This window comes from Chenopodium quinoa, unplaced genomic scaffold (genome assembly GCF_001683475.1).
Source record: "Chenopodium quinoa cultivar QQ74 unplaced genomic scaffold, ASM168347v1, whole genome shotgun sequence".
In the NCBI taxonomy this organism is placed as follows: domain Eukaryota; kingdom Viridiplantae; phylum Streptophyta; class Magnoliopsida; order Caryophyllales; family Amaranthaceae; genus Chenopodium; species Chenopodium quinoa.
Window position 1 is genome coordinate 5,395,749 of NW_018743574.1, and position 102,782 is coordinate 5,498,530.

The window sequence follows — 102,782 nt, forward strand, 5'->3', positions numbered from 1 at the left end:
AATTTTTATTTCCGGGCGAAAAAATGGTCAAAAAATTTCAAAATTGAAGGCTATTATCCACGTTTTTTGAGGAATTTTTAATGTTATGGGGTCCGGTGGCGAAAAGTCTTGAGACTCTAGGGAATACATGTAAGGGTCATATAATGACGTTTAGAATCATATATGGTCATTATATGTTGTCAAAAAAGTACGTGGTAGGCTTGAATTCACGAAATTAGTGCAAATTTTTAAAAGCTAAATTGACCGTTTTAAGGCAAATATGATGGTTCAACCTACCCAATTGGACTCCTAAAGGGTATTAGGGACCATGGTTACGTCTTAGCAATTTTTACTTACAGGCGAAAAAATGGTCAAAAAAATCCAAAATTGAAGGCTATTAATCAACGGTTTTTTAGGAAATTTTGATGTTACGGGGTCCGGTGACAAAAAGTCTTGAGACCTTAGGGCATATATGTAAGGATCATATAATTACGTTTGGAATCATATATGGCCATTATATGTTGTCAAAAATGTCCGAGGTAGGTTTGAGCTCACGAAATCAGTGCAACTTTTAAACAGGTAAATTAACCGTTTAAACAAAAATTTGATGGTTCAACCCATCTAATTGGACTCCTGGAGGGTATTAGGGACCATATAAAACTTCTTGGCAATTTTTATTTCCGGGCTAAAAAATTGCAGAGAAGTTACCATTATCCACGTTTATTGAGGAATTTTTAATGTTATGGGGTCCGATAGCGAAAAGTATTGAGACTCTAGGGAATATATGTAAGGGTCATATAATGACGTTTGGAATCATATATGACCATTATATTTGTCAAAAATGGCGGTGGTAGGCTTGAGTTCGCGAAATTAGTGCATGTTTTGAACAGGTAAATTGACCGATTTAAGCAAATTGGATGGTTCCACCCATCCAATTGGAATCCCGGAGGGTATTTGGGACCATGGTAACATCTCAGCAATTTTTAATTCCGTGAGAAAAAATGGTCAAAAAATTCCAAAATTGAAAACTTTTTATCAACGTTTTTTGAGGAATTTTTCATGTTACGCGGTCCGGAGGCGAAAAGTCTTGAGATTCTAGGGAATACATGTAAGGGTCATATAATGACGTTTGGAATCATTTATGGCCATTATATGTTGTCTAAAATGGCAGTGGTAGGCTTGAGTTCGTGAAATTAGTGCAAGTTTTAAACAGGTAAATTAACCGTTTAAAGGAAAATTTGATGGTACATTCCTCCTAATTAGACTCCCGGAGGATATTAGGGACCATGGTAAACATCTCGGCAATTTTATTTCCAGGAGAAAAATGGTTAAAAAAAATCCAAAATAGAAGGCTATTATCCACGTTTTTTGAGGAGTTTTTAATGTTACCGGGTCCGGTGTCGAAAAGTCTTGAGACCCTAGGGCATACATATAAGGGTCATTTAATGACGTTTGGAATCATATGTGGTCATAATATGTTGTCAAAAATGTACGTGGTATGTTTGAATTCACGAAATTAGTGTAAGTTTTGAACAGATAAATTGGCCGCTTTAAGGCAAATTGGATGGTTCCACCCACCCTATTAGACTCCCGTATGGTATTAGGGACCATGTTAAACATTTCGGTAATTTTTATTTCCGTGCTAATTTTGGTCAAAAAAATTCAAAAATTAAAGGATATTTATCCACGTTTTTTGAGGAATTTTTTATATTACGGGGTCCGATAACGAAAAATCTTAAGACATTAGGGCATACATGTAAGGATCATATAATGACGATTAGAATCATATATGGCCATTATATGTTGTCAAAAATGTCCTTGGTAGGTTTGAGTTCACGAAATCAGTGCAAGTTTTAAACAGGTAAATTGACCGATTTAAAGTAAATTGGATGATTTCACCCACTCAATTGGACTACATAGGTTATTTGGGATCATGGTAACTTCTCTGCAATTTTTAATTCCGGGCGAAAAAATGGTCATAAAATTCCAAAATTGAAGGCTATTATCCACGTATTTTGAAGAATTTTTGATGTTATCGGGTCCGTTGTCGAAAAGTCTTGAGACCCTAGGGCATACATATAAGGGTCATTTAATGACGTTTGGAATCATATGTGGTCATTATATGTTGTCAAAAATGTACGTGGTATGCTTGAATTCACGAAATTAGTGCAAGTTTTGAACAGATAAATTGACCGCTTTAAAGCAAATTGGATAGTTCCACCCACCCTATTGGACTCTCAGAGGGTATTAGGGACCATGGTAAACATTTCGGCAATTTTTATTACCGGGTGAAAAAATGGTCAAAAAATTCAAAAATTGAAGGATATTTATCCACGTTTATTGAGGAATTTTTGAAATTACGGGGTCCGGTGAAGAAAAGTCTTGAGACCTTAGGGCATACATGTAAGGATCATATAATGACGTTTGCAATCATATATGGCCATTGTTGTCAAAAATGTCTGGTGTAGGCTTGAGTTTACGAAATCAGTGCAAGTTTTAAACAGGTAAATTAACCGTTTAATCGAAAATTTGATGGTTTTACCCACCCAATTGGACTCTTTGAGGGTATTAGGGACCATGGTAACATCTCGGCAAGTTTTATTTACGAGTGAAAAAATGGTCAAAAAATTCCAAAATTGAAGGCTAATTATCCACGCTTTTTATGGAATTTTTTATGTTACGGGGTATGGTGGCGAAAAGTTATGAGACCCTAGAGCATACATGTAAAGGGCATCTAATGACGTTTGGAATCATATATGGCCATTATATGTTGTCAAAATTGTCCGTGGTAGGCTTGAGTTCACGAAATTAATGCAAGTTTTAAACAGGTAAATTAACCATTTTAAGGCAAATTTAATGGTTCAACCTACCCAATTGGACTCCCTAAGGGTATTAAGGACCATGGTAACATTTCGGCAAGTTTTACTTCCAGGTGAAAAAATAGTCATAAAATTTTGAAATAGAAGGCTATTATCCATGCTTTTGGAGGAATTGTTGATGTTACGGGGTCCGGTGGCGAAAATACTAGAGACCCTAGGGCATACATATAAGGGTCATATAATGAAGTTCGGAATCATGAATGGGCATTATATGTTGTCAAAAATGTCCATGGTAGACTTGAATTCACGAAATTAGTTCAAGTTTTGAACAGGTAAATAAACTGTTTTAAGGAAAATTGGATGGTTCCACCCACCCAATTGGACTCCCGAAGGGTATTAGGGACCATGGAAATATTTCGCAAATTTTTATTTACGGACGAAAAAATGGTAAACAAATTCCAAAATTGAAGGTTATTATCCACGTTTTTTGAGGAATTTTTTATATTATGGAATTCGACGGCGCAAATTCTTGATACCCTAGGGAATACATGTAAGGGTCATATAATGAAGTTTGGAATCATATATGGTCAATATAAGTTGTCAAAAATGTCTGTGGTAAGCTTGAGTTCTTGAAATTTGTGCAAGTTTTGAAAAGGTAAATTGACCGTTTTAAGGCAAATTGGATAATTCCACCCATCCAATTGGACTCCCGAAGGGTATTAGGGACCATGGTAACATCTTGGTAATTTTTATTTCCGAGCAAAAAAATGGTCAAAAATTCCAAAATTGAAGGCTATTATCGTTGCTTTTTAAGGAACATTAGATGTTACAAAGTTCGGTAGAGAAAAGACTTGAGACCCTATGGCATACATATAAGGGTCATATAATGACGTTTGGAATCATAGATGGATATTATGTGGTATCGAAAATGTCCGTGGTAGGCTTGAGTTCACGAAATTAGCTCAAGTTTTGAACAAATTAATTGATCATTTTAGGCAAATTGGATGGTTCCACACTTCCACCCACCCAATAGGACTGTCGGAGGGTATTAGGGACCGTGGTAAAATCTTGACAATTTTTATTTACGGGCGAAAAAATATTCAAAAAATTCCTAAATTGAAGACTATTATTCTTGCTTTTTGAGGAATTTTTGATGTTACGAGGTCCGGTGGCGAAAAGTCTTGAAACCCTAAGGCATACATGTTAAGGTCATATAATGATGTTTGGAATCATATATGGCCATTATATGTTGTCAAAACTATACGTGCTAGGCTTGAGTTCACGAAATTAGTGCAAGTTTTGAACAGGTAATGTGACTGTTTTAAGACAAATTGAATGGTTCCTCCCACCCGATTGGACTACCGGAGGATATTAGGGACCATGGTAACATCTCGACAATTTTGATTTACCGGCGAAAAAATAGTCAAAAAATTCAAAAATTGAAGACTATTTGAGTAATTTTTTATGTTACGAGATCCGGTGGCGAAAGTCTTGAGACCCTATGGCATACATGTAAAGGCTGTATAATGCTGTTTGGAATCATATGTTGTCCTTATATGTTGTCAAAAATGTCTGTGGTAAGCTTGAATTCATTAAATTAGTGTAAGTTTTGAATAGGTAAATTGTCCGTTTTAAGCTAAATTGGATGGTTCCAACTACCCTATTGGACTCTTTGAAAATGTTAAGGACCATGGTAACATCTCGGCAATTTTTATTTATGGGCGAAAAGATTGTCAAAAATTCAAAAATTTAAGGCTATTATCCACGCTTTTTGAGGAATTTTTGATGTTACGAGGTCTGGTGGCGAAAAGTCTTGCGACCCTAGGGACTACATGTAAGGGTCATATAATGACGTTTGGAATCATATATGGCTATTATAAGTTGTCGAAAATGTCTTTGTTAGGTTTGAGTACACGAAATTAGTGCAAGTTTGAACAGGTAAATTGACCGTTTAAAGGCAAATTGAATGGTTTCACCCACCCAATTGGACTCCCGGATATTATTAGGGACCATGGTAACATCTCAGCAATTTTTATTTCCAGGCGAAAAATGGGCAAAAAATTCCAAAATTGAAGGCTATTATTAACGCTTTTTAAAAAAAATTTGATGTTACGGGATCCGGTGGTGAAAAGTCTTGAGATCTTAGGACATACATGTAAGGGTCATATAATGACGTTTGGAATCATATATTTCCATTATATAGTATCAAAAATGTCCGTGGTAGGCTTGAATTCACGAAATTAGTTCAAGTTTTGAAAAGCTAAGGGTTCCTTTGGCATCGCTGTGATTTTTCTGTTTTTTGTTATTTAAAAGTATATTATATACGTCACATAAAGAATCAAAAAATATTTAGACTTATTGAAAGCATGATAATTTTGAAAACTAACAACTTAAAAGTGGAAATAACTTTTTTCTTGTTTCCTATTTTTGATTTTTAATTTTCAAAAAAACAGGAAACTGAAAACCAAAAATGATGCCAAACAAGCCATAAATTGATGGTTTAAAGGAAAATTGGATGGTTCCACTCACCCAATTAGACTCCCAAAGGGTATTAGGGACCATGGTTACATCTCAGCAATTTTTACTTACGGGCGAAAAAATGGTCAAAAAAATCCAAAATTGAAGGCTATTATCCACGTTTCTTGATTAAATTTTGATGTTACGGGGTCCGGTGACAAAAAGCTTGAGAACTTAGGGAATACATGTAAGGATCATTTAATGACGTTTGGAATTATATATGGTCATTATATGTTGTCAAAAATGTCCGTGGTAGGATTGATTTCACGAAATCAGTGCAAGTTTTAAACAGCTAAATTAACCGTTTAATGGAAAAATTGATGGTACATTCCACCTAATTGGACTCTCGGAGAGTATTAGGGACCATGGTAAACATCTCGACAATTTTTATTTTCGGGCGAAAAAATGGTCAAAAAATTCCAAAATTGAAGGCTATTATCCACGTTTTTTGAGGAGTTTTTAATGTTACGGGTTCCGATGGCGAAAAGTCTTGAGACTCTAGGGCATACATGTAAGGGTCATATAATGATGTTTGAAATCATATACGGCCATTATGTGTTGTCAAAAATGTCTGTCGTAGGCTTAGGTTCGCGAAATTATTGTAATTTTTGAACGGGTAAATTGACCGATTTAAGGCAAATTGGATGGTTTCACCCACCCAATTGGACTACCAGATGTTATTTGGGACCATGGTAACATCTCAGCAAATTTTAATTTCGGGCGAAAAAATTGTTAAAAAATTCCAAAATTGAAGGCTGTCATCCACATTTTTTGAGGAATTTTTTATGTTACCGGGTCCGGTGATGAAAAATCGTGAGACCCTAGGGAATACATATAAGGGTCATATAATGACGTTTGGAATCATATGTGATCATTATATGTTGTCAAAAATGTACGTGGTATGCTTGAATTCACGAAATTAGTGCAAGTTTTGAATAGATAAATTTACCGCTTTAAGGCAAATTGGATGGTTCCACGAACTCTATTGGACTCCTGAAGGGTATTAGGGACCATGGTAAACATTTCGGAAATTTTTATTTCCGGGCGAAAAAATGGTCAAAATATTCAAAAATTGATGGATATTTATTTATCCACGTTTTTTGAGAAATTTTTTATATTACGGGGTCCAGTGACGAAAGGTCTTGATACCTTAAGGCATACATGTAAGGATCATATAATGACGTTTGGAATCATATATGGCCATTATCTGTTGTCTAAAATATCCGTGGTAGGCTTGAGTTCACAAAATCAGTGCAAGTTTTAAACAGGTAAATTAACCGTTTAAACGACAATTTGATGGTTCAACCCACCTAACTGGACTCCCGGAGGGTATTAGGGATCATGCTAAACATCTCGGCAATTTTTATTTTTGGGCGAAAAAATGGTCAAAAAATTTCAAAATTGAAGACTATTATCCACATTATTTGAGTAATTTTTAATGTTACTGGGTCCAGTGGCGAAAAGTCTTGAGACTCTAGGGCATACATGTAAGTGTCATATAATGACGTTTGGAATCATATAAGGTTTATATGTTGTAAAAAATGTACATGGTAGGCTTGAGTTCACGAAATTAGTGCAAGTTTTGAAAAGCTAAATTGACCGTTTTAAGCCATATTGGATGGTTCCAACCACCCAATTGGACTCCCACAGTATTATGGGACCATGGTTACATCTCAAAAAAATTTACTTACAAGTGAAAAAATGGTCAAAAAATCCAAAATTGAAGGCTATTATCCACGTTTTTTGAGAAAATTTTGATGTTACGGGGTCTGGTGATGAAAAGTCTTGAGACCTTAGGGAATACATGTAAGGATCATATAATGACGTTTGAAATCATATATGGCCATTATATGTTGTCAAAAATGTACGTGGTAGGTTTGAATTCACGAAATCAGTGCAAGTTTTAAACAGGTAAATTAACCGTTTAAACGAAAATTTGATGGTACATTCCACCTAATTGGACTTCCGGAGGGTATTAAGGTCCATGGTAATCATCTCGGAAATTTTTATTTCAGGGCAAAAAAATGGTCAAAAAATTCCAAAACTAAACGTTATTATCCATATTTTTTGAGGAATTTTTAAGTTACGAGTTCTGATGGCGAGAAGTCTTGATATTCTAGGACATACATGTAAGGGTCATATAATGACGTTTGGAATCATATATGGCCATTATATTTTGTCAAAAATGTACGTGGTAGGCTTGAGTTCACGAAGTTAGTGCAAGTTTTAAACAGGTAAATTAACCGTTTTAAAGCAAATTGGATGGTTTCACCCACCCATTTGGACACCCAGAGGATATTTGGGACCATGGTAACATCTCAGCAATTTTTAATTCCGGGCGAAAAAATGGTCAAAAAAAATCCAAAATTGAGAAATTTTTTGAGAAATTTTTTTTTGAGAAATTTTTTATGATACCGGGCCTGGTGTCGAAAAATCTTGAGACTCTAGGGCATACATATAAGGGTCATAAAATGACGTTTGGAATCATATATGGCCATTATATGTTGTCAAAAATATCCGTGGTAGGCTTGAGTTCACAAAATAAGTGCAAGTTTTAAACAGGTAAATTAACCGTTTAAACAAAAATTTGATGGTTCAACCCATCTAATTGGACTCCTGGAGGGTATTAGGGACCATATTAAACATCTCGGCAATTTTTATTTTCGGGCTGAAAAATGGTAAAAAAATTTCAAAATTGAAGGCTATTATCCACGTTTTTTAAGGACTAAGGTAGCATCTCGTAAATTTTTATTTTTAGGCTATAAAATGGTCAAAAAAAAATTTAAAATTGAAGGCTATTATTGACATTTTTAAGGAATTTTTTATGTTACGGGGTCCTTTGGCGAAAAGTCTTGAGACTTTAGGGCATACATGTAAGTGTCATATAATGACGTTTGGAATCATATATGGTCATTATATGTTGTAAAAAATGAACGTGGTAGGCTTGAGTTCACGAAATTAGTGCAAGTTTTGAAAAGCTAAATTGAACATTTTATGGCAAATTGGATGGTTCCACCCACCCAATTGGACTCTCACAGGATATTAGGGACCATGATTACATCTCAGCAATTTTTACTTACAATTTTTACTTACAGGCAAAAAAATGGTCAAAAAAATCCAAAATTGAAGGCGAATCAACGTTTTTTTAGAAAATTTTGATGTTACGGGGTCTAGTGACGAAAAGTCTTGAGGGCTTAGGGTTTACATGTAAGGATCATATAATTACGTTTGGAATTATATATGGACATTATATGTTGTCAAAAATGTCCGTGGTAGGTTTGAGCTCACGAAATCAGTGCAAATTTTAAATAGGTAAATTAACCGTTTAAAGAAAAAATTTGATGGTACATTCCACCTAATGGGACTCCTGTAGGATATTATGGACCATGGTAAATATCTTGGCAATTTTTATTTTCCGGCGAAAAACTGGTCAAAAAATTCCAAAATTAAAAGCTATTATCCACGTTTTTTCAGGAATTTTTAATTTTACGAGTTTTGGTGGCGAAAAGTCTAGAGACTCTAGGGCATACATGTAAGGTTCATATAATGACGTTTGGAATCATATATGGCCATTATATGTTGTCAAAAATGTCCGTGGTAGGGTTGAGTTCGCGAAATTACTGCAATTTTTGAACAGGTAAATTGACCGATTTAAGGAAAATTGGATGGTTCCACCCACTTTATTGGACTCCCAGAGGGTATATGAGATCATGGTAACATCTCAGCAATTTTTAATTTCAGGCAAAAAAATGGTTTAAAAATTCAAAATTTGAAGGCTATTATCCACGTTTTTTGAGAAATTTTTTATGTTACGGGGTATAATGGCGAAAAGTAATGAGACCCTAGGGCATACATGTAAGGGTCATATAATAACGTTTGGAATCATATGTGGTCATTATATGTTGTCAAAATTAAAAATGTACGTGGTATGCTTTGTGTTCACGAAATTAGTGCAAGTTTTGAACAGATAAATTGACCGCTTTAAGGCAATTTGGATGGTTCCACCAACCCTATTGGACTCCCGGAGGGTATTAGGGACCATGGTAAACATTTCGGCAATTTTTATTTCTGGGCGAAACAATGGTTAAAAAATTCAAAAATTGAAGGATATTTATCCACGTTTTTTGAAGATTTTTTTATATTACGGGGTCCGGTGACGAAAAATCTTAAGACCGTAGGGAATACATGTAAGGATCATATAATTACGTTTGGAATCATATATGGCCATTATATGTTGTCAAAAATATCCGTGGTAGGTTTGAGTTCACGAAATTAGTGCAAGTTTTAAACAGGTAAATTAACCGTTTAAAGGAAAATTTGATGGTACATTCCACCTAATTGGACTCCCAAAGGGTATTAGGGACCATGTTAATCATCTCGGAAATTTTTATTTCAGGGAGAAAAAAAGCTCAAAAAATTCCAAAATTGAAAGTTAATTATCCACGTTTTTTGAGGAATTTTTAATGTTACGGGTTCCGGTGGCGAAAAGTCTTAAGACTCTAGGGCATACATGTAAGGGTCATATAATGACGTTTGGAATCATATATGACCATTATATGTTGTCAAAAATGGCGGTGGTAGGCTTGAGTTCGCGAAATTAGTGCAAGTTTTGAACAGGTAAATTGACCGATTTAAGGCAAATTGGATGGTTTCACCCACCCAAATAGACCCCCAGAGGGTATTTGTGACCATGGAAACATCTCAGCAATTTTTAATTCCGGGCGAAAAAATGGTCAAAAAATTTAAAAATTAAAGGCTATTATCCACGTTTTTTGAGGAATTTTTAATGTTACCGGATCCGGTGTTGAAAAGTCATGAGACCCTACGGCATACATATAAGGGTCATATAATGACGTTTGGAATCATATATCTTCATTATATGTTGTCAAAAATGTACGTGGTATGCTTGAGTTCAAGAAATTAGTGCAAGTTTTGAACAGCTTCAACAATTTTTAATTTCGGGCAAAAAAATGGTCTAAAAATTCCAAAATTAAAGGCTATTATCCACGTTTTTTGAGAAATTTTTTATGTTACGGAGTCTGGTGGCGAAAAATATTGATACCCTAGGGCATACATATAAGGGTCATATAATGACGTTTGGAATCATATATGGTCATTATATGTTGTCAAAAATGAATGTGGTAGGCTTGATTTCACGAAATTAGTGCAAGTTTTGAACATGTAAATTGACCGTTTTAAGGAAAATTGGATGGATCCACCCACTCAATTGGACTCTCGAAGGGTATTAGGGACCATGGTAACATCTCCACAATTTTTATTTACGGGTGAAAAAATGGTAAAAAAAAATCCAAAATTGAAGGCTATTATCCATTTTTTTTGAGAAATTTTTTATGTTACGGGTTCGATGGAGAAAAGTTTTGAGACCCTAGGGTATACATGTAAAGGTCTTATAGTGACGTTTGGAATCATATGTGGTCATTATATGTTGTCAAAAATGTACGGGGTATGTTTGAGTTAATGAAATTAGTGCAAGTTTTGAATAAATAAATTGACCGATTTAAGGCAAATTGGATGGTTCCACCCACCCTATTGGACCCCCGAAGGGTATTAGGGACCATGGTAAACATTTCAGCAATTCTTATTTTCGGGCGAAAAAAATGGTCAAAAATCTCAAAAATGGTCAAAAATCCACGTTTTTTGAGGAAATTTTGATATTACGGGGTCCGGTGACGAAAAAATCTTGAGACCTTAGGGTATACATGTAAGGATCATATAATGACGTTTGGAATCATATATGGCCATTATATGTTGTCAAAAATGTCCGTGGTAGGTGTGAACTCACGAAATCAGTGCAACTTTTAAACAGGTAAATTAACCGTTTAAACAAAAATTTGATGGTTCAACCCATCTAATTGGACTCCTGGAGGGTATTAGGGACCATATTAAACGTCTCGACAATTTTTATTTTCGGGCTAAAAAATGGTCAAAAATTTTCAAAATTGAAGGCTATTATCCACGTTTTTTAAGGAATTTTTTATGTTACGGGGTCCGGTGGCGAAAAGTCTTGAGACTCTAGAGAATACATGTAAGGGTCATATAATGACGTTTGGAATCATATATGACTATTATATGTTGTCAAAAATGGCGGTGGTAGGCTTGAGTTCGCGAAATTAGTGCAAGTTTTGAACATGTAAATTGACCGATTTAAGGAAAATTGGATGGTTCCACCCACCCAATTGGAATCCCAGAGGGTATTTGGGACCATGGTAACATCTCAGCAATTTTTAATTCTGGGCGAAAAAATGGTCAAAAAATTCCAAAATTGAAAGCTTTTTATCAACGTTTTTTGAGGAATTTTTCATGTTACGCAGTCCGGAGGCGAAAAGTCTTGAGACTCAAGGGAATACATGTAAGAGTCATATAATGACGTTTGGAATCATTTATGGCCATTATATGTTGTCTAAAATGGCATGGATAGGCTTGAGTTCGTGAAATTAGTGCAAGTTTTAAACAGGTAAATTAACCGTTTAAAGGAAAATTTGATGGTACATTCCACCTAATTACACTCCCGGAGGATATTAGGGACCATGGTAAACATCTCGGAAATTTTTATTTCCGGGAGAAAAATGGTCAAAAAATTCCAAAATTGAAGGCATCCACGTTTTTTTGAGGAATTTTTAATGTTACCGGGTCCGGTGTCGAAAAGTCTTGAGACCCTAGGGCATACATATAAGGGTCATTTAATGAAGTTTGGAATCATATGTGGTCATAATATGTTGACAAAAATGTACGTGGTATGTTTGAATTCACGAAATTGGTGCAAGTTTTGAACAGATAAATTGACCGCTTTAAGGCAAATTGGATGGTTCCACCCACCCTATTTGACTCCCGGAGGGTATTAGGGACCATGTTAAACATTTCGGCAATTTTTATTTCCGTGTTAATTTTGGTCAAAAAAAATTCAAAAATTGAAGGATATTTATCCACGTTTTTTGAGGAATTTTTTATATTATGGGGTCCGATGACGAAAAATATTAAGACCTTAGGGCATATATGTAAGGATCATATAATGACGATTAGGATCATATATGGCCATTATATGTTGTCAAAAATGTTCGTGGTAGGTTTGAGTTCACGAAATCAGTGCAAGTTTTAAATAGGTAAATTAACCGTTTAAAGGAAAATTTGATGGTACATTCCACCTAATTGGACTCCCGGGGGATATTAGGGACCATGGTAAACATCTCGGCAATTTTTATTTTCGGGCGAAAAAAATGGTCAAAAAATTCCAAAATTGAAGGCTATTATCCACGTTTTTTGAGGAGTTTTTAATGTTACGGGTTCCGGTGGCAAAAAGTCTTGAGACTCTAGGGTATACATGTAAGGGTTATATAATGACGTTTGGAATCATATATGGTCTTATATGTTGTCAAAAATGTCCGTCGTAGGCTTGAGTTCGCGAAATTAGTGTAATTTTTGAACAGGTAAATTGACCGATTTAAGGCAAATTGGATGGTTCCACCCATCCAATTGGACTCCTGGAGGTTATTAGGGACTATGGTAACATCTCAGAAATTTTTATTTTCGGGTGATAAAATGGTCAAAATATAACATAATTGAAGACTATTCACATATTTTAAGGAATTTTTTATGTTACGGGGTCCGGTGACGAAAAGTTTTGAGACCTTAGGATACATGTAAGGATCATATAATGACGTTTGGAATCATATATGGCCATTATATGTTGTCAAAAATGTCCGTGGTAGGCTTGAGTTCACGAAATTAGTGCAAGTTTTGAATAGGTAAATTAACCGTTTTAAGGCAAATTGGATGGTTCCACTCACCCAATTGGACTCCTGGAGGGTATTAGGGACCATGGTAAACATTTAGGCAATTTTTATTTTCGGGGTGGTCAAAAAATTCCAATATTGAAGGTTATTTTCCATGTTTTTTGAGGAATTTTTTATGTTACGGGATTCGGTGGCGAAAAGTCTTGTGACCCTAGGGCATACATGTAAGGGTCATATAATGACGTTTGGAATCATATGTCTCCATTTTATGTTATCATAAAAATGTACGTGGTAGGCTTGAGTTCACGAAATTAGTGCAAGTTTTTAATAGGTAAATTGACCAAATTAAGGCAAATTGGATGGTTCCACCCATTCAATTGGACCCTCAGAGGGTATTTGGGCCATGATAACATCTCAACAATTTTTAATTTCGGGCGAAAAAAATGGTCAAAAATTCCAAAATTGAAGGCTATTATCCACGGTTTTAGAGAAATTTTTGATGTTACGGGGTCTGATGGCGAAAAGTTTTTAGACCCTAGATCATACATGTAAGGGTCTTATAATGACGTTTGAAATCATATATGGTCATTATATGTTGTCAAAAATTTCCGTGGTAGGTTTTAGTTCACGAAATTAGTGCAAGTTTTGAATAGGTAAATTGACCGTTTTAAGGCAAATTTGATGGTACATTCCACCTAATTGGACTCCCGGAGGATATTAGGGTTCCTGGTAAACATCTCGATAATTTTTAATTCCGGGCGAAAAAATGGTCAAAAAAATTCCAAAATTGAAGGCATCCACGTTTTTTGAGGAATTTTTTATGTTACGGGGTCTGGTGGAGAAAAGTCTTGAGACCCTAGGGAATTTTTTATGTTACGGGGTCATATAATGACGTTTGGAATCATATATGGTCATTATATGTTGTCAAAAATGTACGGGTAGGCTTGAGTTCACGAAATTAGTGTAAGTTTTGAATAGGTAAATTGACCGTTTTAAGGCAAATTGGATGGTTCCACCCACCCAATTGGACTCCTGTAGGTTATTAGGGACTAAGGTAACATCTCATAAATTTTTATTTTTAGGCGATAAAATGGTCAAAAAAAATTTAAAATTGAAGGCTATTATTGACATTTTTAAGGAATTTTTTATGTTACAGGGCCCTTTGGCGAAAAGTCTTGAGACCGTGGGGCATACTTGTAAGGGTCATATAATGTCGTTTGGAATCATATATGGCTATTTTATGTTGTCAAAAATGTTCGTGGTAGGTTTGAGTTCACGAAATTAGTGCAAGTTTTGAATAGGTAAATTAACCGTTTTAAGGCAAATTGGATGGTTCCACCCACCCAATTGGACTCCCAGAGGGTATTAGGGACCATGGTAAACATTTCGGCAATTTTTATTTCCGGGCAAAAAAATGGTCAAAAAATTCCAATATTGAAGGCTATTATCCACATTTTTTGAGGAATTTTTGATGTTACGGGGTCCGGTGACGAAAACTTTTGAGACCCTAGGGCATATATGTAATGGTCATATAATGGCGTTTGGAATCATATATGGCCATTATATGTTGTCAAAAATGTCCGTGGTAGGTTTTAGTTCATGAAATTAGTGCAAGTTTTGAATAGGTAAATTGACCGTTTAAAGGCAAATTGGATGGTTTCACCCACCCAATTGGACTTCCTGAGGGTATTAGGGACCATGGTAACATCTTTGCAATTTTTATTTCCGAGCGAAAAAATGGTCAAAAAAATCCAAAATTAAAGGCTATTATCCACGCTTTTTGAGGAATTTTTAAGGTTTCGAGGTCCTGTGGCGAAAAGTCTTGAGACACTATGGAATACTTCTTAAGGTCATATATTTCCATTTGGAACCATATATGACCATTATTTGTCGTCATAAATGACCAAGGTAGGCTTAAGTTCACGAAATCGGTGCAAGTTTCAAACGGGTAAATTGACCATTTATAGGCATATTGGATGGTTGCACCCACCTAAATAGACTCTCGGGGTGTATTAGTGTAAGGAATATTTCAAGAATTAACCCAAAATTGAACCCCACTGTGATCATACACTAAAGTACGGTGGCGTCCAAAGGGAAGGAAGCTAGAGCAAAAGAGTCGCCAACAAGTTTTAGGAACTTGTAAACTGTTCACAGAGTGAAGGTTACACACCTTAACGATCCATGATATCGTTAACTCCAATAGGTCTGGAACCAAGATTGGTAGTTCGGGGATGAAGGTACAAATCTAACCTAAAAGAGATTGAACTTGCCCTAATAATAGGCCTCTACTTTATTCTTTTCGTATTCATGTGCACTTTCTAACTAACATGCAATCAATAGGATTAATCCTAAACCTGTTTATCTATGTTGGTTGAATATTAATGCACAAATAAAACTATTATTGGCAATCAATTGAATTATAACCAAATTAACCCTAAACAAGATTATTAATTATCTTATTAAGCGTGATTACAAGTACAAATTCCCTTTAAACATGCATAAAAGATGTGATCAAGCAATAACAATATATATAATCATCAAGCAACATAATAATCATAATCATTATAACAATTATAAGTATAATTATAATTGATTAGGGGATTTTTATCCACCAATCAGCATCCGACACGTGGGCCAGCCAGGCTTCGCCACGTGTCCTTCATGTAGGTCAATAGGAGCCTGCCACGTGTCATCAAGAGATTCGTCCTCCTTGGACCAATTGCAATGTGACACGTGTCCACCCATGCCAAATGGGAAAACCGGCCAACAAGGCCCAATCATTGTGGGAGGCCCAGTCAGCCTTAGGTTTAACCTAAACCTAGTACTGGCACGCATCCCAAGGCATATAAATATGCCCATTTATCCTCATTAAGGGGGATTACGCACATTTAACACTCTCACCTAGAGAGACTCAATTACTTTTATTTCCGCATTAATTACTCCTTAATCAAGTACTAACTTGACCGTCGGAGGCGGATCTCCAATCGTCCGGAGCATCCGTTTGTTTTGCAGGTACAGGCGTCCGGTTCCAGTCTCAGAATTGTAACTCTCCCGCAGGACATCAGAAAACCCCGAAACAATAATCAATAATCATGTTAAAGCATAATAATAATAGCAAGATCCTAGGCACGATACTAACAAGATTAATAATAAACCCTAGCATAAAAATCAAAGCTTTAACCCTAACATGATACTAACATGCTATTAGGAAAGAAAATAAAAGGCATCATAGAAATCATAATTAATATAAGCAAATCACCCTAAATATCATACTAAGGAAAACATCCTAACATGATACTATGAAGCAAAATAACAAGCTAAACATGATTTCTATATCGTAATATCAATAAAACAATTAAAGCACTTACTTGGATGTCTCGTATCTCTTTCTAATAACAAAATACACACGTTAGTAACTTTAAGGAAAAAAAAAAACAAACAATTAAATTAAATAATTAAAAGAAAGAGTTAAAAAAGTTTAGACTGGATTTGAGACCAAACCCTCAGAAATTAAAACCTTTCACGTCTAGGGCGAAGGCAAATTCGAATTTGGCTAGGTATGTCTAGATCTTGTGTATGCGGAATTTTGTGAAAGGGAAGGTTTAGAAAAAGAAACAGTAATCAAGAATTTCTTGATGAGAGTTGGTGAGAAGAGAAAAATTGATGATTGTTGATGGAAGTTGATAATGATTGAAAACAGATTCTTAGGAGGCTATTTATAATGAAAATCAGCCGGATTTGATAAAAAAACGAATCAGAGTTTCGAAAAGAAGAAAACACGACTGCGGCGTCAAACACGCGCCTGTCGTCAGACGACAGAGCTGTCGTATGGCGCTGCAAACGATTTCCCACGCGTTTTCTTATTTTGATAAAATTTAAGCGTACGAGAGGGCAAAACTGTATTTTCCTTAAAAACACTTCTTTTATTCTAATTAAAACTTTTAAAAGTCAATTAAAGTCAATTTATCAATGCTAATTAAATTAGGATTGAAAATAACCTTTTAGAAGATTCTAGAAGACTATAATCAATCCTAATTGCATTAGGAATGATAAATCATAATAGGCCCTCCTTTATATCATTGGGCCGCATATAAAAATCAAACCGGGTCCAGTTTAGTAATTTGGTCATAACTTCCTCATTATTCATCGGAATTGGGCTTATAATATATCGTTGGAAAGCTCTTTTCGAACCCAACCCAACTACACCATTATTGGACCATTGTCATGGACCAAACCAAACTGGATTGGCTGTTTTCTTGGTTTTCAAAAATAGAGAGAAAGAAAAGAAATAAAAACTAACCGCAACACTAGACTTTCCACACTTTCACATCATTCGATTATGATTCGACGTGAAAGGTACTCATCACTGCATCTCGGCGATTTTTAGTTGTGGGTCAAAATAAGTGGAAAATTGTCCAAAATTGAAGGCTATAATATACGATTTTGGATCAATTTTTAACCTTTTTTTAAAAATGAATTGAATGTATTGAATGACTCCTGGGGTCATATAAGGAGGTTTGAAACCATAAGTACCCGATGGTAGTTTATACAATTCGTCCAAGCTTTGTGATCCTTTCACTCTAAATTACATTCTGATTTTCACAGTAAAAACCTATGAATTATGTGATCAAAATTTCAGAATACTTGCATGACACTATAATCCTAACTACATAGTTAAAATACAAGGGGCCTATACACTGTTGTACATATTCTACACTCTAATGGACTGCTGCAAAATAACAGAAACAGGAGGCGATCAAAAGTCTACTTAACTGGTTACAGTAAGTTGGACAGTTCAATCAACAAGGAAGCTTCAAGCCTTCGGTCTCAGCTTCCGGGCTCACTTTATAAATCAACATTATGTACACCATATCACTTGTTAGCTGATAACAACCGTTCAATAGTCAAGTTGAAGGAATTTTGCATAAGCTGTCCCATTGAGGGTCTTATTGACATCATCCCAATTCTTGATATGCTCTCTTAGATGACCTTTGTGTATCTTCACTTGCCGGCTTGTTAGGTTCATATGCGGTATCCCAAGAAAGTCCTGAACGTCCACTAGTTTCTGCAAAAGATGAAGTAAAAAGAACACTTCAGAAGCGGCAAAACATAAAAGTGAGAAATTATACACAGTAGACCTCAAGTTTTATCAATTACATATCGTACCCAAAAAGACCAATTGTAAACTCTTTTCCCATGGTACCCTCAAGATTTGCAGTAAGAATGATCATATGACATTAGGTTGGAATAATCAACTTAATATCACCATCCACCCTATACCCAAGAGCACCTTGCCATCACCTGTTTACCATTTGATCGTCCGTGTATCAGTTAATTTAGCTTATGGCAGTTTTGACCATTATACTGAAAAGGTGAAGACATTAAGATCCAGCCATATGATCCTCTTAGAAGATATTGTGTAATTCATGACAGCAATTCCTTAAATCACTCCCATTGCAAACAACAAGGAAGGTACCTGTGATGCCTTATTACAGGCAAGGTAACAGTGATGAATGATAACATCCATGGCAATTAAGTTGTTTTACCTTCTTCACAAGGAAGTTCATTGATTAATGATGGTCACAATAAGGGGGGACCACAAAAACCAATAAAATTTGACTTTGATGATACAAGCATTTTATGTCTAGGTTTTTCCTGATTCTCAATTGCCACCCGAAAACAAAAACAAAAAAAGGGCCCGGGGGGGGGGGGGCAACAAAATGCTAACACCGTGAACTTCATAATTATTGCATTAATTTAAAATCTTGTTACACAGAAAACACACAGTTTAGTTTCTTACAGTGTGGTTCTTGATAAGATCTTCATAATATAGAGTAATATGCCTAGTGCTGTTGAAGTTGGCTAAAGCCTGGGCCATTGTGAACTCTGCTTCCTTCAGAGCAGATAATAGTGATGTTGAATTGATGAGAGGTTTGTATTTTGAAAGAGTCTCAGCCTACAAATTTATCAGCTGCAGCAGATAAGCTTACATAACTTGGACAAACGAAAAGAAAAGAAGGATCAAGGTTCATACCTCTTCTGGAGAATGCACATGAGACTTGTGGGTTCCATTTAATATCTTAGCATAGCGGTCAAAGGAATTTGCAAGTACTGAAATATACCGGCGCAGTAGATTTCTTCGGAAGAGAAATACAGCAGACACACCTCTTCTGTTAAAATATTCAACTATCTCTTCTGGATAATCCATCAGCCCCTGTAAATTTAGAGCTGAAAATCTGAGTCAAGTATAAACAAACCAATATCTCTTTGATGAAAATCAAATCACCAAAAAGCATCATAGCTACAGATGGGCCAATATTTTTCTATTAAACAATGCAAAAGAAAGATAGGCAACAATTAACAAAATGCTTCAGCTACCATTACAAACACCAGTACACCACCACCATTTAGGCATCTCAAGATGGGAGTAAATTATGCTCAATTATTCTAGTCAGCAAGTACACATTGGGTTCATTCGCTTGGTAGGTACATCTTAAACTAACTACTGCAAAAGTGAGAGTAAAAACATCCGCAAATGCTTAAAACAATATCTTGGCATCAAGCCCATGGAGACGAAAACAATATCTTGACAAGGACACAATTTTTCTTACAAAAATGAGTTGAGATTCATATGAATTGATGTTTCTTTCTCAAAGTTTGAGTAGTTACATGAAAGAAAGGATGCATTATCTTCATATAAAAACAATTCAATCAGCCATATTGATGATTTCATGCATTATCTGGTGGCATATTGATATTGATGACTTCATAAATTATCATCATATAAAAACGATTCAATCAGCCATTTTCATGACTTCATGAGTATTGAATGATCTTCATTACTCCAAGTTAATCAGTAACATATGCCACCAGATCTGCAGCCCACCATCTTTCATTCTTTCCAATGAATATTTCTTTTTCTCATCAAGCTTAGAGCTCTAAAGATCTTTTACATAATCTAATCCTTTTTTAAACGCAACAATATGCAAGAATACACAAAGAGCATCTCGACCTGCAATTTGTCAATATGCAGATTTCCGAATTCCAAGTGGATTAACAGCTCATTTGACAGACATTGATAATTGACTGTAATGAATTTATATACAAATCTGTCAAGATAGTCTCAAGTCAATGTTCATGATAATGCTTGTCCATCCAAATATGTATGTTTCATAATAAATTTTATTGCACTCAATACCACCACACTAAAGTGGTAATGGATTGTATTGAGAATATATGAAGAATAACATAACATTGAAGCTGGACAAGCATTGCCATGGACATTGGCATGAAACTTCCTTTACAAAATTCAATATAATTTATTAATATTACCAACATTCATCACAAGTTCACAACCTACCAAACAAGCCATAAGCTTACTTGTTCTACATCCATTAGTACAATAAATTCTCAAATTCCGTACTTCAATATTCTTCTCTTAAACTTGTGCCAGCTGTATCTGATACCCATCAGAATTCAGAAACCCACTGTCATTTGAAATAGCCTAGCAGGGGAGTGCTATGTTTCATTAGACATGACATATCATGAACTCAGCTCCTGTCAAAGAACTAAGCCTGTGCCACTTAGTCATTGCAGACTGGCAGTGAAACTGTATCCAATAAACTGTTGACCAGCTTAATAGTCGTGGTTTATTGAGAAGCCCTACACCTTGTTCTTCTGTTCTCAACCTGAAATGCAGACGACAACTGCCAAATTTCACTTCCCGAGTGATGGAAGCTTCACCCACAAGGGTGCTCACAGAGTACACAATACATCATGTCCGTCATTCTCTCCCTCCTTCCTCCCACTGTTTTACTGTCTTTCCGTCTTTCGATTCATATTTTTAGCTGAGCACTTTACTTGTTTCTTATAATAAACACATTTGTAAAATGGTAATTGACAACTCAATCCCTGACTTGGTTGATTAGGTGATCAAACCAGCTTCTAGATGATGTATGCGAATTTTTTTTTTTTTTTTTTTTTTTTTTGGGGGGGGGGGGGGGGGGGGGGGGGTTCATTCTTTCTGAAGGTGTTTTTAGAAGTAGTGTACTTATACCAAAATCATTAATTAACATTTAGCCTACACTACAATTCAGGAAAACAGGAAGTGTTTCTGATGCTGCTTAAGAACTACTGATTCTAGAACCTTAACCCCATGGAGTCATTGCATAGGATCACTAGATCTTCACATGTTACAGTCTGACTTAGCTGCAAGATCAATGGCCAAATTGGCATTTTTGTAGCCCAAAATTTCAAATATAATAATTTAAAATGTGGAACTTACAAAATTAACTTGAAGTTCTAAAGATACAAGTCATACTATTGTAACCTTTTAATGGCAAGCACTTAGCTTCATGACCGCAACATAGTATGAAAGAATATATGTAACTGACATTAGGCCATCATCAAAACACAATTAGAAATCAGAATCATATTTACCTGATTCAACATCCACTTGAAGCCAACAGCAGCTGAGCATTCATTCTTGGAAGCACTATTGAACCAATCCAAATTGTAAACCTTATCAAGAGTCCGAATAATAGAGGAGATATTGTCTCTCCTTTCCTTATTAGAGAATATCTCACCATTGGAAGTGACATTCATATGACTATTTAACAACGTCTCAAACCATCCACTCCCTGATCTCTGCATTGTAATTATCACAAAGAACCGGACTGGATTCCCGGCACATTCAGCCCTAAAACACAAGAAAATCAACAATCACAATCCAATTCAAGCACACACAAAAACGATCATCGACTTAAGGCAACACTGCATTACCTGCTAAAGGTTTCAGGCTGTGGGAAATGCAGATATGGATAATCTAAATGGTTGGCCTCACAACTAATGCCCAGTCTCTCAATAACTTCAATACTAGACTTGGTTTGGGGGTTTATCTGCTTCAGACAGACTGAACATATATATACTCCACATACTGTAGCAATCACTAGCATTATCATCCTTACTATCAGAGAAGACATCTTTGAAGGCCGAAGAACAAAAGTATCCTGTATGACAAAAAAAGGCAGATTAAATATCACTAAAGAAGATATCAACTGTGAATTACAATCTACACTGATTAGCAACACAAAATTAAAGATACATTTAACCGGATAGCGCGTAAATTACATAAGAACATGTAATAACAAATGCAAACTAGTCAATTAGGATGACAATGTGGTTCTAATTTACAAACCAAACAACAATTTCACCTAACACAATCCACCAAAATTAAGCTCAAATGCATGCAATTGCATGATTAAAAAGGAACTAATTACATTATACTCAATAGCAGTAACAGTACAAATGATTTTTAAAAAAAATAAGAAATTTTTTTTACAAAACTTCATTATTAACTCATTACATCAAAACCACATTCGTTAAAAGAGAAAAGCATATCCCATCAATCACTCTTGTTTTCTTACCCAATTTCTCTACATCTCTAGACAAAATTAACTACTCACTAACTTTTTAGCAGCTAATTACAAGCCTTAAAACTCATATTATACTAAAAATAGAATCTTGTTTGCTGATGATAAATACTACCAAAAAAAACCAACTTTTTTCCCAGCAAACCCCAAAAACCCACAATTTCTACTGCAGCATCTTATAGTCAAATTAAGGAAAATAATACCAAAACTTAAGAAAATGTCAAAATCTTACAACTACCCACAAGATTGTTTCAACATAAACTAATTCAATAAGTAAAAAAAAAATTAAAAAATTCAGGAAATTAGATGGAGCATACCTTGTAGAAAGAACGCAAATCTCCCACCATTTTTCTCCAACAAAAAATCAAAAAAAAGGGAATGGTATAAAACAAACCCAGATTTCAAATTGTGTTAAACTTATTAATAAAAATGAAAGATTAAAAGAGTTAATGATGATTAAGTTAAAGCTGAAACGAAGTAGAGAAGAGATTAACGGGAAGAAAGTTCTGGCATTTTTTTTCTTTAAGAGTGCAGCAGAGTCCTGAGTCTGCTGACCCCTCCACCACCACCCCGCTTTTTTCAAGGAAAATTGGGTTTTTTTAAAAAATGTTTTTGTTTGCTACTCATTTATTTATCATTATTATTATTATTTTTTTTTTTGGGGGGGAGAAAACATTTGTGCACTCATCAACTCATGTTTCAAAAATTAGACGTGGCAATTGCAATCGTTGTCGTCGAGGTGAATGGGTCTGTGTTTTTGACCGTTTACTTTTAATTTCTTTGTTCAAGAAATTAAAAGTACTCTAATTTTTTTTTAAGGTAAAAACAATTGCCAATTGATTTGGAGCTCCTAAAGTTAACTCGCCTGAATTAATGGATTAGATGCTTTAATATAATGTATATTACTATATTATCAATTGGTTGTTGGTGCAGTAATGATTGAGACTGCACTTGGTAGGGGAGACCTGTGTTCGTCTCCCGCAACAATAATTGGAAGGGGATTGAAACTTAATCACCTAAAATTGATTCCAGAATCCGGATTAGCCCAAAGAGTGAACCATATAGAATTTTTTTTAAAAAAAAAGAAAAAAAAATTGTACATTAGGTTGGTGCAGTAATCATGAGACTGCACTTGGTAGGGGAGACCTGTGTTCGTCTCCCGCAACAATAATTGGAAGGAGACTGAAACCTAATCACCTAAAATTGATCCCAGAATCCGGATTCGCCCAAAGGGTGAACCATATAGAATTTAAAAAAAAAATAAAAAATTGTGCATTAGATAAGTACCACTAATAGGTAATAATGATGTCATAATATGAGTAACCTTATCTTATACGTTTAAAACAATATTTTAAATCTATTTTACTTATGTTAGACACCTCACATACATAGATTCTGAGGGATGCATATAACATACCATCAAAACGTTCATAAGAACTTTAATCAAGACTGAGGAAGCATTTAACATAGATTGAGCATTAGATTGTGTTATTGAAAGCATGGAATATTATATTACCAATATTATAATATAGTTGCCTTGTTTATATTTGGTATGACAATGGTGTGACACGCAATTGTGAAATAAATGGAGTTTCAATGTTTCATTACTGTAAATTATGATCAGAAGAACAATCATATTTGTAAAACGAAAGAATACGCACGACTTTTGAAATCATTGTGCTGAATCATGATTGTGACTTTTTTTAACCCTTCTCTTTTTTGTTAATTAGACAATTGATTGTCGGTAATTTCACTTAATTAGTCAAGCCAATCAAGTAGCTGCTTGTGAGTTGTACATTATATAATTTGTTGTTTAGCTATTATTAGTTGTTCTAACTAGCAAATTTGGAACGGAGAAAGTAAAAAACCGCGAAAACACATGTACGTAGAATTATTCAGTTTAGTTTCTAATTTCCTTCTCTCATAAATAATTCGGTTCAGCTCAACTCAGTTCAGTGCAGTTCGGTTCAATTCAGCTCAGTTCAGTAAATCAAAACATGTCCTATATAGGCAATCCAGCCACCACATTCTAAAGATGATAACCTCATAAATTATGCTCTTGTTTAGATTAATAAGACATATACATTTCCTTAAATAATATGGAATTTAGCTTGAGTTTTCCTAATTTTATTAATCACAACATTATTGATAAAGTATAAAACATATTACGGGGCCCAACCATCAGCTTGAGCTTTTAGTTGAGTTGGTTCTCTAACAATTACAGTAATTATAATAATAATAATAATAATTATTATTATTATTATTATTATTATTATTATTATTATTATGAGGGCGATTAGGGTGCGATTAGGTTTCTCGTCCTCGTCAATAATCCGGCAGCAGGTTCCACGTTAGTTTTCCGGCAGGTTCATCGGCGGCTTGTGCATCGGTGGTCCGGCAAATATAGGGGCAGCAACGGCTCTTTTTCCAGGCGGTTTACACGTTCAATTTGGTGCTGCTTTAGGGCGTAAATTAGGCAGTTTTCTGGCGGTTTTCAGGCGAGTGTCAGGTGAAAATTGGGGTGTGTTTCCGGCGTAATTTCTGGTGTGTTTCAGGCGTGTTTTTCGGTACAATTTCAGGCGAGTTTCAGGCGAAAATTGGTGTGTTTCCGGCGTAATTTCTGGTGTGTTTACTTGCTGTTTTCTGGTCCGTTTTTGGGCAGTTTGGCAGCCGTTTTATTGATCAGTTTTGGGAAGGTTTTTGGGTTGTTTTTAGGTGCGTTTTTGGAGATTTTTCTGGTGCATTTCAGGAGGTTTCTGCAGTCGGTTCAATGGTATTTGGGGCGTGTTTCTGCAGTGGTTCAGAGGAGATTCTTCGTTGGTTTCTATTTTGGGTTTCGGTGATCAATATTTCCAGCGATTTTTCGATATTGGGGGCTGTTTTGGGTGCTGTTTTTGCAGCAGTTTCTGGTCCAGTTTCGGCAGCTCTTGGGTGCAGTTTTGGGTGCTGTTTTGCGGCAGTTTCTGGTGCTCTTTCAGGCGTATTTCAGTTTTGGGTGGTGCAAGTCAGCTATGTCGGCTGCCGTTGTGAAGTTTCATTGTCCCTTTGTGGGTCTTAGTGGTTGTCAAGATGGGAGTGAAAATGGCCTTACTTGACGTTCTCTAATCAGACATCTTAGTGATCGTCATTGTTGTATCGGTGCGCGAGATATCACCCGACATTCTCTTACTTCTAATTTGGCTGTTTATAATGAGGCAGAAGTTACTTTTAGGCGTATGGGGATTTGGTTATGTGGAGTTTGCTATAAAACGCACACGGTACGTATTAAGTGTCGTCATGGTGGGGATGAGGATGTGTCACCCCCTGATGAAGGAGATGGTGTTGTTCGTTTTGTGCTTCATAATTTCACCAAGCCGCAATCTCCTTCTTCTCCTGCTCGAGTTGATCGTATGGATGGATTGGTGCGAGATCATAACGGTGGTTTTGATGTGGCCTTCCTTGATTGTTTATTCTCTAAGGGGTTTCGCTCTGTTAAGTCTATCCCTCCCAAGTGTCGTTTGGGGTTTTCTCGGGTTCTGAAAGGTGCTCTTGATAAGGTGATCTCTAAGCCTGATGACATTTCTAATTGGGTCTCTTTGTTGGTGTTACCTCTTTGCATCCTTAAAATCTTTCGCCCGCGGAGTAGTCGTGAGTCTCGGTCTTCGGTAAGACGTCGGCATCAAGAAGAGAGTATTTCCCGTGCTATTTGTTCTTGGAGTGTAGCGGGTGGTAATTTGCAGCTTGTGAGGGAAATTTTGGCATAGGATTCTCCTACTTTGTCGACGGTTGATGATGAGGACATTGATTTGGAAGAGCGTAACATTAAGCAGTGTCGTAGGAAGATTTGCGATGGCCATTACACTGCTGCAATTCGGGTTCTTTCTTCTTCAGGCGTTGCACCTTATACTAACGCCACTCTTGCAGATTTACAGTCAAAGCACCCTTCATCTCCAGCTCCATCCTTGCCTGATATACCTATTGATCACCTTCATCTAGTTACGACTTCTGCTGTTGTTTTGGATCGGATTAGGAGTTTCCCTCGTGGCACATCCTGTGGTAGGGATGGTTTGCATGCTCAACATCTTATGGATTGCTTGAGTGGTGCAGCTGTGGCAGTCTCAGATGAGTTGGTTGACTCTATTACTGGGGTGGTTAATCTCTTTCTAGCTGGGAGATTCCTATGGAATTAGGAGAGTACATTGCTAGTGCTCCTCTTACGCCACTTGTCAACCCGGTGGTGGTATCCGTCCTATTGTTGTGGGTACGGTTTGGCGGCGTCTCGTTTCGAAGGTGGGTGTTGTTATGGTTGGTCAGTCTTTAGGGAGTTACTTTGATGGCATTCAATTTGGTGTTGGGGTTTCTTCAGGTGGTGAGGCAATTCTTCATGCGTTGAATCGGTTGATTGAGGACCGTAGTTCTGATGTTGGTCTATCTATGTTGTTGGTGGATTTTCAAAATGCCTTCAATCTGGTTGATCGTTCGGTCATGTTACGTGAGGTACGTCGTCGTTGTCCGGGCATTTCGCGATGGGTAGAATTCTGCTATTCCAATCCAGCCAGGTTGTACTATGGGGACCAAACCTTATGGTCATCTCAAGGGGTGCAGCAGGGTAATCCCCTTGGTCCTTGACATTGGGTTGGCCGGAGGGAACGATGAAGCCCTCAAACCCGCGGATGTGTTACTTTATTCATGGGATCGTGGTCGCGATGTCTGTGTTGATTTGACAGGGTCTTCTCCTTTGACACAGTCAGGGCTATCTGACTTCATTCCTGGGCGGGTTGTGGCTGATGCAGCTCATCGGAAGCGAGATAAGTACGAAGCTCGATGTCAGGCGATTGGATATGGTTTCATTCTCTTCTCCTTTTCTTCGCTTGGGGAATTAGAGAAAGAGGCTGTTGCGTTACTGAAGTAGATTCAGAGGTTCTCGACGACGCAAGACATTGGGGTTCGTGCTGCAGCTCATATCTTCACTAGGGTAGGATTTGCAATAGCTAGAGGAGTGGGGGCCCAGATTGTATCTCGGCTTCCCACTAATTTATTGTAGGTTGTATGACTTTTGTTTTTGAGATAATAATAATAATAATAATAATAATAATAATAATAATAATAATAATAATAATAATAATAATAAGATTAGCGTGTATGAGATAGATTACGGATATTGAATTGAAATTAAAAGGATGATTACCATTATAAAAAAAAATGGTAACGTTAATGAACCTGATTACAGAAATTGTATTAGCATTAATTGGTCAAATAATCGAAAACGTGTCCACCTCTTATTCTAATTATTAAAAAAGCTTCTAGTAATAGCCTAATAAGCAGAAAAATAAAGTGCATGACATTATCCTAAATCCTATACGAAGTATTATACTCCACTATACATGTACGAGTATTTATATTTTTATTAAATACGGAGTAATATAGTACTGTAATCCTCTGTTCTTTTTTACTTGACTTGTTTCTTTTATCACGCTTGCCAATGCAAAACTTTAACGATCAATTACTTAAATTCTTCATAAGTAAAAATTATAAAAGTTATATATATTATGATAGTACTTATTGAGACGAATCCAAAAAGATCATACAAGAATGTATTTTTTTTACGTATTATTCATAAAAGACGGTCAAAGAAGGGGTGGTGAATAATGTAAAAGTCAAAGCGGGTCAAGTAATAAAGAACGAAGGAAGTAGTAAATTAAAACAAGGAGATGAGTGTTAACTTGTTTTTTCCTCGGTTATACTCCGTACATTATAAATCCTCCAAACGACTACACCGTACCAAACTACCACATGTCCACATCAATACAACGTGGAAACTTTTTTTTTTTTCCCCATAAAATGACTGAAAAAATACAGTATAATTTGGATTCTTAAAGCAACACTTTAATTGTTTATCACTCGTAAACGCCGATAATATGGTTAATATGTAACCAAACGACCCTATATATGAACGGACGGTTTTAAAAGAATTAATTCAATGGCATTCATATTCACATGATTTTAAATGGTTAAGTGAAAAAGTATAGAAAAATGCTCAAATGAGACAAGTTATGGAACGAATACCTCAAATTAGGTCATGTTATGTTCATAAAAAATAAACTTAGATGAGTGTAAATAAAACTATTAAGTACAATATATGCATAATTCGACGGTCATTTTTAAGACTAATAACGACTAGAATATTTTGTTATATTTATTTTATCTATTTTGTCCTAGCTATTAATTAATCAAAACTTCTTCAAAGACCTTGCTGGCTAAGTTAGCTCACATCTTTTACAAATAATCGAGAAAGTTGATCAAACAGAATTCTTAAGGATGTTTCTACTATGGTCCACTTTATTTGGACCATCACTATACTTAATTATCATTGGTCGAATTTTTAATTTTTTTTAACCTTGGTCAAACACTATTTTTAGTATTTTCCTTTTTTAATTCAATTTTTATTTTCCAAAATATAATTATTGAATTTCTGAAAATTATTTTTTGATTTTCAAAATTTATTTATTAAAATCAGTTTTTAATTAAAAAAAATAACATTAAATTAAAATAATCAAAATAAAAAATTGTTCATCAATGTTCTTCATTATTCATCATTGTTCTTAAAGTTTGTTTATCCATGGATGAGATTAACCACCATTATGGTAATCTTTGTCCCGTAAATACACTCGCACATCAATGAAAATTGAACATATGCATCGATTTACATATTATATGTGATATGAAGAGTTCATTCAAAATTTGGATTCATGTATGAATCTGGGATTGTATTTAATCCTAAAACAATAAGTGTTAATTGGATAATCGCAAACAAGGGATGAAAAATCGGTCATTATAGGTATGCGAAAAAAAATAACAATTTTTCGAAATCTGGATTTGTGAGCTAATTGGAGAAGACAACGATTTTTGTTTTGGAATACTTGTTTGATCCGAAAAAAAAAGTTATAGTTTTCGATTCTGTTTGCATATAAGGTATTAACCCAAATGCTAATAGGACATTACCTATAAAACACAATATCATTGCTTATTTGGTCTACGACCATACGTTATTTTGGACATTGCTAATAATTAGTTCATATTGTGCATGCATTAATATCCTAATATTTTTCTTAATTGATAGCAAATAGGATCGTGGTCCTCAATCCTCATTCACCACCCAAGTCACAATTTACATATACCAAGTTTGGTATCAATGATCACTTATATATAAGCTATTGTGTTTTAATTTATGTATGCATATCCATAACCATTATAAAATTGCAAAAGTAGCTACTGTAGCTTATGAATAGTAATTGTTGGTGCTATTACTTATGCGCCCCTGAATTCAATGAATTGCCAATTTACCCTTTTATTGTTTCTGTTTCTTTGGTGGCCTGGCTTTTGGCAGCTGTCTGAGCCAGTTGTCTTCTTTCTCTCTCTTAACTCTTAAGTATGCTTCCTTATTCTCCTCTCACTATATTTCTCTCTCCTCCCGTTTCTCCTCTCCCCGCTCTCACTCTCTATCTCCTCCATTGGAGCAGTTTCTGAGGTACAATACCAAAAAAATTATCATTTAATTTTTTTTTTTTTAATTTTTTTTTTCCTGGTGTTCATCTCTTCAATTAGATTTTTCCTTTTATTAGACTGATTTATTTTTTGTTTATTTCTGGGTTTTTTCCGTAGTTGGATTTTTTGGGTGGTTACAGAAATTCCTCCCCTTTTCTATGATCTAGATTTTTGTTTTTAATTTTCTGCCTTTTTGTTGTTTTAATTAGTAAGGATTTGGGAGATTGATGATTTTCATCAGTTTTTTTTTTTATTCGTAATGCAGGTTCAGGTGAAACCAATAATTAGTTCCGCCCCCATTTGCGGCTCCCTTCCTACAACAAAGGCCTTCTCTGAGAAGGTACTTTCTCTCTCCCCCTCCTCCCCCCACAATCAAATTTTAAAGCCCAAAGTTTTCAATTATGAGATTTTTAATTTTTGAATGAATTCAGCAATGACGATAAGTTCAGAATCAATACAAACAATGAAAAATCAATTACATCGATATTTCCCCATTGGCGATAATCAACACTAATCTTGAGGTTGACAGTACTTACCCTCCCGTCGTTGAAGCTTTTAGCCGAAAAATTCTCGAAGCTGATTGTGTTCTCTTCGCTTCTCCTCGTATGCTTTCTTTTCTCTTTTTTTCAATTTTCCTGATTCTTGCAATTTTATCATTTGTTTATTTCATTTGTGTTATATTAGTGATTGGTACTTGATTTATCTGTTTCTTTGTTTGAAGAATTCTTTGGTTGATTATGGGTTATTGATTAAGGAATTATGGGTTATGTATTAAGGAATTATGGGTTAATTATGCTGAAATATTGTTAATGGCATTTGGCATAGTTGAATTTAATTTGAGTATGGAAGCAATTGATTAACACTTACCCAGCATATATTTTTTGCTTAGGAATTATTTTCTGGGTATTACTTTTTTTTTTGTGTATTTCTCAGTGTTGGTTTCTAGCTATGCTTAGGAATTATTTTTATTCCAACTGTAGTTTTAATTACATGCTATTATAATGATTTTACGAACATATACATGTTTAATTTTTCGAGGCTTATTATATATGATTCCTAATTAAAGTTGATGCAATTGAGTTAGTCGTAGTATTGAACCTTTTTTATGATCTTGGAGAATTTCTACTCTGTTTAGCTTCTGTGCAAGTATCATGATGACTGCTGTCACGTGTTGATTCTTACACTTTCAAAGTACTAGATCATAAGACTTATATGCTCTATGCCTTGAAGGCTTGAAATCTTCCGAAATTCTTATGGCAGGGGATAAAAGGAAGGATGTGGCTCCAAACCGTGTTGCTTCTTCAGGGAAAACTCCTCCTATCCTTGCTGTGATAGTCCTTCTTGACTCGCAACTATACTTGTTATGATGTGTGCTATTTGGTTCTGCAGGAACAAATTCATCTTTGAAAACATATCATTGAACATAGTTCACACAAAGTTTTCGTTAGAACTGCAGCTCATGACTACCCTTCTGCATCAGGTTGGATCCCCCTAAAGGTATAATCATGTTAAATGTGGACGCTAATAATTTGGTCTCTGGATCACATGTTGGGTTGGGGGTGGTTAAAAAAAAAAACGAGCTTGCAATTGGGTAGTGTTGCTTGCTTCAGTTAAGAGGTGTGGTAGTTTTTTTTGGTTGAATTTGAGTGATGTATCGTTTTTTGGGGTTGATTTTTTATATTATTAGTAGCATTATTGTCTGATATGTAACAGAATTGTTGATCTACAGGTACAATTCTATCGCCCCTTTCTCTTTCTTAATTCTAATTGGTTCAATTTTCATCTAACCTTTAATATGAATAGCTTACTTGTGATTTTTTGCCTATATTTCCATTTTCTCCCAATACTTTCTCTTTTTAATTTGCTTATATGCATATGGTGTTTGCTGCCAAAATTTATGTTGTCAAGTTAGATATTGTTGTTGTGAGTGACTATAGAGGGTAGTTGTTGTTTCACGCTATTGCCGCTGTTGTTCTGGTGCTTCCTGTTACTGCTGTTCTGTTCATCCAAAAATCATCGACCTGAAGTTGTTTTTAGCTCATAGTCTCTTCATTAATGTTTTAGATCTTGAAAAGTTATTCAATCTAGGCTCAAGAATTTCTCGATTTGGAGTTGTGTGCTAGGAGTTATGCCTTCTGGAATTTACTGCGGTCTGCTACCCTGGTTCTATCGCAGCGGGTTGTTATTGCTCATTTGATGCCTATGTGGTGTTGTTGTGTTGAGTTGGTTGGGGTGATAAAATGAATGCTTGGGCTTCTCTTATTTATTTTGTCTTCCCTTCTTCCATTTTTTTACACATTAGTTATAAAGTTAAAATGTGGTCAATTTTGATTAATGACTATTTGGATAATGGCTAATTGATAAATTGCCAAAATGATGAGGATTAATGTATATGTAAAAATTAGAGATTTGATTTCTCAGCATTCTAAAGTAAGGGCCTTATTTAATTTTTTTGATTAAGATCGTTAAATGTCTAAGTGATTATTTTCTTAATGAAGGTTGCTAGATAATTTGCTCTGACAAGCAGAGGAGTCCAGACTCAAAACCCTCGCATAACCATCATGGAACTGTTGCTCTTCTGTAAATTTTCATTTAAAAAAAAAGACGATTCTAATATTTCTTAATTAAAATATTGGATGATTTCAAAATTGAACTAATTGTTTTCAATTATCTTCAATGATTAAACCTTTATAACACACTCTTGATCCAAAATGGACAGCCATGTATTACTTTATTATAAATTATTAACAGAGTGCTCAACGATCCATATAATTTCTTCTGTAGTTTATGTAATTGTTAACTTGAAATCCTGTATTATACTATTATTACACTTTATGCTTTGATTAGGGATCAATAAGTGTGTTAACAGATAAAACAATGAGGTATGCTTGCAAAAACAAGTAAACTATCTCAGTATTGATCTAAGCTTGTAACATACTATCCCGTATTAACTTTGTGGCAGAATTTATATGATGACACTACAAGTGTGATATCAAGAATTCCTTTTCAACTAAAATATTTGGTTTTGGTTAATTGGAGTTCTGGTCTGACTCTTTCAGGTTAATACTCTAAGGTAGCAACTGCAGCTCATTGCATCAAGCATATAGCAATGACAATTATGACTTCAAATGCAACAGGTTCCTTTTCTTTATCTTGTCGTTCAGGCAAAACAAAATGTGTGCTTCAAAAGAGTTCACTGATATGTAGTACGGAGTAATAATATTGAGCTTCGTAGCTTTTTGGCTTGTTCTTTTACACATTTTGAGATTCATTTTTTATGTCAAGAATCTTCTAGGCCCAGAACTCTATATTCTTTGTAAAATATCTTCTGATCATGTGCTCTATATAGCTTGGTTTGATTCTTGTCCAACTGGTTGTGTTAATATGTTCTTTTGGATACATTTATAATCTATGAATATAATCAATTTGTTTTGTTCTGGATAATTTGGAGTGGAAGTTGCATGTTAAATTGTTAATTGGTTGTACATTATGCTCTGGTTTTTTTTTCAATAGCTGTACATTAACCTTTTAAAGGTGAAAGAAAGAGAGATGAGCCAGGAGGAGGGAGAGAGAGAGAGACTGAGGGGCAGGGAGAGAGAGAGATAGAGTGATAAAGAGAGGAATGAGTTGGGAAAAAGAGAAGGATCGGGAGAGAATAAGAGAGAGAGGGAGGCTTAGTAAACCGTCTGAGCTATACTAGAAGAGTGGATAGGTTGGAGAAAAAAGGAACAAGAAAGTGAAAGAATACAAGGATGAATACAAGGATGAGATAGACTGATAAAGAGAGAGATGAGTCGAGAAAGTGAGAAGGGTCGGGTGAGAATAAGAGAGAGAGAGAGAGAGGCTTACTAAACAATTCCAACTATACAAGAGAGTGGATAGGTTGGAGAAAAAAGGAACAAGAAGGTTAAAAGAAAGCAAGGATGAATAGAAAAGGAAAATGAGATAAGACGAGGAAGAAATATAAGAGACGGTATATATGAGGGAAGAAAAGATAGGAAGAACTTAAAATTAAGTTAGTGACTACCACACAAATAAGATCCCGTAAACATCAATTTATCATGTTAATAACACCCCAAATTATGAAACGTGATCTTAACCACGAATCTTACATATCATACCATTGGGGAGGCACACACGTAGTGTCTACGTGTGTGCTCCAACGACTATAATCTTAAATATAAAGTGTAAAGCTATTCCCTCCCAACATATAACAATTTATAAATGACCGGCAAATAAACTTTAAAACATACCCAAATCATATTTCTCATTAATTTTATACTTTCCGTATTGATTACAAATTCTAACTACTATATTTTCAGTAGAAGAACCACTTGAAAATTTTCTACTTCAAAAAGTGTAATAAACTAATATACAATTCTATCATATATTTTACATTTAATCCATTTTACATAACTTTACATTTCCTTATTATTACTTCTTATTATCAAAATCATTTAAAGCGAAGCTATTTTAAAATTAATTAGGTACTCAATAAGAGAACGAGTGTGTTCTAAAATAATATCTAAAACAATAGTATATATATATATATATATTTTTAAAATCTGTAACTTATAACAAATTCTAGATAACTTCACTTATAACAATTGTTTTCCCATAGCTATTTCCCAATAAAAACTTTATCACTACTCCTTGTTAGTACTATGTATCCTTGCTATTACAAAACCCGAACAACAACAACCACGAATATCACAAAAATGAAGACAACCACAAATTCTACTAGTTCCTCAAAATTTTAACTCTCAATCAAACTACCTTTAGAGCTATTCTAATGGCAACCTAATTGTCAAATTAGATGTTTATCTTCTTATCTATCGTGTGACCCAATGGTTGGATTACTTGGATACTAGTTTGTTATTAATTTAAATAGTGAACCGTCTTCGATGATTATTATAATTTTACAATAATTATGGAGATTGAGACCAATTCTAAATATATAAGTAATGTCATATCCTAATATTGGACGAATCCCATATAATAACCAAATGAAAAAAACGTGGAGGTGAGCAATTACATGGCAAACCTTTTTTTTTTTTTTTTGGAAAGAATACAATGACAAATTGTTAAATACAGTAAATATATTTTTGTATTTATAAATTAGGAAAGCCAATATTCAACCCCTTATATTTAGGCTAAATACACACTACTATTGTTAGTTGTATTCCTTATAATTAGGATATATCATGCTTCTGTTTTGTATATACATGCATTCTAGTTTTATTAATGATAATCGAAAATATTCTTTTTCCTATTTGTCAAAATAGTGTTACATGTTAAATGTGATTTTTTGTGTTTTGTTTTTTACCCAATGTTTAGTACTACGACTCTACGAGTATTTTTTTTTTATTAGTTTAGTTTCATTTTTAATTTATAGTCTATATTTTATGTGTCTTAAAAATTAATTGATAACAACACTATTGCATATCATTGATTTATTTCCTAAATAGTACGTTAAATATTATAATAGCATATTTGAAAAAGATTTGGACGACAATTTATATGGGATAACTTATGTTTCATTTAGTAACAATATTTTCTAAAAATAAGCAATCAACAGCCATCATATAGGCATTAGGAAATAATCTTCAAATAGATCTTAAATCTAACACATTCCATTGTTAATCTAAATTTCAATTTTGATTTGTTGCTTTAAATATATAATTTTTTTTTTTTACCTTATAGAAAGATGGTTTAAATTTCAAATTATTACACAAACCAAAAAACAAAAATTAATGTCCAAACCTATATAATGAGCAAATTGGTCAAAGAAAGAAGACACAATTTTAGGATACAAAGATATATAATGAGCAAATCGATTAGAGGAAGAAGACGCATTTTTTTTAAAAAAATATTCTTCTCATAAACCTTGTTTGATACGTAGAACACAAGTGTGAGTTTTTTGATCTGTTTATAGTTCAGGTTTTAACTTATGTGTACTTTGGTTATTACCTAAAAAAGAAAGTTTATTGAGTTTGACGAATGACCATATGTATTTTTGATATTGTGAAAATTCCAACTTTATGATTTTTTTGACGTGGAGCTGAGGGAACCAACATTTTGATTTTATTTTACGATAAGCAAGTCAAAAAAATCTGAAAATATGATCTTATTTTAGAAAAGAAAGATTTAAAGTGTTTCCTTAAAAAAAAAATAGATTTAAAATCATAACCTTAATTAAATTATGGTATTGTCCTAATTTTATCTTTTTTTAGGGAAAGTACGTAAATTTTTATCCAGGGAAAGTGAGTCATCTATTATCCTAAGATTTATTAATATTCATTTACTAAATTTTATCCTCATAAAAATCAATAATTTTACAAAATCATAAGATATGTTGACAAAATCGTAAGATATATATTCTAATATTTAGATTATATTAGAATATAATCTTTTGAAATTTGAAAATTATACTGATTTTAAAATCTTCTATACAATAATAATAAGATAAGAAATTAGGAAAATATCCTTATTATAATTGGTGATTGAAATTTTTTTAAATAATATTTCTAATGTTAAAAGATATCCTAAAAGATATTGATTCCATTATATTTTTTTTTATATATATAATCATTAAAATATATTCATTTTAATTTTTGTACATGTTTAGCTACAAATATTTTGCAAAGGTCGTAAAGTACTTTAAAATAATTGGTTATTTCTAACATAACTTATGATCATAGTCGTTTAATATTTAAAATGTATATAATAGGTAATGTCCAATCCGTATGTGGGTAAATTCCTTAAACACAAATACGATTAGTAATTCGGTCTCCTTTTTTTTTTTTTTTTTTTTTTTGGATCAAACAGTGTTTCGAAGAAAAATCTTACGTTTTCTAATTAGATTATCTTGAAGAACGTAGATTACCGAATTAAGATAAAATAACAAGATATTAATGAATTATAAATCAGTAATGGTAATGTCCAAAAGAATTGATGTCATATGTTTTTAATAATTACAATTTTCATAACAGGTAATGTCATATCCTTTATTTGGGTAAAACATTTTACACAAACAAGTTTACAATTTCGATTTCCCTTTTTTAGGATCAAACAAGGTTTCGAAAAAATAATGATGCGATTTCTTTTTCAGATGTTCATGACAAACCCCGATTATCGTAAAACTCAAAAATTGTTATTTCGATTACATAAAATCACCGTTTTTGCAAACGTTGACTGATTTAGTACAATCTAAACCTATTATTTAGAGATTTAAATTGCTGCCCAAATTCGCAACGACTACAACTTTTTGATATCTTAAAATTTCGCATTTGCTTTTTAAATCGGTCCATATTGTTATTCGCTTTCGATGCGCGAGTGAATTTAATGGACATAGATCATGTGTTTGTGTTTAATCTCATTCACGAATGAAAAAACTTGAAGAACATTGATGAACTAGGAAGAACATTGATGAACAATTTTTTTATTTGATTTTTTTAATTTAATCGTTTTTTTTATTTTATTAAAATCTGATTTTAATAATTAAATTTTGAAAATGTAATTAAAATGATTTTCGTAAATTCAGTAATTAAATTTTGGAAAATAAAAAAAGAATTAAAAAAGAAAATAACTAAAAATAAGGTTTGACCAAGGTAAAAAAATAAATAAAAAATCGGCCAATGATAATTCAGTATAGTGATGGTCCAAATAAAGTGGACCATAGTAGAATTTTCGGAATTCTTAAACTTAAATAGAACAAGATTAAGTCGAAGTTAGTACGAGTATAAAATTAGCATACGTGCCTGAATGTATTATTATCGATAAGCTAAGGCAAGAACTTGGAAGGAGCTAATTCATACAAGTATAATATAATGTTGGATAAACCTGAATTTAGTCAAGTCAATTTCCCTGAAATGAAGAGTTAGAATCTTTTACTATTGTATTATTTTTTATACAATTTTTATTTTTCAAGTGTGCATTACACTCCTGCCACTATAAATAATCATTACATGAGTTACATCACTTCTGCAATTATGCAAGCAAACCAGAATTACACCAAGTATATATAAATTAAATTTATAGCTTCAACTTATCATTTCCTAATTATTCATAAACCTAGAAAACATATAAATCCGATAAAATGGAGAAAACTACGAGCCATCTCCTTTTCCCTAGACCTCCAAATCGCGGTAAGCTCATAACAATCCTAAGTATCGATGGAGGAGGGATTAGGGGTATAATCCCCGCGGTCATGCTTGATTTCCTTGAATCTGAACTCCAGGTACGCATATGTTATTAATTATGTTATGTTGTTCATAATCATATAACTTGAACGTGAAGTTTTGAACGTATATAGTAAATTAGTAATGAGGAAATTAAATCAGGTTAAATATTAATGTCTTTCTTGCCATAATTTTGCATGCTAACGATTATTAATAATATTAATAATGCTCAAAACAGAAATTAGATGGTAAGGAAGCAAGATTGGCAGATTATTTTGATGTTATTTCTGGAACAAGCACCGGTGGCCTCATAACGGCCATGTTAACTGCACCTAATGAGAAAAATCGGCCTCTCTACGATGCTAAGGATATAGTTCCTTTTTACCTTGAACATTCTCCAAAGATCTTCCATCAACCAAGGTAATTTTTTTTTTATCTTGAACATTTAATATAAAGATAATATGTCTGTCGTCAAGATAATAAAAGGTGCATAATGTAATCTTGTACGTAACAATCGTATAATTCACTATTGTGAGCCAAGACTTTAAGGATACATTTATCACAGAAAACTTCGTTTTTTTTTTTTTTTTTATTATTATGATCACCCGATATGTATGATCCCGAAATAAAATCTCTCAACGCATTCCATGCATCCTTAAGCCTTTGGAAACACCCAGACCACCACCACCTTTCCCCTAGTAATCACAAGGCTCCTACTATTCACATCACCTAAGAAGAGTAATAAGAAGTATAAAAGGCATGCACGATGTTCTGGTAAAAGGTGGATATCCAATAAGGCCAAAAACACGTTGATAAATTTAATTTATAACTGTATTGTACAATTTGACAAATAATACTCCGTAAATGGCCTGTTACATCAAAAATAAATCATTACTCGTACTATAATATAGAACTTCTAGCTTTTGGCAGTATTTAGTTAATGCTTTCAACTAAGCAAGCCGAATATATGCTTTCAACAAATTGTTCATTAAAATTTAGATTTAAAAATAATGCTAACAAGCCTAGTAGTATGCTTTGAATAATTCGAACCATTGACATAGATGCACAAGATGATATATATATATATATTATATACTCAATTTCTGGTAGAATCTGATGGAATATTGCAACATAGTTTTATACTTTTAGATAAAAACAATTTATAAAGAACTCACGGCAAAAAGTAAAAAAAAAGTTGAGAACATCAAAATGTATACTTTCGTCACTATTTAATTAGCACACTTTGATTCTAATTTTAACACAACTTTAACCTTCAATATCTTTGAACTTTATTAATACATCTGTACAAAAATATGTATGAAAAACTATATAAAGACAGAGTGAGCGAGTGAGCAAATCACAATAAAATGAGATCATTGGAAATCTATCGTGTATGATCTACGCCAAAGCACCTTAAACAAACTCCCCAAGTAAGACCAATAATGTGAGGAACTTGATGAAGAATAATCATTAAAAAAGTTAATGGCACTTTCAGAGATATATGACTCGCAAAATAAATTTTTGTTTATAAATCTTGAGTAATAAGACACCCCAGCATGCAAATACTACTTCCTGCTTGCACAAGTTATATAAATCTTGAGTAATAAGACACCCCAGCATGCAAATACTATTGTTCACCTCATTTTATCTTTCTTTCTTTTTTTTTTTTTTTTTTTTTTTTTTTTTTTTTGTGTGTGTGTGTGAAAATAATATTTTGCATTCGTGCAAATATTTTCATTATCGTCAACATTAGAAATAAAAAATTTACCAATATTTGATAAAATTGCACTAGCTAAAACTTGAGGTCATATATTTTTTTTGAAAACCAACGAAAGCTCGTACTTATATAGATAAGGTGTCCATCAAAACATACGGAGCAATTTCATGTGGACAAGAGCGTTCCCACACTTGCTCAGCCCCAAAGGGGATAATCTTGGCGAGGTGATGAGCAGCATAGTTGCCATCCCTCTTTACATGAGACCACTTAATAGTATTAAAAGAGATACATAAAGACATAATTTCCCCTAGAACAGAGTCTAAATCAGAGAGGAAGATAGCTCCGTTATCAAGCCTGTTCGTGAGCACTTCACAATCAGTTTCAATGATGGCGTTGCTTACCCCGAATCTGTGCCCCAACCTTACTGCCATAGCCAGTGCTTTAGCTTCCGATACTGCTGGGTCCCAGTAGGCTCGTACCCTTCTGACTGCAGCAAACAAAACCTCACCACGGTGGTCACGAGCGACCACACCTAGCCCCACCCAACCGTCGTCCACAAGCGACGCATCAGTATTAATTTTGATAGAGTTCAGGGGTGGTGCTGTCCAACTCTTCGGGCTTTCCTTTTTCCTCTTCCCAGCACCTCTATAGATTCGCCCTGCATACTTCCCATGTTCCTCAACCAATCTTTTAACCCTCTCCACTATTACCTCATTTGGAGTGATTTTATTTTTGAAAACCATCCGATTTCTTTCACTCCATATGCACCATGCTAGGTAAGCACCGAGCTGCTTTGTTTTACCATCAAATTTATTCCAATTTTCTACAAGCTCACACATGTTTTCCACACCTCTCCTATCAGTCAAACACACGCAATTGCAGTCAGCCCAAAGGTCTACCACTCTTGGGCAGTCAAACAGAATATGCCCGACACTCTCATTCGGTTCAGGACACCAAGGGCACTTAGCAATTTCAACCATGTGACGCTTAAGTAGCAGCTCACGCACAGGTAGGGTGTCAGTACAAAGCCTCCAAAGAAAATGTCTTACCTTTGGGGAAACGTCAAAAGCCCAGATATCCACAAAAGCTTGTTGAAATTCGTCAAGGTTGCACCCCTTTCCTATCATATAAGCTGTCTTGACTGAATAATCCCCTGTCTTAGAGAAAGCCTAAGTAATCTCGTCTGATTGCGTGCTGCTGCCCAGAGGAATAGCAAGAATGCACCTTTTATCCCTGTCATTGAAATGCTCATCAAGTAAATCAACATCCCACTCCATTCTGTCAAAATCAATGAGCTCATGTACATACGAAATGCCCTCCACCCTTGAACTTGTCACAAAACGACCCTGCTCATCCGCAAGCCATGGTGCACTCCAAATATCAATCTGTGAACCATTGCCAACCCTCCAGATATTCCCTTCGTTAAGTAGATGCTTCGATTGCCACACGCTGTTCCAGGAGAAACTGCAATTTGGGTTAAGAGGAGCATCAAGGAAGGAACAATTGGGATAGTATTTTTCTTTCATAACTTTCCCAAGGAGAGAATCCGGTGCTCGAACAAGTCTCCATCCTTGACGACCCAAGAGCGCATCATTGAAAACGGATAAATCCTTAAAGCCCATTCCCCCAAGGCATTCAGGGGTACACATGCTATCCCATTTCTTCCAGTGAACCTTCCTTCGCCCATCTTTTTGGCCCCACCAAAAGTTTGACATGGCCGATCGAATTTTTTGAATTATAGTGGCTGGGATTTTATAAATACCCATAAGATAGGTAGGGATGGCCTGAATGACTGATTTTAACAAAATTTCCTTTCCCGCCCGGGAGAGCAATTTCTCTTTCCAACCTTGGAGTTTCTTCCATATTCGATCAAGTAATGCTCCAAAGACTGCTTTCTTCGATCTTCTGGCAATAGTAGGGATGCCTAAATACTTCTCATGTCTGTCCACTAGCCTCATATTAAGGAGCCCCAAAATCTCGTCTTTTCTTGCCTCGGTCACACCCTTGCTAAAAGAGACTTCCGACTTATCATAGTTAATTTTCTGCCCGGATGCTGCTTCATATTGGTTGAGAATATCAACGATAACTGAGCATTCCTGTCGGTTCGCCCTTGCAAATAATAGGCTATCATCAGCAAAAAGAAGGTGAGAGATTTCTGGACCATTCCTACTAGCCTTTCCACCATGTAGCTTCTTTTCCCGTACTTTACTCTGAATCATTTTTGAGAAGGCATCAGCGATCAGAATAAAAAGATAGGGTGATAAAGGGTCTCCTTGTCGAAGTCCCCGGGAAGGAACTACATTACCACGAACACCGCCATTAATGACAAAAGCATAGGTCATATATATTGCTTGTATTATTCAAAGTAAAATTCAGATATGATATGAGTTAAATTTCAAATATCATCCATTATTATTTGAATTATTTTTCACTAATATTCATACTAAATATGTATATTATTTGACATGTCCTAATAATACAAGCAATATATATGTTCTAATCAAGGAGTTTTATATTATCTGACATGTCCTAATAAATTGATACTCTGTAGATTGGATTTAAGAAGTGGAACTGATGCAACTATTATAAAGTCTAATAAGGGTGCTAATGTACGTGCATATTTTGTACTGTTATTGTTCTTGAATTAACCGTTGGAGGTGTAGTGGGATATTCGGATCGATGGGGACTCTAATGAAGATGCTAAATGGACCAAAATACGATGGAAAATACCTGCACAAGCTTGTGAAAGGAATACTAGGTGATACAAGGTTGCATCAAGCACTAACTAATGTGGTTATTCCCACTTTTGATATCAAAAATCTTCAGCCTGTTCTCTTTTCTTCTTATATGGTAAGTTAGCCAATTCTCAATGTTTTTTTTTTTTTTTTTTTTTTTTTTTTTTTTTTTTTTTTTTCTGACAAAGAGAACAATTCTCAATGTATTAATTCATCCGTGATGTATCATTTATACATAATTTATTAATTGAATATGTAAAGGTTATGCTCTTTGTGTCAAAAAAAAAAAAAAAAAAAGGCTATGCTCTCATCAAAAAAATTGGAGTAACTAACATTATGGTAAGATATAATAAGCTTATAAGGAGAATTAAGAGTTTAACTTCAATTATTCAAAATACATGGACACCAACTAGATTCATTAGTTAATAAAGATATATTTGAGGGGCCGGGCATGGTATGCATCATTTAAGGCCGAATTCTGTCCATATCATGTGTTCTTAACATTAGGGAAAAAAACACATTGTAGGTTCCAAATTATAAAGATGTAGACGCTTTGATGTCAGACATATGCTTAGGCACGTCGGCTGCTCCAACTCTCCTACCAGCGTATTACTTCGAAAACAAAGATGATAAAGGCAATCTCAGAGAATTCAACCTCATTGATGGAGGTGTTGCTGCCAATAACCCTGTAAGATTATTCTTTATTACCTTACTCTTGTTATCTGAACTTGATTTCGATAAAATTGTTCTAAGCATGCACGCAATTGTACATGGTAACATTCAACTATATTTACTTAGCAGCTTAGAAGTAGGGGGATTCTCTTATCCCTTTTCTACTCTTAAACATTGACCTGTGTAGCTAGACTGATTTAATTAAACTTTGAGAGGTATTAATTCAGTAAGATCCTTCATCTTACGAATAAAAAAAAGTGTACATTGCATGGTAATACATATATTATACTACATAGATTTTATTTAATTTATACAATATATGCATGATTAGTTTTAGAACAAAATCTATTGTGCACTCAATGCAAAATGGACTGTAATTGACTAATTGTACTGTGCCTAAGAGTTTTAACTAAATAAATTTGGTCATCTACTGTTAAACCTTGTATCATGTATAGCTAATAGGCCGATATTAAGCCCTAATCTCTACTCTTAGGTTGTATATATATAGTGAATATCGTAATACAACACACAGAAAATCATTTACTATATCTTCGTCTCTAATTTGACATCTACAGACACTAGTTGCATTAACGGAAGTGGCAAAACAAGTAGTGAGGGAAAACCCGAATTTCTTCCCGATTAAGCCCACGGATCGTGAACGTTTGCTGGTAATATCGTTAGGGACCGGATCCGACAAGTTAGACCGGAAATACAATGCTCAAATCGCAGCAAAGTGGGGTATAATTTCATGGTTATTTGACAATGGTTCAACCCCAATACTTGATGCTTACAATCAATCTAAGGCTGATATGATCGATTTCCATAACACTGTCGCTTTTGAAGCTTATGGCTCCGTTGATAATTACCTTTCGGTTGAAAACAATGGGACCTTGCCGAAGGTCCACTGAAATGGAGAAGACTGGATTCGATCCAAGTTGTGTTGGGCCGAAGGTTTCCTGCACAGTGAACACACGTAAACTAGCCTCGGGGGTGTTTCCGAGGAAGGCCCCTCCGATGCTAAAGTCAGTACAATGTGTAGAAGGAAGACACTATGCAAGAGAGTTTGTAGCTTGAGGCTTTTGTGGAATATTTCTGAATGCAAGAATGAGCATATGAATTGGAATGTCAATGATCATATGTGATGTCCTTTTGAATGTGTTAATATGATGGCTTTTATACCTCATCATACTTGGAGAGGTTGGGCTTTAGCCCAATTGGCTTACTTTGTGGGCTGACTTTTGACTTTTGAGCAATTGGAGAGTTGAACCTTGACCTTGGGCTTTTAATTGGATCATTTAGTGCTCAGGCCCAACTTTGACTAAATTGGACCCAAACAACTTGCCCCCCAGACCCGATTTGGAAGAATGACGGGTCGGGTTTGATTTAACTCAGAAAAGGAGGGAAGTAAATGATTTAATTGATCCAAAAATTTGAATTTAAACCGTAATTAATGAGATAACAACGGTTAATGATTTGCGGAAGTTGGACGGATAATGGGCAGTTTAATCACAAGACATGTGTTTAATGGTTACTTAGTGGGTACTTAAGAGAAATTAAAGCACAGACTCTTCGTATCCCGTACCTGGAGATATAAACAGAGGCGCGTCATTCTCCTCACTTATTCACCAACACAAACCCAGAATTCTTCGAGAGAGAAACCAAGAACCCGCATCAAAACTTCGCAAATTCCCCCGAGCATTGAGCTTAGAAACTGAGACTTGCCACTACGAACTCGTAAATCGGCAACTTTCGCTTCAGATTAAGGTAAATTCCTTTGATTTCAGTTTATTTTTCTTCGAATTCGAACTCCTTCCCCTTTTCTTTCGACTTTTCTCTTCGAAATAATCCATGGCAAGAGGAGTTAGAGGTAGAGCCCGTGCTCCAAGAAGAGCAAGGCCGATTCCCGATCCTAGGAATAGGATTGGGACCTGGAATGGTCAAAGGCCGGAGTCTGACCCTGCTGAAGGGATTAGGGCGACTCCCCTTTCCTCGGCTCCTCCTCAAAGAACGGATGAGCCGAGTGCTTCTGGACGGGACGATGAAATTCCCGCTGTCCTTTGGGATATCCTCCCTGGGTTTTCAGAGTGGGAGAATGCCGAAGTCGCTTCGGCCATGATAAAGAACCGCCCCTACTCATGGTGGGTAGAGAACGCCGATCAATATCGATTTGCTGAGCAAATTGAGTTGCACTACGGCATTTTTGAAGCTGATGGATATTGGTGCCGAATGCCCTCAGCATCCGATAGAATCCATCGTCCACCCCCGGGGTATGTGGGGGTGTACACGAGACAGCTTCAGTATGGGCTGAGGTTCCCTTTGGACGTTTTCGTCCGAGACTTGCTGATCCATTACAACATTTCCCTATGTCAGCTAACCCCCACCAGCATCCGAAGGGTGATGACATACTTATGGGTCTGCAAGTTCTTCAAATACGTGCCGAACCTGCACTGCTTCAGAAAGCTCCATCGGCTAGTGCCAAATATTCAGAGTGGGCACGGAAGCCATGGTTCTGGGTGGTATCGGATTGAGTCCCGGCCCCAATACTTGACCATGTGGCCAAATGACTCTTCAGACAAGGACTGGAGAGGTCAATGGATTTGGGTTAGGGCACCCATAGATCCGGGCCACCCTTGCGTCTTCAGCGCTCCCCGGTACTTAGCTGAGCCTGATCCCGAAATGGGAAGTCTAGGTCCCCCGCAGATAACGGGGCGGATCCGAACCTGGATCAGCAACATATCTTCGGCAAGCTGCCGAACCCGGGGGGGAGTGGTCGAATGCAGCATATCCCGGAGACTTGGCTCCCCGATACGCATTACGTTTTCCAAGAGAATATGCTAGCAGCTGTTGGCCTCAGCCGAAAGTTTAAGGATGGTAAGCTTCTTCGGCTGGGGCCGAGGCTTTTAACTACCTCTTTTTCTTCTCTCGCTTTGCTTTTTTATGCTGTGCCAACATATCTGAGCTAAACTTTTTCCCTTTCCCTTTTTTCAGAGCGGGACGAGACCAACGTTGGTATTAACTACGCTCGTCTTGGTGTTAACCGAGAGCGAGTTGTAACTGAACGGGCCCCGTCTATCACTGAGCCGAGGCATAGGGAAGTTCATCTGGATTCTTCCCACTTCCAAATTGAGGCTGTTGCTCTGTATCAGAGGCAGAAGCCTTGGTGGAAGAAGAGAGACCCTTGGTTTCAGCTGCTGAACGAAGAAGCTGAAGCTGCCCGCACAGCCGAAGAGGTTGCACGGGTACTTGAGGCTTGCGAAGGAGGAGAAGGGTCCTCCAGAGCTGCTGAGGCCGAAGCTGCAGCTAGAGCAGCTGAAGAAGACGAGGCTTTGCTGAAAACCTCGGTGAGCTTCAGACAACTTTTTTCTTTTCATTTTCATTTTCATTTTTTTTTTTTTTTTTTTTATTCACTCTTCTTCCCCCCTGTCTGTTACAGTCTGAAGAGAGTAACAGACACAGAGAAGGCAAAGCTCCTGTTCGTCCCGAAGATCAAATACAAGAGTCTTCAGACTCAGATATGGACGAGCAGCCTCTTCTGAAAAGGCGCCGAAGGATGGCCATCATCGGCCCTCATGACTTTCAGCAGAGGCCGATGACCATCGGCGTCGCAATAAGGGAACCTGAGGAAGGCAATGGATCGCCGAGGGTTCCCCAGCCAACACCCCAATCTCCTCAAAAGACCCCTCCGCCACCTCCTGAGATGGAGGTGGATCAGAGAACTCCCGAACCTAAGGGAGGGGTCCAAGAAGAAATCAAGGAGAGTGCTGCTGAGCACGAAAATAAAGATGCCGTGATGTCAAGTGCTGAAGGCTTCACGGCAGATATCGCAAGAGAGGTTGAGGCTTTCGTCCTCACCCCTGAAGAAGAGGAGGTCATAGTACTTGACTCCTCTGAGAAGGACGATGCTGAGACAACCAAGGCTAATCAAGCTCCATCGTCGTCCTTCCCTTCTTTCCAGACTCTGCATTCTGGAGAAATGGGTTTCTCGGCCCCCCGAATTCCAATCCCAGATCACATCTGGGACCTCATATGGGGTCAAAACCGAGAAGGAGCTGCAGCCTACTTCGGCAATTTTGCTGGCATGTCCGAAGTAGACAGGGCAAGGATCTGGTCGCTGAAGGCCACTGCTGGGATGGGCGAATCCAGTAGATCAGTTCCTGACCCAGCCAGGTCTAACCAACTGCTGATGATGCAGGTAATTTTCCTTCATTTCCTCCGAAATTCAGCTCTTTACATATATATATTTTTTTTATTTATTATTTTTTTTTTGTCTTCCTGTTTTCAGTTCGTGCACAATCAGACTCTCACTGTAGAGCTGATTGATACCCTACAAGATAGGGTAGACGCTGCTGTGCACGAAAAGAAGGTGGCTGAAGAGGAAGTTAAGCTTGCTAAGCTGAAGCAAGCAGCAGCTGAAGAGAAGCAGCAGGAGGTTGAGGAGTACGGTAAAAAAGCTGCCGAAGCTCTGAAAACCTTCTGCGATGCTATGGAGATGGAGGTTTTTCCCCCACTGATGGAAGGGGAAAAATTCCTCCAGGAGCATATGGGAGTGGACGTCTCCAAATTCAAGGCTGCTATTGAGAGCCGAATTCAAGAAGGAACTGCTGCACAAGCTGAAGTGCAGCAGCGTCTAGAGGCTCTTGAAGCCAGCCGAATGGCTGCTGAAGAATTGCTCCTGGCCAAAGACGTCCAACTCTCAGAGGCTGCTGCTGCTGCTGAAGCTCAAAGAGCTAAATTCCAAAAGGCTGAGGATCAATTGCTGATCCAGAAAGTTGAAGTGGCCCAGGCCCAGACAAAGGCTTTCCAAATTCAGCAAGAGCTGAATGAGCTGAGAGGTTCCTCCTCCCAAGTCACTGATGAGCTGAAGAAATCCAAGGAAGACTTGGAGGAGACCCAGAAGAAGCTGGCTGATGCTGAGGCTTTACTCAAGGTCCGTGTTTATACCCAAGAGGAATATGAGATGGGTTTCAGAAACGGATTCCGAGTATGCCGAAGAGTCTGCCTTCATGCTGAGCCGAAACTGGACTGGTCTAAATGTGCTGAGTGGGTCCAGAATCCCGAAGACCCTCACATGAAGTATGCAACTCCAGCTGAAGCTGAAATTCTCAAGGCTGAGGAAGCCGAAGAGGAAGCTGAAAGACTGGAGTTGGAAGCTGAGCAGAGGGAAAGGGAGGCTCGGCAAAGTGCAAAGCCCGCTTCTTCTGCTGCTGGGGCTGAGGCCACCATGGGGCTCAACGCTGATCAGTCTGATCCTCCGGCTGAAGCATAGGAACTCGGGCAGTCGTCTTCAGAATCTTGCGGTTCATCATGCGCTTAACTTTAGACTTGCCGCTTTCTGAGTTTTTTGCCTTGTTTTTTGCTTCAGCTTGCCTTGTCGTACAGCAGTTTTATTTTTTTGCTTATGTACGTATTTCGGCAGCTGTTATTTTCCGCTTGTGGGCGGCTGCCGATACTGAATTATTGAACTTGTAGCTCAATTTTTGAGAAATATTAATCTAATGCTCTTTTCTTCAGTTGCTTTACTTTTGAATGCTTTACTGTTTCTTTTCTTCAACTCTGCCGAACATAGTTGCACTGAGTGCTTCTTGCCCCCACAGAAATTGAAGTATGACTTCAGTTAAATAAGCAATTTCTGAACTTCTTCAAAATGGGTATCCGAAACACAGGGCCAACTGAAGGCAATGCTTCTGGGATACAAGTCTTACTGAAGATTGACTGTCTGAAAGTTGGATATCCGAAACACAGGGCCAACTGAAGGCAATGCTTGGGATATTAGCTTTCTGGGACTAACCTCCTTAGAACAAGTCTTACTGAAGTTTGACTTCAGCTGAAAGACCAGCGTTCTTAAAGAAGACGCATATCCGAAACACAGGGCCAACTTAAGGCAATGTTTCAGATAATGGCTCTCTGGGATACAAGGCTCAGTTAAGGCAATATCCCAGAATTGTCCATGGACTCATGTCTTTGGAGAACAGGTCTTACTGATGTTTGATTTCAGCTGAAAGACCAGTGTTCTTTAAAAAGACTGAGTTTTATAAGCCATCTGAAACCCAGTTACCCGAAGGCGAAGGTTTCAGACGAGGCTGATTTAAAAAGGCTGTTATCCTTGATTTTCTGTCTATCTTTGAAAAATGGATACCCGAAACACAGGGCCAACTTAAGGCAATGTTTCGGATAATGGCTCTCTGGGATACAAGGCTCAGTTAAGGCAATATCCCAGAATTGTCCATGGACTCATGTCTTTGGAGAACAAGTCTTACTGAAGTTTGACTTCAGCTGAAAGACCAGTGTTCTTTAAAAAGACGAGTTTTGTCAGCAATCTGAAACCCAGTTACCCGAAGGCGAAGGCTTCAGACGAGGCTGAATAAAAAACCCTTAAAGAGTAGATAGAACAAAGAAAATTTTGAAAGGATAAAAAGTTGTAAATATTTATATAAATGGCGGCTCCAAGGCCTTTTATTAGTTCAAAATGTACTTACAAAGATTGTTCTGCCCCGAAGGGTTTACACATGGTATTTTTTCAGTACATCAGCGTTCCAGTGATTCTTCAACTCAGTTCCATCCAACTGCCGAAGTCGGTATGTCCCTGGCTGAAGCTCATCGTAAATTTCATAAGGTCCCTCCCATGTAGCTGAGAGCTTCCCATGGATTCGGCCTTTCTGAACTGCAGCAGCATTCCGAAGGACAAGATCTCCAATTTTGAGAGGCCTTGCATTGACCCTTCGGTTATAAAATTTGCTGACTCTCTGCTTATAGGCCGCCATTTTATCTCGAGCTGAGTCTCTTACTTCGTCGAGGAAATCGAGAGATTCCCTCATCAGTCGCTCATTCTCAGTCGAGAAATGGTGCACTCGAAGGCTCTCAGAGCCAATTTCCACTGGAAGGACGGCTTCGGCACCATACACCAATTCAAAAGGTGAGTGGCCCGTTGCCTCTTTTTCAGTTGTCCGAAGGGACCAAAGGGTTCCAGGGAGCTCCTCTAGCCATTTGGACTTTTGATCTTCCACCCTCTTCTTGAGGGCATTTAAGATCTGTTTATTTGCTGCTTCGGCTTGTCCGTTACTTTGCGGGTGGCATACTGCTGAGTATGCCAGTTTGATGCCGAACTGATCTGTGTATCGCTTCAGCGGTAAGTTATCAAATTGCCTCCCATGATCGAAGACAAATACTCTCGGGATGCCAAAGCGAGTGATGATATTCTGCCAGATAAATTTTCTGACAGTTTGCTCTGTAATGTTCGAGGCTGCTTCGGCCTCGATCCATTTACTGAAGTAGTCGACACCAACTATCAGCCATTTTTTCTGGTACACAGCCTCTGGAAATGGTCCCAGTATATCCAGTCCCCATTGGGCAAACGGGAGTGGATTAAGGATCGGCTGAAGATCCCTTGCTGGCTGATGGATAACTGGAGCATATTTTTGACATTTTTCGCATTTCCGAACCAGCTCCTTAGCATCTGCGATCATGGTGGGCCAGTAATATCCAGCCCTCAGTGCCTTGTGGGCTAAGGTTCTTCCCCCAATGTGGTTCCCACAGATGCCGAGGTGAATCTCCCGCAGGATATAATCTGCATCTGTTGGTCCCACGCATTTCAGCAATGGGGCTGAGAAGGATTTTTTCAGAAGTTCCCCCCTGAAGACAATGAACCTAGAGCTGGTTCTCTTCATTTTGGAGGCCAAAGCTTTGTCCTCAGGAGTTTCTCCCCGAAGCTTAAAAGCTAAAATGGGTTCCATCCAACTAGGCTCTGGGTCGGCGCAGCACACTTCAGGTGCTTCGTCGACACTTCTTACTCGACGCACTTCTACATATACAGACCTGTTCAGCTCGGTAAAAGATGAACTAGCAAGTTTGGAGAGTGCATCGGCCTGAGTATTCTGACCCCTTGGGATCAGCTGAACCTCAAAAGTTTTCAGCTCTGCAATGACTGATTTGATCTTGGCAAGATAAGCTATCATGGAGGGCTCTTTGGCCTCATAGCTGCCACTGATCTGATATGCAACTAGCTGAGAGTCTGTTTTTAAGCAGACATGATCGGCTTCCAAGGAGATGCATAATTGTAGGCCGGCGATTGCTGCCTCATATTCGGCTTCATTGTTCGAGGCCTTAAAAGAAAATTTTAGTGCATACTCAAAGGATTTGCCCTCGGGAGAAGTTATCACTACTCCTGCCCCCGAACCGTTTTCGGTGGAAGACCCATCCGTAAACACGGTCCAGACTTTCTTGTTACTGTCCAGCACTTCTTGGTATGAGCATTCGGCCAAGAAATCCGCCAGGGCTTGAGCCTTAATGGCAGCCCTCGGACGGTATCTGATGCTGAATTCGGTGAGCTCAAAAGCCCACTTGGCTAGCCTACCGGATTTTTCAACCTTGCCAAGAACTTTTTCCAACGGCTGATCAGTTAAGACCACTATCTGATGGCAATCAAAATAGGGCCTCAGCTTCCGAGCAGCTACCACTACCGCGAAAGCAACTTTCTCGAGTAGAGGATAGCGGGTCTCGGCATCCGTCAGTGTATGACTGACGAAATAAATCGGTTGCTGACTCTTACTCTCTTCCCTCAGCAATACTGCGCTGATGGTGGCTGGGCTAACGGCCACATATAGGTATAGAGTTTCTCCTTCAACTGGGCTAGCCAGCGTTGGGAGTTGAGCCAGATGCTCCCGAAGCTGTTGAAAGGCGTCTTTTTGCTCTTCCTCCCAAACAAGCTCTTTTGTTTTCGGGAGTTTCAGGGCTTTGAAGAAGGGTAACCCCTTATCCGAAGCTCTGGAAATGAACCTCGAAAGGGCTGCCATTCTTCCGGTGAGCCGCTGAACATCCCTCTTCGTTTTCGGCTCAGGAAGGTCGAGCGCCGCTTTGACTTTAGAGGGATTGGCATCAATCCCCCTTTTGCTGACCATGAAACCCAGGAATTTCCCTGACTTCACGCCGAAGACACACTTCTTCGGATTCAGCTTCATTTGATGCTTTCTCAAGGTGGCGAAAGTTTCAGCCAGGTCCTTTACATGGTCCTCTAGTTTTTTGCTTTTGACGATTGAATCGTCAACATAGACTTCCATGTTTCGGCCCTTTTGATCGGCAAAAACTTGATCCACCAGCCTTTGATAGGTTGCCCCCGCATTTTTCAATCCGAAGGGCATCATTTTGTAATTATATACCCCAGCGTTCGTGACGAATGCTGTCTTGGCTCGATCGTCGGGGTGCATAAAGATCTGATGATACCCCGAGAATGCGTCCATGAAACTAAGCAAGGCATGGCCACTTGTCGAATCGACTAGCTGATCGATTCTTGGCAAGGGATAGAAATCCTTTGGACAAGCCTTATTTAGGTCCGTGAAATCAACGCACATCCTCCAGGTACCATTGGGCTTCTGAACCATCACCACATTTGCCAGCCATTCCGGATATTGGCAAGGTTCAATGAACCCTGCCTCCAATAATTTTTTGACTTCGGCTGCGATGTCTCGGTTCTTATTGGCGGAGTAATTCCGCTTCTTTTGCTTAACTGGTCGACACGCTGGGTCAACATTAAGCTTATGGGAGATGAGGTCTGAACTTATCCCGGGCATATCAGCTGCCGAGAAAGCAAACACATCCCTGTTATCCCGAAGGAGCTGAATAAGTTCACAACGGGTGTTAGGATCAAGGTCCATCCCGATTGTTACACATTTCTCAGCATCTCCTTCGGCCAACTCAACTGTTTCAGTCTGTTGGTCCATGTCCATTGCCGAGGGACTGGACTCTTCAGAATCTGGTCTGCTGCCAATGTCAGCAGGTGTCCCAGTCTTTGCGTTCTTCGGCTGGCTCTCTGAGTCTTTCGGCCCAGCTGAAGAGTCAACCTTTTCCCTTTCGGGACCTTTTTCTCTGGGCACTGATCCTTGGGCCGAAGCACTTAGGCCTTTCGGCTTTTTTGTGCTTGGATCTCTTTCTTTTTCTTTCTCCTCCTCATCCTTGTCGTTATCTGGGCGACTACTGGATGGCTTGAGGTAGTTGCACCTTCGGACGTCCTTTTGGTTGCCCTGTATCCTTTCGGGGAAGCCGGCGTCTGAGACATAAATCATCAGCTGATGATAAGTTGAGACGACCCCTTGGATCTCGTGAATTATGGGTCTCCCCAAAATCACGTTGTACACTGAAGGAGCGTCGATGACCAAAAACTCAATCATGACGTTCCGGGCTGCCTCATCGCAACCGATGGTGACAGGAAGTGTCACCTTCCCATCTGGATAAGTTGAAGCCCCATTGAACCCGGATACCGGATAGGGTACCGGCGTAAGGTGCTTGGGCTTCAGCTTAATTTGGTTGTAGGCCTTTCGGAACAGAATGTTTGCTCCGCTGCCACCGTCAACAAGGACCTTACTGACGTCGTGGTTGGCCACCGTGGCGATGATCACCAACGGATCCTCGTGAGGGAACGTAATCCCCCGGCAGTCGGCGGCTGTGAACGTCATGTTCGGCACCGGCGACTGGGGAGATTGAATGTCAGCGTTGTTCACCTGGTGAGTCAAAGCTCTAAGGTGACGCTTGTGCTCCCTCCGAGAGTATATTCCTCCCGAGATAACATTGATCGGAGGGAATTTCCCCTCTGGTTTTTTACTGTTTTTCCGGGGGAAATCAAGGTCCTGCCGAGGGTCCTTTGCTAGCCTCTCGGATTCTTTTTTCTCGCGGTGATCCGCGATGTATTTTTTCAAGTATCCCTTCCGGACCATGTCCTCTATCTGGTCCTTCAGCTGGATACACTCTTCAGTGTTGTGGCCCGAAGACTCGTGGAACTCACACCACTGATTTTTATTTTTTCGCTGATACCACTCTGGGAGTGGTCTCGGCTTTCGGTAACTCTGCTCCTCCTTCGTCACACTGTAAATTTTGGCGCGTGGAAGAGAGAGCGGAGTGTAGGACTCGTATCTGCCTGTGTATGAGGCAAACCTGTCCTTCTTTAGGTCGCTGGCCGAAGATGGCTCCGAGGCCTTTGATTTTCCCTTTGCCTTATGGCCTTGGCCTTCAGACAAGGGTATTTGCCTCTGTTTCCCTCCCCCGGATTGAGGTTGGGTTTTTGCTTTATTCCATTCTTCGGCTCGGATGAACTTATCCGAAGCACTAAGAGCTTCCTCCAAGGTCTGCGGGGTATGCATGACCATGAAGTCTAGGAATTTTCCTGGCTGAAGGCCATTCTGCATTGCAAAAACAGCTAGCCCCTGGTCCAGCTGAGAGACGCTTGATGACTCGTTACTGAAACGGGTCAGGTAGTCTCGGAGGCTTTCGGTTTCCCCCTGTTGCAGACCCATGAGCTCTGCGGTAGTCTTTTCTCGGCGGTTTGCCGTGGAAAACTTGCTCCTGAACTTGGAGGACAGATCATCCCAACCTGTTATGGAGCCTTGCCTTACTCCCTTGGAGATCCACGCTTGCGCGACCCCCTTGAGAGTGGTTGGGAAATATTTGCACCAAGTCGCCTCGGATCTGGGGCAAAGATGCATATGAGTCTCATACGAGGCCACGTGGTCCTTCGGATCCGTGGTCCCGTCATATGTGATATGCGACGGTATTTTAACCGTGGGTACGCGCTCTTCCAGTATCCATTGCTCGAATGGTGAACTAGCGGGAAGCATAATGGCCTTGCCCTTGTTCCTGGCCGAAGGGACCGCGCTCCGCCCTCTTAGAGAGGTAGGAGTGGTTTTCGTCCCTGGCTGGGAAGTCTGGGCCTCGGCTGCAGGGAACGAGAGGCGACTACGCACGCTCGGTTCCTGGCCGCCGAGTCGGTCAAGGACGCTTCTGCGAGCAGTCTCGGGTTCCCGGCGAGTAGATTCTGGCCGAGAAGCTGAGCTGCTGCTCTTATGCGCTGCTGGTCTTGAGGATGAGGATCCTTTAAATAATTGAGAGTTCTTCTTCCTCTGTTTTTCATTTTTCCAAGAATCCTCCTCCCACTCTTCCAGTTCCCGGAAGGAAGGAAGCTTCCCACCGTCATGGTCTAACTTCCTCCGCTGATGCCGGGTATGCGGAGGAGTTTGATCACGAGGCGGTGGCATATTCTGTGCCCTCATTGCCTCCATGAGTACTGCCAGCGCTCTTGCCACCTCTTCCGAACTGGGCCCCGTCAAAGGGGTCCCCGGCCGAGGGTGGTAATGAGGCCGTGCAGCCGATGGTTGGCTTTGGGACACTGAATATGTCCTATGATCAGACTGACCCCTGCTAGACCGAGAGTGGTCCGGCCTATATTGAGAGTCATGCATTATAGGAGATAGGGAATCCTCCTTGTGTGATCCTCCCCCCGAGCCGGCACCCTTGGGAGAGTTCCGGTCCGGCGAGGGCGATGGTGTAGGGGTTTTAGGCTTTTCGCCCGCTCCTTGACGGAGGCTTTTGCTCTTGCGGTTCTTAGCCATGGCTGCTAAGATAATTGCAAGATGATCTTGGTTAGGAATTTGGCTTAAAGATTTTTGAAAGTCTTCCCCACAGACGGCGCCAAATTGTTTCGGTTGAAAACAATGGGACCTTGCCGAAGGTCCACTGAAATGGAGAAGACTGGATTCGATCCAAGTTGTGTTGGGCCGAAGGTTTCCTGCACAGTGAACACACGTAAACTAGCCTCGGGGGTGTTTCCGAGGAAGGCCCCTCCGATGCTAAAGTCAGTACAATGTGTAGAAGGAAGACACTATGCAAGAGAGTTTGTAGCTTGAGGCTTTTGTGGAATATTTCTGAATGCAAGAATGAGCATATGAATTGGAATGTCAATGATCATATGTGATGTCCTTTTGAATGTGTTAATATGATGGCTTTTATACCTCATCATACTTGGAGAGGTTGGGCTTTAGCCCAATTGGCTTACTTTGTGGGCTGACTTTTGACTTTTGAGCAATTGGAGAGTTGAACCTTGACCTTGGGCTTTTAATTGGATCATTTAGTGCTCAGGCCCAACTTTGACTAAATTGGACCCAAACAACCTTCGTATCCAAGTAAGTTCCTACACACTTTTTCTAATCCGGACCATTTTAACATTAATTAGGGAGCTGCATAAAGTGAAAATGATACAACTATTTTTTAATAACGGAGAAAGTATTACAATATATAAAGTCTGTCTATGAGTCCATTCTTTCATAGATGAAATCAAGATCAATAAAACAGTTCAATCTTATTTTGTTTGTACTTGTACATCTATTATGGATAGTTAACGTACACGACGTATTGCAATTATTCGTATATGCAAGGTACCCTAACAACATTCTAAATTGGGAAATTGTAGGATAATACGCTTACAGGATTAGCAACAAAAGCGGATGCAGCAACCAAGAAAATTTTGGAAAATCTTGTGAAAATAGGAAAGGCACTCTTAAAGAAACCTGTTTCAAGGATTAATTTTGATACGGGTATTTATCAACCTATTCCTAATGGTGGAACCAATGAAGAGGCCTTGATAAGGTATACATCATTTTAAATTGTTAGTTAACATAAACTTTTTTTAAACGGAGTATTATTAACTATTAATGATACTTGTTAATATCATAATATGTATGTATCACGAATAATAAACGAATTGAACACTCCATGCAAGTTTAGTTAGGCCTCATAAAATTACTAATCATTTAGTTAATTACATTTATTAACAGGTTTGCAAAACAACTTTCCGACGAAAAGAGAAGGCGGGAACAACCTGAGATTTGCCGAAATGAGTGATACATTTCACATTTGTATTCGCTTATATTATACACCATTTGTGATTTAGATATAGTATGAAAAACTAAGGTTATTATATTATCAATAGGTTTGTTAGTATACACTGTCAACAGTCAATTTCTGTAATACTTTGTAAAAGACTAAAAGAGTGTACCGGTGTGGATTATTATAGGGGGTGTTAAATACCGCCAACAATATTTATCAAAACCGCCAACATTTAAGGTGAATGGACACCAATACCCTTACTATATTCCCACCTCCATCTTCCTCTTTCTCTTTTATTGTTTCTCTCTCATTAGGGGTGCAAGTCAACCACCACTTCCCAACCACAACAGCGGCTGTACGTCGGAGGTGAAGGGAAGCAGCGGTTGTTTGCCGGAGGTAGAAGGACCGCGGAAGCAAGGATTGGAGGTGATTAAATGGCATCATGGTGGTCGGAAATACCAGTTTGTCATCTCACTCGATTTTTTTTAACAATCTCCGGCAACCAACACAACCGGTCACCCGAGAGAGTAACCGAATTACAGAGTCGGTTGACCATGGTAACCGGCGTTCGAAACCGGTTACCGTCATGGGTGACCGGTTTTGCACGCCGGTTACCATGGTCAACCGACTTTGGAAACCGGTTACTGTCCCGGGTGACCAGTTTTGCGTGTCGGTTGTGCTGGTTGCTGATTTTAAAAGGAAACCACCACCTTCCTACCGACGAGGGTAGGTGGTGGGTTGTTTCTTCAATGGTTGTTGCTGCTGGTTCTTTGGGAATTTCGGCAACAAAAAAAAATTAAACAAAAAAACTGGTACCTCTTGGAGGTTGCGGGCAGTGATGGTGGTGGTTGTGGTCATGGTGGCATGGTGGTGGTTGTGGAGGCATGAGTGGTGGTGGCAATGATGGTTGCTTTTGTGGTGGTTGACGGTTGAGTTTGAGGATTGATGCACTTAAGAGAGAGAAAGCAAAGTGGGGATGAGTAAGGGTAGTTTTGTCCCTTCATCACTTTTGTTGGCGGTTTGATAAAAAATATTGGTGGTATTTAGCAATTCACTTATTATATCTCTTATTCCCAAAACCAAAAAAAATGTATGAACACAGTTTTTATTTTATTTTATTTTAATTTGTTAGCCAAAGTACGATTTCATGTTTTGTTGTATGTATGTTCCGATCTTGTCATCCTATGAATGTTTGTAGCCAAGAGTTGCATGGGTTCAAATTAAACATAAAGGTGTGTAGAAATATATTGTGACAATATAGTCCAAGTGGAATCGTTATAATGTAACGTCTATTTTGAAATATCAATATTTTAAAAATTTTGTGAATATAGAATTGAAAATATTTAAGCTATGATATCACATATAAGGGCCTGTTCATATTTACTTATTTTCACTTCAGTTCAGTTCAGTTCAGCTCCAATCAATTCAGTTCAGTTCAGCTCCAATTAGTTCAGTTCAGGGCATGTTCTCCTCCGTTGAAATTTAGTTCAGTTCAGTTCAGCTCAGTTCAGTTCAGTTCAGTTCAGTTCAGCGCTTAATTTACGTCTAATGATATTACTAATGATATAAAGCCAAATTTCATTCTTTTAAACTCTTATTACAACGACGACGACGACAACAACAACAACAAGAATAATAATAATAATAATAATAATAATAATAATAATAATAATAGTAATAATAATAATAATAATAATAATAATAATAATAACAATAATAATAATAATAATAACAATAATAATAATAATAATAATAATAATAATAATAATAATCAATAATTAATAATAATAATAATAATAATAATAATATGTACATTTGTATATACACATATGTATAGTAATAAATAATCAAAGATCATTAATCCGTAGTTAAAAATCACTAATTAATAAGTTCAGTTTAGTTCAGTTCAGCTGAGTTCAGTTCAGTTCAGCTCTTAATTTCCCTCTCTTATAAAATATTCATTTCAGCTTAGTTCAGTTCATTTCAGCTCAGCTCAGTTCAGTAAATATGAACAGGCCCTAAGATGCATCTTGAAAATTAAATCAAATTGAACGGGCGAGGTAGAAAATTAGGGATACATGTATGGAGTATACATAGTACGGAATATTATCATAATTTTGTGTGCAACCGTAATTAATCTCATAATTGGAGTTGATATTAATAAAGCCCTAATTCAAGTCCGGCATGCAAAAGCAAGCAATAATATAGTGAAGAATGTGCAACTTTTCAGAATGAACATGAAATAGGATAGCACCAAAATTTAAATTGATACATAAATTGAAGGATACCTTTCTAACAAAATTTTTTAATTTTACACTATTAGTTATGTATTATTTATGCACAAATTCTTATATGTGGCTGACAAGTCAATTATCATGGGATTACTTTGTTAGTGTTACAGGGATTACTATGTCAATGTTATAGAGATTACTCAGTCAAAATTAAAGGGGTTACTCACTCGAACAGTGTTATCAGGGCTACTTTAATTTGTTTTTTTACAACATGCCACATGATGTGACCAGCCGCATACAAAACACGCGGTTAATTATGGACCTTAATTATTTATACATTGTTTTAACAAGTTTTCGCCAAATTATAATTAAATTCAACTTTTTTTTCTCTCCTTGTCGTTCCCCTTTACTCTAAAATGAATATTCTATATATGATAAAGAATTTCCATATTTGAAAAGGCCTATGATACCAGCTGTGTGGGATAAGCATATACTTGTATAATCCATAATTTAGTCATAAACCCTCTGTATATATCATAGTTGCATCCAATAACCCCTCTTATTAAACTTAATTACTTGTATAATTTAATTAGCATACCATTCTAATACATTAAATAAATAGGAATAAAAGAATGTAAGACGCAATAATGTCAATTATAAAACTCTTACGATCCAATTAAGGCTTTTCTAAAAAGAAAAATACATTTCAGAGGTGTTACTACGTTGTGTCTGCCTTCTCTCAAGCTCTCTTCTTCGAATTCGAATGGCGGATCTAGAAGGGTCTCCTCCATCCTTTAGCTACTATAACAGGAAGAAGTTGGTGACTATTCTTAGCATCGATGGTGGTGGCATTCGAGGGATTATTCCTGCTGTCATTCTTTCTTTCCTCGAACAACTTCTTCAGGTATGTACATACATTACATACATAGCTACTTATCGACTAGTCATCCATCGATCTATTTTTCCATTTACTACTGTAACACATATCCGTTAATTAATTCAAGTTCACACACATTGTCTACCAAATATACACACGTTAATTAACTTGAACTAGCTAGCTAAAATGTTGTACAATAATAAAATCTTGTAAACTTGGAGAATAATATTTATAGAAGCATAGGTACTACGTACAATATACATTGATACGGGGTAAATTGAATTGAAATAAAATGTGAATATGTGATACTGAATTTAATTAAAATGTAGGAGTCCGATGGAAAGGATGCAAGGCTAGCAGATTATTTTGATGTGATAGCAGGAACGAGCACGGGTGGGTTAATAACGGCCATGTTAACTGCACCAGATGACTATAATCGTCCTCTTTATGCTGCCGAAGATATTACAACTTTTTATCTCGAGCATGGTCCTAAAATTTTTCCACAGGAAAGGTATTTCAAACAACTTTTGTGCAGATATATGTGATGAATGAATTTGATAGAGCATCATATTTGTTACAGATTTTACTTCGAAATAAATGTGTATATATATATGCTCAACAACTTGCATTACTGCATTACCACGAAAGTTTAGTTGGTAAGGAGTAAAATTTTAGGAGATACGATTAATAGCTATGACATGAGATCGAATTCCATCAACATCACTGACTTGGTATTGTGACTCCTTAGTAGAATGTATAGTTGTATACACTCACTAAAACAAAGGAATGTTTGAGATGAAGTAATCAAATTTTAATGACTGAGTTTAGATTCATTATACAGCTAAGAGGCCAACATAGTGAAGGTGTATGTATTTCTTGTTTCTTTTTTCCACTTTGAATTGGCTCCTTCTTCACATTGATTTTCTCAGTATTTCTTGCTGGAACATCTTTGTCGTACAGTTTGTTGCGTGGACTGTGTATATGAATCTTATTTATATTTTATACAAGTAAAATGCAATTACATCTTGTTTGCACGACCACATCCAGACATCCTTAAAAGGTTTGTTTATTATTTGTATATAATAGTTCGTACTATATGTAGTAATACTCCTACATTTTTAATAAAATGATATTGACAATATAAAAATAAGGAAAATGCTATACATAGCCCTAAGGGCTACATATAAGCATTTAATTTACTCTTGAAAATTGTTTAAATTTAGAAAATCATGACAAAAACACACTAATTACACCGATTTGTTCGTGTTTTTGTCATGAATTCCTAACTTTATACATTTTCCAAGAGTAAATTCAATGCTTATATATAGCCCTAAGGGCTATGTATAGCATTACCCTAAAAATAAATCAAAATAACAACTTAAGGTATGTCCTTGATTAGCTAGGCAAAAAGTTTACACAGTATGGGCCTGTTTATATTTACTCGAAGTGAACTGAACTAATTAGAGTTAAACTGAATTGAATATTTTATGATAGAAGAAAATTAGAAACTAAACTAAACTACGCTTTAATACAAAATCACGTGTCTTTAACCTCTTTATAGTTTTTAGAAATTACGCTTGCTGTCAACAAGATTAATAGTTTCATAATTGTAATTCTATCATACCCTAATTTTCTCCATATAATGGATGTAGGGGGCCACTTGCTAAGGTTACAAGCTTAGTCAAAGCTATGACAGGGCCTAAATACAATGGCAAGCATCTACACCAAACAATGAGGGAGAAATTGAGAGCGACGAGGTTGCATCACACATTAACAAACGTTGTCATTCCTACTTTTGACATCAAAATGCTCCAACCTGTTATATTTTCTTCCTACAAGGTTAATACTAGTAAACTATCAACTTTTCTTCAATAATATGTCTTTGGCTCTTTGCTAATGAACATTTTCGATCCATTCATTGCCCTTTGTTCCACAAAAATCTTTTAGATTATGGAAGAATAAAGTAAAAGTAAAAAGAACTTATAAAAAAAAAAAAAAAAACAATTAGAAATGAAAGTAAAGAATATTAGCAGTAAAATGTTAGGTTAAAGTTAAGAACTTGGTCACTTATTCAAAGACAAATCAAGTTTTCCAGTTATGCATTTAACAAGAAATGGATGATGAAAAGACTCAAAATTAAAGCATTCAAACCCTTTCATTCATCATTGAATTATGCAGGTTCCGAGTTACCCAGAACTGGATGCAAAACTGTCAGATATATGTTTAGGAACATCAGCTGCTCCAACTGTTCTTCCGCCCTATTATTTCCAAAACGTATATGAAGATGGAAAGACTAGGGACTTCAACCTCATCGATGGAGGAATCGTGAGCACTAATCCGGTAATGTTCAGCAATCAATAACTAGCTATTTTCTTCATTCAAATAAAATGTCAACTTAAATCATATTGCAAGGAAGAATCAATCAATTTTTCGAGTGGAAAATAAACCAAACAAATAACGAAGGGAAACCTATTTGTTTTGTTTTTGTTGGACAGACATTCCTAGCAATTAACGAAGTTACGAAGCAGATGATGAAGGAAAATCCAGGTTGTGGAAGCATCCATGATAGATTACTGGTTTTATCGATAGGAACAGGATCAGGAAGGAGTGAGCAAAAGTACAACGCTAAAACAACTGCAAAGTGGGGGCTTTTGTCTTGGCTATTTGACAAAGGATCATCTCCAATTATTCAAGCTTTTTATGAAGCTGGAGCTGACATGGTTGATTACCAGAACAGTACTGTTTTCCAATCCTTTCGTTCTCAGGACAACTACCTTCGTCTTCAAGTAAGTCTCCAGTAATTTCCTCCATTATTATATGATTAGTGTAACATAATAGTATCATTTGATACATAGATGTTAATGTAAAAGGTAGTACTCTGTTTATAATGAACTGGTGTATTTTAATTTGGGAATCAAACAGGATGACAGCTTAACAGGAGCAGCTGCTTCAATGGACGTATCGACAGAGAAGAATATGGGAAATCTTGTGAAAATTGCTCAACAGTTACTCCGCAAACCAGCCAGCCGGGTAGATCCGGAAACTGGACAACTGAGAGAAGTTCCACACCTGGGCACCAATGCAGCTGCTCTCCAAAGGTAGGTTCCTTTAAAAATACCTGGTGTACAACTACTTACAAATTGTCAATGAAAATAAAATTCTCTATTCTACAAGATGACTGTCCTAATCACTCATAATCCAAAAACAGGTTCGCAAAACAACTCTCAGACGAAAGAAAATATCGCTTGGGCAAAGTCTCCACTTGATGGAAGAAATACTAATACACTGAAGGCATTCAAATCAAGAATTTTGGTCTGCAATTCATACCTGTGTACATAGTCAATCAAGTGCAACCCCGAATATAAGTGTTTCCCTGTCTTTTTCATTACACTCATATGTATGTTGGTATACTAACATAAATAAACTCGAGTGCATTATACTTGCCATGAGAACAAGAAAAACTTGGAGACTACAGTCTATTACCTTGTTGGATATTCATTTATTTTTCCTATCCCTAGACAATTAGAGATTTATGTAGGCATCATATCTTTAATTTCTTGTAGATACACGGTGGCTCACCACATGACTTTGAACACCCTTTAGATCAAATTGCACAATGAACCCAGAAGTAACATACTTCGTAGTTTCATACCATGTGATGTTTACTGAAAACACATAGATAATCAAATATTGCACATAGAAGCCAGAGTTTAACTTAGTTGGAGAGGCAAAGAGAGGCGTTACCAAAGCTAGGCATCCTTTGATTTCCAGCAACCCGATATTATGACATTGCTAACCAATTTAATAAAATCTGTCAAGACTATAAATAATGGTTCAACTAGAGCAGTATATGGACATGAAAGAATTGAAGGAACGAATAAATAAATTAGAAAAACCCACCAAGGGTAGGGATATACAGAAGAAACCACCGTGTATCTACAAGATGCAAACTCAAGAAACCACCAATGCTGCAAGCAACAAATAAATATCGTTGATGTCACACTGATGGTTATAACTCTCATCAAATTTCTCCGAATATATGTTGAATAGCAGTCTCAGCATTTCCATTACATTGTGCCAACAAATGGATGGCATCAGCCCTAGGGAGAGCAAGAAATTCCTGCATAAAAATTGGAATATTGATTAGAAACTACTCATACATCATGCAACACCTAATTGGTGAATCAGAAACAGGTTAATTACAGATACAATTTAATGACACAAAATATGAATTCATACCAAAAGTACTTTAATTTCTTACAGCAGGAATTATGACTCACCATGACTTTGAGGATTGCACCTTCATCGCAAACTTCTCGAGATGACACTTGAGTTGGACTGTTACTATCTTCCGGGATCGCACTACTAGATGAAATTGTAATTTGGGAAGATCCATAAGTCTGTGCACATAAATGGGATTTAGAAACAGCATCAGCCAGCAACAGGCTATTGACTTCTTTCAAGGCATCAATCTTCAAAAATGATTCAAAGCGATCTTTGCACATTTGAAGATTAAACCACTCAGTATGTGAATGCAGGGTTGCTTGCATAACTTTCATAAGCTGTGGTTCTTCAATGCCAAGCCTCCTACCAATTGCAACCTACATTGAAACATCAGTCTTAAAACCGAATCTTTACAAGATTGGAATTTATATTTTTAAATTTGCAGACGAAGTAAGAATGTTAGCAATATATAATCAGTCAGAAGTTTCAATTATGATCCAAATGACAGCAATCAAATAATGACAAAAAGATGAACATTGACAAAAGCTCCGGTCAAACTACTGCAATATTAAGAAAACAGAGGATGTATATAAGGTCAGTAGGTCACCTTTATCTACTTAAAAATTTATACTTTGTATTAAATTTAAAATTGACCAATCGCCTGAGCTAAAAACTAGTTTATTAATAAAATAAATAAATAAATAAAAAGTGCATTCTACCTGAAGGGAACTAGCCAAAGCATGCAATGGTAAATCTCTCTTGAAATCAACTTCATTAGGCCTGAGCAAAGCTAATAGTGTCTCTTTTAAGGGTTTTAGCAAGTCATGATTGTTGGCTGCTAAAGGGCCCAAATGAGAACAAGCAACCTTCAGAGCACCAGAATAATCTCCAGAATCAACTAGTTTCAGAAACTCAACCTGAATACAGCAAGAAGCCAAGTGAGTAATCTCTCTTGAAGAATGAAAGCTTTGGCTTTGGCATCAACAGCACATTCATGAGAAAAAAGAAGTATCATTACCTGCTTCAGTTGGAAAAGCAACAAAGAATTATGCCCAAAAAATTCAGGGTCCAATGCTTCCACTTCTTTGACAACCTCAGCAGCCATACCTCGATCAGCTAAATCTTTAATGCTCAAAACAGTCTCACATCTATCCTCCTTATATGTAGAGTCAGAAGGGCTATTTTTTTCAGAGCCCTACAATATCATCACTTTAAATAATTAGCTACAGGAATAGGCATAGCTACCAAAGATGTGTTCATATCTCCTTCAAAAGGACTTTACTAACCTCGCGCTTATTGCTCTCATTAGATAGTATGCCAGCAGGAAAATAAGGATCGTCACTTCTTTCCCTCCATCTTTTGCGTCTTCTCCCTTCGCCAACTGCATGACTTTTATTTCTCTGGCAAACCTTCACGTTCATAGTTGGATGAGTGTTGCTAGTGCTACAATCATCATGGTTACTTGTACTCTCACAAGGGAATCGCATCTCCACATCAGTATCTTGCATCCTAATCATGACTGTGCTTATTTCAGCACCATCAACATGAGCATTAACAATGGAAGATCCATCATCTGAACTTTTACTATTTCCGCAATCCTGATCATGGGAACCATCTAATGACAAACCAGTAGCATTTAGTTGATTAGCTTTCAAATGACCAGTGTCAACCGGCAATGTAGAACCTGCCCAAGAAAAGAGGATGGGAAAATAACTGAAATGAATATAAAGATATTCACATTTGAAAGTAGGGAGGGGAAACTGAAATATTGTAAAGGGTGAGCATACCAGAGGAAGGCACGCCAGGAGCAACAATACCCCTGTAAACACAATATTCCCGGACGAGCTCATCCAGAATAGATTCATTTAATCTCATGCGGCATAATTCATTCTACATAAAATAAATAAATATAATACTTAGCTGATTATATACTGATTATACATCACAATTTCAACTATCGTACAAATCAGTATGATATAACAAGCAAAGCCATTAATAATACAATATATTGAAAAATAATACTCCCTCCGTTTCATAATGTTAGTCCCATATACTATTTTGGGCGTTTCAAAAAGATCTACCCATATTGAATATATTTCATTTATATCTTGATTTTTTTTGGAATTAATTGATTGTGGATTAATGACATAACTCTAAATAAGGAAATTTTTACCTTAAATTATGCAATTATGACTTGTGCTTTCCTAATAAAAAATCAAAAAAGTTAAATAAGGTAAACTAATTATTAATTATGTTGTAATTTAATGTTAGATTCCAAATATATTTGTTTTCTTATTTTATGTGATTGATTCTATATGGGACTAACATTATGAAACGGAGGGAGTATATACTATTTGTTAGTCCCATTTACTATTTTGGGCGTTTCAAAAAGATTTACCCATATTAAATGTATTCCACTTTTAAGTTAGTTTTTTATTTCCTATTTTATACATATTAAATTCTGATTGGTTGGTTAGATTAATTGATTGTGAGCTAATGACATGACTCTAAATAAAGAAATTACTCCCTTGATTTATGCAATTATAGCTAATGCTTTCCTAAAAAATCAAAAAAAAAATTAACTAATGCAAAACTATTTATGAATTGTTTTTTTTACTTTAATGCTAGATTCCAAATATTCTCCTATTCTTATTTTATGTGATTGATTTCATATGGGACTACCATATTGAAACGGAGGGAGAATTTACTAATGAAAAACCGAAGAATGGATCAGCATGCCTAACCACCATGCTACTTTTCCCTACTACATTAACTTGTTTGGACATGAACAGGAAATTCTATAGCAGGTCTGAAGGGTAGGAAATTTTCAAATAATGTAAACATGTGGTATAAAAATACAACTTTTTGAACGATAGTGCAAAAGGCTAAAAATTCTGAAGCTAAGAGAAAAGTTAGATCAAGCTCCTTCATAAAGTGAATTCACAATAATCATATCTTAACAGTTCTAGATTATGGAATCTAAACATGCAAGATCATGCATCAATTATTACATACATAACCTGACATCGTTTTTCTAAGGATAAGTATAATATGGTATATACATGGTCATACAGTTGAAACTTGAAAGTTAAAAATGAGATCCCTCAGACCTAATCCTAAAGATAACAGGAAAAAAAAAATGAATGCCATTTAATGTAAACATATCAAACATAAGAACAGAATATGTAGAGAGTAAAGGATAATGAGTTTTTATTTTTACTTTTTTGATAAGAAGTAAAGGCTAATGAGTTATGATAACCTTTAAAGCCTGAACTAAGTCACCCTTTGTGAATTTCAAGCTTTCAACTGCCCCCTGTCTGGTAAGCTGAACAGCATGAGCTAGGGCTTGTACATCCTCCTGAAATGAAAGGTGCAACAAGAAAAACCAATGATTATTGAAGGTGTTCCATCAAATATCCTTTTAGTTTCAGTGTATTTTTTAACCACTTGACCACATCATCACTTTATTCAGCACACAGAAATAGGAAGAATGATAGCTTGAGAATCTCACTTCCTGTAATATAGGCACTCCAGAAGCCGACTCTTGAAGTGTTGCTGGGGCATCTCTTTCCTCAAGAAGCAACCTTTCAGTCAGGTCCGAGATTGGTGAGGGGACTCCTTGTCGAAGACAGAACTCCTTGTGCAAGCTGATCTCAATTATTATGAAAGGACCAAGAATATTAGCAACAGACACAAACAATTAATGAATTCATTACTACTTTTATGAGAGCACAAAAAATCAATGTAATAGAATCAGAAAAGGATGGGAAGGGAGAAAAACCTTATGAGATATCTCAATGTCATTGAGAACAAGGGATCATGTGCCTGAAGGTGTGCTCTAAGAATAGAGGACATCAATCCAGCAATTTCAAATCTTCGTCTTTCAGACCACTGCAGCACAGAACGCCAAGGCAAGGACTATTATGCATGTATTAAAAGATGAACAAGAACTTGACTTAGAAAGAAGTAGAAACCTAAAGCTGTTTTATGAAATTAATTATTTCAGAAAAAACAGAATTACATGTCGATTCAACCCAATATGGTAAGTAGGGGATGAAGGTGCAGAACCCTGAATGGTAATTTGCATGAGCTTCTGAGAAAAATTATGTAGTTGCTCATTTACTTATTGGTTCTATGCTAAGATAAAATGGGCAGATTGATCTTCGTGATGCAATAACATATTAGCTGGAGGATGGTGAGCATATATACGGAAATAAATATAGTGAGCATGATTCTGTAAGAGGGAAAGTTGAAAAGGGTACCAAATGTTAAAAAAAAAAAAAAAATGTAGCATAGTAATCCGACAAAAATAATTAAACATATATACAACACAGCGAACACAGTTTCAAAAATAACCAGAAGGCAGAAGCCAGATCCTGAAGTAAATTTTTTGGAATTAATCAAAGCCATTCCACGGCAAATAGGGCACTTCACAAAAATAAAATTATTAACTTGTTCATCAAAAAAGCCATTACATGACGTGTCTATGTTTATGCCAAATTTCCATGACATGAGAAGCTACTTGTGGTACTATATAGCATAAAACTAAAATTCACATTTACGAAAACTTAAATTTCATATTTTAGTCTGTATAAGGTTTACAATCTTTCACACCTTCGCAAAATAACAAAATAAGGTGCTGCAAAACTTTCAAAATATTATCAAAAGGTTATAAAATTGAATCACCAGATAAAAATGGGCATTCCAAATTGACAATTTACATGTGAAAGCTGTGCTTTAACACAAGTACTACCCTCCAGATACATCCACAACCCTACAACATCTTATCATAATCAAAGCCACTCAAATATGTTCAATGGGAAATATTCCCAGCTGCAGGACTGTATACCTTATGCATACGTTGAATGACCATTACTACTCCCTAGGCAAGCTTTACATACTTCATCATTGGTTCAAACATCAAGAAGTCAGATAAACTAGATATATATAAGTGTTTGTCATTTGAAATTACATAAAAATTGCCAAGTTCTAAGGTTTTGGGTCCAATTCATAAAAATTAAGCCATTTTGAGCCGAAATGGCTACTCACTTGCCTATTTTCTTCATTTCTCAACTAATAAACTTATACATTCTCAAAACATATCATAATTACATATGTATAAGTTATTGTGAGTTGAAATTGCATAAAAGAAGCAAATTTCTAATTATTTTGGCGCATTTCATCAAAATAAAGCCACTTCGAGCCGAAATGGCTACTCACTTGCCTATTTTCTTCATTTCTCAACTTATAAACTCCTTTCATCTCAAAACAACTCATAATCACATATTTATAAGTTTTTGTCATTTGAAATTACATAAAAATCGCCTAGTTCTAATGTTTTGGGTCCAATTCATCAAAATAAAGCCATTTTGAGCCGAAATGGCTACTCACTTGCCTATTTTCTTCATTTCTCACCTTATAAACTCCTTGCATCTCAATAGAACTCATAATCAATATTTATAAGTGTTTTTCATTTGAAATTACATAAAAATCGCCAAGTTCTAAAATTTTGGGTCTAATTCATCAAAATAAAGCCATTTTGAGCCGAAATGGCTACTCACTTGTCTATTTTCTTCATTTCTCAACTAATAAACTTATACATTCTCAAACCTTATCATAATTACATATGTATTGTCGTTTAACATTGTATGTGCTTCGATTGTGTGTGCTTTGACAAAGCTTCCATTGTGTATGCTTCGAGAATTTCCACTCCTCATACTAATTATATCAAGCTTAACTTATTTCATTAAGTTATCCACTTGTCTTGTACTCGCTTCCTTGCTCCTCCTGTCCTAAAATAAATATACAGGTTCCCCACACTAATCGGTTCTGATAGTTTGACTCACAGGCTCAACTTTTGGGACACAAGTTATCTGTGTCACAAGTACAGGACCAGGAACATGGTAAATTTAAAAAAAAAATATACGATAAACCATACTAGTTCTGCTTGGCTTTGCATGTATCTCAAGATTGATACGAAGTATATTCTAATGCGATACGCAGAGTTTTTCATATCAGTGTTACTACCCACTTACCCAGTGGCCAATACCAATATTAATACTTTTTTTTTTGGGTTAAACTACTAATGATAAATACCCAAGCCTATCTGAAATGAGGATTAAGGACAAAAACTCTTACTCTCAAGCTATCGCATATTGAAGTGTCTGTTAGTACAGAATGCTTAGCTCGAACTACACATTAACTTCTAAGAAAATTCTCCATTCCACTCCTTCCTGGTAATAAACTCATGGCATCGTTCTCAAACTATTCAATGTTACACAGCTTCCAATCACTTACCACAGTTCATATTTATACATCACTTCCTCTAACTTACTGTTACTAATCACATAATATTAATAAGATTGGAAAAATCAGAGTGCAAATATTCACTAAATTCGATATAGATATGCTAAACAATACCAGAAAATATATTGCAAATCGAAATCAACTATATCAATTAACATTAGAGACTGATAATCGACTACATTAATCAATATTAAAGAATGATTAGTTAAAATACCTCACTAGCAATAGGTGAATTGACGTCATCTTTATCATAAATTAGGGCTAGAAGAATATGCTTAAACTCCTCATATGCTTCCTTCAAAACAACAAACAATCCAACCGTCAATAAATTCACAGAAAAAATTAAATAAAATAATAAAATAAAAATAATGCGGTTCAAAGTTCATACAGGATAAGCATCAAGGGCGCAAGGAGCGAGAGAAGTGCGCAAGCATTCAATAGCAGAATCGCGATCCTCTGGAGTTCCTCTTCTCAACAACTCAATAAATTTCTGCAAAATGAAAAACAAAAATCAAAATCAATCAAAAATTCCAGCAAAAACCTAATAATTTGATAAATTACAAAATTAAAACAAACAAAAAAGGAATAACAATGAAACCTGCTTTTGAAGGCAAAAAAAGGAGGCGAAGATCATGTAATATGGAAGGGGTATGAAGACGAAGAAGATCCAAAGCGGAGTCAATATCACCAGACTCTAACAGGCGGCGAATCCGACGAATCAGGAGGCGTGATCGATACGACTCAGATGAAGATGAAGACGAAGAAGGAGGTGGAGGAGAGAGAGAGGAAGAAGAAGTAGAAGAAGGAGGAGAGAGAGTAGAAGAGTCTTCGTTGTCGAAGAAGAGGTTTTCCGATTTGGCGAATTCGATGACGAGAGAATCCAAAGCTTCCCAGTTTAATGATGATGAATCCATGGCGTCTGTGTTTGATTTTCCAGATTGTGATAGAAAAGAAGGTACCAGAGAGAGAGGAAGAAGATAGAGAGGGATTTTTTTTATTTTATTTTTTTCTTTTTCTTTTTCTTTTTTTTTGGAGGAATGAGATTAAAGTCGGCGACTGTAATAGTGTTTGTGATCGTAATGGGAATTGACACACTATGAAATGATTTCGATTCCTATTGTGGTATCGAAATTTTTTGACAAATTATGAATTGATTTTATGAAAATTTGGAGAGACTGAATTGATTTTGACTCCTATTATGATATCGGGAAAACTTAACACTCTATAAATTGGTTTCAACTCCTTTTGTGATATCTAAAAATATTTGACGCTTGTTAGAAAATGGTATCAATAATCAATAACTCAATAACTATATACTAAAAGACACACCAGCAATGACATGTGTCAATTTATGGTGTGTCCTTAGTATAATTTTTTTTAATGATTAATCATTAAATTTTAATTTAAGCAAGTTATTTTAAAAAAAAGTCTATTTTTGTCAACTTTTTTTTTTCAACTATATAAATGAGCAATAATACTTACCATTTTTATGTTGATACATAATTAATTACGGAATAATTAGGAAATAAATAATCTTTTTCAAGAAGATATAATTTTAATGAAATTTTTTTTTTTTAAGAATATGATCTTGGTCAAATATTCTATGTTACTTCAATGTTGTTCGACAATTAACAATTTTATATTTTATGCTATAAAAAATTAATTTATCAAAAGAAAATATAGGGTAATTAAAATAACCGTGCATGGCACGGGACCTAACCTAGTTAAATTTATATAATTGAGCTTAGTGGATTTTGACAAAACCCAACTAAAGAGAGTTAAAATTAGGCTTTCTACCGTGAGATTTAAAATATAATTAAAAAAAAAATTGATTTAGGGTGCACGTCAAGATTGTGAGTACTATATAGTCCGGTGGCTCGGGGTACTACATGGTCTGGTGGCTCGGAGTATTTACGGTGAACGTTAAGCTTGTGAGTCTATAAACCGTAAAATTGTTTCTACTCTACACAGCTTAAGGTTTATGCACTCAACACAAAATTAATAATGTTTTTTAACTACCCTCACACATGAGTCATTAAACGTTTAATAATTATCTCATCATTTATTGTTCTCCCCCAACTAATGCCTTGCTTATCCTACATTACAGTCCTACTTAGTGCATTAGCCTAGATTCTTAAAAAAATAAATATAAAAACAAAAAGTGCATTAGCCTACATAACGGTTAAAAGTGTCCTGGAAAATTTTATACTGTATTCACTTCAACTAATGTTGTTGCAAATTTTGCTGGCATAACTCAGAGAAAACGTGACAGCATATTTTGTGACAATTACAAACTCAATATGTCTGCAAAATATATCCTCAGTTTTCTCCTTCAATCCAACTACTTCCTTTTGCTTTCATCAATCCTCTACTTTCCATCAACCTTCTTACCTTCATTGCATCATCCCACCTTCCATCATCTGTGTATATATTCGACAGTGTTACATAATGTCCAGCATTTTCGGGTTCTAAGCTAACAAGATTTTCCGCAGCCAAGATAGCAACCACCAGATTCTGCTGCACTTGACTAGCAGCTAAAATAGTCCCCCATATATGCTTGTCAGGCATTATTGGCATTTTCATGACAATATCAAGGGCCTCATTGAGCTGACCAGCACGAGCTAGCATATCAACAAGACAAGCAAAATGCTCCATTTTAGGAACCAAGCCAAAGTCTCTACTCATGCCATAAAAGGCCTCAAGCCCTTCATTAATAAGACCAGAGTGATTACAAGCTGACAGAACTGACGTTAAGGTTACAGAGTTAGGGGAAAGACCGGAAGATATCATTTCGTTAAGCATTTGAAGAGCAGCCTCTCCTTTTCCGTGCATTGCAAACCCTCCAATCATCGTGTTCCATGTAACTAAATCTTTCATGGTCATGTTGGAGAATATTAGTTTAGCAGAATGTATAGATCCGCATTTACAGTACATGCTGATCAAAGCATTCAAAACAGGAACCACTGAACCTAAGTTGTTCCTAAGAATGTAGGCATGAATTTGTTTGCCAGGCTTCAGATCACAAATGGGCAAGATTGTTGATATCGTGGTCTGGTCATTCTTGACGCCCATAATTTGCATCATACTGAAGGTTTCAAGTGCTGAATGTCCCATTGAAAGATCAGCCAGGCCAAGTATCATCGCATTCCAAGTGACTACGTCAGATTTGTCCATCAACTCAAACACATTTCTCATATCATAAACTCGACTGCACTTAGAGTACATCGTTAACAATGCAGGTCCACAGGACTTATAGAATAGAGAACGAGAATGAGTTTTTAATCCATATACATGAATTTCTTGACCATTTCTTAGAGCCCTTAAATGTCGACAAGATACCATTGCACTAGACAAAGAATCTAAATCAGGTATATCAACCATAAACTTCACCATATCTCTAAACATGCCCAAGGATGCCTCATGATTTCCAATCCTTGAATAGCCAGACATTAATGTTGTCCAAGACACAACACTCGGTCGTGCAATCTGCCCAAAAACCTCGAGAGCTTCATCACATAAACCCATTTGACAATAAGCATCCATTACAGAATTCAATGTGACTAAATCAGGTTCAGTACCCTTCACTCTCATTGACCCATATAACTCCAATGCCAACTCTAGAAACCCATTAGCCACATATCCAGAGATCATTGCATTCCAAGACAGCAAATCTCTTACGGCCAAGCTATCGAAAACCCGCCTAGCATTATCAACCTCCCCACATTTCGAGTACATGTCAATCAAAGAACTACAAACCTGCAAATTTAACTCAACTCCACATACAATAACCTCTTTATGAACCATTGCCCCTGTTTTAAGTGTTGACAATTGAGCACATGCTCTCAAAATCTTAGGAAAAACATACTGGTCAGGCAACACACCCATAAATCTCATTGCACCATAAACCTGCAAACACTCGATAAAAAGTCCATTTCTTGAGTAAAATGCAAGGAGAGCAGTCCAAGCAAAAACATTTGGTTCAGGCAATTCATCGAACAGTTTCCGGGCATACCCCAGATGATCACATTCAGCATATGTTTGAACCAATTTGGTGGTAACATAAGGTTCATGATGCATTCCATGTTGTATAACTTGCAGGTGGGTTTGTTTGGCTTGAGCTAATGCTCTTGAGTTGCTGCAAACTTGAAGAAGATGAGTGAGTTTTGAAGAAGAGAGATTGGATGTTGAAAAAGATGAAAAATGTCTTACAATAAGCCATATTCTCATCTAAATTGAGATTTCTCAAACAGGATAGTGGTAACTGGGTTTGGCCAAGATTGAAGATGAAATACCATTAAATCTTTAATGGTGCTAAATAATGATGAGTTCTTCTAAAGTGAGGTGTAATTACTACAAATTTTATGTCTCTTTTACATTTGAACAAAATAGAATGCTATAGCTAATTAATGAAAAGAGTTCTAAGGAATTGGGTGTGAATTTTAAAATACCTTTAATAGACCTGACAAAACTGACCCGACTTGATTTTCTAACATTAATCTTAAACTTTATTTAAAACCACTTGTAATAAATTGAACCCGATCGAGTTGACTCGGCAATTAGTGTGACCAATAAAAATCATATTATTATAATAAGTTTATGAGCAATAGATTTGAATATGACTCAACTTAAACCGAAAATCAATCCAAACGATTCTTCACTTAAACCATAACCTGATTTTAACTCTATCCAATTTACGTGATTGTCACCTTTACATTCAAACAAATTTAGTAAATTTTCAAGTGGATGTAGCATTACATCATTATAACTCACTTTTGTAGACAATGTAGAAATATAATTTCATCTCACTTGACCTTCATGATATAAGTCAATATAACACGAGATTATCCAAATGTATGCATCTAGCTCTCCTTACAAAGCTATTTAGTATTAAATGTTTGTGAGAAAAAATCAATGAGTGCATATGAGGTATAGGAAATTAGGAATCATGCATTTGGAATTGGGAAGAGTACTCTCATTCTATTCTCTAGCTAACGCTTCTCCTTTAAATAATCCATCAGAAGAACCTTATATTAGTCTAGCTTATTTTGCCGATTTGTGTTACAAAACAAAGAAAAGTGGTGTATAATATGAGACGGAGTACACAGATTAAACAAACACTGCAGTAACATAAGGTAGAGATTGAAGAGAAACTATGCTACTAATCCCTAATCTATACAGGAATGTTGACTATAGAATCAATTACCAACAAAAATCGGTCACAATTTTGGGGGTAAAGTAATAAGCTCCTTGAAATTTTCTACCAAAAAAATAAAACAGCTCTATAAATTTTTCAGAAGCAGTACTAATATAATGAATTCAATATTTAATAGGAAAAAAAAAAAAAGGACTATCCAAGGGCAAGAAGCAATGAGAAGGGTAGTAGATCAATAGGTTATCTCTTTTTTTCTTGTCAAGGAAATTCTTTCCCGTCTTGTCCTGTTGCTCTTCTCATTTTGCTGCAGGATCGTAGCCAATGAGCGAGGAGGAAGATGCCATCAGATACAGCATTACCGATTTGGCTAGATCAACACTGGGTCAAAATCTCAGCTCCGTCTTTTGTAATTAAAATTGTGTGCTCAAACTGTGCTGAGAGGCTTCCATCTTCAGTGACCACTGTCCAGTTATCGTCCCACATAATTGGATTATAACTGCCCATTGTAAGCATAGGTTCTGCAATAAAACATAACGCATGAAAAAATTGAATGACGAAGGTTCAACTTCAGTAAGAAAACTTCGAAGTGAGGAAAACTTAATTGAAATACAAAGACAAACATGATCAACTAGTGCACCGAGCAACCAACAGTTCTTATTCAAACCAAAATGAGATGGTTATACTAGTAAATCATTCTACTTTAGGAAAACCGGATAAGCCATTGGGTCATTCCACCTTGACCAGTACAAGTTTTCATGGTCCAAGCATTCTTTGGTTACCTAAGAAATGAGCAATATTAATCAAGTGTTGCAAGTCAGTCCACACCTTTGTTAGAATGGCACAGAATTCAGAAATGTATGCTCAGATACTACCTGAACCAATTTTTTTGCTTCATCATCAACCTCCCCACAAAAGAAACTAGCAGAGGTATCACCATGATAACCCTGCTTGACCAAGAGCAAGAACTAAATTAAAATACATGATATTGCAGTGGATACATATAATCCTCAACCATTGCACAGTCATATACTCAAATATTTGTGCCAAGAGGCCCAAACACATTGAAATATCATAGAAGTCCAAAAAAAAAAAAAAAAAAAAAAAACATAAAATCGCAAAAGAAAAATAATGTTGCGAATGGCATAGAACATGTACATTGCAAATATTACACGTTCATGTTACTCATTAGCATGCCCCTGATCTCCCAGTAAGATTTTCAGAAAAGGAAGCTTTGATATAAGGCATGCTGTAAATTATAATGAGCAGGTAGCCTTAGCATGTGACACAATTAACAGAAAAACCGTTTTGCAGTTCCATGAATTTTGGCTTTATGTTAAAATAAACAACAGTATGTGAACAGCTAGAAGAATAAAAGAGAAGTACTAGGTTGCTTACATTCAGGTAGGCCGTGACATCAATATTTATTATATCACCATCCTGAAAAATGCACATTTGTCACTACTTGGTACAAGGGAAAAGGTGGGGACAATGTTTATAGCATTTCATACAGAACAAACCTCAAGTGGCCTTGAATCTGGTATACCATGGCAAATACATTCATTAACTGATGTGCAGACACTTTTAGGAAATCCACCATAGCCAAGAGGTGAAGGATACCCTCCATTGTCAATAATCATTTGATGAACTGCTTCATCGATTTCATCAGTTTTCACGCCTGGCTGTGGATAAGAATTATAAGTACCATGCATTGGGGTGCAATCATCTAGAAAACAGATTCACCTTCGATATTAACGAAGTTTTGAGAAGACAAATTTTGTAAGTAAACATGCACCAACGCTGTAGTTATTATCTTTTTTAATCCATAGAATATCCCAGTAACATGAGTGTCATCTTATATTTCTTTGTTTACTTTGGAAGAGAGGGCGACGGGAATGTCTAAAAGAGGGATCTGAAAGAAACAGAAATAGGGCAGCAACAGATACTCAGATAGAGAGAGTGCATGCATGAGCACTTTTAAGTCCTACACATAAATATCAATCACTTGATGAGATAAGAGCAATTAATCAATTATTGGATATGACTCCTTCCCTTTTTTCTGTTTTTTTTTTCCAGCTCACCCTGCCTATCTAGTCTCCGTAGAATAAATCTTGAAGGGAAAACTGCCAGTTTAAAAAGTCCAATTCGGTCAAGATATGTTGCAGCTAATCAGGAAAGACAAAGAAGATAATAAGCTCAAGTGCCTAAGACAATCCTTTGATTGTGATAGAATAATCCGCGCACAAAGTTTCACGGAAATCAGAAGAGTATGCACTAGCAGAAAGAAGAAAAAGATACTCTAGAATTTAAAAGACCGAAAGCCTTGCATTAATACCTTGACTAAGGTGCCTGCGTATTCAAGAACTTGAGCTGCCAATCTCCCAGAGGCTCTCATACATTCTATCCCCCTCTCATCATGCACCTCAGGTCCACTTGCTATTCCCGGAGGACTCCCAGTTTTTACATAAGGTGGTCTCTTCATATGGGATGGAACAGGTCTAGGAGGAGACACCTTACCAGGCCTCAAAGGTTTACGTTCTCTTGTTGACACTTGATCGAGATTTCTGTAAGTGTACCGGTAAAATAGTCAAACCCAAAAAAAAAAAAAAAAAAAAAAAAAAAAAAAGAGCAGTTGCATGGGCACATGGGAAGAAATAGAGAGAAGGAAGCATACCTTCTGTTGAATAAGAGATTGGTCAAGCCAGAGAGAGATTTAGGCAACTGCATAGAGACATGTTTTCTTCCTACATATAAATTTATGGTTTTAGACCGACCAAGTAACATTCTTCAATTCAAGGATTTCAAGCACATTCTAAATTAGAGTTGCTAGCTGCTGTTATGACAATATGGTACGTAAATATAAATGGTGACACAAAGCCCGACATAGTACAATACATTTGATCTATATCCCACGTGATTTTGACCCCTTCTCATGCTATATAAATCATCTACTACCTCCGATCCAAATTACTCGTAACTTTGGGGTATTATTTGTGAGATATAAAATATTCCAAAGTTGCGAGTAATTTGGACCAAAGGTAGTATATTAATTTGGCATGTTTTGAGTAAACTTTTAAATCATCTTCATGCAATCTTGTACTCCCTCCTACGAGTACATGGTTACTGCACACTCGTATGTGTGTGAACGAACTATTTAGGGTATCTTTATGATTAATTCGAAAGATGGAAAACCACATATTATCCACACCAAATATTAGTTGTCATATATTTAACAACGAGTAGTGATCTGAGATCTTAACAACCTTATTTGAAAAGTTAATTATTACTAATCTCTTCACAATACTAATTGGTTATGAAATGAAATTTTATTGTCTCAAACTCTCCTCCTTCATGTTAGATTTATCAACCCGACCCTATTACACTTTCGATCTCAAAAGAGGTTACAAGCAATGCGCAAACTGTAACACCCTGTCCTTATACAAATATTGCCGTTAGCGGAAATACACCGTGACGGAGGTCACTTTGTCACTATCGGATGTTAACTTAAGTCTATGTGATCTAATTGGAGCATAGACATTGGATTTTAGTGTATTTAAACCTAAATGGGTCTAAAAGTGGCAATTGAGGCCCTAGAAAGAAGAACTTGAAATTTCAAGAAGCCAAGGGCAGAACAACCCTTATCGGCAAATCCCAAAACGTATTAAAGCCAAACTCAGTTAAAAGAATCCACACAAACAATTCAAACAAGCCAAACCAAACCAAAGCATTCAAAAGTCCAACTTAGGGTGGCCTAAGGCCTACTCAAACCCGGCCCAACGACACATAACCCAACATCACTCTGCATCTGAAACAACCACAAAAATTCCACAATCAATGGGGAGCAACTAGTAGTTCTCCCTCAAATCATTAATAATAAGGTTTAGAAATTAAATTACAGGTAAGAAATCACTTACACTCAACCATACAAATCATGAAAATTAACTTTGAAAACAAAATCAAATAAACCAAACTGAAGCAAAAATTCATATAACCTCAAATATAAATATATATATATATATATATATATACATATATATATATATATACATATATATATATATATATATATATATATATATATATAATTTCATAATCCGTTCAAAAATCATTCAAACAGCAGAATTGGTATGGAGGGAACTCTAGTGGCCTCGCAATCCACTTCCTAAGGTTTGTTAAGACGAACCCCCGGTCATCTCGCAGAGACCGTGTCTAAGATTGGTCAACTCCCGGTTATGGGTAGATGCCTATAAGGTCTTACACACGCCCGGACGACAACAATTAAACCAGGTTGAGCTACCTAAGACTCGCAATCAAGGTAGTTAGCATGTTCATTAACCATCGGGAAGCAACTCGACCTCACACCCGGCTATGGCCCCACACACAATTCAAAATCAATTAAAATAAATAATATAATATATTTCACTTAGAAATCTGCAGAGAAGCCTAAATGGTCTTACACTCAATTAAAACCGCACAAGAAAAATCATATTTCTTAAATTCAATGGAAGCTCCAATTCAAAATACATTTCAACTAAAAAAAAAATCACAAAAGTTATCGTCTGAGTTCGGGAATATAATTAATTATCGGAATCCAACAATTAAGTGCATTCACAACTCTTGGTGAAGTGATGCTAAAGACAGTGTTATCCTTCTCTAAAGCATTACGACGTCGACAATACAATCGCAACCCACACATAATCAAACACACATCGAAATATTTCACTTTAGGGGTTTATAATACCCAAAAATGCACTCATCACCTAATTAAAATATAATTTCAACTAACACATAATACTTACAATAAAAATTACATAAAAATCATTTCAATAAACCAAAAATCCAAACTATCATTTCGTTAAACAACCAGAACAAGACAGCAACATACAAGTCCAATAATCATTATAAAAACCCAACCAAACATGCTTCAAATGCAAAAATAAAAATTAGGGCATATACATACACTCATTAGGCATCATATAAAACCATTTCGGACTTAAAATTCAAGAGAGCACATGCCCAAATAAAATCATACATACAGCAGCCCCTACATTGAATTACAGCAGAACCAAAGGCACCAATCCACCCAAAAACTCACCTTAAACATGAAACTAAGCTTAACCCATTATTGTACATGATCTTACAATATAATAGGCCATAACAAACATCAATTTGGGCTTAGAAATTAGGCATTACACCTTTGAAAATCACCTAAACTACACGCATTGACTAACCTGCTGGCAGCTTCTACATACCTTGTTTTAGCCTCTAAAAACATATCAAACTTGCTTGGAATCATGCCAAATTAATTAGGTGATATCCTAACAAGATACTAATTTAGTGTAGGCATGAAATTAAACCATATAATCAGATTTAAAACTCAAATTCACACCCCCAAAACTACTGTAACTCATTCGCGGATTTCAGTTTCTCGTGCTCAATAACAAGTCCAAAACATGCCCAAAATCGAAGTTTAACACATGGAAATTATACCCAACAATCCCTTACATGCTACTACATATTAAACAGCAAGAATTGGCCCAAGAAAATAGGTTAAACATGCCTTATAACCACAACGAAACTCATGACAGGTATGTAACATTTCAGCAGTACCTATGGTGCATTTTGTGCTTCAAAACCATGTATAAACTCTTTAAAAACATCATACAAAGATCATAAAACATCAAGGATTTGATATCAATCAAGTTTGGGCACAAAAACAAGGATTAATATCACTAATTCACGTTCTATGTCATACAAATTACAGCAGCCACAAAATGAACGAAAATTACAAATGAACCTAATCCTAGCCATGTTTCTGAAGGAGTTATGTCTTCGATAAGTGCAATTACTAGATATATCAAGGATCACTATTATGGAGATAATAAGTTCGTTCTATAGGGTCGTCAATGTTTGGTGCTAGATATGACAATTGATCTTTGGGCTAGCTTAATGGCCCAAAGCCTTATAGAATGGATCCTACAAGGTCACACATAAGAGTATTGGGTTAAACAAGTTAGAAGCCCATTATTGGGCCTCATGAGTGCATGACATACCATGTTGATAATTGGGCTTGGATAGTTAGAAGAGTCTAATGGGTTTTGGACTTGACATGGTTTTATTTCTAGATATGATCTATAAATATAAACCATGCCTAGGGTTGCATGAAACAACAATTGACATACAGTGAATTGTCACACAAGCAACCAGGTTTCCCAAAAACCCTAACTCTCTCTCTCTCTACTCGACCCTCTCTCTCCTCCCTGTCCGTACGACCCTCCTCCTTGGGTGGCGCGTGTGGTGGTGCGTGGGTGGTGTTGTGGTGTGTTCGTGGCTCAAATCTCCGTTGAAGGTTGATTGAAGTGTTCAGTCACAACTAACTAGCATTAGTGGAGGTTTAATCCATGCTCGTGGACTAAGTAGAGGAATCACGCTTGGGGTTCTTTATCTCCCATTGTTCTTTCTCGATCGCACGTGGAATCACGCTTCAAAGGTACGATTATATGTTCTTTATATGTTATGCATTAGATCTTGGAATTAGGTACTGTATGAATATGATTCATGTTTATTTCCGCTGCGTAGTACCTATAATTCCTTACAGTGGTATCAGTTAGCCTATTGCATTTACGCATATTGACTATAATTCTTTGATAGTCCACAATTTTAATTCAATTAAGAGGGAGATTAATTTAATTATGGTTCAATTATTATATTTAATGTGATTAAACTTTTGGAATCGATTAAATGTGATTTAATCATGCTCAAAATAGCCATGAAGAGGCCGAATTTTAGCCCTAATATGTTCGAAAATTTCGAACCCCCTAACCCTATTTTTCGAAATTCCTAGCCCTAAAATATGATTTTTGTGCTTGATTTTGATTTAATTCGATTTATTTTATGATTCATAATTTTAATCGGATTGATTAATGCATAAAAGTGTTTTATGTATGATGATCAATTTAATTTTAAAAGTTAGAATTAAATTGGGATTAATTTTATGATGAACCCTAATTTTAAAGTTGAATGTGATTTAAATTTTAATCTTATGGACTGATTTAATTTAATTTTAATAAATGTTATTTTAATTAAATTAAAAACAAAAAAAAAATTATTTTGGTCGGCAACCGCGGCTAGGTGGTGCAGCCACGGCGGCTGCCGACCAGGTGGTGGTCCAAGAGGGAGGGAAGGGGAGGGCGGAGGTCGGGGTGGCTGTGGGCAGCAGCGTGCAAGTGTTGCACGGCTGCTGCCACGGCTGCCAGAGCAGCTGCCTACAATTAATATTGGATATTTAAAGTTGTTAAATTGGTAATTATCCATAATTAAAGTGGTTAATTTTGGATAAGATTTGTTAGGATATTCTGAGCATATTCCAAAAGGATAATAATTGATTTAAATAATGTGATTATCCCATAATTAATATTGGATATAATTGATTTAAAATTTTGTGATTGGCTAGTAATTAGGATAGAATTTCCTAACTTTGTTAGAATAATCTTTGAGGATAAATATGATTTATCTTTTAAGATTAAAATAAGATTTGATTCTATCTCATGACTAATTTAAAATATATGATATTTTATTGATGGTCATGAATAATATATGATATTATCTAATTGCATTAATTAAAATATGAGATATTTAGATGCCATGTTTCGTTAAGTATGATCATTCGATGTTGTAGTTTAGGAAAGCATGATGAGTGATTTACTATGTGGCACTTTATAATATATGATATTATTTACTGCTATATAATGACTAGTATGGCCCAGTAGATTGCTAAATACGATCTGCGCATCGTGATGTATTTTTGTAATCTAAGTACGGTCTACGTACCGGTGAAGTATTTTTGTAATTTTATTCCATTTTATTTAAGTAGTAGATAGAATAGAGTAAAATTACAGGTTGTAGTTAATCCAAGAAGCCCGTGAAGTAAAGGCCCAAAGGAGCAAGGTGGATAAGATCCATGAAGGTTTAAGTGGGAGCTTTTGCTTTATTAGTTTTCTTAGGATTAGGGGGCCATGCTATGTCTTGTTTATGCATTCAGTTTATTATGCATGTTAGATTTTATTGATGTTTTGTGATGATGCGCTAGAGTTCACTATTTAATCACAACATAATAAATCTAGGTCCCAGTAATACTGAGGCAGCTTTTCCAATTAAAAACCTGATGAAACCTTTGACATTTATGATGGGTCATGCCAAAGCTGGGCGTCATATTTTTCATTGGGGAGTGGGGGTAAGACAAATTCTACACTTTTAGTTGGTTATACTCAACAAGGTTACCTAAAGATAAAGTTTAGAACCTTGAAGCTAAGGGCAATAATTAAACATGTGATGGGTAATTATTCAACCAAGAATTACAAGAGTTGTAATCAGTAAAGAGTTTACTCACCTTGAAAATGTAATGGTTGATGGCAGGGCCAAAGTCCGGTCAATTATTGCACGAATAAAGGATCTTGGAATCATTTAATTCAATTGGGATCAATTAACATTGAATAAATGCTTTAAAGTTACCAATTTAATTTGCTTATGGTACTTTAAATTTTAATAAACATAATTGAATTTTGCGTTTACTTATAAGTAACATGTCGTTCTAATTTTATTATTATATATAATCTCTCCGATTGAAAATAAAGTTGAGAAATGTTCTAAAAAGGTTAAAAGATAATCCATAAAACTATATTCCAATTTTGCTGAGATGGTTCTAAAAGGCAAGTTTTAGAAATCCATGTCACATGTCTAAGGTTGGTTTTATTCAAAATGTTTGAGTAAAATGCCAACACATCTTCATTTTGAAAAGTGTTTCAAGGAATATAATGAGATGGGAGGTACAAACCCTCTAAAAGACAAGTATAAAAGTCCAATAAAATCTCTTATCTTCAATATGATTGAATATAAGAAAGTGATTGGAAATCTCTATGATCAAAAGTTGATCAAATGACGCTATTCTTCATCCACTTTATATAAGAGTTAAATAGTTGATTAAACTCTATTATAAATAATGATTGAATAGACTTAGCAAAATCATGAAAAGTGCTTGAAGTAGTTAAGCAAAGCATCATTTTGAACCTAAGAGAAGTGTTCTAAGTGGCTCAAATGGGAAAAGTTTAGGAATATATGAGGATTGCATTAAGAAGTTATGGGCCAAGAAATGCAAACAAGTTGCTACCTCTCAAACCTAGAACTACTTATATGCTAAAAGTTATTATGAACAGCAAATGTTTCAAATTAAATGGACCAATTCCAATTGATTAGAAACTATCTCATATAGTTGGAAGGTAAAAGAATGGAAATGTTCCAATTTAAGAAGTATATTATAGAAATTGATTTAGCACATTGATACTTCTTGGACATATGATGTCTTGTTTAGTTCTCTCATTGAGAATGAGGTTGAACTAAATGAAAAAGTATGGCTAAAGGAGAAATAAATCTACAAGTTTAGAAGCAAATGTTGCTACTTTACAAGTAGAGTCTACGAGTCTGGAAGCAAAAGTTGCAACTTTATAAGTAGAACCTATATTTCACCTTACCTTGTTATCGGCTAGAATTAAATAAATGTTATTCATTCTTGCCATTATCAAAACACCATTCAATGTAAGTAATCACTAAGCATCGAAGATTCAAAGACGTGGAATAAATGTTATTCTATGCTTCATTGAGTCATAATGTGTTTTGAGTTGCTAAATAGGTTCAAAGTCTATATGATAGAAATTATTAAACCATTTCTATATATAAATTGTCTCTAATATGTCAATTAATTCAAATGAAAAATGAACATTGCATGCGAAAGATCCAAAGGGATGGACTTTCAATATCATTAGATTATGAATCCATTGATATATGTAATTATCATTCTAATTTGAAATTTTGACAAAATCACCATTTAGAGAAATGATGATGTGAACTCAAGGTCGAATACATATTGATGTAAGAAAACCAAAGGTTCAAAGGCAAGAGATGGACAATGAAACTTCATTTGTGATATGATCACATGTGCTTAGTTGAAGCATAAGAGTGAAAATTTTGAAAAGTTCAAAATGTTCAGTATGAAATTCAGTATCAACTTGACAAGATAATGATTACATACAATATGATTGTAATTGTGAAAATTTAAGTCAAGACATATACTTGGCAACACATTCAAAATATTGCGATATGATCATAATAATGAGAATTTAAGTCAAGACCTTGATGAACATCCAAGAGTTGTGAAATCGTTTTACGACAAACTCCAAAAGAGAACCTTGTGAAGTGTTTATGAAGGGAGCTATCAATCTATATAAGATATATTTTGATAATGGATAAAATTACCTATCTTCCAACTATTATTCAGGGGATATACTTTTAAGATAAGCTATAAAACTAAACAAAGATACATAAGTCAAATCAAATTGTAGCAAAGGTTTCATATGTGATATGGATAAGAAGAGTTCTTATAAAGTCTTTCTACAAAGCAAGGAATAAAAGCTATATTAAATCGTTTAATGCACGATCAATTCCTATACAGAGCACAGGGTACTACCACACAAATCATACTTAGCACAAAATGTTTGTTGCTCAAGTAAGTGCCCTTATGGAAATTGTTCCAAAAGGTCAAGTGGGAGTAGTATAAATCTCGAAAGAGTTCGAGAAAAGCAACAAACAAACATGGCTCAAACCATGGTTGGTTCACCCTATGCTAAATATGCCTCCTCAAAAGTCAAGTGGGAGTATAAGAATCTTGAAGAGTTCAAGAAAAGTGATTTCTAAAATCTTGAAGAAATTTGAGAAGTAATCGAATAAAAGCAACAATATGAGCATGATTCACCTCATGTTACAAATGACAACGCGTGGTCTCATTAAGTGTAATGGGAATAATAACCATGTGTCGAAGGTAGTACATTCCAAGTGCACATCCTCTATTGTCGTTTCTCATTGAAAACTAAACAAAGTTGTTGTATAAGTTTCAATTGTTGCATCAAAACCCACAATGATGACTAGCATATGTAAAACTTAGCCAAAGAAATATGATTTCATATTGATTAAGAGTTCTAAAATATTCATTTTGGAACATGATGATTATGCAAGTAACAAAGATGATTTGACAAGTAATGACTCCAAGTGGTTTAAAAACCAGGAAATCTGAAATAGATTCTAAGTCTATAAGCAAGTGTATGACACTTAAATAATTTGTGGAATTGAGTAAGACTCATTGTAAGCAAAGCAGACAAGAAAGAAAAGTGTTTTCTGACTAAGAAAAGACTTGTTAAAAGATTCAACTAATTCATAGTATGACTATGATTACGATGAAACCTTTACATTAGTCACGTTGCAAAGATCTATTAAAGATGTTTCAGTGATTTCTACCTTATAAGATTTGGTAGATGGATTTCAAAACACTTTCTTGAAATTGTTCATGAAAGAATATTTGTATATGATACAATCAAAAGTTTGAAGATCCAATAATCCTAGGGATGCATAGCATCATGGAGTTAGTGTTCTTAATTTTGTGATTAAATCAAATCGTTTGATGTTCTCGTAAAATGAAGAAAAGGTCTTGTGTGTACAAGATGTTTAGTGGGAGCTATGAAGTCTTCTTGGTCTAGTATAAAGAGCAAATTATTCATTGCTTGAAGAGTCAAGTGGTGGGTAGTGCATTTTGTATGAAAAACCTTGAAGAGAATGATGAGTACATTTGGGATTCAAAATCTATAGAGATAGGTTTTGATTGATGTTTGAGTTTGGTTAAGAAACTTATATTGATAAGATTCTTATAAAGTTCAACGGTATATTGAAAGGAGTTTCAATCCCATGTAACATGGCACATTGCTTATGATTCAATACTTTGAGAAAGGTTGATGAAATTAAGGTCTTGAGTGATGATCCTTATGCAGTTTGCAAAAGATGCATCATGCATGTCATGGACTATACTCGTCTATTTGATTCACATGTTTTAAGAACAAGTGATGATAGATTTCAATTGAAATCCAATGTTACGTTGGAATACAAATTAGAAATTTCTAAGTTCCTTGTGAAAGGACGAAGGAAAATTCTTAGTGTATGGAGATGAAAATGATTATAAGATTTAGAAATTGCAAAATTCATGTTTATGAGAATGTCTCATGAACTCTACTTACTAAATCCATTCCATTTCCAAAGCATGATAAACATGCTAATGAAATTGGATTTAGGCAAATGATGTAATTAGAAGTTGTATTTGTTTTTGGGAAAAAACAAGTTACATGTGTAATACATTCATTTGCAGAATTATGTTTATCAATTGAAACAAAGTTTCAATCTTATTTAATCGTGGTTTCAAGATTAAATAAACTGTCCAAAATAATTATGGATTGATGGACTCATCAGGTTAATTTATTTAAATAACCTGGTGAATGAAACCCCACAGGTGAACTAAATTCATACATTATTTAAGTTCCTAGTTCGGAATCATTAAACTGGACATAAATGATTTCAATTCATGGACTAGCATGTAAGATTGATTGGATAGCGCAGTTTCATGGGCTATAGGAGCGTAGTGAAGCTCGGTCAATCACATGGATATGCATGAATGATGCATGATCGAACTATAGACCTACTTTGAAGTTCAAGTATAGAGCTTCCGGATATATTAGTGGATTCCTTTGACATGAGTGGGACATTGATTTCATTCAATGGATGTTATGGATGTGGTACACTCAAACGTCTGCCCGTAACTGGAGATTATAAAGGATGTTTCCCGGTTATTTCAGAAGTTGAGTGGGAGCTTTGGTTGCCACAAGATTGGATTGAGTCTACCTATTTAATTAGGAATGTATCTTGGCCCCTTGAAGAGGGAGAATACAGAAAATGCATGGCCGTGCTCAAATGGATTACATAGTAACCATTTGTTTTGTAATTCTCACTCAGTTTTCAAGAAAAGATTTGTAGACTAATATGATCACGACATGAGATGCAATCATATTATCAAATTGACACACATTGACTTAAGGAATTTGAATATTGCGCACTTGTCTTAGACAAATGGGAGATTGAAGGAGTTATGTCTTCGATAAGTGCAATTACTAGATATATCAAGGATCACTATTATGGAGATAATAAGTTCGTTCTATAGGGTCGTCAATGTTTGGTGCTAGATATGACAATTGATCTTTGGGCTAGCTTAATGGCCCAAAGCCTTATAGAATGGATCCTACAAGGTCACACATAAGAGTATTGGGTTAAACAAGTTAGAGGCCCATTATTGGGCCTCATGAGTGCATGACATACCATGTTGATAATTGGGCTTGGATAGTTAGAACAGTCTAATGGGTTTTGGACTTGACATGGTTTTATTTCTAGATATGATCTATAAATATAAACCATGCCTAGGGTTGCATGAAACAACAATTGACATACAGTGAATTGTCACACAAGCAACCAGGTTTCCCAAAAACCCTAACTCTCTCTCTCTCTCTACTCGACCCTCTCTCTCTCCTCCCTGTCCGTACGAACCTCCTCCTTGGGTGGCGCGTGTGGTGGTGCGTGGGTGGTGTTGTGGTGTGTTCGTGGCTCAAATCTCCGTTGAAGGTTGATTGAAGTGTTCAGTCACAACTAACTAGCATTAGTGGAGGTTTAATCCATGCTCGTGGACTAAGTAGAGGAATCACGCTTGGGGTTCTTTATCTCCCATTGTTCTTTCTCGATCGCACGTGGAATCACGCTTCAAAGGTACGATTATATGTTCTTTATGTGTTATGCATTAGATCTTGGAATTAGGTACTGTATGAATATGATTCATGTTTATTTCCGCTGCGTAGTACCTATAATTCCCTACAGTTTCTACCTATCGATTCAACTCTAAACAATAGAATTCCTAATCTAAAGGATTGTACTAGTTACCTTTGAAGCGTGACTCGATTAAAGACTTAGAAAAAGGAGTACAAGACCCACGAAAATCCCCTTTGAAACCCACGAAAACCACACGCCCAAACAAGCCTTGTTTCTCCTTGATTCCCTTGCTTCAATGGAGATGTTCCACCACGATTTTGTTGATAAATTACACAGCAAGAAGACCCTTCATTTACCCTTGATAAAACCTTTGAGGACCACGAAAATTTTGAGGAAGAGAGATGATTTTTGTGCAGCGTGTGAAAGGAATAAAGATTATGGTTTTGTGAAGCCTATTTGTACGTGAGAAAGGGAAGAGGAAGAGCAAGTGTTAAGGCATCATTAAGGGGGGTGTAATGAGGAGTAAATGGAAGGTTACTTAGGTTAGACAATCTGTCTTTTAATCCCCCTATCAGCTGCGTGAGATAAGAAGAAAATGGGCTCCCTTAAGCCCCTTAAATCAAGTCTCAATAACTAATGTAACATGATCCTTCTTTGGGCTCACTTAGGTGTAGGTTATTAGCTTAGGAAGAAAACCTATTAGGCCCCTAAATGCAGCAACCCACTCGCCTATCATATGGCCCAAGCACAACTGTAACCTTCTAGTTTAAACAACAACCATTCGGTAAAAAAAAAAACGAGGCAAGTGAAAGAAGTCGGTTGTTTAAGAAATCGATTTCAAATTAGATTAACAATAAAAATTTAAATATTGAAATATAAATTATATATAATAAACTTAAGATAATGAAATGATTAATAACAAAATATAGATTAAAGGTAAATAGGAATGAAATTTTCTGGCACGAAATTTCGGGGCGTTACACAAACTGAATCAAAGTCTAATCATTTAAATTACACATGCATGAGTTTTTAATTCTCGAAATGAAATTTGCATAGATGTCCTAATAATTTGGAAGCGAATGAGTATCCAAGAGACTAGCTAAATGATTGAACCCTAAAGAGATTGATGTAGTTCCAAACGTTTATGTTTGAATGGAATCAAATAAGGACATACATGAGTAGGGATCTTGTGGGATATAATTTTTGTGTAGGCCATCTTTAATAATGCAAACCACTTTTGTAATCATATACAGTCCAATTTAACACAAGGGGGAAAAAAAGGAAAAAGTAAGGAGAAAAAACAAAATTAAAAAGTAAATAAAGAGAGAAAAGTAAGAAAGTCCAATTTTTAAAATTTTAATTTTTCAAAAAAGCATTTTTTGGATATAAAGTATTAAAGGCTTAGCTTGTTGCCGCCAAAATTGTATTGATATGTTAATGTTTAAGGTCTCATCACTAACTCTAGTTTTCCGAGCTTAATTAGTTAATTAGCACACTATCAATGGGACACTTAGGTACGGTCCATGTGATCTTGTTTATTGCACTTTTACATAATTTAATTAGTTTTAACCTCACCTCGGATTGGAATCTCATGCTTTTCTTATTTCGCTTGATTGATAATTTTAAGCCAATCATCTTTTGGTTATGTTAATGCCCTTTACTTTGAAATTTTTTTACCTGTTCATTTGTTTTGTTGCTTTATGGAGAAATATGGAGAATAATGATATTGATAAAATTTACTTTTAGTACAATCTATATATCATAAGGTATATGCTGTATACTTGTATAGTTGTATTAATATTTTTTTAAAAAAGTATTTTGAACAGTATAGATAGATAAAATCTCACCATATATAGTTATGACTTGTGAGAGGTAGAGGGAGCGAGGATGATGATGAGGATCAGAGTGATCACTTCCGCTAGTAAAAACTCGAGTTAGATTTTGTGTTATATATATAGTACGTCCATAAGTATATACGAAGTATTATTAAGTACGGTGTATATAACAAAGTTATGTTTTATATGGAGTACTTCAGGTTCAAGGTATTTAAAGGGTATCTTTGTTTTGGAGTAGCGTATATTCCTCCTATTTCTAAATAAGCTATCTTACATTTGAAATTTGACGGAATCGTTACACGAATCATTCTACTAGCTTAGTGTACTGTGTACTTATGGGCGTTATGACTTTAGGGCCTGTTCTCTTCAGATTATTTTTAGTTTAGTTCAGTTCAGTTCATCAGTTCAGCTTTAATAAATTCAGTTCAGTTCAGTTCAGCTTTAATAAATTCAGTTCAGTTCAGTTCCTAATTTCTTTATCTCATAAAATATTTAGTTCAGTTCCTTTCAGCTCCAAAGTTCAGTTCAGTTTAATTCAGCTCAGTTCAGTTCTTAATTTCCTTATCTCATAAAAAATTCTATTCAGTTCAGTTCAGCTCCAATAAGTTCATTTCAATTCAGTTCAGTAAATTAGAACAAACCCTCACTTGACAATCTCTCATAAAATTCGCTTTCTTGATATGGCAGTTTGAAATTGATATTTTTGTCCTTTAAATATATATAAATAATATAATAACATAAAAAAAAACTAATCCAAAATACACTTCATTAACTCAAAATAGAGGTGTGGATTGGAAAAGTTATTAGAATAAAAACAAAAAGAAAAAGGGAAAAATAGATAAGATGTTTATGTATTGAATTAAGTGACATAAATGTACAAGCATTCAACTTTATATTTCGCCCAAAAAGTACCAATTTCAGGGTACAAGCTAAAGTATTAAAAGTAATCAATTTCTTTCTCTCGATCTATGGTGATCTTTAGTTTTTTTTTTAAAGGGCTTTTAATTCTTAACTTTACCACTGAAGCCCTAAAACATTTAATCTTAATTGCACTGTCCGTTTAGTATGGTACTACTGTATTGAACTTTAGCAAAAGTTTGGCAAATTAAATCAGGTAAAGTAACTAACAACTATCATTAGGTCTCAATCCTTAAATTATAAAAGTGGCGCCACAAATAAATTACTCATACAGGTTTACAGTTATGCCCTATTCGCCCCAAATAAATTGCTTTCCCACTAAAAAAATATTGCAATATATGCTGCTGTACAATAAATTTGAAAGGATATTATAAAGGAAGACCATAATTTTATTACAGTATTATTATTTTTAATTTTAATATCTTTTTGCATATGACATAATAATGTTGATGGCATGCATGCATGTTATAGTGGCTGGACCATGGTCCATGCCAATTGCATTGGTACTGGTTCTATTGGCTTTACTTAATTTTAAAACAAGTTACTTGATATAGACATGTTAACAACATTTACAAGGTAGCTTAGCCACCAATTGGATGTTGGTTTAGTGGTGATTGAGACTACATTTGGTATGGAGGACTCGTTTTCGATCCCCTACAACAACAATCAGGAGAGGAGTGGAACCTATCCACCCAAAACTGATCTCCAAATCCGGATTAGCCCTAAGGGTGAACCGTGGAACACCAAAAAAAAAGGTAGCTTAACTTAGCTTCATACAAGATCGGAAAGTTTTATATAATAGACCGTTATGTTCGAGTAACTTATAAATTTTTAATGATTAATTCATTTTTAAACTATCAAATAATTCTCGAATGAAGATTGGATTTTCAAGCTAAACCTCCTTTTATTATGCAAGATAATATTATTCTTCAGTCAAGTATAAATAAATAAGAGCAAAAAGATATGTATATGTAAATTAAACCCTTGTTTCAGGAAAATTTATACGTAGTAAACCATTTACTCCCTCCGTCCCAAATTACTTGCAACGGTTTGACTTTTTGCACTATTCACACATCTCCCTTTGACCATCTTTTTTAACTATTATATGAAAGTCAATGTAATCATATAAGATGTTGTTGGGTCTATTTTAATGTATAGTTACTTAATATAAACTTTTTATAACTTATATAAATATATAACAAAAGATATCAACGGTCAAACATGTGCATCGACAAGCGTGTCCAGTCAAAATGTTGCAAGTAAACTGGGACATGGAGTGTATAACACATAATTCATTAAATAACACCATTACACGTAGTATAAGGTCGATTTGTTCACTTCAGCTTAATTTTAGTTCAGTTTAGTTTAGTCCAACTCCTAACTTTCTTTTCTCATAAAATATTCATTTCAGCTCTATTCAGTTTAGTTTAGTTTAGCTCTAATTAGTTCAGTTCAATTCAGCTCAGTAAATATGAACAAGCTTTTAATATTTTTTTGAAAAAGTTTCATGACTATACAAAGTTACCAAAACAAATTCAACCCATCACACTTTCAAGAATATAAGCACGAATATAATCTCACACATGGATCTTGCATTTTTCAACAGTGTATATTTCCTAGTATATAGTAAACTTAAATTTTACAATTTCATAATGGTATCATTTGTGAAATAGAAAAAAAAAACGACAAATTATTTAACAATTGAGGAGCAAGCGGTGTACACTACTCCGTAGTATCGCACAACAAATGATTAAATGATTAATGGAATCTGGCATTGTGCATGTGTGAGTTTTCATTGGGATCTCATGCTCGGAAAATAAAGAAGATGAGAGAGAATGTATGTTTTACAACCCAAAAACTATGAAAAGGTTTCTCTAATTTGCTTTTGGACAGTTTTTTTTTTTAAGAAAAATCAGAAAATCAGGCTACGCACCTAAATACCTTTACCTACAAAGTAAAACAATGCAAAAAAAACAAAACACAAATGGCGTCCAATTTGGAGTCTGCCAAATGCATGCACTGAAATCTTTGTTGATTCTATATCCAATGAAACTTTGAATAAAATACTTTATTTTATTTTTAGTTTTAATTGTAAGGTAATTTTATATGTAGCCCTAAGGGTTATATATAAGCATTAAATATACTCTTATAAATTGTATAAAATTAGTAATTCATGATAAAAACGCGCGTATGTTCTATAACCTTTGACTATAAGATACTTCCTCCGTTTTTTTTTACTTGCAACACTTCCTTAAAAAGGAAATGACACAATACTTGCAACATACTATAAAAGGAAAGTTACTTTAGGAAAAAACTATACTATTTCCCTTATTTAAAGCATATGACCCACTAAATTACACTCCTAACAACCACTCATCCTATTTTAAAGTGTATTATATTATGTGAACCCCACATTTCTTAAATACCGTGAAAAAGTGTGTGTTGCATCTAAAAGAAAACGGAGGAAGTATACAATACAAAAATATCTACAAGATCGATATATTTAACACTAAAAAATTCACAACTTATTTCGTACTCCTTAAGATTTAAGTATCTGAGGTAGAGGTGATGGAGTAGTGACATCACTCGTGATATATAAGGATCAAGCTTTATGGGACTCATTTAAGTTATTTCCCTTATCACCCCCCTCAAATGAGCCCCCTTCTTCTCAACAACTAAAGAAAAAGAAAAAGTATGTAAATATTAATTAATCCATCAAAATAAAAAATAAAAGTAACGAATATTGTTAATTTGTTATTATATGTGAAAGTTACCTAGCTATATGCCTATATTGTTAATTTGTTATATTATATGTGTTGGCCATATTTAAAAAGTTACTTGTTTAATTTAATTTATGCTGAAAAATACTTATGTGAAAGATATCTTTTGAGATGTCATTTTCCTATGAAGCTGGAATATTTATTATACTTTAGCTCTAATTAAGACTCTAACTTAGGGTTATACTTATTTTGAATCTTGCTTTGTACGGGTATACATAAGCCTATTTGTGTTTGTTTGTATTAGTGTTAGATGACAATGGATTAAGTTTGAAGTGAATCTTCTTAATCCTAGATTTACATATATACAGAGTAGGATATTTTATATACTTGGATCTAGGTTTGACCAGAGTTATTATTGGACCCACATATTCAACTTAAATTAATTAGATCAAATAGATTTAGATACTAATGTTAGAATAAACCAAATCATATAGCTAGAAACGACTAGCCCTGAGAATAATGTGGAACAATTGTTTGTATCTAAATCAATTGATTGCCTTGGCGGAAATTGACTTTGGTTAATTTATGCTAATCTTGCTCGTCCAGCTATTTCTTTCAGAAAAATAATATAGCTAGGACATGAACTACAGTAGAAAGTTAAGATAGATGTTGATGACCATTATATTTGCTTTTAGATATACTCTAGTAAGTAGTAATAAATTAGCCTTTTGGCCTGTGCCATGCATGGGTTTTATTTGAAAAAATTGATAAAGAAAAAATAAGTTAATATTTTTTTTTCCCTTGAAATCTCAATGAATAATTTAGGAAAAATATTGTATTCGTTGCATGTGTGATTGAAAATTAATCAATTAATTTAATGAAAATTAAGTAATAAGGGAAGAAAAGAATTACTGGTTTGTGAATTGAATAGGAAAATGTTACTATTAACTAAAGCAAATGGTTATTAATTTTGAAAATAGTTTAAGGACAGTACTCGAATAATTAATGTTTTAAAACTAAAAAAATAAAATTATATAGTAGATTAACGGTAATAGAAAAGAATGAAAGGAAAACTATAAAATTTAAAAAGGTGTTGACTTAATGTATATTGAAAATTGTAAAATGTTCATTTTATTTTTTACTGAATTAAATTTAGCAAAATCAATATCAATTATAATTTGGTAAATATATTGTGAATATTGTGTAATCAAAGTTTATATAATAACTGGCAATGCAAGTAAAATAAAAAGAAAGAGAAAAAATAAATCACAATAATGGTTTTAATTTGTAGTGAAGAAACAACTACCTGTTAAAATTGTAGGCAATAGTACTTATTATTAAAAATAGCTAGTATTGCATGTAGTGCAACTTTTATAAAACTCTAACTTAAAAATTAAAACTTAGTAGTTGCTTTTTTTTTTAGTTGAGAACTTTCTATTATCACGCTTGCCAACACATGTTTTAAACGATTAATGTCTCTAATTATTAATATTGTAAAATTATAAAAAGTGGATATTAATAAAATATATTGAAAAAATTCAAATAAGATTCCACAAAAATATGTTTTATCGTATCTATAAACCGCAAAAGCAAGTTAAAACGTGTTGTGTAAATAGTGTAAAAGTCAAAATGTGTCAACTAAAAAATTACGGAGGAAGTGTGTATCAATTACCAATGCTTTGTTGAATACAACAAGGTCTAAACGCTACTAAAAAATTTATTGCCGAACACCGTACCCCTCCTAAATCCTAATTGCATTTTTGAAGAAATAGACCGTAGTACTGTTTATATATATAACTCTTCTCACACCCAAATTGGCCAAACACCAACAAGAAATTAAAAAACAGTGGAATTGAATTGCAGCAACTAAAACAGTAGAGTACATAGCACAATTGCATGCATATATCATTATTGTACTTTGATAAACTTTAGGACGATGTAGGTCCAACATTGCTGAAACTTGAGAAAGCTGAAGGATGTACATGTATCATATGTTAGCCTAGTGGTATACTTTAGTCGTATAATATAATTCTACCAGTAACTATTTAATGGTCTCTGACTCTTTGGTAAATTTTGGGATAACACGTGAGATGTTGCTCCTTTTACAGTTCAACGATAAACGGCTTACTAGTATATTTATGGGAGAACTTGTTTTGGTAATTTTGGATGCTATTGAGACTTTAAGAGGATAATATGTCAACTTAATTGCCATTTCATGCAGAAAAAAGAAGTGTACCGTTTTCACCTCTTTTGCTACACATTTTTTACATTCTACTCGAATCTTGCTTACCCTACCCCCCTCCAAGCCCAATGCATGCTTTTGAGGTCGTCTTCATACCTTCACTGCTTCTAATAAATTCCAATTTTTGAATATAGAGACAAAGATATTTTACTCTTAAGTACTCTTGTGTTACACTTATACGGTCTTTATGTCAGAGTTACTGGTTGTACGCGTGATTCTATTTTTATGTAGAGTATATTAATGTTGTTTAAATATACTTTTTACCTTTACTTACTAACCGGTGAGTTATACTTTTAAAACTAAAGAAGAAAAACCACTTATGTGAGATCAGTTTTACTATTCAATATTTGAGTATGTAAAATTGTTTTTTTAGAGAGCCACAAGGGCCAAGATCTCCTTAAAAAGGTAAGGAACGAAGCTCTAACTAGTTAAGCATGTAAAATTGATATCTGTGTAGCTAATATTGTATATAGTAATGTGTCTAGTCTATTTTTATTGGGTAGAAAAGTATCCATGAGACCAGCTATTACCATAAAATCATTCAAATTAAATCTAAGTACTTTTTTTAAAAGGCAAACATTCAAATTTACTTTGCAACATTTTAATCATGGTCAATTCAACTAATCAAGCCACCTGAAATTATCAAAATTTTATGATAGATGGAATGTTGGTTGGGTAGAAGTTAATAAAGTATTTAATTTAGAGACATCATTGCATGCATATAACACAAATCTTTTCTCTATATCCTAAGAATGCTAGCTAATTAAAAAAAATTATATAGAAAGTGGAATGTGATAAATATATTCAAATGATACGATCTATTCTTACTTTATACCACTAAAAAAAAAATGTACTTGAAGAATTATTTAATTTTGTCCCAAAAACAATAAATATTTGGACAATAATAATAACGCACTGCTGTAATGTGAATTTTTTGTGTGTAGGGTACGTAGATAAATGTAAATTAGGGTACCCCAAGAATTGTAGGGTAGTATCCCATCCAAAGAGGGACGAATGCCTAAAATAAAAGAAACAATAAAACGAACCCTAAGCCAGTAATGTCACATTTAGAGGGTGTCTATTATATTGCATTCACTCTTATGCCGTTATAGTACTCTTTTTCCATTAATGCCCCCATGTGTGCGATGTTTCCTCCCCCTTTTTTTTTTTTTTTTTTTTTTGACAAAAATAAAGTAAAAATAATTACAATGCAAAGTAAAATTAAAAATATACCTGTATATATACGAAGTAATAAAAATGGTAACTTCAACTTTCTTGCGAAATTTCTATTCATCATACTACAATTTTGTCAATTTCTTCCATGCATGTGCTACTACCTAGCTATTGTACTTATTATTGCTTTATTTCTCAACTAACATGTAAAATTTTATGTGTTGTTTAATAAGATTGCAATCATACTAATCAAGATGTTTCTTGGGTCCTTAATTAATTTTATAATTATTATTCTTAAATCTATCCAATGTAAGTACGGTTGATTATATAATAATGTTTTTATTTTGTTGCATCTATCTTGCATGCAATCTTCATGTTGAATGGATGAAACTAACATCACGTGTAGACTAGCTAATAGAGTTTTTATTTTAGCGTTTACTGTTTAATCACAATAATTTACTTTTGTGTGGTCAAATCAAACGAGCTTAGTATACACACAAATCCATTTTTATTCCCTCGATCTGGCTTAAATAAGTATCACACTATTTCATTCCTCTTAGTTAAGAATATTCCATGATCTACTAAATTACCTAATCATAGATATCTTTTAATTATTCTCGCCCCTTCATCATCTTACTACCATTCCAACAAACCAAGAGTGGTATGTTTGAAACTAATTTCATCAATTAGATTACATATGATTTATACCGAGTATCTCTACTATTCGCTAATAGGTTTCGTGACAAAATATTCACAATATTACGGGTATTTATTATCTTTGAATTCAATAGATACGAGGTGTATGTACAAACTTAATATATACTTCCTTTGAATCTAGATCTTTTTAGTTGACAAGTATTTTTAGTCACGTTCGCCAATGTACAAATTCAATCATTAATATCTTTAATTACCGATAAGTGAAAATTATAAAAAATTGATATTTTGAAATATAGATTATGGCGGATCCAACAAGCTAAGATCCCACTTGACTATATTTTTTCACATATAAATCACAAAATATGATCAAAACAAAGTGTGTGAATAGCGCTAAACTCAAAACATGTCAACAAAGAGCATCCACTGTAGTTGTGCATAAGGACTTGCTAGCAATTTCTAAATAATCACTAGCTACATGCTAGCCATGCATTGTGGAGCTACAATGTACCTTTTGTAGCTAAGCCAAACTACATAGATCTACTCCACCTAACACACATATATTAATTACTTTAACACGGAGTATTTTTTATGTATTTGTTTATTCTTTTTATAGTTTATTTATTACAAAAGGATGTAGTTTACCATTGTAGAGGTTGTAGTTTAAAACTTGTAGCTTGGATATTAATGATGTAGCAACCCAAAACTACATGTACATGTAGCTAGCCATTATAGATGCTCTAATAAAAAACGGAGGTAGTATGATGAATCCTAAATGTGTGTAAAAATAAAAAATAAATACATAAATAATTTAAAGGAAAGCATAATTGTTCAATGACCAAACACTTTGTACGAATATTTAATTCACATATATATATTTAATCACCTATTTGAATAAATAAATTTGACTCCTGATCATTTGATCAACATTGTCTATTTTTAAGCTAGCTAAGCTAATATGACTATTTGAGGTGTTAGTTGTTAAATCATAGGGAGTACAGTAGTACGATTAGTTTTACCATCACAAGAAATACTTTTCATACTACCTCTGTTTCTTATTATATGCAATAAAGGGTTATTATTTGTGAGACATAAAATATTCCTTTGTTGCATATAATAAGAAACGGAGGTGGTAAATCTTATGATACTCAACATTTCATGTAGATAATGATAACTAACAATACATTACTGATACCTATCAAAATAATACTATTACATTAATGATAACTACCAACCGATTACTGTTTGTAGTGGAAAAGTGTAGTAGCAAAACAACTTGTAACTTGAGGAACATGCAATCTGTAGTTATACCTTCTTTTTAATTACGGAATATGCCTTTTTAATTAATGTAGCTTCTTCTTCTTCGATACGCTTTACTACATTTTTGTATCTCTTTCTTTTATAATTATTTTTTTTTATCACATACAATGACCTTGTATTTACATGGTTGGACCATTTTCTTTCACTCTCACATTAAAAAATTAAAAATAAAAATAAAACACAACATATTTTAACTTACAACGTTTTGTTTTTTTTTTTTTTGGTGTGACCAATCACACACTCACACCATGTGGCAAGCACACACCCAAACACTGTTCCGATAACCCCATACTGATTGATTAACCCTTAATCAAATACTTCGTACTCCGTAATCCTGATCATACAACTCTTAACCGAGTAAGGGTCTATTCTGATTTACTGAATTGGGCTGAATTGAAGCTGAACTGAATTGAACTGAACTTAATATAGCTGAAATGAATATTTTATAAGCGAAGGAAATTAAAAGCTGAACTGAACAGATTGGAGCTAACCTGAATTGAAATTAAGTTAAAGAGAATAATCCTTAATCCCAATCATATTATGTAGTCAACTACATGAGAAATTTTTTTAAAAAAGTGTAAAAGTTAAATCGAGTTAAACAAAAACTTATTGAGGATCCTCCAAAATAAACCTTATAGAGGAGACAAATTTTTAAAAAGTCATCAAGGGCAAAAATGTCAAAGCAACCGAATAAAAAATTCCACAGGAATTACGCTTAAGACCAATTCTTTACCAAACAAGAAAAAATTAGGAAGTGATCTTAACCACACGATTGTAACGGAAAGGCTTCCCCGTTTTCCTTTTTTTATTACCACACTTTTTAACCGACTATCACCGGTCATTTTAACAACCGTACGTGGCACATCCTGATTAGCTAAATCCACATTTGGCCTAATCCCATTTGTATAACGGCGCCGTCAATTCTCTCCCGTTACCGTAACGGCGTTTTGGACCACTTTCATTTTTATAACCCCAAAATCTGAACCGTTGATACGGAATCCCTTTCTCTTTCTCTCTCTACAAAAACCAAACACTTTCTTCCCATCTCTCTCTTTCACAATTTGACGAAAGGATAACAAACAGGAGAGAGAGTATTTGGTTCAGAGAAAATTATGGGGAGATATTTGGGGAAATGTAAAGGTGTAGTCGGCGAAATTGCGGTCGTCGGAGTTCGAACCAGAGCTCGAGCTGCCCTAGCTATGGCGGCGGCAACAGCTAATACTACTTCATCTCCTGCGAAGAAGATCAAGAAGGTTTCCAAATCGTCTTATAATATTCCTCAACTAAGGAATCGGCGGAAGAATTTGTCGGCGCCGGAGAAAACGACGTCGTCGGAAGTTGCGGCGGTTGTTGATGAAGAAGAGGTTGCGAATTGCTCTAGTAGCGAGGTGATTACGACGGCTAGGTCGGATTTTCCGCCGTCTTGTTGCTCAAGCAATTATGATCAGTTGAGTTCAAGCGAAGCAGAAGAAGTTGTTAAAGATCATGATTGTTTGGGAAATAGTACAGCAGATCCAGAGGTAATTTAATTTATCATCAGAAATTAATTTATTCGATATTATTATCATTATTTCTCTGAATTTGTGCAAGGATGTTGAGAATTTTTTCAACTTCCAAAATTATTATAGCAGCAGCAGCATATAATTAATTCTTCAATTCTGGTTTTTACTGCTGTCTCTGTATTCTGTATAAATGCTTGTCGTTTTTTTTTTTTTTTAATTTCTTTTAATTTTTCAAATAAGTCGGTGGAAATTATTTTGAAAATTTTGATTAATTCCAAAATTGATGAACAGGTTGAGAGTGCAGCTGAGACGTCGTCAAAGCAAAAGGAAGAAGAGTGCCATAGAACAGAACTTAGGTGAGAGAAATTCTGTAAAAGATTCTCTTACAATAAAACTGTTATATTTCATTCAATTTAATTTAGTTTTTTCAAAATTAAATTAAATTTCATGTGATATAAGTTCATCATACGTTTTATATACAATGTACCGGAAATTTGAAATTCAAAACGAGTGATCTTTTAATTCATCTTTAAATTTAATTTAAAACGTCTTGCCTTTATATTCTCCCTCTCTCCTCTTTTTGTTAATTTTCTTCTTTTTTCTCTCTCCTAACTCGCCATGTCAACTCTCAGAGAAGCTACAAAATCAGACGGCCAGGATTCTCAGGCGACGAAATCAACGGCTCAGATCAGGATGCCGTCTGATTCAGAAATCGAAGAATTCTTTGCTGCTGCTGAGAAAGACATCCAGAAACGCTTCAGCGATAAGTAAGCCAGAGCATCCATTATTTCCTTAATTCAATAACTTCCTTATTTTATATATAAAAAAAAAAAAAAAAAACTGAAATCTGAACAAAACGCGTCGTTTTTTCAGGTACAATTTCGACATAGCAAAGGACCTACCATTAAAAGGTCGTTACGATTGGGTTCAAATAAAGCCATGAATAAAGAAACTGGTGAATAGTGATGATGATGAATGA

At 35.6% G+C, this 102,782-nt stretch overlaps 7 protein-coding genes and 1 long non-coding RNA gene across 13 annotated transcripts in view; 4 read left to right on the plus strand and 4 right to left on the minus strand.

Annotated features, from left to right (window-relative positions):
• Positions 1 to 17,532: 17,532 nt before the first annotated feature.
• On the minus strand, positions 17,533 to 23,907 carry LOC110682281 (nodulation protein H-like). The gene is made up of 6 exons (XM_021858587.1): positions 22,815 to 23,907; positions 21,848 to 22,074; positions 21,506 to 21,764; positions 19,101 to 19,280; positions 18,867 to 19,022; positions 17,533 to 18,131 (listed from the first exon to the last, which is right to left on the minus strand). The coding sequence occupies exons 1-6, from the start codon at positions 22,842 to 22,844 to the stop codon at positions 17,964 to 17,966; spliced, it is 1,020 nt and encodes a 339-aa protein (XP_021714279.1). The 5' UTR covers positions 22,845 to 23,907; the 3' UTR covers positions 17,533 to 17,963.
• A 5,933-nt stretch (positions 23,908 to 29,840) lies between these two features.
• LOC110682283 lies at positions 29,841 to 33,506 on the plus strand. 2 transcript variants are annotated; one of them, XR_002503399.1, is made up of 5 exons: positions 29,841 to 30,004; positions 30,287 to 30,361; positions 30,453 to 30,624; positions 31,282 to 31,518; positions 33,081 to 33,506. It is a non-coding gene; the product is annotated as an uncharacterized LOC110682283 (long non-coding RNA). The 2 variants fall into 2 exon arrangements; XR_002503398.1 differs by having other exon boundaries at positions 31,282 to 33,506.
• Positions 33,507 to 38,058: 4,552 nt separating this feature from the next.
• Positions 38,059 to 57,489, plus strand: LOC110682282 (patatin-like protein 3). Of its 2 annotated transcripts, none has more exons than XM_021858589.1 (8): positions 38,059 to 38,260; positions 38,440 to 38,621; positions 42,582 to 42,768; positions 43,180 to 43,341; positions 43,901 to 44,202; positions 53,385 to 53,416; positions 56,585 to 56,729; positions 56,918 to 57,489. In XM_021858589.1, exons 1-8 carry the CDS (start codon positions 38,120 to 38,122, stop codon positions 56,982 to 56,984), a joined length of 1,218 nt encoding a protein of 405 aa, XP_021714281.1. In that variant the 5' UTR covers positions 38,059 to 38,119; the 3' UTR covers positions 56,985 to 57,489. The 2 variants fall into 2 exon arrangements, with proteins under 2 accessions (XP_021714281.1, XP_021714280.1); XM_021858588.1 differs by lacking the exon at positions 53,385 to 53,416 and adding an exon at positions 45,084 to 45,089 and having other exon boundaries at positions 43,901 to 44,197; positions 56,554 to 56,729.
• A 2,998-nt stretch (positions 57,490 to 60,487) lies between these two features.
• LOC110682286 (patatin-like protein 5) lies at positions 60,488 to 63,371 on the plus strand. Its single transcript, XM_021858591.1, has 7 exons — positions 60,488 to 60,588; positions 61,677 to 61,686; positions 61,746 to 61,916; positions 62,256 to 62,417; positions 62,573 to 62,863; positions 63,000 to 63,175; positions 63,286 to 63,371. Exons 1-7 carry the CDS (start codon positions 60,488 to 60,490, stop codon positions 63,341 to 63,343), a joined length of 969 nt encoding a protein of 322 aa, XP_021714283.1. The 3' UTR covers positions 63,344 to 63,371.
• Positions 63,184 to 71,377, minus strand: LOC110682284. 4 transcript variants are annotated; one of them, XR_002503402.1, is made up of 14 exons: positions 71,206 to 71,377; positions 70,996 to 71,097; positions 70,822 to 70,902; positions 68,083 to 68,192; positions 67,813 to 67,948; positions 67,561 to 67,659; positions 66,089 to 66,191; positions 65,588 to 65,985; positions 65,320 to 65,496; positions 65,021 to 65,218; positions 64,358 to 64,678; positions 63,978 to 64,197; positions 63,822 to 63,888; positions 63,184 to 63,206 (listed from the first exon to the last, which is right to left on the minus strand). XR_002503402.1 is itself a non-coding variant. In XM_021858590.1 (12 exons), exons 1-12 carry the CDS (start codon positions 71,239 to 71,241, stop codon positions 64,099 to 64,101), a joined length of 1,860 nt encoding a protein of 619 aa, XP_021714282.1. In that variant the 5' UTR covers positions 71,242 to 71,377; the 3' UTR covers positions 63,818 to 64,098. The 4 variants fall into 4 exon arrangements, 1 of the variants encoding a protein (XP_021714282.1); XR_002503401.1 differs by lacking the exon at positions 63,184 to 63,206 and having other exon boundaries at positions 63,818 to 63,888; XR_002503400.1 differs by lacking the exon at positions 63,184 to 63,206 and having other exon boundaries at positions 63,818 to 63,897.
• Positions 71,378 to 72,300: 923 nt separating this feature from the next.
• On the minus strand, positions 72,301 to 75,008 carry LOC110682287 (pentatricopeptide repeat-containing protein At2g03380, mitochondrial-like). The gene has a single exon (XM_021858592.1). It carries the CDS (start codon positions 74,832 to 74,834, stop codon positions 72,927 to 72,929), a length of 1,908 nt encoding a protein of 635 aa, XP_021714284.1. The 5' UTR covers positions 74,835 to 75,008; the 3' UTR covers positions 72,301 to 72,926.
• A 713-nt stretch (positions 75,009 to 75,721) lies between these two features.
• Positions 75,722 to 78,710, minus strand: LOC110682576 (methionine aminopeptidase 1D, chloroplastic/mitochondrial-like). Its single transcript, XM_021858931.1, has 7 exons — positions 78,431 to 78,710; positions 78,092 to 78,320; positions 77,277 to 77,438; positions 77,155 to 77,196; positions 76,632 to 76,703; positions 76,459 to 76,538; positions 75,722 to 76,255 (listed from the first exon to the last, which is right to left on the minus strand). The coding sequence occupies exons 1-7, from the start codon at positions 78,538 to 78,540 to the stop codon at positions 76,132 to 76,134; spliced, it is 819 nt and encodes a 272-aa protein (XP_021714623.1). The 5' UTR covers positions 78,541 to 78,710; the 3' UTR covers positions 75,722 to 76,131.
• A 22,581-nt stretch (positions 78,711 to 101,291) lies between these two features.
• LOC110682288 (cyclin-dependent kinase inhibitor 1-like) overlaps positions 101,292 to 102,782 on the plus strand; it is a 2,743-nt gene continuing 1,252 nt past the window's right edge. Inside the window, exons 1-4 of the mRNA XM_021858594.1 lie at positions 101,292 to 101,821; positions 102,095 to 102,159; positions 102,436 to 102,570; positions 102,677 to 102,782. The exon at positions 102,677 to 102,782 is cut by the window's right edge and continues 1,252 nt beyond it. Of these exons, the coding sequence (XP_021714286.1) occupies positions 101,414 to 101,821; positions 102,095 to 102,159; positions 102,436 to 102,570; positions 102,677 to 102,746 (678 nt within the window). The 5' untranslated portion in view covers positions 101,292 to 101,413 and the 3' untranslated portion in view covers positions 102,747 to 102,782. The remainder of the gene's footprint in view (positions 101,822 to 102,094; positions 102,160 to 102,435; positions 102,571 to 102,676) is intronic.

Excerpts from the sequence above, each read along its gene's own strand:
- LOC110682282 (XM_021858589.1), top strand. The coding sequence starts at position 38,120 with ATGGAGAAAACTACGAGCCATCTCCTTTTCCCTAGACCTCCAAATCGC. Across the intron at positions 38,622-42,581 it reads AAGATCTTCCATCAACCAAG|TGGGATATTCGGATCGATGG; the intron begins GTAATTTTTTTT and ends TTGGAGGTGTAG. Across the intron at positions 44,203-53,384 it reads GATAATTACCTTTCGGTTGA|TGATGATAAGTTGAGACGAC; the intron begins AAACAATGGGAC and ends TAAATCATCAGC.
- LOC110682286 (XM_021858591.1), top strand. The coding sequence starts at position 60,488 with ATGTTAACTGCACCAGATGACTATAATCGTCCTCTTTATGCTGCCGAA. Across the intron at positions 61,917-62,255 it reads TTATATTTTCTTCCTACAAG|GTTCCGAGTTACCCAGAACT; the intron begins GTTAATACTAGT and ends TGAATTATGCAG. Across the intron at positions 63,176-63,285 it reads AATGCAGCTGCTCTCCAAAG|GTTCGCAAAACAACTCTCAG; the intron begins GTAGGTTCCTTT and ends ATCCAAAAACAG.
- LOC110682281 (XM_021858587.1), bottom strand. The coding sequence starts at position 22,844 with ATGGTGGGAGATTTGCGTTCTTTCTACAAG. Across the intron at positions 19,281-21,505 it reads TCAAGTGGATGTTGAATCAG|GGGCTGATGGATTATCCAGA; the intron begins GTAAATATGATT and ends CTAAATTTACAG. Across the intron at positions 18,132-18,866 it reads ATCTTATCAAGAACCACACT|AAACTAGTGGACGTTCAGGA; the intron begins GTAAGAAACTAA and ends CATCTTTTGCAG.
- LOC110682284 (XM_021858590.1), bottom strand. The coding sequence starts at position 71,241 with ATGATCTTCGCCTCCTTTTTTTGCCTTCAAAAGCAG. Across the intron at positions 70,903-70,995 it reads GCGCCCTTGATGCTTATCCT|GAAGCATATGAGGAGTTTAA; the intron begins GTATGAACTTTG and ends GTTGTTTTGAAG. Across the intron at positions 66,192-67,560 it reads ACTTAGTTCAGGCTTTAAAG|AATGAATTATGCCGCATGAG; the intron begins GTTATCATAACT and ends TATTTTATGTAG.
- LOC110682576 (XM_021858931.1), bottom strand. The coding sequence starts at position 78,540 with ATGTTACTTGGTCGGTCTAAAACCATAAATTTATATGTAGGAAGAAAA. Across the intron at positions 77,197-77,276 it reads CAGATTCAAGGCCACTTGAG|GATGGTGATATAATAAATAT; the intron begins GTTTGTTCTGTA and ends TGCATTTTTCAG. Across the intron at positions 76,256-76,458 it reads GCTTATCCGGTTTTCCTAAA|TTATAATCCAATTATGTGGG; the intron begins GTAGAATGATTT and ends TACAATGGGCAG.
- LOC110682287 (XM_021858592.1), bottom strand. The coding sequence starts at position 74,834 with ATGAGAATATGGCTTATTGTAAGACATTTTTCATCTTTTTCAACATCC.